Source organism: Volvox carteri (assembly GCF_000143455.1).
Source record: "Volvox carteri f. nagariensis unplaced genomic scaffold VOLCAscaffold_14, whole genome shotgun sequence".
Lineage (NCBI taxonomy): Eukaryota > Viridiplantae > Chlorophyta > Chlorophyceae > Chlamydomonadales > Volvocaceae > Volvox > Volvox carteri.
Window position 1 is genome coordinate 1,060,076 of NW_003307557.1, and position 137,405 is coordinate 1,197,480.

A 137,405-nucleotide genomic window follows, 5' to 3' on the forward strand; every position below is an offset into this window, starting at 1 on the left:
TGTCCGTGTGTGCCCGTGAACTGAGCCGTCTGTATGTATGCGCGTGCGCGTGTGATTGTTATTCGTGGAGTGAAGGGTCGGGGCGGGCGCCATTCGCCTGTCCCGTCCTCTTCATTTCCGGTGTATGTGTTTGTGTATGTATGTGCGTGCAACACCCGGCCCCTGTCCTGGTGCTGAATTCGGTATCCTTACACACATGCATGCATGCGCACGTACGTACACACACACTTGTTATCAGCGGCATTGTCTTACCCCCGCCATGGCATGCCCGGATCTGCCCGCCCCATCAGCAATCTGCTCACCACATGGCCCCCCGTTTCCCGTTCCCTTTCTTTCCTCATCTTCTTTCACAGGATGGGCGACTCAGGTGGGTGCGCTTGGAGAGTAGCAGCAGCACCTTGAGACTACTGCTGCTACTGCTGCTTGTGATAACCTGTTACTGCTACTGCTACTGCTACTGCTGCTTTTTGGCCTCTTGGTTCGCAGAGTGGGGGTCCAATCCAGGGACGGATGACAGCCTTCTCCCCCTGGTGGGGGAGTCCTTTCCCCTTCCCCCCTTCCCACGCTTATGCCTAACCCCTGTTTGCCTGTTTGTATGTACATGCGCGTGTGTTCTTTTTGTCGTCCTGAGAGTCATGAGGACGAAGGCGGTGTACAGGGTCATCGGTGACCGACGCATCTGCTGCTGCTGCTGCTGCTGGTGGTACGGATGATGATCATGCGTGTGGGTTTTGCGTGTGCGGGGGGCCCCCGGGAATGTTGGCTGCAGGATGGACCAGGTGTTGGGCGGTGTGGCTGCCAGGATGGGTAAGGCCCAGGAGGAGGTGGCGGACACGATCCGAAACACCTTCATATCGCTGGTGCAGGTGAGGCGGGTTGGGGCGATGTGGTGGGGAGAGGTGGGGTGCGGAGAAGGGGGAGGAGGTGGGAGGTGGCGGGTTAGGTGGCACTAGGTGGCACTGGGGGTGGAGACGTCGTACCATGGAGGGGAAAGGAGCTCAAAGGGGGTTCTGCTGGGGGGAGGAGGGGTTTCGGAGCAGGGATAGCCGGGACGGGAAGAAAGCTGTCGGGACGGGCCTGCGTGTGTGTTTGTTGGGGGGGGAAGAGCGGGGGAAAAAGCGGACAGGGGTTAGGCTAACCTAAGCTCCAGCAATCTTTATCTTTCCCCCCAAGCAACCCAATCTAATGCCGCAACCCCTCGTCACCCGCCGGAAATAGCACCCCGCTTTCCCCGCGCCCCCGCGTCCCCGCCCCCGGCCCTGGCCCCACCTCGCGTTGCCCCGCCTGATAAGGCCCACTACGTGGAGCGCGCCCCGCTGTGCAACGCCCCCCCGCCCACCATCAGGCCCCACCCCAACAGCGTCAAAGCCAGGAAGAAACCGGCAGGTGGGTCGGGGAGTGAGGGGCATCCCGGGGGCTTAGTGACAGGGGAGGGGACGTCCTGAGCATACATACATACATACATACATACATACATACATACATACATACACACAGGCGGGTGGTCCCGGGGTTGGGATCGGGGTGTTGAGCGTTGAGCGGAGGTTTATGTGGGGAGGGTTAAAGCGGGGGAGGTGAGGCCCCGGCCAAAGTGTTGGTGGGGCTGGTACGGCAGAGAGAGAGAGAGAGAGAGAGAGAGAGGTATCTACAGTCATCATCTTGTCGACAACTCATTTCCCCACCTCGCCCCGAAACCCGTAAAACACGTCAACCACTTGCCACCGGTTGCGCATTCCCCCAAAACCCAAAACCTAAGACCTTGGAAAAACCCTATAATTCCGACACGCCGCCCGCCCGGGGCCCTCAGGGGGCGGCGAGGCATTCGCTGCTGAGCAGGGAGCCGCCAGTCGTACACTTGAGGAGTTGGCCATCGAGAAGGCGAGGTTCAAGGTGCCCGCTGACCTGGCGCTGCAGATGTTCGGAACGACGACGGCAGGAGGGGGAAATGCGGCGGCGGCGGCAGCGCTTGGCGGCGGCGCCGAAGCCGCCGCGGACGGCGGTGGCGGCGGCGATGGAGCCACCGGTGGTGGTGGCGGTGTGAAGCGGCGAGCCGAGGATGAGTTGGAGCTGTTGGCAGTCCCGAAGTCGGCTCCACCGGCGAAGAAGGCCCGGGTGGGGCCGGGGGGCAGTGGGATTTGGGGTTTGGGGGGTGGGTCGAGGGGTTCGACGAGAGGGGTACAAAAAAGGGTCGACAAGGGCTCTCGATTTCTGTTGGAATACGGATTCGGTGTCTGTCTTGTGGCATTCCATTCATACTGAATATCTTGCATCATATGACCCCCCCGCCCCCACCCCCACCACTTTCATCACCCCCCCCCGCTTCCTTCCGTATCTGGCAGATACGAGCTGGCACTGCCCGAGCGGACGTCGTCACCTCCACCCCCGGGGCAGGGCCAGGGGCAGGGCCAGGGGCAGGGCGGTCCAGTGGCGGCGGGGCAGCGGGAGGAGGGGCGGGTCCCTCCTCGCCTGTGGCTGCTGCTGAGCCTCCCGTGGTGTTGTGGCGGGTGAACAATGACGAGTTTAACCGGGTGTTCAGGTAGGGGGAAGGGAGGGGAGGGGACAGGGGAGGTGGAGTGGGTGTCCTTGCTTCCATCGTGATCATCAAGGTATCATCCCCGTCCTCATGCTTCTTCTCCTCCATCCCCCCCCCGGCCCCGGTAGATACACACACACATACAGAGACAAACACAGAAATCCTCCTCCCGTCCCTCCCGTCGCTCCCATCTCCTGCCCCGGTGCTCAGGCATCAGGCGATGGTGGGTCTCATTCGGGAGAAGTTCGACGAGGACGCGGCGGCGGTGGTGACCGCCATGTTGGCCACCGCGCGGCCGCATGAGGCCTCCGTCAAGGTGGGGGGGGGGGATGGGGGGGAGAAAGAGGTGGAAGGGCGTAATTGTAATTACCCTAATAACGCTTACATTAAAGGTTTTGGGGCCCCCTCTACCTCAATGCTCAGTGGGCACTGAGCAGACCGCGGAGCAGTTCTACTTGGGTGGGTGGGTGGGTGGGGCCGTGTTCTCAGGGCCCGGAAGGGCAGGTGCTGGCCTGAAGCTTATCAGTAGGCGGGTGGGTGGCTGCGTGGGTGGCAGGTTAGGTCATCGCCTTGTCGTGTTGGGTTGGGTTACCGGGGTTCGGGGTTCGCGGGAGGGTGTTGTTGTTATCCTTGAACATGGGACTGGATGGGGTGTGTGTGTGGGGGGGGGGGGAGGATCGTCGTCGTCAGGTAGCCGCATTGCTTCCACTCGAAGGTGGGGAGTGGGAGCGGAAGGAGGGATTCTTGGCAAGGTTGCATTCGTCGCCTCCTTCCTTTTGCGTTGTCGGTTTCGTGTTGCAGTGGTAATGGCTCTGAATCCTTGGCTGTCGGGTCGCCGGCCCCTGTCGCTCCCCCTTCTCCCTTTTCCCCCCCTTTGACCTTGGCATGCGCACCCCCTCCCCCGCTTCCCTTTTGCATACATTTCTTTTCCCCCCTTCTCCTAAAACCCTAACCCCCGCCTGTTCGCAGGAGGAGCGCAGTGTGCCGCTGAGTGAGGGTGAGATTGAGACCACCGTGGGGAGACTCACGACGGCAGGTGGGGGGGTTGAGCGGGTGTGTTTTGTGTGTGTACGGCCCCCTAGGGGCTGGGGCCGATGGAGGGGGTTGGGGAGGGTACGGCATCTAGGGGGGAATGAGGAGAGGGAGGTTGGGACCACCCACGGCAAGGGGGGGTGAGGGAGGGCATAAAAAGGGGCGGGGGGGGGAAATAGGGAAGCTGCCCGTGGAACGAACGAACGTGTTTGGCCGAACTGGGGCCACCCCATCTCGGGGCGCTCCGCAGTGCACCTCCGCGTCGATAATTTTTTCAACTAACTAACTGACTCACTAACGAAAGAAAAATTAACAAAGCCTGGGCTCTGGGTAATAACCAACTCTGATCATGGCGATGGTGATTTCGATGGCAGCCTGCAAATGCTTCCTGACATCCCCTCATCCGCCGGTTCAACGTCTCATTTTTGCCGTTCCCCTGGTTTCAAATACATGTCAGGTGTACTGGAGGCTCTGCCGCAGCAGCCGGTGTCTGCCGTACTCCGTACATTGGCTAGCGACCCGTTTGAGATGTTTTCCCTCGCGGCCACCGGGATGCAGGTGGGCCGCCTGCAGCAGCAGGGGGGTTGGTACGTGATTGGACCTCAAAGGGTTTGACTGGTGGAGCACACAGCTTTTTACTGAAACACTTTATTTTGTTGAAAGTGTTTCAGCATTTCAGCACCTAGTGAGCGAAGGTGAGGGAAGGTGAGGGAAGTTTCCTCAGAGGCGCCTTCGTCGACCTCCCTCACCAGTTCTCGACTCAGCGCGACGACGTCTCGAGGACCGCAAAGCAAGTCAACTGTTTACCTGCGAGCGTGGGACCCCGCCTTACCGCCTCCTTACATCCCCAACCCTTGCTTTGCTGCAAACAAAGCGTCCAAGCGTAATACGCCTCCATGTCGGAAGGGCAGGTACAGTACTGTCAGGGCTTTAAGCAGCTTAGGGTTGAAGCACATATAAACCCACCAAAAATTCGACCAATCAAACATAAAATTAAATTATTACGTGCGACTATGTGTAGCATTGGCAGCAGGGAGGTAGCCAAAGCGAAATGGCGCGGCCTTCGAAGCTCTCTTCGAAGCTCTTCGAAGCTCTCAGCGAATGTGACGGATAAGCGCCCCGCATGATACAGCCGAGGCGAAAAAGGGCTGCTTGCTATTACGCCGTATATGCGTCTGGAATATATGGATTCGGACCCGTGTCCCCGCCACCCAACCGACCTAACCGCTTTACCCGCTGACCGCCGCCAGGGCTCCCCCATGTACGTCATCAATTCGCAACGCGTCATCGACCTCATCATGTAGGTGTGGGGGGCACATAGGCCTATAGCCGGCTCCTATCCCGGGTGGCCGCTCGTATAGGGAACGGGAGGCCTTGATTTGTTGCACAGTGCTGTTTCAGACTTTTAGAGTTTTATATGCTTTACTTTTCTTCCCGAGCGCTTTGCGCACCAAATGGCCCGGAGGGCTGTACGGTTTGGCGATAAGTTTGGGTGACCGCTGCGGCCGTTCTGCTACGTAGAGCTACGCAGTGCCACCGCAGCCACATACACAACCACAACCGCAGCCACGGGGCTACGGCGATTGCTCCTCCTGTTGACTAGTACACGCCGCCCCTGCTGCCACATACCCCATTACCAGTACCACATCTTACTAATCCGTGGGGTTTGTTGACGACAACAAACCCTAATGACACGAAACCCTAACTTGATGCCTCACAACGCCCAACACACAGTCCACTCTTCCTCGTCGTCCTCCTTCAACCAATCCTAAACCAAATGACCAGAGGATTTGGCCCCCGAACACTTCCCTTTCGGGTTCCCCACAAACCCCGACTTCCCCCCGTTTCACATCCTCTTCCTCCCCCCCGCACCACACACACACACCCTTCACCTCCCACCGCGTCACACACACGTCCTTCACTTGAAGGCTGAAGCAGATCGAGGCCGTAGTCAAGTCCCGGTACGACATAGCGGGTTTACGAGTCTTCCGGCTGCTGGCTCTGCGGGGCCAGTTGGAGCAGAAGCAGATTGCTGATCTGGCCATGTTGCCTCAAAAGGACACGCGGGAGCTGCTGTACCGCATGTTGGCGGGGGGCTTCGTGCTGCTGCAGGACATCCCCAAGTCCGCGGACCGCGCCCCCAGTCGCAGCTTCTACACCTGGCGGGTGTCCGTTACTGCCATCTGCGAGGCCACCGCGGGGCAGCTGTTCAGAGCCACGGGGCGGGTGCATCAGCGACTGAAGTTCGAGATGGAGAAGGAGAAGGAGGTGCGCTGGGTCGGGTCGGGTCGGGTCGGCTTTACTCGGGGGGTCGACGGTGCACGGTGGGTCGACCATGCTTTAAGCTGCATGGCAAGCTTCCTGATCCTGACACACCCGTGTATCCGGTCGCGCTCACCGCTGACGGTGGGTGCGTGAATTTTGGCTGTGCGGTAAAACCAGCTTTCCACCAACAGTCTTAAACATCTTCCCTCCCCGCTGTTCCTTATCCCGTCAACATCCTCCCCAATCGCCCTTCCCACTTCGGAGTGCAACATGCTGTCTCTAAACTGGCCCCTTCGAAGCCACCATATGCGGGCCGTCCCTGCTCCACTGCTCCCACCACCCACATGTGTCCGCGGTCGGTCTTGGAATCCTTGGCCCCCCCCCTCCGTCCCCTGCTGCTCCCTCACGTCATTCGCCTGCTGCCACTATCTCTGCAGCTTCTGGGTCTGTTGGAGTCTGCCAAGGAGGCCAAGACCGTCAACTTCACCCTGACAACGGCCCAGCGCCAGGCGGTGAACCGCCTGAAGCGCATGTCGGAGGTCATGGAGACCAGCCTGCAACACCTGGATGAGATGATTGCGGTGTTCAATGACTTTTGAGACGCGGCGGGCGGGAGGGTGACAGACTGAGGATGCGGAGGTTCGGCGGGAGATAAGGCGAGGAGGTTTAAGTGAGGGTAGGGTGGGGGACCGCTGCAACAATTGCACCCAAGATAAAGGGGAAGATGCTGGATACAGGTATGGCATCCGGGTATGCACCCGCTCACGTCAGGGCTTGCAACTTGCCGGGAGTTTATGGTGTCGATGCAGGGGGCAGGTGGAGGACTCTTGAGGGGCCAGTGCAGGAGGCAGGAGACATGTAAAAACAGGGGAAAAGAGAGGGGAACGGTAAAGGCGTACGAGGATGAGGAGACATAGACCTTTCCTTGACCCGCAAGAGCTGTGCAGGGTGTTTTACTAGGAGGGGGGAGGCATATTGGAAAGTCCGTTCGAGCGGACGTATTAGTGCGAGGTATGTTGTTCGTTAGCAACGGCGCGCTGCTGTTTACACGGATGCGGCTTGTTGCTGTGGGATGTGCCCTGTGGGTCCAGCACCTGCGTCTCTGGTGGCCATCTAGTGCTTGCGGTAGGTAGAGCTACATGCTAAAAGGGGCCACGTGGTATGACAGGGTTGTCTGCCCGTTGCGACTGTTAAGAGGATCTTCACTTCATCGGGTCGCATCGTGCCAATCCCCGGCCAAAACGACCAAAGGGTAGTTGAATTTACAATGGGCTCGTTACACCTCTCTGGGTAACGCAACCGAGGTGTAACGCACACATACACTCACACGCACATAAATGCCGCTAAGCGCCACACGGATGATATTAGCGGTGGCGGTGAACAGCGGCGCAAAAACGAGTCGAACCTGACGAAGTACGCGAAGAGGTTGCGTCCTGTACCAATGAACAAAACGGGATTCACTGCGAAGCTCCAATTACCGCCATGGTCACCAATTGGCCGACATGATGCTTAACATACTATCGCAACCGCGCATGATTGCAACCGCTTGCTTTATGGAGACCTCTCGGCGGTCGCGCACATCGGCAGCAAAGCCCAAATCGCCTTGTGCCGAACAAGTGCAACATCACAACAGCCAATATGCGTCACAAATGTATACGCACGGACAGGCAGGTAGACAGAAGTGTCTGTTTATTGTAGTATAATTTCCGCCAGTGCGAAAGCGCACTTTTTCCAGGCGCCGAGCTCCTACATTAGTATCTAGTACTGCAACAATGTCGGGCCGAATATCATCCCGTGCACGACAATGCCGTCGCCGGAACGAGCCTCATTGGGAACCACCCAAACTATGAACGATATGAGGGGCTGCACATGAAGAGAGCCACGCAAGCACTACACTGAAACTCCCACATAGATGATCCCGCATCTCTATGGGTGTGGGACATAAGCCTACATTATATCCGATACGACGCGACTGGGCAGTTCATGACACGGCGAGACAGCTGGGTCATATCGCCTCGGGCGTTGCAATGGGGCCGCGTACCAAAACACAACTGGAATGGACATATGGAGTATGCTGGTCGCCGCCACAAAAGAACCTATTAGTATTATTAGCCTGAAACCGTGCCGAAAAAATATATACGCGCACAAGAATATGCACAGACAGACGGACAGACAGTCAGATGCACCGCAACTACTAGCTGATGTAATGCACGTGCACCCCTTGACCGTTACGGGCTCAAGAGATGTGGGGCGCTGAACTGACCTGTTTATTCATTTGCATGGTTTGCAACAGTACGGCCGTGCCTGGCCCGACAGCTCTTCCTCTACCTCTTGTCCCCCCTGCGACCCCGCGCACTTCTCGTGCCACGTGCCACGTGCCAAAGCATCCTGCCTCATCCGTTAAATAGTACTTTCCCTTCAGCACCATCTAAATCAGCTAAATCGGGAAAAGTACCGATTAGGACGAATTACGAACTGCTCTACCAACCATCCACTAGCCAACGTAATAAGAATTTCTTCTCTCTTACTTCCCGTCCATTTCAGCGCAACGGCAACAGCGCCAAAGCAGGAACAGCACCACCACCACCACTTGGACCCCCGTGTGCTCAAACCGCCACCATGCACACGCATGAAACGCTGTTTCCCTCATCGCGGCTCAGATCATTCAAAACACACCGTCACACTCGGCCCACGAACCCCCGCGCCTCCGCCTCGGGCCCCACCTCCAGGTTCCCGTTCAGGCACTTTGCAGGGTCATCCGCACTTCCATCGTCCCGATCACCACCACTCCGGCAGCATCGTCCTGCCGGCGGCTAGTGACAAAGACAAGACGACAAGGCAGAACAAAAGCCCCGGCGACAAAACCTAATTGTCTGTACAACATACTTATGACGCACACACGCACACAGGCAATAGCCCGCGTCCACTCCACCCGTAACAAAAGCTGCGCGGGCCATGAGAAGACGAGAGCCATCAGAGCCACTCCCTTTCCGACGGGTCCGACGTGTGGGTCGCTTCCGCCGCCAGATCGGCCGTCAAAAAAAATCAACCACATACCACCTTCCGCAGCAGCTGCCTCAGACAACGTGGCAGCAGCAGTACCCTGCGGCTGCAGCGCCCCGCGTCACCCCTGTCCGTCCTCCAACCGAGCTGCATGCATACATAGTACTGAACCATCCGTCAGTCCGGGCAGCGTAAGAACCGCCACCATCAGCCATTGTTCCTACTGCTACATCGCCGGCTGATGCCCCACAGCCCGGAGGGAGGGAGAGGAGGGAGAGGAGGGAGAGGAGGGAGAGGAGGGAGAGGAGGGAGAGGAGGGAGAGGAGGGAGAGGAGGGAGAGGAGGGAGAGGAGGGAGAGGAGGGAGAGGAGGGAGAGGAGGGAGAGGAGGGAGAGGAGGGAGAGGAGGGAGAGGAGGGAGAGGAGGGAGAGGAGGGAGAGGAGGGAGAGGAGGGAGAGGAGGGCGGGAGAGGAGGGCGGGAGAGGAGGGCGGGAGAGGAGGGCGGGAGAGGAGGGCGGGAGAGGAGGGAGGGAGAGGAGGGAGGGAGAGGAGGGAGGAGAGGAGGGAGGGAGAGGAGGGAGGAGAGGAGGGAGGGAGAGGAGAGTGCGGTAACAGAAAAGTACTAGACATCCTGAGGGCCTCCGTCGTGCCGCAGGCGCACCCCGAAAGCTCCTCCTCGCCGCCTTTGCCACTGCTGCAGGACCCACAGGGCACAGCACCCAGGGGGTGAGCTGGACTACAACACAGATACACGGTGGCTGCATGCAAGGAGAAAGGCGTGAGACGCACACACACATGCGTGCCGAAAGTGCCGCGCCTTTGCAATCGGAAAGCGGCCGCAGCCCGCACCGGCAGAAATAGCTACACGACACAAAACAAGGAATAAGTTCACACGGGCAAACAGACAAAACGGGCAGCAGGGCCACTCACAATCTATTTCCATAAAGGACGGAACATATCACACTATACCATGTCACCCCAAGCCACGTCAACACATTCACCGCCACTTCACCACCACTTCCCATTACCGCAGAAGCGACTCTGCGTAGTCCCCATAAAGGCGCAAACTCTCGTGGCCACCTGCATATGTATGTATATATAAACACGCTGCGTATGCGCCACGTTTCCTCGGAAATCGTGCAAACACACATAGCTCCGCACAGACGCACACGATCAGGGGAATAGACACTGGACGGCGTGACGAACCACATTGTCAACAATTGCATGTCCCAGGACTTTGGCGTGGAAAGCTCAGTGTTGAACGGCGCTACGCTGCGGGGCTCAACGCGTCCGGAACGGTGGCGGGAATGCGGCTTTCAATCGCAGCTTTCCAGGTCCGTTCCGTGCATTTGAACGTATATAAATATAAATATGATATAATGTATACTATACAATATGTATAAGATACCCTTAGGATACAGACGTACGCACATGCAACACGTAAGATGCAGCAGTACGGCAGTGCATTTCCCTCCCAACGGAAACCACTCCCAACTGAAATGCAACGTGAGTACAGCAATATAAGTGTGTGAGTGCCAGTGCAAATGCCGAGCGCATATACACTCAGTCAGTTCCTCAGTCCACCTCATCATCACACACGTACGCAAGGGGCAACAAAGAACCGCAGTGTGATACCAATATACCGCCCTCCAACTCTGCACAAATAGAGACAGGGGGAAAGACACACACACACGCACACACACAGGTGGGGCCTCGGCTCCCCCCCTCCCCCAATGCCGACCGCTCTCCGTCCGTTCGCCCACATGGTTCTCCCGCCCCCCGCCATTCCAGACACAGCGCAAGCAGCACTTCGGTCGTAAAGGGCAAACTTCGATCGTTTCAGGCCCATGATGCCATCCTGTGTGTGGCCGCCTAGGCAGCGAATACCGCTGCCGGAGGATATGTGTGCAGCTCCCCCGGGCCTCTCTTCCCACTCACCCACATTTCAGCCCCAGCAGTCATTTCAACGCTTTCAAGTTCAGCAGTCATAGCATAACATATCAGAACAACAACAACAACAACAGCAGCAGCAACGTGAGCAGGAGGTCTCCGGGACAGCAAAGCGAAATCCAACCGATACAACAAGTGACACGAATCCCAATAAGTGCACACCAGATACCTCTGCCGGGTCGCCGATTCCCAGCAATCTCGTGAACCACTCGTCCCGCTCTGCCGACGATCCCCCCTAGAAGAATCCCAACCACATATCTACATAACTACAGAACGTGTATTTAAATTCCACCACATGTAGCCCACCACCTCACAAGCAGTAACAATGATGATTTGAGATACAACCGGAAGCCGGCGTATGGAAAGCCGGCTCAGCAGCGGTGTACGCCTCAGCGAGAGGCATCCGCCACCGTGACAATGTTGCGGCACCGCCGACCCAATGCCGCGCACTGCAGTCACTGTCGACGCTGCAGCCCTAGCCACAGTAACCAGAAAGGTAACCAAAAATGGAAGCCTGAGGGGGGCGGCACGGCCATGAAGAGAGCGCGTGCGTGGGAGAGGCTGCCCGAGGGCGCCCGAGGGAAGCCCTTCCTTTCCTATTATCCTACACAACTTGCAGCAAAGCCCTCCCTCCTCTAAGGGTCTTCCTCTTTATTCTTTCCTCTCCCTTCTTCGCCACTCCCCCAATCCAAGAAGCGACCCCCTACACGCAGCTGCTGCTGTTGGCCAGCTCGGCGGAACAGTCCAGTAGATGCGGAACAGTCCGTACTGGCGACAATCAAATGTTCGCCCTTCATCAGGAGCCTCACCTCATCTCCCTCATCCCCCTCCTCCCTCCCCATCTCCTTAACCCGTCTTCACCTCATCTCCGACGCCTCCCCCCAGGCATTTGACTGCCCTTCAATTCATCCTTCCCCTTTCCCCCACCCTCCCCCCCCACACACACGCAACCCCCTCACTACTAACCACGCAGTTTATCGGCGCGAGACAGCGAGTCGGACGGTGCTCTACACAGAGACATGCACACACGTCTAAACAGCGCCACCATAGAAAAGCTGATTTTGTTCTCTCCGCGATGTAGGCTGACCTTTCCTCGCCCTCCGCAGTGTGAGCGGCAATTATCAAATAGTAACGCCACGGGCCCCTTCGTTGGCCGCTTGCCCCTCTTCTTCTTCTTTATAATATACGTACGCGCCACTGGCGGTCATCGCTGATTGCGCACACACCTACCGACAACCCATGGGCGATATCCCACAACAACAACAAAACGATATAAACAATTGGAGGTCCCTCCCGGGCTCTCTTGTTTTTTCTTCGTTTTCCCGTCACTCATTCTCTCGCTCTCATATCTCTCACGCGCGCAGACACACCCTCTCTTTCTTCCTCTTGCACGCAAGAACACACACACACACAAACACACACACAAACACGCGTAATCTACACAACTGTGCAAAAAGAGAAGCCGTGCCCCCAAAGCCTTCGGCCGAAGTCGCGACAAAATCCACCTGTACACGGGTCCTGCGTCCTGAGTCCTGAGTCCTGGTGCTAATCGATCTCCGCCTTTCCCGAAATTTTCCACAAGACAGTCCCGCACATACACAAATACGCATGCGCACGAGGAAGCATGAGACAGACACAGGATGCAACACAGCCCTCTCATGCGTCCCCTTCCTGTAGTAGCCAGGCCTTCATGCATGCAAACAGATTCACAGATGTACTACGTACGTACATACACGCATACATGGAGGTGTACAAAGTACGCACGCGCGTTCCGCTCTCGTTTTACGGTTTGCACGCATGAAACAAGAAGAGACCCACGGCCAACGTTCGCTTTCCTTCTCAATCCCAACCCCCCTCCGCACCCCCCAAAAACCAAAGTACCTAGGCACGCGCAGCAGCCACCAGCCACAGCACCCCCCTGCAATATAGCAGTATCCTCAAAAAACATACAACTACTCGACGATCCGGTAAAAACGACTCCAAGACGTCGACGTGCTCGGACTGGGTATGAAAGTAGTGTAAGAACGGAATTGAACTTACGAAAGCGCAGCCAAGAGCCCCCCAGATCAAGCACCAGCACCAGCACCAGCACCGCCGGCAGTGGCAGGCGCAAGAGCAGATAATGATGGCGGTGGTGGTGACCATGATGATGATGATGATGGTGATGATGATGATGATGATGATGATGACGACAACGATGCAGCTGCCATACCGTTGCGTAAAGGATGCACGCTACTACCACCACCACCACCACATCGTGCCAATCGTAACCACCATATCACAAGCAGCCAGCTCTGCCGCAACTCTAATATGACCCACAGACAGCGATCTTGGGGACAAGTGATCAAACAGCCCCGGAGAGGGTCACATCGAGGGGCCAGCCAGGAGTCACCTTTTGACCCTCCTACACTGCTGCACTCCCTAGGTCTCCGTCCGTCCGTCCGTACGTACGTCTGTCGGTCCGTCCGTCGGTGTCTTCAGGGCAATGCGCAACCCCTTTACTACCAAGTGATAAACCAACTGCAAAACACATCACCTCCCGAGCTATCTCGGAAAAGGAACGGACGCGCCGGGCTCAATGGGTTAGCCCACTGTCCCATCCCTCCGCCCACGGCACTCCGTACTTCAGGTTGCCGTGCCTGAGATTGAGTTTCACGCTTGGAAACCACCACCAGCACCAGTGCCAAGAAGAACAGGCGGCTGCTCTGTCGCCACCATGACCACGACCACGACCGACAACACAAGCATCGTGCCCCCACCACCTCCTCCTTCTCCTCCTCCTATTCCGCGCGCGCCGATAATTCGCCTCACCGTCACATCTCGTCCATAGGCCGCAGCACAAAGGTCTCCATAAGGCCCTTGCCCTTGGCCTGTAGCGCGACACGACACGACAGGGAGAGAGGGGGAGCTCAATAAACACACGGATATGGAAACAAGAGCAGAACTGTCCAGACCTCAAAACCCGGCGCGTGGCGGAGAGACGTGTGGTTGTGGAGGCAAGGAGGTGCAGGAGCAAGGAGGTGCAGCAAGGCAACAATATGGTTTGGAATGGAAGATGTATGCACTGATGTATGCAGCATGTAATCAAGGAAGAAGCCCGTTCCGTTCATCAATAAACTGCACAGAAACACTCCGCAAAGCCTGTGAGGGGAAGCCAAGGAGGAGCCAAGGAACAGAGTTCAGGATTCACGGTAGCGGTGCCCCGGTAGGCTCAGTAGGCTCAGGGTTCCTCCAGCCCCACGTTGCAATGCACTAACCCCACAAGGGAAGGAGCTCTGACAGTGAGAAATGGAAAGCAGATCTTCAATGCGCAGCACCGTAGAGCCGCAACAGTCGGCCGTTACCATGTTTGCCTATCGTCACCACCGGTGTTGCTACGGTTGGCGGTTAATCTTTGGGCCCTCAGTTCGGTGATTGAGAACGGGATTCACATTAGCCCTTCACTTCGGGAGCCCGTAAAAGCAAGCTCTGCAATGATGTGGCAGACACGTAGAGCGCGCAGCGCGAGAAATCGAGCGTATTGCCGAGAACTTCGTGGCTTCCATGCACAGCGTATGCAGTCATCCTTGTGTCAGGTACATCACCTCCTGGTGCTCCCGACTTGGGCCCCCCCCGCACCCGCCATTACCCCCGCTTTGCGGTAACCTCCTCACCTGCACGCCGCCGGTGGGCTCCCAGGGCTCATCCGGTACAAGATCGCGTGTGGCCTTGCTGACGTGTATTGCCCCCGGCACCCCCGTGCTTTCCATGCGGGAGGCGGTGTTGATGGTGTCGCCAAACAGACAGAACCGCGGCATGCGGGTGCCCACCACTCCGCTCATCGCGGGGCCGCTGTGGATACCCACACGCAGCCGTACAGGCTCGCCGCTGGTGGGAAGACGTACGGCACTGGCGGCGTGGAGGAGAGCCTATAGGAGAAGTGGGCAGGTGGGGATACGCGTTGGATAAAGACGTTGCATTGCCTTTGCGACTCTCACATGTCAAGCCCCGATTAATTAAAAGTGACGTAGCAATGGCACCCTCCTACCCGCAGCCCTCCTACCTTGGCAAACTGTACGGTACGGTGCGCATGGTATGGATCCACATCGTCCGACCGTACCGTCACTGCACCCGTCTCCTCGTCCACCTTCATAAGGCCCCCCGCCGCCACGTAGCAATCGCCGATGGTCTCCACCTTGTACACTCCGAACGCGTCCAGCATGGCGTCCAGGCGCGTGTAGAGGTCGTTGAGGAAGGACATGACGGTGGCGGGCTTCACGGAGTTGCACATGGTGGTGAAACCCTAGGGGGGAGATACACATCCACAGGCGGGATAGACACATGCGGAGAGAGGTGAGGGTCTGGTTATACCACGACGTTTCAGAAAAGAACCGATCGGTGGATGCAAATCCCGCGATATGCCCCCCCGGATACAACAGAGTCCCCCGTGGGCTGAGGCTGAGACCTCCTAGGGGCTCTTTCCCCTTCCCAGTGCAGTAGAGGTCATCGAGGGTGCAGTGGAACTCATCAGGGTAAAGAGCAGGGGGAGCTTCGTGCGGGTCTAGGTGCATACCTCTCCTTACCCGCTTCCTAAGAGAACACATCTCTTCACCCACACACACCGGTGCGACCACCGACCGACCTGGATGTCACAGAAGAGCAACGTGAGGGCGCTGTGGGAGGTGGCCAGGTGCAGAAACGTGTCACCCGTGATGTGCGGCACAGCACAGGGTACCGGCGCCGGCGGGGGGGAGCCCAGGTAGGGCGCTCTTTCTCCTGCTGCTGCTGTGGCTGCCGCCGCGGCCCTCTGCGCCCCACCAAACGCTGCTGCGGCTGCCGGCCCAATCTCGACCCAAGCCCCAGCTGCCGCCGCTGCGCCGATACTCCCACCACCAGCGCAACTGGGCCGCGTACCGCGGGCGACGGCCAAGGCGGTCCAGGGGGCGTCTTCCGCCTCCTGGGCCGCCTGGGCCGCCGTGGCAGCGATGTGTTGCAGGACTGCGGGAGGGAGGCCAACACACATGAGAATTTACATGGTGGAAACGTTCAATGAGAAAATGCGTTAGAGAGTTAGCAAAGCGGAAAAAAGAAACGAAACAACCAACAAGGCGCATGACAAAGAAGCCGTCAGTATGCGTGGCAGGTACAGGTAAATTGTCAAACTGTTCCAAGGGACAAGAGAGGCTTGGAACTTGATTCATGAAGAGAAACAACGGGCAGCGGGAAACGTTAGGGACATACGAAGGCCCGGGGAGGGGGTCAAAGTCGGGTTGGGCTTTCAAGGCTTTGGAATGCAGCTCGGGTAGCTTATGTAGGGTTATGTATGCAGGGTTGCGAGCCGGTCCTGGCCGGTGCTGGGATGCTTGGCTGGGAGTCGGGGCAAATCGACGGGGACGTGCACGCGCGTGCGTGCGTGTGTATGTGCGTGCGCATGTGTGTGCGTGCGCGTGTGTGTGTTTGTCTCTCTCCCAGTATGTGTCCATCTCACCGTGTGTCGGGAAAATGTTCTCCAGCAGGGAATGCTCCGCCTCCATTACGATAGCCACTTGCCGCTCAGCCCACACGCGAGCGGACACGTCGTTCTTCGGAACCGGTAGAAAGAGCGACAAGAGGCATAGAGCGACAGAGCGCGGGACAAAAAGGTTTAAGGGGAAGAAGGGTAACGGCATCGGAAAGCCGAGGCAGCGCGGCGGGAAGGGGGAAGACAAAGCGAACACAAGCAAAAGAAACACAAGAAGCATCGAGGGAGGGAGGGCGGAAGACAAGGGGGGTGCACAAAGCGGGAGAGGAGGCAAAAGGACACATGACAGCCGCTGCAAGACGTCACGGACGGAAGTCGGGATTGGGTTTCGGAAAGCAAAGCAAACGCATGGTATCGCGAAATTGGAGCGGCCTTGCTGCGGTTTCGGAGCGGTTTCCCACCTGGACCATCATGATGACAGGTGTCTTGAGGGTGGGGTGTGTAAACTTGCTCAGCCTGCACCCAGCACACACAGGCATCGAAGTTACACAAGGTTACACAAACTTGCGAGTTTGCATGAGTTTGCGATGCTGCCCCCCGTGGAGAAGAGGGCGAACCCGTAGTGGGCGAAGAAGGGAGGCAAACCCGCAGGGGTCAGCGGTACGATGGTAAGGCCCCAGGACAGTTTCGGTAGCGAATGGGGGGATTTAAGGCCAGGTAGGGACACGGGTGTGGAGCACCGCTTCCCTCCGAGGAAAGCGGAACGAAAGCGGGCTTACACTTACGTGACTTCGTACCAACGAGCATGGGGTGTAACATGCTGAGTCGCGGTATATTGCTCAGTGGTATGGCGCACTGCTCCTACCGCCGCCGCCGTTGATGGCCGGTCTTGGCCTGCCTTGCCTAAAGACTGCAGAGAGCTCAGTTGCAGGCTAGTCCTAGAGCCAGCGCCCGCAACCAGATTCCCACGCGCCGATACCCCGCCGTTCCAGTTCCCGCCAATGCTCGCGGCGGCGCTGGTCTGCGTATCCATGGGATCCGCATCCGTAGGCAACGCCGGTCCCGATGCGGTGCCGCAACTGCCGCCGGTCCCGCCGCTGCGCCGCGTATCCAGCAGCCGCTCCATGGCTGACACAGATAGCCTGGCTGGGGCGTTGTTCCCAAAGGTCAGCTCGTTGCCGCCGCCGCCGCCGCCGCCGCCGCCACCGCCGCCACCGCCAGGCCGAATCGCCGCGAGATGTGCAACGCGAGGCGTGCCCAGCGCCAGAGCTGCTGCCAGCACCGGGCTGCTGCTACGTTGGGAAGCGTTGGACAGGTCAAGGGGATCAGGCTTGGCCAGCGAGACTGCATTGCGTGAGCTCAGGTGCGAGCCGGTATCGCTGTTGGGGTGGCTGCCACTGCAGGCGCTACGCGGCGATGGCGGCTGCATGTTGCGGAACAGCACAGCCGTTTCCTCTTGCACGCCCTCGCTAAACGATGGCTGTTTCGGCTGCAGCTGCAGCACCGGAAGCCGCGGCAAGTTGGGCGGCGGCAGGTGCACCGGCAGGCTGACGCTGACGCCAAAGTGTGTGGGCAGTCCACGCGATCCGGAAAGGGGAAAGCTGCTCACCGTCGAGCCAGGCGACCTGTCCGCCTTGGGCCCGGTGTCGGCGGACTCTTGCCCCGCCACTGGCGCTGGTACCGTTGGCCTTGGCTCAATGCTGAGCACCTGTGAAGTTGATGATAGCCATGGTTCACCACCGACGCCCGCGACGACGTTAGCGCCGGTCAAGGCCCCAGCGCCGATGGCGTCCTGAATCGCATTACAGCCAATGCTGACAGTCTCGAGAAGGGCCCTGTTGCGCGTTGGCGAGCCGGCCCCAGACAGCGGCTGGCTTGCCGCCACGGTAAAAGCCATGTTCACCAAGCGGTGCATGGCGGAAGTGGATCGCGTGTTGACTGTGTTGTTGTTGATGTTGTTGGCGGAGGAGGGAAAGAGGAGGCCGGTCGAGTCGCCACGGCTGCCGACAGAGACCACATGTGATGTGTACGAAGCGCTGGCAACGCCGGGTCCCCGACTGTGCACACCGCTGTGGTGGGTCCCGGAGCCACCGTTGGTGCGTTCTGTATTACGGAGCACGGCACCGCTGGCGGCACGGCGACCGTAAGCGTCGTCGCCGGCAGCCAGGACTCCATAGGCAGGCAGAGCTCGGCAGGACGCGGCTGCGTCAGCGGTGCTGCCGCTGCCGTCGCAGCCGTCAGAGCCAGCGGCGGCGGCGGCAGCCGCCACCGCATCAGCTGTGTCCAGCAATACGGAAGAGCGGAGTTGGAGTCCGCAAGGCGACAGCGAGTTGGCGCGCCGGGCGGCCAATGCGCGGTGCGAGATGGAAATGTCCAGGGTCTGTGGCGCAGCGTGGCTGCGGTCGAATGCATTAGAAGCCGAGGAGCCGCCTGCGTTACTGTCGCCACACACGAGCAATATGCTGCTGCCGCGCCCACCGCCACCGGCGGCACGCCCAGCGGCTGCCATGCTGTTATCCTTGCTCGTTGCCTCGCTCACCAGCGACATTTGCGACAGTTGCTCCGTTCTGTTATCGTCCGTGTTGGCCTGCAGCCGCAAGTACTGGCGCTGCTGCTGTGGCCGCGGCACGGTTGAGATGGATGTGCTGGAAGTGAGCAGGACCGCAGCCGACATGTTCCGCCGCGGCAGCCTCCGTGAACGTCCCTTGACCAGCGTGCCCAGTGCGCTCATGTTCAGTCCCTCCGCCATCAACATCTGGTGGTGATGTGAGGGCGACTGACTACCAGGCCCTAAGAGCATTGCCGGACCTCCATCCCCATGGCCCAGCTCGGCCCCCGCTCGTGACAAGGTGCCCCCAGGACCCTTGAGCCGCCTTGCAGACGCAGCCGAGCGTCCTGCTGCGATGCCTTCCGCTCCCGGTGCCGGTGGCGTTGCGTCAAGACTCTTGGGCGCCTTCGCAATCCCCGCCGGCTTGGGACTCGCGTCCTTGGTGCAGCCGCCTCCTCCCAGCCAGTTAACGAGCCGCGTCGACGGCTCAGTGAAATACACCGACGCAGTTGGGGTGCTGCCAGTCATGCACGGTGGCGATGACGCATGCTGTGCTACCGCCAGCGCCTCCGTCAGTTTCCCCACACTCACGATTGGGCCGCCTGCCGACGTCAACGATGTCCTATCGCCGGTGCCGCCATCCCGCTGGAGCCGTTGTTGCGGATCTGGCGGCGCCGACGCCATCCCCGTGGTTGAACCCAGGGGTTCCACCAACTCAGCCGTGGCCTCGTCGTCGTCATGCTCAGGACAAGTGGTCTGGCCGCCATGCAGTCGCACCGCCCCATCGGACGGCAGGAAACCAAGGGAGCCCCAGGAGAGGCAGCCATTCGACCGAGCAGGCGTCAACACCAGGCCCCGTGTCGGCGATGACTTTAACGTTGTATCCAGATCGCGGCCGCTGCCGGTGACAGCATACTCGTCACGTGCGCCCCGAGTAAGGGATGAGCTTTGCCCCTCGGTGCAGGCGAGGCTGGCTTCCAACCCGCCGTTTTCCACAGCCACTGCTGCCGCCGTGGCCGCTGTGATGACGGTGGATACGGCGGCTTGAGTAGGAGGAGGCTCCATAGTTAAGTAGCTCAAGGGGGCGGCGCCGGCATCCCCCCGTGGAGCTGCGCTCAGCGCAACACCCACAGACACCGCCTCTGCTTGCATAGCAACGGGAACTTCCGAAACGGTTGTCTGTGACCGAGCGCGCCCAAAGGACCACCGCGGCGCTGATGATCCTCCGACTCTTGGGGTGTTAGTGTCCAAGCACATCGACACGTCCGATTCCAGTACGGCGGAGTCCGATTCGCCATAGTCGGGCACCGAAGGTTCATAGCTGGGAGAGAGCAGGCCGCTGCCGTGCTGCCGGCCGCCACTTGGTCGAGTCGTCGCAGGCACAACAGGGGAATCACGGCATGTCGATGGCACCACCGCCGCCGATGCCGCCGCTGATGCCGCCGCCGCAGTACCCCAGCGGCCCCAGCTGTCAGCATTACCTTCAGCGGCGGCAGCCGGCACCACCGTGGCTGGTGTGGTGCACCCAATTTGCATATGTCCCACCTGCCCTCGGCTGGGAAGGTAGCGGTAACAATTGGAGGCTGTGCTTGGGCTGTGCTGCGGGCCCCGGGAGCGCAGTGCGGCTAGAAGCGGCGGCGAGGGACTGTCAAAGCGGTCCACATATTCAGCGGCGCTGGGTTGCAGATGCATCACCTCCGTGGGCGGTATTTGCAAAAGCCCTACAAGTGACGGGACAGCGGAAAACGGCTAGGGCACTACGGCACGGAAACTAGACGAAAGAGAACCACAAAAGGAAAACGAGGGCGGAAAGCCCTTCCACTGTAGGACAGGAGACGTGTTCAGGCCAGCAAGCGCATCCGCACCACAGGATGGGGTCATGGTTTGCCTCAGCGGGAACAGATTGGGTGTGCATCTAGAACAGGATGCATAAGAAGGAGTAGTAGCAGCGGTGATAGGCTCAGCGGTCTAAAACGGCTTAGGAGGTGTGGGTTTGTTGGGCACGATGACCATATGATGTGGGTTCGTTGCAAACCGTGCGGAGCGCAAGAACGCGAGACTGGACTGTGGTCACTTCAGAACGGCCGCGGGAAATCTTCCGGTGGACACGACAAGGACCCGTCCCCATCCATAGGACAGGGCTCCCTCAGACTCACCCCGCCAAACCCCGACCTCCTCGAGGTCCTGCAGCGCTTCGGCGTAAGCATCCCTGTCCGAGGCGAAAATCACGGCAAGTGGTGAACACTTCCTTGCTCCAAATGCTGTGCTAGGAAACCCCGCGTTTGCTGATGATGTAAACTTGGCTCTATCGGCAGTCACCAGATCGCCCCAGAGCCGCCTGCGTAAAGCCGGGGTAATTATATGTGTTGCTTTCGAGAGGTGAGAGAAAAAACATGGAGATCTTGGTTGGCCGTTGTTACTGGGGCTCCAATCGACTTCAATGGGCTTGGCCATGTAACCTTTCACCTCCAACAAAAACTCACGTGGAGGCATCGTTCTGCAGTATAACAGCTGACTCGTTGCTTATGAGCGTAACCGGGTAGCGTAATTGGTTTAGGACCGCATAAAGGACTGCGGTGTCAACGCTTTGAGCAGCCGCTGCGTGGTCCGTGGTGTCTCGGAGTTCCTCTACAGTCGTCTGCGGCTTCCTTGCAAGGGCTCCTTCAGACTGTTTGGTAACACCAGCAGGAGGCGTTGGTGGCGATATTGGCTTTAGTGGTGCGTCCCCCGACGGCACACCAGCTGCCTTTGCTTCCAGATTCCTTCCTCCCCCAAGCTTCACAAATGCTTCCTCGACGCCTGGGACAGAACTGTTTTGCATGTCCAAGGCCCCACGGGGGGTTTCCTCATCCGTAGGAAGTGCATAGCGCCGCGGGCGTCGAAGACCACAAAGCCACATCCTCTTAGATGATCAATATATGCAGGACTTGGCAACAAAACTGCGCGAGCTTCAGCGCACAGTACTAGGAGTCCACTTCCGCGAGTTTCATATCGTTCGGACCCATCCTTAAATAGACTTTCTGTTATTTAAGTAACTCAGCATTATTCTCTTGGGCTCTGTATGCAAAAAGCAAGGGCTTCTTGTAGTACGTGTTCTGGGGGTGTTTTAGCTGTATAACTTCAGAGTTGATGTAAGGATGCATGTCGATACGCCGGTACTAGGTTGCTCATCATAACGTCAGGGAGTTACGAGGAAAACTGCTATTTGCATAGATTCATTCCCTGACCCTTTCGCGGATAGAATCAATAGTATGCCAGCTTGCCAGGGTATTATAAGCCCCATGGCCAATAACGAGTTATAGTTGACGGCTCAATGGGTCAAGTGGGGTCATTATCGAGTGCGAGTACGCTCACAGCTCCGGTGCGTCTTGCTTGGAAATCCAAGAACGTGAAACCTTAGCATGGGATGCGATATAACACGAAGCAGGTGCTAAGCAGTCTGTACCACCGTGCAGGGTCAGGCCGGTTGCACAACAACGGCGTACGGCTGTCACAGTACAGGAACGTCCTCCTGACTTTCCGCGGGCTATAAGGAGCAACCCCTTCTTGGACCCCACCCAATACGTCCAATGAACACTGCAAATTTCGCAACCTGGCGATCCTTCGGTCCATTTAAGCGCGTTAAAACGAATTTGGCATAGATATATGTTCTTTCCATGGTTTGTTGACGCAATGTCATCTTGCAAACAGGACTGAAAGAGAGCTGCATTGTTTCATCCAATAAAAAGCAAACATACATTCAGGACCGGCAAAGTCTTCATAAACGTTCCCCACACCTTGTTCCCGCTTAGCCGGCCGATCTCTGCCCTGAAATTTTTTAGAATCTCCATCTCAGCTGCAGCTCGCAAACAATCAATCGCCCAACTCGCCACATTCCATCATTCGAAGCCGATGCTTTTCCGCCTCAGCGGTGGTCGCCTGCTGGAATTCGCGACCTATGGCACACCCCTCGCGTCCTCCCGCTCCGCAAACCGCGACTGCATCAACATCGTGTACCACCACGGTTGGCCAAGTGGGTCGGGCTTTCACCGGGGCTAGTCACCTGCGTTCCTCTCCGATCACTTGCATCTCCCACTCCTTCCCCTTATCTCCGCGCGGCGCCTACCTCATCTGTCATTCCTGACGGGAACCCGCACTTCGCATCTTGCAGGCTGCCGGCACGAGGCGGCGATGCTGCAACCCCACGCTCTGCAGCTGGGGTTGCGGCTGCTGGCCATCAATCGCCCGGGTATCGGGCGAACCACTTTAGGCCGCCCGGGTAATTTAATGAACGAATACCGTATCTCAAACTTGCATGCATATGTTAATGTCGTTCGCGTGTAGTCGCAAGAAAGGCCGTTATTTAGTGAAAGAAAGAAAGTCATCAACAAGTCTTTCCTATTCAGCAGCTGGATTAAGGTCTATGCGCCGTACATGCCGTACATGGATGCGTAGCCATGTGTAGCGGTGGGTACATGGCAGTACAGTCCTGGCTCGTAGGTGCCGTACACTCTCATCCACCATCTACCTTAGCAGTTCGCCGGCAACTGCATAGTCGAGGTCGAGACTGCAGCACGTACGTAACTATGCACACATCTCCCGGCTAGCGCACTCTCGGCTACCTCCGTGCACCGCTCCCTATCTGTAAAATCACTGACCCAACGGGCTGTGACGGTTGTATCGGTTGGTCCCCGGGGGACGTGGAGGCTCCCGATAGCGCGTTTACCGGTGACAAGACCCGCCAGCGGCTACCTACCCGACAGAGTATCGACCCCACCTCGCCGTTGGGCACCCTTGTACCCCCAATCCCCCCACTCCCTTACTCATGGTACATACTCACGCATGGTGACACGCAAACAATGTACGAATGCCAGGTCCGTACAGCTTCCAGTCTATCGTGGACGATGTACGGCAGCTGCTAGATGGACTCGGTCTGGACAAGGTGGCCTTCATGGGGACGAGCGGTACGGCATGACGTCATATTCACAAAACCACACAGGAAAAGGCAGTAGGACGCAAGGAAAGGGGACCCGATCTGTGACTTCCTGTCTTCCTCTGTGTGCCGTACTGTACGGCATGTACTGCGCTCCTGGGATGCGCCGCGCTTAGGTGGGTCTTATCATCGTAATCTGGAGTCAGGCATCCCCTGTCTCTCCTGAGTCGCAACCCGCAGTGCGCCAGATGACAACTCTCCCTCCTCCTCTCCCACCTCCTTACCCACCTCCCTCCCTGCTTGCCCCCGCTCTTTATTGTTATTAGGGTCTAGTAAACTAGACCCTAATAACAATAAAGAGGAGGGCTGTCCCCTTCCCCCTTCCTCCCAGGTCACCGCTTGTAGTCTCCATCACATGACTCACAGCCTCCCTTCATTCGCCCGTCCTTGCCAAGTCGCCCTGCCTGTCTCTCTCTTTGCCCGCACCGAAACTCTTCTTCATGTATTCCTCCTCCTCCGCCACCTCCTCCTCCTGATGCTGCTCTTCCTCCATCTCCCCCCACTCCCAAGGGGGTGGGCCCTACGCCTGCGCATGTGCCTGTCTGCTGCCCGAACGCACCTCCGCGGTGGTTCTGATGGCCAGCATGGCTCCCACCCGGGGCACACCGGGACTGCTCCAGGGTGAGGTCGGGTGCTAGCGGGCCTGGGCCGGGAGGTCACGAGGTTAGGAGGGGGAGGCAAATGGGATGATGCTGAGGTGGCTGATGCAGCTAAAGTGTAATGAAGCCGGCAGGTGTTGTAGGATGAGGGAGGGGGAGACGGTGGGGATGGTGTTGCATACTTAGGGGATTGGGGGCAGGGAAAGATGTGGTTTTAGGGTGCATGGCCATCACGGGTAACAGAATACACACCGGGTTGGCTGTACCTGTTGCAAGGTGCGCTGGTCAAAAAAGCGCTTTTCGACGGGGTTCTCGTATCCCTGCCGGGTTGGGTGTGTGGGTGTCGTGTGGGCGTGCAACTGTGCACGTGCAGGCATGGGCCTTGGGAACCGGCTGGGGTTTCTAGCCATCAATCACGCGCCGGCATTGGTGGCTGCGACCCTGGGAGCCGGCACCGTGTTGCTGCGTCTCTCCGCGGCGATGGGTGTGGGCCCTATGGAGGTGGCGGAGCGACGGCGCCGCCGCGCCAGCGCTGGCCGCGGCCACCCTGATGACGTCATCATCAACGACGGAGAGGAGTACGACGGAGCCGCAGCCGCTGCGACTTCCGCGGCACCGGTGTCCTCGCCACCGTACGGACCTGATGGGAGGTCGGCGGCGGGGGAGGTGACGGCGCCGCCGCCGGCAGCGGCTGCTGGGACCCGTGATGGCAGTGGCGGCGGCGGCGGCGGTCGCCGCGCCGCCGCAGGAGCTGGGCTTTCCGCCGCCGTCAATTCGATGTTGCTGTATGCTGGGGGCTTCTCCGCCGCGGATAGGTGATGCCACCCGTCTGCCTGTCTCTCTGTCTATCTGTGTCGATTCGCCTGCCTTTATTCCTGTTTTCCTGCATATGTGGCTGGGGATTTAGTCAGCTCGTATGTTGTGATTTGCAGTAACCGTCGTGCTGCGTGGAATATGGTCGCAGTGAACTTCAACATTGAGCTCATCATTGGGCTTGCAAGCAGTTGTTCTGGACTCCCAACATTGCCTTCTGAATTCCGAACTACGGCAGCTGGTGCTTTGGACGAGGATGTCCGGAAGTTGTGCCCTTTCCTTGACACACATATTCCTTGCGTCATGTAATTAATTATATACACCCCTTCCTCTCCGTGATACTCCTTCCCCTCCTTTCCCCTCCTTTCCCCTCCTTTCCCCTCCCTCCCATCCACCACATTTCTTAAGTGACGTCCCATGTTATCCCCCTTCCTTCCATTCCCCCTCCTCTCCTCCCCCGCTCTCTCATAATCCCGCAGGGCAGCGGTAACTCGCGCGATGGCTCAGCGGCCCGAGCTCGCCAAGCTCATGTCCCGCTCGTTCGTGGAGGCGGCTGCTCAGGGACTGGGAGGGCTCTGGGAGGACATGAAGCTGACTTCCGAGCCGTGGAACCTGCCCCTGGAGCGAATCACGGTGCCTACTTTCATATGGCAGGTATGGCAATCTACACACTAGGTCTACTGCAATTTAAGCCTGCATAAGCCACCTGAAGCCTCCAGAAGTTAAAAAGCTTGCAGCCTGCACCAAGTTGCAGGTGGTCTGGTCCGTCCACCTAACTCACAGCAAGTGCCCACTTCCCACAAGCCCCCACGTGTGGGCCCGTCCGCGTTTCCACTCTCCAGGGCGACCAGGACCTTAATGTTACGGTGGGCATGGCCAGATACCTGCACGCCGCAATACCCGGGTCGCGGGGAACCCCCGGTGGCGGTAGGGGTGGCGGTTTGCGTATCGTGGAGGGCGCTGGACACCTTTCCCTGGGATTGCAGCATGGGGGGGAGGTGCTGCAGGAACTGACGAAGGAGCTGTCGGGGAGGGGGTGAACGCCGAGGAGGAAGGGGACGTGGGTTATAGGCGCGCTTGGGCGGCGGAAATGGGAGAAGGTAAAATCCTTGGGTTGTTAAGGATGGGATGAGGGTGAGGGCGAGAGCAAGAGAGGGAGCGGGGGCGGGGGAACCAGCTCGAGGACGAGGGTGCAGGGGGTTGCGGGTGTCGCGAGTGCAGGTGAACAGAGCGAGTGGGCGTCGAAGGCAACTGTTTGGGCAGGTGCTAGGAGAGGAGTCCGGAGGGTGCGAGGTAGGCTGTAGGTGACTCGTGTGTGAAAATGTGCATCTTTGTGTATCTTTCCATGACGGACGGGATGCGGGGGGATGTTAAGGCGGGTCGCTGTCGGGCGGGACCTATTCCCCGCTGCGTAACGCGCCGTAGACGTCAGCTGAAGTAAGCGCGGGTTAGGAATTGTGCAGCGTTATCGATTGATTGCGTACCGTTACTTGGGCGCTGCTGATGTGGTTGGAATGTGCAGCTGGCCTCGGCTGAGACAAATTTCACGCAATTTCAATAATTTTAAACAACTTGAACAATTTGAACGATTTGAACCACCTTGTGGCGGAAAAAAATAGGACCATTCGTTTCGGTCCAGTCCCGGGCCCTCTATGAAGATTTCCCACCACCACCACGTAACGCATCGGTTTTAGCAAAAGCGCAGCAGCTTGCAGCGGAAACCGATAAGGTTTCCTCTGCGTTAGGGTTGCACAGCGGTTGCCTCGGTTGTTGTTGTTGGTTGCTGTTGTTGTTGTACAGTGTACGAGGCCGGTTGGCCAGCTGTTTAGTGCTGTTTCATACGCATTAGGTCACTTGGCGAGTTTTCTGTCATATCTTCTTGAGACCGCCGTGTCACACGCTGCACCAAACTACGATCGGCCCCTTGGGCGCCTCAGTCTCGCAGCTGCGTCCGGGGGGGTCTTAACTCACTCAGCCCCATCCCCGTGCAAAGACGCACTCTTTTAATGTATGCTTGCAGACGATAGTCACGGTGGGATTTACACTTCCCGCGGTGTTTCTGTTTTAGCAGGACAGGATGCAATGCTGGACGTGTGACATAAGGAAATTGTTTCCGGTGCGCCCGCCACCTTATGGTAATCATCACCGCTCTGCGATACGTCGCAATAGATACCGTTACATCTTCCTGGACGTGGTCTGAACAGCTGGACGCGACAAAAGTAGTTTTAGAAGTCCACGCCGCAGGAATTGGCTCAAATCCTGAGCGACTGACGGAGCGACTGGGGTGCTAATAAAGAACGTAATGGACATGTTTGGCTCGGTCTGTCTCTGGGTTGCTGCTGCGATGTCACCAGGCGAGAAGAACGTAGTGGGCGTAAGGTAATGCACATTTATTAAAGAGCGCTTTCTTTTGCTTATGCAGGAGTGTACATATGGTACTGTTGCTGACAAGGCGAAAGAGTCGAAAGTGTTTATTTACCGCGCACGGCTCGCCTTTTTGGAAGGCGAATCGGTTAAAGCTGTAATCGACTTACTTATTTGGAACAATACATGGAGAGGTGCTTTATTCAGCGGGAGTCCTGACAAGGTTACATCTCGGCATCTCGAAGGAATGGCTTGCTAATGGGCATAAGCAGTCCCTTAATAGGCAATCGAATTCCCAAAACAAGCTACGCTTCCCTTGCCTATAACGTCCCATGCACATACAGCTGCCGCTACAGACAATAGAGTCCGTCTTCTTGAATGGAACTGAAGCGATGTGGAAGAGGTGCATGACTTGGGTTCTAGTGCTGGTTGGCAACAACAAAGCCTGTCGGCCGCACTTACCAGCTTTCACACAAACACGGCATTGAAGATATATCTTATTCCTTCTTTGCAAGGAACAGTATGCACCAATATCGTATCCAAACGGCGTATGGGAAGGAGGAAATCTGCGGGCAAGGGCACGCAAACTCGACGCAGGCCCTGTGCCACCTTGCATCCACAACCTTTCACTCTGTGCTGATGCAGCTAATTACTGCTTCGGCCCATCGCCAGGTTCCTAGGACGCTTTCATCGAGACGCGACGGGCACGGGTAGGCACGTGAATAGGGCAAGGACAGTTCCGACAAACAGCTGGTAATAGTTAAGCAGTTTTTTCAAGATGTGATTTTATGCAAGCGGAAATACCTGCTGGCTGCTGGAAGGTGCTGACATCCACATATCGTACTATAGCTCACTAAAAATGTGAAGAAAGGTTGAACCGAAATCAACCTTAGGCAATCAATTATAAGCAAAAACTTATAAATATACAAACGTGATCAGTATAAATTAAAGCGATGTTCCCTTGCAACCGTTGCCATGCCAAACTGCACACGTTACCTAAGCTGCAGATGCGTGTTACATTACACACTTCAAAGATAACACGCAGGAATCTTAAAATACTGTCCGCGCTGTGTGTTTCAATGTTGTAATTGTCATCTGCATCAGCCGTACGCGTCGACCAGCATTTATGGGAGCAATCTAATTGGGTATCGGGATCATTAGATCACACATAATATAGTTACTTTTGAAAAACCTCCAAACCCCCCTCTTACCTCGATCGGCGCTACCTGAGAACAGAGTCCCAACGTTGCCGGGGTTCAAAGCGGGACTAATTACTGCTGCACAAGGAGCAGACGCAATGATAAGAAACCACTTCCTGGCGCTAGCCCTTGTGGCGACTGTTATCGCGTAAGCTATCGCTGCGACAAGTGTTGCGCTCTCCGAACAACGGGGCCACTTTTATATTGTGGTAGCTCTGCATCGGGAATCCCAGAAGTACTAATAAATAATTTAATTAATGATAAATGCGAATGCGTAAACATCTGGCCTAACGACAGTCCTACAAGCTGTCGTGTGTTGTCCATACCAGTTGGCATTTACTTACGAATCAATTCTAAAACATTAAGGTCTTATTATGGCTACGGGACGGCCGTAACGGAAGTGTTCCGGCGTGACCTTTACGCATTTCGCTTCTTCCCTTGGCTTCGCGCAGGGTTGCCGATACTGCCACCATCAACAACTTTCCTTACGTATCATGCACAAAAAGGCCTGGGGCTTACAGCGTGGCTTCGACTGTGCGGATGCCGGACCCGAACACCTTTTGCTTTACAATTCAGGCCACCCCACCGACCGGTTGCACCTCCCGCTGCTGCAGCGCTGACCTTCGAAAAATACTCGTAAGCATCATTATATTATTGGATATTCTCCATCTAAGTTGCGTATGTGTTCAGAGCGTCCTTTCTAGCGCCCGCCAAGGTCCACCAAGCAAGTACTGCTCCTCGCCCATCTCCTCACTTTGCATTATGCTTTTGGATGGTTTTGCTCCTCACCACGGCCCTCAGCCGCACTACGTATCAAACTGATTTCGTGTGTTGGCCGCCTTTCTGTCCCCGACCGGCCGCTCAGCGGCCCTCGCTCTTTCAATACCGACGTCTTGGGCCTCCCTTCCGCTTCCACCACTTCCGTCACATCAAGCGGAAAGCCTAATGCACTGCTTTCGCCACCCGAGCAAACCTGTCCCTTGTCTCCTGAAAGGACTCGCCCTGTGCCTTGCTTCGCCCTGTGGTTTCAAGCTTCTCGCTTAATCATAACCCCCACCCATCCATCGCTGTGTTCGCTCCCACAAGCTGCGCCCATCCAGCGTCATCCAATCCGGCCCCCTTTCCCTCTCTCCTGATCTGACATCCGGGGCCCCAACCCCATCCAATATTCCGCCATGCCGAAACCCTCCCCCGCCCGCACCTTTTCCCCAAACCCCCCACGTGCACAGCTCGACGTGACGCCCGAGTGCATTGTGCACAACCCGAACATCCGCGCCACCTTGAATGGTGTTGCAACCAAAGTTGGCCCGGCCTTCGAGCCCGGAGTCAATGGACCTAACGGCACCTACGCGCTCCGCCTCACGCAGCTGGGCCTCAACATCACAACGGCCGCCGGGGCCGAGGTTTGCATTTCCCTGGGCCTCAACTCCCAGGGCGCCGGCTGCGTCACCATGCAGCAGCTCTGCAAGCCCCCTGTCGGTGCAGCTGCCGGGACCTGCTCCATTGCGATATTCGACAGCCAGAACGACTGCTGCCCCATCTCAGAAAGTGGGACATACGTGGCGCCACCGCCGCCACCGCCGTCGCTGCCGCCGGCAGTTGCGGTATCGGATCCTTGCCGGACCTGCGTGTCATTGGATCTTGTGGATTATGGTCGGAGTGTGTTCCCCGGGACTTTTCCGCCGGGCCTCTGCCAGCAATTGCTGGACCTGGTGTCAAGCGAAGTCGTGGCCGCCGACATCCCCCTGGCTGGTCTGCAGTTGACCAGCTGCACGGACAAGCTGATTCAAGCGTGTGGGCAGTTCCCCAGCGACGAAGTGGGCGCAAGCTACCAGGACGTACTTGAATTGCTCATGCACTTTTGGTACGGCACGCTGATCAACACCTGCAAGGCGTATTACAGGAACGATTATAGCGTCACCATGCGGATTGATGACGGACTGCCCTATAGTGGCTGCGTGACCGGCTTCGCCTTCGCTGCTTGCGACCCTGTGTCGCTTAACTGGCCCAAGTGCAGGTGGGATTGCCTGGTGCTGCGCTTTTCCTTGAATCCTTCGCCTGTTGCTGTTGCTGCTGTTGCTGCTGTTGCTGCTGTTGCTGCTGTTGCTGCTGTTGCTGCTGTTGCTGCTGTTGCTGCTGTTGCTGCTGTTGCTGCTGTTGCTGCTGTTGCTGCTGTTGCTGCTGTTGCTGCTGTTGCTGCTGTTGCTGCTGTTGCTGCTGTTGCTGCTGTTGCTGCTGTTGCTGCTGTTGCTGCTGTTGCTGCTGTTGCTGCTGTTGCTGCTGTTGCTGCTGTTGCTGCTGTTGCTGCTGCAACTGTTGTTGTTGCTGCTGCTGTGTCAGCTGCTGCTGCTCGTCCGCTGTGCTGCAATGCGGAGGTTGTCCGAGGACGTTGGACTTCCGATTCCACAAACCCGCACGCGATCCCTCCCCCCCCACAGCTGCAACACTGACCGCGGATCGACCCCCTTCTACGTCTCCCCATTCCTGAACACTATGCCTGGTCGTACGGAAAATACCACGTTGTACTGCTTCCAGCTTGCCGTACGTGAGCCGGCCTATCCACAGGTACGGCCCAAACCCTTGCTCATGCCTCTCACTTGCACTTGCAATGAAAGCGAGCCACGGATCACGATGACACACGGTGACTGAACGTCGTCTGGTAACTGTGGAAGGTGCAGCAATTAAGAATGTGCATAGCGTATCAGAGCCCATTACGCTTTCCGTGCGTAGAAGTCCCTCGCCTGAACTCCCCCAAATGCGCATGCATATCCTCTTCCATTACCGCTATAATCGAGCGATCGCACCGATCTTCCCTACCTGCCCCTTTTCCCCCTTCCCCTCCCCTCCCCACTGTTGTCCCACCTGTCGGCTGTGCCCTGTACACGTATGGCAATCGTTGAAAATATTTGTGAAAACGCAGGGCAAATGTGGTAAGACAACCTCCGTGCTCAAGGCCGAAATCCTGGCTGACGATGCGCGCCGCCGTAAGATCAGGGCCATCGGGTTGCTGCCGGCTGATGCGGTCAGCATGCGCTGGATCTCCACCAGCTGGGCGACCTCCGGAGAGGACACGCTCAAAGTCACACCCCTCAACTGGAGCAAAGACCAGGCTGACGGTGCCAAGATTTGCCTCGAGCTGAGCAGTGATTACGACATCGGCTCATTTTGCAAGACCCCCTCCAACGGAAGTTGCAAGTGGGTCGTTGGGCTCCTTGTAGTGTGCATGGCGGTGCAGTTAGTCCGCATGCATTCATGTCTGTGTGTGTCTGTGTGTGTGTCTGTGTGTCTGTGTGTGTGTGTGTGTCTGTGTGTGTCTGTATGTGTGTATGTGTGTATGTGTGTATGTGTGTGTATGTGTGTGTATGTGTGTGTATGTGTGTGTATGTGTGTGTATGTGTGTGTATGTGTGTGTATGTGTGTGTATGTGTGTGTATGTGTGTGTATGTGTGTGTATGTGTGTGTATGTGTGTGTATGTGTGTGTATGTGTCTGTGTCGTTTTGCGTTGTTGGCGGTGGGGCAGCGGACGAGGGATAGGGTGGCTGAGGGGTCAGCAACCAAGCAAGCATCCATCCATCCATCCATCCATCCATCCATCCATCCATCCATCCATCCATCCATCCATCCATCCATCCATCCATCCATCCATCCATCCATCCATCCATCCATCCATCCATCCATCCATCCATCCATCCATCCATCCATCCATCCATCCATCCATCCATCCATCCATCCATCCATCCATCCATCCATCCATCCATCCATCCATCCATCCATCCATCCATCCATCCATCCATCCATCCATCCATCCATCCATCCATCCATCCATCCATCCATCCATCCAGTCAATGTGTGCGGCCGAATGTTTCCATTCTTCTGCCTGCGTGCTATTCCCGTGCACCGCTAACTTTGACACCCTCATGTCCGTTGCTGGATCATCGCCTGCCTGCAGCATCATCTTGTTCGACGACTCCAAGGACTGCTGCCCCATGTTCGAGGCCTCCACCTAATCAGGCAGGCACAGCGGACAGCTACGTATCGCTGCAATGGAATCCTATACACCCACCCACCCACCTACCTACCTACCTACCTACCTACCTACCTACCTACCTACCTACCTACCTACCTACCTACCTACCTACCTACCTACCTACCTACCTACCTACCTACCTACCTACCTACCTACCTACCTACCTACCTACCTACCTACCTACCTACCTACCTACCTACCTACCTACCTACCTACCTACCTTCCTACCCATGCAACTGCTGACCAGGGGACCGTCACGCGTTATGCTTTCCCACGTAGATAACTGGTTGCCTTCTAATCGCTACCCTACTTGCGGCGCCCGACGCGTTTTTGCAATCCATTCATCCATGCATGCAGCCAGTTCGAGACCCTGAGTGTTTGTTTCCCTGTATCTATGTACATACGCGGTGCGCGGGTACTTCCTGCGTCCTCCCCGCAGCATTCTTCCTCTTCTTATTCTTCGTGCGCACAGCTACGTATATAAACCCCCGGAAAAGAGTCTGTCCACCCCCCCGCTGTTTATAACGCCCATGCGATGGCTAGCTACGCATGTAACCCGCTGGGCCGCTAGTTGGAAGCTCCCGAGTAGCCGCTTGCATTATTTCAAAATTGGGTCGTTCTCTTCACACGCTTCCACGCACCAAGCTGGTACGGTATTGGTGCGCTGATGAGCAGCTTGCGCAGGCCCATACATACGCCTCCGCCTTCGGTGCACGACGACACATGTAATGTCGATACACATCCGTTGCTGTATGTGGCTGTAGTATGTTTTGTGTCGTTCTACGCACATAAGAGTGTCACTAAGATTCTGCGACGTGTGCGTGTTCGCGCGTGTGAACCGGTGCTCTATGAATGTTGTTTTCACATAGCACACTCTTGCAATGAAGCTCTGAAGTGATGTGCTTGTTCATAAAGTGGATGGTGTATGGAGAGGGGTGCTTTATGCTTTTTGACGACTCAACGTAAACGATATAGACGAGAGTACATTAGCCAGCCACCCAGCCGCCGGCGAAGCGGGCCCTGTTCGTTTCCAATTGTTCTAGCCATATTTTCGTTGGCAAAGTTAAGGGTTTTGTACAAACCCTAAGTTACAGAGGCGGTCCTTTGCGTAAGCAAGGAGATCTGCCATTAGGTATGATGAATGTATTTGTACACCTGATGCTGCCATAACAGCAACAACTCCAGTTATTATCGCGCTCCATTCATACTGCATGTTGTCAGGATTGTCCTTGCTTGCTTGTTGCATCTTGGGTTGGACTTTCAATTCTTCAAAATGCCTATGTTATATGTGAGATCTACTTGGACTGGACCGGCTTAAAATCGGCATGGAATGCCTCGGAACTGATCTGGACGGCTGTCGGTGGTGATGTGCTTGCTGCCAAGTTGGACTGGTGCGGTTAGTTGCGGACTAGCACGGCGGATTGAGGTATAGTTAAGGTGAGTTCTTAACATTGAACTTTGGACATGGGTTGGTCCTTGCATTCCACAGCCACATGGGACAGCAATTGATGGCGTGGATGGCACGGTCTTCTCCTGTGAAAGGTCGTGCGTCGGAGTGTCATGAGAAAATACGTCTAGCTGTAGCGGCCAAGTCGGCGCTGGGGTCCCAGGCACAGGGCATATCATTCCCCGCTGTCCACAAAATTACTAACTTCACACACACTACGACACTAGGGACGCAACACACGCTCCCGGCGCGCGTGCGACTGACTTGAAACTGGATGGATGGATGGATGGATGTTACAAGCTTCAGCGAGCTCGTACGGCCCAAACGAACCCGGAGGCTCATGAACCGCTTTGACAGCGCCGTCGATAGGGAAAAGAAAAAAAGAGAAAAAGTAAACGAAGCAAACAAAACAAACAACAAAAAAGGAAAGTTTTACGCAAGAAGAAAACGGGTGTTTATGAGAAAGAACAGCGTCAATTTGACTCTGAAACACAATTGCCTATTACCGCCGAGAAAGTTAGGTAGTTAGGTGCTCATGCCGGGAGCGAGACATCTCAAAAATAGCCTTTGCAAGACCACGCTGATCATCCACTTGCATGATATCACGGATGTTCGCATTGACGGGCACACCGAGGTCCCAGATCTTCTGACGCGCAGACATAATCGCCGGACATTCTACCAGGAAGTGTTTCTCATCCTCAATAGCACCATTACTACGACACACAGCGCACACGCGGTGCTCCCTAGCCCTGTTGCTCTCACTGTTAACCGCCAGGTCAGAGACACACAAACGAAAGCGGATTAGGGCACGATGATGCGCCGGGGGGATATAACCCGCGTACGGCTTCGGTGGCCCCATCCAGTGCTTATGGCGGCCCATCTTCACGCCGGGCTTCCTACCGTCCGTAACGAAAACTCTAGGGTCCACATCTAGCCTATCATTCGCCCAGTCGTCGTTGACACGTGTCCTAAGGGTATCCATCAGCGCTTCGACTTGAAACTGGGGCCCAAACAATAGCTGACAAGTGCATACGACGAACAAATATTTCATGCCTTTTTTCCTATCTTGTTACGTGACACATTGTAAATTGTAGTAATGGCAATTTTACGACATCGCAGCGCAGATATGGCGCTGTAGTTAGTGCGTACACGGCTTTTGGGATGTTTGAAATGGAGGGATCTTCAATCACTTTTCGAAATGCGGCTTTGATATCGTTGTAGCCTTGCGGTTGTTGACACACACACCCCTGTCCCCTGACAGGACATCAGGGGATATCCATATGTATGCGTGTAGGACGAGTTACTAAAAAGCATGCTTGTTTCCCCAACTATCAAATTAAAGTTCAACTTCGGATAAGCTTGTGATACCTTAGAAAGCTTTTGGGCAGGGACCTACAAAAGTCCACCCAATCTTTTTCTTCAAGGCTTGGCTGACCAGCCTTTCGCCGGACATCCTTAAATGTGTTCAGTTTTAATGTTCGGCCATATTGGCCCCCAGGCAACATTGCAATTGATTGATTAGATGGTCTCTAACATACCGAGATACCGTTTTCATACCGTCTGTATTTCCTTGTATAAGATACACCTCAGCATCATAATAGGAGAGAGAATCTTGTGGAATGAGGCTTTCGGGGCCATATGACAAAGAAGCCCTACCCGTACGGGTCGTTGTCGACCACCTTAGCGATCCCTGCAGCATTCACGGTTTCCTAAGTAAAGAGTAATGCTACATATGACCAGCTGTTTGCCCACAGCGCTGATACTTCTCCACCTAAACCGTCCCGTTAGATAGAATTATGAGAACGGAAAGGTAAATGTCGAATCAGCACGGCATTGTGCATCAGCACCGACTACTGCAAACCACATGGATAAGCCATAGAAGATGGAGTTGGACGTCCGTAGGACGTTTGTCGACTTGGAACACGACTCAACTATCGCGTGGGACCGTTTAACTGATTTTCAATATGTAAGCAAAGGCGGCTTTGCTTTGGTTTTTGTGGCAAACCTCAGGCGCAGCGATGGGGTTGCTCAGCCTGTTGCGGTGAAAGGTACGTGGAATGCTGCTATCTCCGGTATCATAAGCTAAGCATGCACATGGAAAAAGGGTTACCCACAATATGTATGTTGGCCATGATAACGTCAGGTAAACCATGCTATCTCTGCAAGTAGCCAAATGGCATGTAACGCCGTTCTCTTTGCTGTTTCCCTACTACGGCAGTGCTGAAGCCTGAGAACCACTTTCGCCCCGCTATCTACAGCAAGTTTCTCCAGGAGGTTGCTTTGCAGACAGCCCTGCCACACTCGTAAGTAACGATCGCCAAGTTCTCATGGTCTGCTAAAGACGGCTTCCATTTGCTCCTTTCTGCAAATAAGAAGCTGTGCGTAGAATTATAACGCGACGATCGTGCCCGTTAGCCGCTGGTTAAGAAGTCCGTTTCCCGTTCTGGGCCCGTCGTACCTGAAGGGCCCACCTTATGCCGTACGGGCCGCCCGTCCGTGCGAAAGCAACCAACCCACCAAACCTTAACCTCATTCCCCCTTTTATAATGACCCCACGAACCCCTCGGGCTCCTTCTCCAACTATTTCCGCGTGCGCCTCCGAAGGGCCCCGTACGTTTCCCCGTTCCCGTTCCTCTTGTGCAGCCTCATCGTGCGCGCGCTGGGGTTCTGCTCCGTACCAGTTGGTCCACTGATCGCGGCGGCGCCGCCCGGCATCCTCACGCCTGACAGTAGCGGCGGCGGCGGCGGTGGCGCCAGGGACAGGAACAGCAAGAAAGCGGCCTTGTCGGCAGCGCAGGAATGGTTTGCGAAGCGGCGGCTGTTGAAGTGCTGGGCGCTGGTCATGGAGCTGATGCCGGTGGGTCTTTGTTAGCGACTCAGCGGCTCAGCGGCTCAGCGGCCCTAGGGCGGCCAACCGACTGGACTGACCGACTGGTCATACATGCATAATACACGTTGATTAACAAAACAACCCTCCCGCTCTGCTGTCCCACCTCACCCCCCCCCTTGAATGCCTCCGAACTGCCTCTGGTCGGACCGCATGTGGTAACGAACTCGGACCATGCGGTGTGGGAACTCCACTCCTCGCAACCCCGGGGGGACAATTTGCACGACCTGAAACAGGACGGCAATATGTTCGACCAGGTCCTCGCTGCGGCCAGAGGCGGAACGGCTACTGCTACTGCTACTACTACTGCTACTGCTACTGCAGGCAGACAGAAGGGGCCAGCAGTGGGTGAGACGGCGGTCGCCGGCACCGGCGGTGTCGCCGGCATGAGCTGGCCTGCCAGCGGCGCTGGCAGCGGCCCTGGCAGCTACGGCGATGTGCAGGGGCTGTTGTGGCTCATTGATGTGGCGGACGCCATGACCTTCCTGCACAGCCAGCAGCCCCTGCTCATACACCGCGATCTCAAGGTGCGCCCGGGGGCCCGGGGTGGGGGGGAGCTGACGGCTCGTGTCGCCCGGGGAGGTGTGTTGGGTGAGGGGAGGGGTGATTGGCATGGCTTTTGCGGTGGCGGTGGTGGCGGTGATGTAGTGGGCCCCCATCACCCACACCAACACCACTGCACCACTAACTACCCTCTGAGACAATGGGCCGCTTTCCTCCCCCTCCGGGTCCCCACCTCGGGGGATGCTCACCCACCCCTCCGCCCTGCCCCCTCCTCCACAGCTGGAGAACATCCTCTTGCAGCGGGATGCGGACGGCAGGGTGCGGGCAAAGCTGTCCGACTTCGGGCTCACAGTGGTAGGGAGGGGGGTCTGTGGGGTCCCGGTGGGGTGCGGTGGGGTGGGGTGGGAAGAAGGCATCACCAGAAAGTGCGCCTCTGGGGGGAGGTGAGGGAGGGAGTGAGGGACGCGCACAGATGAGCGACCTGTGTTTTCTGTGCGGGACGTGGCGCACATCATTCCGCGGGAGTTAGGGAACCATGGAGACAGAGAACATGACAACAGAGGTAAAGGCCTCCTCCTCATGAAACACCAGTTTTTAACCTGCTCTGTCAGTCCAGCCCAGCCCAGCCCAGCCCCGCCAGCGCCGGCCCGCCAGCCCGCCAGCGGACACCCACGGCACCCGCTACCCAGTGTGATGGGAACTGCCGCTAGCGAGGTCGGGAAAGACCTCTCACAATACCTCCTGAAAATATCTTTGCGTTGCCCACTTGCTCTCCCCGCCCCACCCCACCCCACCCCACCCCACCCCACCCCACCCCACCCCACCCCACCCCACCCCACCCCACCCCACCCCACCCCACCCCACCCCACCCCACCCCACCCCACCCCAGGCAGTGGACGCCGCTGGATCCAAGGTGCCGCCGCCGCAGGTCCTCTGCGCCCCGGGTCAAACCCTGGAAGACGTCCGTAACGCCGTACCCGGGGGCGGCGGCGGCGCCGTCACCGCCCTGTCGGAGCGGCCGTGCAGCTCATCCGCACAGGTCGCAGCCACAGACACCGTGAATGCTGCTCCGGAACCGCCCGGCGGCACTCCCTCCAGAAGCGCACCGGCGTCCAGCAGGCAGCTGAACCTCGGCCACCCCAGCCCCAGCCCCTACCCGCTCCGGAACCCCCAAGGCCAGGGTGACCCACATCCGCACCAGCAGCAGCGATACGAGGAACAGCAGTACCAGCAGTGCGGACAGCAGGAGAAGAAGCAGCAGCTCATTGCGGGCAGGAAGGTGGTGAGCAGCTCGCAGGTGCTCGTCCAGGCAAAAGCCGCGCGGGGGCTGGGCCATGTTCAAACCCAGGCCCAAGCCCAGGGCCAGGCACAGGCCCAAAGCACACTGACGGCGGCGTCTGCGGTCGTCACAGCGGCGGGGGCCCCGTGGCTAGGAGGGGCAGCAGCTGTGGGACCAAACCAGGGCTCTGGGGGCATGTTTGCAGGTAAGGTAGGCGGCGGCGGGACGGCGACGGCGACGGCAGCGGCAGCGCGACGGCCTTGGAGTGCGGCGCAGGCGCAGCTGCGGCCGCAGCTACCGCTGCCGATGCAGCTGCCGTCGCATGAGGAAAACGCTGTTGGTGTCCCGGAGTGGGGGAGCTCTCCGCATCAGCACGAAGAGGGGGAGAAAGCAGGCAAGAAGCCGCCGCCGCCGCTGCCGCCGTCGTCAATATCCGCGTCGCAGCCGCCAGTACAAGCTGAGGGGCCCCCGGCGGCGGTGATGGTGGCGGCGGACGCGGGACGGGTGCTGCTCCGGCCTCAGCGATCGTCGGTCTCTTGGTCTGGACCGCAGCGCCAGATCGGCGATGATGTCCTAGGCCACGGGCATCATCAGGGTCGCCGCTACGCTGCGGGTCCAGGGCCCTCGGGCTTGGGATTGGCCAGACAGGGGCCCGGAGCTCACAGATTCCGATCGGCAGTGGCTCAACAACAACAAGGACAACAACAACAAGGGCGCGCGCTGTCTCAGGCCCCGGGGCCCCCGCCCCTGCCGCCCATCACGATGACGTCATCGTCGCGGCTATCCGAGACGGGACATTTGCAGGTTGGTTGGTGCGGGGGGGTGGCCCGTTGCGGGTGCACAAACACAGCTCCGGGGTGATGCACTAGGAGGTGTGGGTTGGGTGGGATGTCAGTTGATTCTTTTTCAGATGGTTTCGGAGCGGGCGCCAGGTGTACGGCGGTCTGTATACATGGTATCTTGTGCGGTGTGTGACTCACTGCTTGGGTTGGCCATCGAGGTGCGTCGAGAGCTTGGACAGGCAGGGAGGGAGGCGGCATTATGGCCGTCTTCAGGCCAGGTCACGTGTCAGGTCGCGTGTGGCTCCGCCCACCGAAGAAGATCAGCGGTCGCGTGTGCCGGTCACGTGCTGTGACACCCGCGTTATAATTCACTGCCTCGGGGTCCCCCGGGGAGCCATGAACCTCCCTTCTCACCTTGACGATACCAATCCCCCCAACCCCAACCCCAACCCCAACCCCAACCCAACCAGGTGAAGATGGAGCAGCTCAACGGATTGTTACGAATGGGTATGGGACACCGGGATTATCTGCCGGACATGTACCAGATGACTTTCAAGCTTACAAGTAGGTCCCGGACAGAGCCATACTGCCTTTTGAATGTGTGCTATCGCATATGGGTTGCCAGGTTGCGGTTCCGTTGCGGCGTGGACATGGCGCACGTGCGGCAAACGCGCTTGTTATCAAATAGTGTACTAGTCCCAGGTCCCCATGTCGGCTACAGGTGACCAGCTGACATGGTGAGGGCCCCGCGTGATGCATCAGCCAGCGGGCGACCGGTCAGGGGGCGATGGTGTTGACCTGGTGTGCAGCAAACAGCTTGCGGCTGGGGTGAGGTCTTGTGCGACTGGAGAAAAACGCATGTGTACCGATGTTGATATGGGACAGACGGATGACAGACAGATGTACGCGACGCTGGAAAAGCAAATGCTCCGAAACTGAACGGAAATGTAGTAGCAGTGGATGCAGCAGTGGCACTAGTGGCGGGGTTCACTCGTGGCCTCCGGGTGTGCCTTGGTTCACCCTGGCGGAGGCGGACAGACGACGTCCGCGTTTCGGTAAACTCTTCATGCCCAACGGAGGGAGGGCAATAATATCCATAGTTGTTTGCGTATAATTTTGTAATTTTGTCTGTGTGTGCGTGTGTGTATATTCACGCTCCTGTACGACGGGCGGTGCCTCCTGTCTATTAAGAGGACGTGTGTGGGAGTCCCGATGACCGCTCCCCGGTTCTCAAGTCGCCTCTAAGGGGGACTTTAGCCTGGAAGCTTTTTTTGTGGGGCCTCCAGCCACCAGCGGTCTCGGCCTCTCGGCAGATCACTCGGCGGCCGCTCCTCTCTCAGTCGCCGCTCTCCTCGCATCGCCTTTCCGTGTCTGCTTTCCCCCTCTTGATGTCGCACCCTCACGTGTTTAGCGCGTAGGTAGGCCTGCTTGGATTTACACGCTTTAATTTACACTCTAAAGTAACTTCTCCCCTCTCCTCCCCTTCTCTTTCCGTCTCGCACGCCCACACCCACACCCACGCCCACACAGGCCAGTGCGGGTCGGTATGCTACATGGCACCAGGTGCGTGAGATAGCTGCAACACCCTCCGCTGGTAATGCTGTCGTTATTCTCGCTGATGATGTTACTGTTGCCATTGTTCGCACGTACTGCTGCTGGTGGTGCTACTGCCATTGCCGCCGTGTTTGTTCCACTCCTTGTTACTGTGCTGCTACTACTGCCGCTGCTGCTATTGCTGCTTCTGCTAGTGCTGCTGTGTCACCAAGCTCTACCTGTGTGGGCAGCCAATACCTCGTCTGGCACAGCTCTTAAGCCTTCTCGTCCCTGTCCCTGTTGTGTCTTCCTTTGCACCCCTCGATCCTTCATTGACACAATGCGGGCATCTGTTGACCCGGGGGGCTGTCGTGGCGCTCATGCAGAGGTTGCTCGGCAGCTGCCTTACAACCAGAAGGCCGACGGTGAGAGTGCTCTTGCTGCTGCTGCTGCTGGTGTTAGGTAGTGTCTCGACAGCTCGGCTTGGGGATTGGGACTGGGGCCGAGACCGTGAAATTGGCGCTGGGGATGTCGAGGGAAACGACGCTGCTGTGAGTGCAGGAGGACTGATTCGCTCCTTAGGCGGCCGCGGGCTAGGGGCTCAGGGCCCGTGTACGAGCCCGGGGCGGCCTAAGGAGCGGACGGCGTTGAGCGGACTCCGCGTGTTGGTGGGGATGGGGGTTGCATTAGGAGAGTGGGGCCCGTGCAGGGGAGGCATATTTCCCACAGCGCGTCACCGCACCTTGGCGGGTCCCCCTCGCACACCCCCGGCAGTCCCCGGTCGCCTTGTCCGTCTCCGCGCCGTTTGCACGATAATGTGTGTGGCATGGCTCGGGATGGCCCGACCGTCTCAACCCCCCCCCCCTCTCTCACACACACACACACACACACACGTGCTCACCACCATGCCTTCGACACGTTCCCTCCCCTCTGTGGAAAACCTTTGCTGGTGCGGTGGTCTGGCCTGGCGCGGATTTCCCCGCTCTGGTCCTCGAAGTCTTCTCCTTCGGCTGTCTGGTGTATGAGGTGATGTCTCGACAGCTGCTTTCGGATGGCATCCCCCCGGGCGACGTGGAGGCCGCCCTGGAGTACCTGGGCCGCGTGGCTTGGAGTGGCTGGCGTCCTGACCTGCCCGCCAGGCTGCCGAAGGAGCTGAGGCTGCTCATCTCGCTGTGCTGGCATCGGGTATGTGTTCAAATGAACCGAGCCGCGAAGGAATGCACCTGGCTTGTGTGTGCGGGGTGTATCGGTGGTACGCTGTGCGTTTTTTATGAACCACGACGACTGTGTTGCTGTATTGGTGTGTATGTATGTATATATGTATGTATGTTTGCACGCACGTCGATGCAGTTCGACCACAGTGTTCACCGGGCTATAATGAGCAACTCTTAGTGTTCATGTTTATTTTTCGACCTGCGTGTAGTGTGGGAGGTGTGGATCCGTGTTGAGGACACTAGGTGCTTTGCTTCGCCGCATCACAGGAGCCGCGGCTTCGGCCCTCTTTTCCGACCATCGCCGCGCGGCTGCGGGAGGTGCTACGCGCCACGGCGACGGGCCCCCTCCACTCCAAGATTACCTTGAACGCGGTGACAGTACAGCCGCCGCCACCTCCGTTGGCGGCGCAACGCTCGCAGCTGCTGCTGGAACTGCAGGTGCGGGAGCAGCAGCGGAAGAGCAAGGAACAGCAGCAGCAGCAGCAGCAACAACAACAGTGGGCCATGCTCCAGCAGCACCACCAACAACAGCAGCAGCTGCTGCTGCTCCAGCAACAGATGGGACAGTACCGGCTGGATCAATCGACCAACCAGAAAAATACTGTGCGGATGCTCGGAGGTTCCGTTTCAACCGGGAATATGTGGAACGCCTTCCAACATACAACGGTGCCAGGCGGCGGTGGCGCCGCGGCGCTGTCTCCTGCGTCTTCGGCAGCATCGACGACACAACAATTCCAGCTGCAAGCGCATCGGCAACAGCTACAGCTACAGCTACAGCAGCTGAACGCATGCACTCGCGCCGGAGGCAGCACTCCCACTCTCCCAACCACCATCACCCCCCCCACCACCACCGCCACCACCGGGGGTATCCTACCGGTACCTTACTCTGTGAACAGCGTCAGCGTCAGCCGGCAGCCGTTGCACGTTGAAAGTACGGGCACGATTATGGCGCACACCACCACCGCCACCACTATTACTGGTGCAGGGTGTCGCATGTCCAGCCCAGTTCTGGGGGCCGTGACCGGCGGGCGGGGCGGAGGGGCAGGTACCTTGGAGCCCGTGGTGGTGCATCCAGCGGGACGCGCCACGACCAGCACCTTGACAATGACGACAGCGACGGGGCCTCAGAACAGCGACAGCAGCTATTACTCCGCCTTGCCCAGTCCCGTGAGCCCCACCAGCTCCAGGGTGGGTAACCGGAGGTCATCAGGATGTCCAGGGCTCGGACCCAGCCCCGGGCTGCTGCCGGGGCAGAGCCACGACAGGGCAAGCCGGGGTCAGGTGACCCGGAGCGAAGGCAGCGCGGGCGCGGTGTCGGGTGTGAGTTCGTTTCAAATGCCGCGGGGACAGCAGCAGCAACAGCTCCTACAACAACAGTCGCAGCAGCAGCTGGAGCAGCAGCCTGGCAATCCTGAGCCGGAGAGCTGTTCGTCGCTGTGCCTTGTGATGTGATGTAATATGGTGGTGTGTATAGGCGCTTTGGCAATACAGCAGCTATGGGTCAATAACACCACACAGTACGTGGGAGTGATATGGGGGTTTCCGACGTGAAGAGTTGGTTTTCTGGGGCCAAGTGGGGGGTACTGCAGCAGCAAAGAATTAAAGGCCGGGAGGCCCGGCTCGGATATGATGCTGTCCGGCTGCCTCGTTGCAATGGCGCGGTGGAGTTGCGGCAGGTGCATGAAAATGGGAGGTGTTGCGAAGTACATCGAGGGTAGAAAGCGCGTGCGTGCATAGCGGCGGAACATGACTGCGAGAGACCCCGAGGGAGAGGACGTCTACTAGTAGGGCGCTGCGAAAATTTCCAGGAGGGAGCGCGCTTAGGGCCCAGCTGAGCTCACACAAGAGAATAATTGCTAGGCGGCCTCCCAAAGCACCCGGGCTGTGTAAGCCTGAGCGGCGCGAGTACGCCCACCTCCCGTGCACACTTGTCCGTGCGTGTGCATCATGGCTTACATGGCTGGGGTGAGAGTCCAGCCTTCTTGTTGTTAGAAAAAATGAAGCAAGTTGCGCGACGTTGTTACAGTATCAACATTTTGTCCATAAGAAGTATGCGTGTATGAATAAAGGAAGATTGTCTGCTTGCGACAATAATTCGAGGTGCGATTTGCATTGTGGCAGCGATCTGGGTTAACGAGCTTCGCATCACAGTGATCTACTTGGTGTGCAGGCAGGGGGTAGAGGACACAGACTGATAAGAAGTCACTATTGTGCATTAATAATCATCTATAGCAAGGCAGTGTTGGGAGGGATAGAGTACGAGAGTAGGGGCGAAGACTCGAGCGCCACTTGAGAGGAAAGGCAGGAAGGGCGTGCTTGCTTTACACCGTGTACGACTGCGCGCGTGAATCTGGATGTTTGGGCTTTGGAATAAGAGATCAGGTAAGTAGGCGGATTGGATCTGGCCTGCCCCAATCGAGTTCAGTCTTGGGGAAAGAAGCCGTCTTTACAAACTGTCTTTCGGCCCTCACGCACTCTCGCTGGGGCGCACACATGTTTCACCTATCTATAGCTTCAACGCGCATGGCGTGATGACGGGAGTTTACAAAGCCTGGACACGACTGCCCGCCCGACGCGCTGCGCCATCGTGTTGCGAGCCATCGGGTTTTCCAAGCCTTGCCGAGACCTGTCTATGTTGCACGCGGAGCATAGCGGAGCATACACCACTAGGTCCGGAACCACACGCCGCACGGTGACCATGGCGAGAATGAATAAAAATACAAACGTGCAATAAGCAGCGCACTACATGTTTTTCCTTATGCGCGCTGGATTTGCATCCGGATTTTTAAGCGACCTGCTCTTTGACTAGAGCCCCTATATTATCGGGGGGTATGCATGCCGGATATTGGCGCGAGCAAGCAGATCCAATGAAGGCGACTGACTGGCCTGCCTAAACCAAAGCGTATGGCTTTGCGTGGTGCTGAGGGTTGGATGACCTCAGCAACCCCTTTACCATCCGTCAGTCGCATCAGTCAAGGTACAAGAGAGTGACAATCTTCTTCATCTCCTTGGCCTCTTGGCACGTTTCCAGCAGTAACCGGCTGTCGTGGAAGGCGAAGCAGATGACTTGCTGAATCTGCGAGATGATCTTGCGGTTGCAAATCCTGCGTGGCCGGCGGTATGAATTGACGTGGCGAGGAGTGGGATAGGGGGATAGGGCGTGGGGGTGGGGGGTATCTCAACCAAGGGAAAAGTTCTGTAACTGTGCTCCCCAACTGCGTGTCCGTGCTACTGGGCCTTGGCGGTCCTGCCTTGTAGCGCTACCGTAAAAGGCCTACTCAGCAGAGCTCGTCACGGACAGGACACACATGATTGCAAAGCTAGATATGACTAAAATCAGATTAAGGCAGGCGAATGCCGCCTCATTACAGAAATACACGCTAAGCCGAACTACAAGCAGAGGAGAATTGCCCAGCCTCCCGACGCGGGCTCGCTCATTTGTCGACACGGCGCGGTGTCCGCCTGCCTCTCTTTGGAACAGACAAGCAGGTTTACCAACCAGATCCTGTGCTCGCAGTTTTATGCAGCGTCTGGAATGCTTCTCGGCTCGGCTCGGCTCGGCTCGGCAGGTAGGTAGGGTAGATAGGTCGAACCCATCACAGACAGCCATGACCCGTAAATCAGGTCAGAGGCGGCAAAACAGTCCACCCGCAGTGCAAGGGCCTTATCCCGGGGTCTTTATCCTCTCCTCCTCCGCCCGCGAGTCGTCAACTCACCTGCTGGCCTCCATGAGCGGCAGGTGATCGTTCTGGGGCATCTCTATCAAGTTCTCTACCTGCGGCAGCAGACGTGTGCATAGAAACAGACAGACACGCAAGGGCACACGGCGAACGCAAAAACATGAAACACTGGCCCACGCAATTTGCGGCCCCATGAAAAGCAACGGTCACGGCCTCTCCGCAACAAAAGGAACGAAAGTAGTGGCCCTGTTTCGACCTCTCCTCTGGTCTCCTCCAGGCCCGCACGCAACGCCCTCACGCAGGCTCTTCCCAGGGGGCGCTGATCCTTTCCAAGTGGGCCAAGTGTACAAGTGTGTGTCGCTTACGCACTACAGCACAGCACAGCCTGATTAACAGGCTCCTCCAGTGCGGCAAAGGCAGCTGTCGCAGCCGAGCCCTGGAGTAGGCCGTACCTGCTGTAGCAGCTCCTGTGACTCATACGGCTGCTTGTGGATGCTCTGCGGCAGCAGCACCGTCAGCTTGTCCGGACAGTTGGCTCGAAGTGCCCCCTTAATGACAGCTGCATTGGTTCCTGTCGCTCCCGAAGTGAAGATGTGGTTCCCCTGCGGTTGCCGTTCACATTCACATCCAGCAGCCACGGATAAGTCGGGAAGAGGGCACCCGCACCGGCAGCAGCAGCACCCAGCAGCAGCGGCAATCTGGCATTAATGATATCGTCGCATGCAGGCCGGCGCCGCTGCAGCAGCAGTAGCAGCAGCACTGTGATCACCAGGAGCTGACGGGAGCTGAAGGGCACCTGGGAACCATTGAGTGTTCCAAACGTGTGTTGCCGCACCAGACCTCAAAACTGCTGGCTAGTGCTTGCACGCAAAGCACAAGTAACCTGTCTGTTCTCAAAAATACACGCCCGCCATCTGCATAGCGCTGCAAGAGGAAGGCTGGCGCGAGTGGGGCACCTGACGCATCACGGCAAGCGACGCCCAGGTACATAACCTGGTCAGTGTCACGATCCTGCCCCGGTGTCACACCCGGACCCAGCACTTGCCCTAACAAGTGGTACTTCTGTTGTGTTAAGTGTGTACACGTGATCTATGATAGTACAACCGAAGGCTGACATTACAATATGGTTAATTGCTGGTGAACGGTTCACCTTTCGGATCTACCGTGTTGGGACACTGAGGCTTAGAAGTTCATTAAAGCTGTCACAGCACCTAGAGGCACCGCGTCTGTGCGAGCAATCGGTTCGAGAGTATTCTATCCCTCAGCCACGCCCCATGACCCAAGGCCCGGAGGTCAAACCCTATGCTCCCTCCATCCACCTTACCGTCGACGCATACGCGTATGCAAGAATCTCCACAAGCTTCTGGTGCGTTACCCCCATGTTCCGGGTCCCGAAGAAGCCCAAGTTTTTGGGGCCGTCGCTTTGTTGGATTGCGAGAAGTTCCTGCGGGGTTCGTTGGCGTCAGCTGTCGGGGACGTGATGCCCCGGGGGGTTACGACGCCTATTTGCAAGCGTCCCGCGATAGTACATGCATGACACGAAACGAAAACATATTCATTATGAGTACCATCACGATCTCACCGATAAGTAATCCAGGTCCGCTACTGATTTCGTTGGAGCGTCAAGCACAGGTATCCTCGTTAGGAGGTCCTTTGTATCTTTCGGATTAAACACCGAGTCTGCTTGATTTGGAAGCTTCATGCCCATAGTATCTGGACGCTGCGAGGGCCATCCGGAGCTGCTTCCCGATGACACTGTCGCGCGTGTTAAGCAAATCCGATTGCGATGTCTAAGAAAACAAGGAGTATTATGCACAGATTGTCGAGAAAAGGTGTGCGAACGCATGTTAATGTATCAGCGAAGCTGCAAGCTTTTTCTACCGGTAAACCCTATGATGTGAGAAGGGGTGTAGGAGTGACATGCAATTTGTATTATTATTACAGCCTACCAAAGATGATTACCCGGCGCCTATATTGGGCGGGCAGCTGGCAGCATCGATCCCAGCGACGGCAACGGACTGCGGTGCATGCAGCGGAGATCACCGTTCACAATCTAACCAGTACTTCCCCATACCCATGTGACGAGACCGGATATGCAAATTCACATCCAAACACATTTACCAGACGCCCACCTAAACTGACTTGAGCCCCTCTAGGCTCCCAGCACCGGGAAATCGACACGCTCGTCCGAAAGCGGAACCTAATGCTGGCAGGCTAAGCATCACTTTAACGAAGTTCACTGCTTTGGCTGAGACTAATGACCGTACCAGATGGAGTTTGAGCTTCCAAAAGTTGGCCGCTAACAACCGCGACCACGCTAAACTACCCAACTAAATTGAGCCGTTCAGGTCTTCACAACATTGCAACCGGTCGGAAGTCCCGCTGCGCGATACGGGGAAGGACTACCCCGTCCCCTAGCCACCAGGAACCGGAATGAGATGCAGCAGTTCCTTATCTTCTCCGACCCACAGCCCATGCCCAGTCCCATGCCAGGAACACAGCCGGGGCAGCGGTGACCTAACCCCTCCTGATAGGCCCCCATGCCGCTTTACGGTTCCCAGACGTAATGCGAATGGACGCGCTTCGTAACCTCGCAGTGCAAAGCTCTGATGCGGTGTCCTGCGGGTGCTTCCGTTGTTTATTCACTCGGAGGGTCCTGGACAGTTGTCCATCCGTCCATCCACAGCATACCTGCGGCTACCCGATGCCCCGTCTGAGTGCGGCGAGAGCGCTACAGGCTACAACGCGCACACAAAGCGCATATTCATCACATGCTCAGTAGCAGACCTCCTGCGAGGCGAGGTGAAAAAAGTCTTGCGTGCTTGGCGCCAAAGTGTGAACGATCCTTTCACTGGCGGACGGCCAAAATGGTAAGGAGATCAGGATGTACCCATCAACGTCATGGCAACGTTGCGTTGCCTAGGCAAACCTGGCAAACCTAGGCAACGTTGCCGGCCCAGCCACGCTTCAAATTCCGCGACGGGTGTTCCTCAAACAAGACCCTAGGCAGTAAGCACAGCTTAAGTAGCGCACGGGGGTGCACGCACGCGCGCGCGTGTGTGAGTGTGTGTGAGTGTGTGTGTGTCTGCGTGTTGTGTGCGTGCATGGTTCCAGTTTACAACGGCATTGGGAAGGGGCGAACGTTTAAGGGAGACCATACAACGGAAACTTGCTACAAGCTTGCATGGTCTAATGACAGCCGCCGCCGCGGCTTCCACAAGTGCCCCTTCCCACCTACCACCCCCACCCCCAACACACACACACCGGACACACACACACACAGACAGACACACACGCACACCCACCCACCCACCCACCCACCCACATACACACACCGGACACACACACACACGCACACACACACACACAGAGACAGACACACACGCACACCCACACCCACACACACACACATACACACACACGCACACGCACACACACACACACACACGCACACCCACACCCACACACACATACACACACACGCACACACCCACACACACACACACACACACAAGGCTGCTGGCACACACACACAGGCAGGTGCAAGAGAAATCCAGAGGAAATTCCCCTCCAACCCAAAAGAACATCCAAACCGCCACAAGTCCCGTAAACGTCGAGTGACCCCAAGTTGCTTCTGTCAGCTGCCTCTCCTCGCGCCACCAATACCACCGTCGCCGCTGCTGCAGGAGCAGGAGCAGTAGCAGGGGTTTCGGAAGGCCAAGCGGAACCTACGGAAACAAAGTACCGACTAGACCAAGAGGTAACGAGCTGCGTCGGAGCGCCCGATTATATTCGGTTACTTTGCGGATCAGCATCCCGACGTCCCGCCTGCTTCCCCTGCCCAGTCGTAGTTCCCGTACGGCCCTTGCCTGTCTTAAAACCCACAGCCTACCCCGGTTAGTCGTTTCCGTCCGTCCACACCACGCCCCCACCTCCGCCCATCCATGCCTCCGCACAGGCCCTTCCGCCTCTCCCTCCCCCCTCCGTCCCCCAAACACATACACACATGCATGCCCCCAAGTCCTTTCCCCCATGCTTTCCCATGGATCCTTATTTCATGGCGCGGTGAATTCACGGCAGAACACAACCCACCCGGCCCCCAGAACCCCCGAGTACATCTGGATCGCAACTCCGGGCAGCAGATCGCATGTGCTGGCCGCCACGTCCTCAGACATGCACCCAAGCCCAGGCCGTATCCAACCACCAGCACATCCCCTCCGGACCTACCTACCATGCCTCCGGGATGGGAAGGGACTATGGCGGAACAACCCAAAATCCCAAGGCCGGACTTCCCTCCATCAAGCCTAAGTCCAACCAAGCCTAATGCCCTATTGCCCTGGCAGAAGGCCGACTGTCTTTGCAAAGCAAACCCCTCGTTAGAAGCCCGGCGGGAAGTTGGCCACCTCGGCAAGCTCCTCGTGCGCATGGCCGCCTGCGCTGGTGAAGGTGATACGCAGCCGCATAACCAGCTGCTTGACGCCGTGCTGGCTGTTGTTGACATAGATCTTCTGGCTCACTCCGCCGCCGCCGCGCGGTGGCAGCACCGTACCTGATGCAGGCTCCAACTTAATTTGCATGAACTTGGGCACCGCAACCTGCACAGGAAGTAAGGGGCGGGCGGAGGGCCACGGGATAGCCAGGCACACAGTCGAACAGCCGTACAGATACGGCACGGCCTCAGATACACCAGCCCGCCATACACGTTCAAGTCCGGTCCATCTTCATACCCCGAAACCCCAACCCTACGTCCTCTATTTTCCATTTTTGAGGTACGAGACATGGCATTTGCGGATACTCATGTCGCGTCTACACGTTCAGGCGTCGACAGGTGTTACGACGATTAGCTGCTCCTTTCTTCCCTTCACAGCGTTTGAAGGACGTCCACTTCCCCCACCTGCAATGTGTAGTCTGTGACCTCCGTCAAGTTGTTGTTGGTGGTCATCGCCAAAATCTCCGTAATGGCAGGATTGGTGGCGTGCTTGGCCAGAGAGAAGGTGATGACCAGGCCGTGCTGCTGCCACGCGACGATACTGGGACTCGCAGCGGCGCCAGCTCCGGCGGCGGCAGCAGCAGTAGGAGCCGCCGCGGCCGCCGCGGTCGTCGTCGCTGCCACCAAGGGTGCAGCCGGTGACGTGGGCGTGATGATGGGCACCGTTGCTGTGGCGGTAACGGCAGGCGTGGCTACCATGGGCCCTCCCAGGATGGCGGCGAGGGGGTCCTGCGAGCGTGAGGTGTCGGGGGCCGCGTGTTGGGCCAAGAACGCAAAATGGCGGCCAGGTGGGTTCCAGTGCGATGGGATTAACGGTGTTTTTGCCACCCATTTACCACCTAAACTAAACAGGAGCTAGAGCTCCATCAAGATGGACGATGGAGCCATCGATTGACACGGTGCCAAAGGCACGACAAGACAAGACAACTGCTTTCACTGTTCGAAATACCTCAACCTCGCGGATAAGCATCGCGTCAGGTGTAGAGCTTGCTCGTCCAGTACGGAGGGGCTGCAACAGACTTGGTAGAAATTAAAGGAAGTGCAGTGCAGTACAGCGCAGAACCTATAACAGGAGGCTTTATATTCCGAGCACTACAGCCTACCACTCCAGGCACCGGCGTCGCTGCAGCCGGAGCACCGGGCGGCGCCGGGCCCAGCCCGACACCCAGCAGGTTGAGTAGGTCGTCAGATACGGCCGGTGGGGCCGGAGCCGCCACGCCGGCGGCAGCGGCGGTCGAGGCGACCGGCGGTGCCGCCGCCGGCACTCCGCCCAGCAGCGCATCCAGGTCATCCACCAGGGCTTTGCTAACAGGGGCCCCCACAGCTGCGGTACCGCCACCTGGTACAAAGCCGCAGACACATACAGACAGACAGGGACATACATACGTACTGACACACCCGCACACGCGAGGGATGGACAGACAGGTACGCTCCTTGGAAACGGAAGAGACACTCGCATGTAGAGGGGAAGGGCGGGGAAGGGCGGCCACCTCACGCAACACAGGCTGTGAACCTAGCCCGAACTTGCATAAACTACCCCACTCGGTACTACTAGCCAACTCCCGACCAATCTTTCCATCCTGTCCTGCAACCCCACCACAATCCAACGGGCCCCCAACAACACGTTTGGAGAGAAACCAGCAACCCCGCCTCCTGGTTTCCCAGTCCTTAACCCCGAATTAAGAAATAACATGCGGCAATGCGCCCAATCTGCAACCCTGTTTCCCCACTTCACCATCCCCACGGGGCTCTCACCCAGCACGTCCAGGCCGCCGAGAAGATCAGTCCCAGTCGCTGCCGGCTTGGCAGCCGGAGCCGCCCCGGTTGCGGCGGTGGCACTGCCGCCGGTGCTGACGCCGTTCGTCCGGCGCGCGCCGCCCGACGACACGGAGGCGGATCCGGGCGCCGACGCCGGACCTTCTAGGTTGTTGGATCGCAGGTACTCCGCCTCGTCCAGAGCCGGCATACGCTCCAACAGCTGCGGCCGGATGCGCTCGTGGGAGAAAACCTTGCCGTACTCGCATGACCTGTACATAGGATTACATCACGCACAACAATATGCGGTTATAGCGTCGCAATCCTACGGTTTCAATTTCAACCCAGGCATGTGTTCGCATTGCACCGATTGGTCCGATTCCGAATGGCCCCCCATCCACGCATGCACCCACCAGCTCCCGGGCCCCACTCGCCTGGTCTGCACATCCAGCTGTGTGCAGGTGGTGAAGCGGGCGATGAGGGTCTTCAGGCGGCCGACCTGTGCGGGCAGCCGCGCAGTGAGCTTCATGGCGGCAGTCAGCGCGTGCTCCACTGCAGCCGGCTCGGAGCGGTGCCGCCGGACGACTGTTTCCAACAGAGACACCACCTGCGTGCCGCGGGGGAAAGACGAACCACAAACGAGTGAAGCTGCTGCCAGGGCAAGAGGGCTCCGCGGGGGAGCGGGGTGACCGGCGTTAGGCTGGTTGAACCAAATTCGATGCACATCGAGGAATGGACGGGAGGATTCAAGACCTGCCAAGGGAAGAAAAAGAAGAAGAAGAGGAGTAATTGTAGGGATCAGCCAACTAAGCCACCCCCCCTGCGCAATTTTGCCGTAACTGTCGTAACTGCCTTTTTTGTACTCTGTACTAGGCAGGCTCCCCACCCGTTACATGACCCTGACGTTCATTCCTGCCAACGGCTCTACCCCCCTTAGTCCCTGCGGCTGGCCCAGATTGCCGCTACCGCGAAGAGGCCGCGTACCTCCGTGTCGCTGACCGCCAACTGCGGCTCCCCCTCCAGAAGGGGACCACCCATGGAGGGCAGCAGCATCTCCCCGTACTCGCCAATCACCCACACCGCCGTGTGAAGCAGCGTCGGAGCCGCTCCATCCACGTTGGCGACCAGAGCCCGATAAAAGGCCCGTGTGGCATAGGCCTGCAGGTCTGGTGTGTTGGTCAGGTGGACGAGCATGGCGCGGGCCACCTCGTCCTTGACATATGCGCCGGCCTGAGGGTTGAGCGTCGTGAGGGTGTAAGAGGGGGAAAGACGAACCACGAGCGAATGGAAGGGGGGAAGCGGGTAAGGCGGGGCGAAGTGTGTTTTCGCTGAATGGGTGTCAACAAGTAACACATGCGCCCTACACCTCGAAACCTACTCGCTATCCCGAACCCCCTCTCCTATCCCGCAGCCCCCCCCCGCGATCCCACACCAGCCCCCACCTGCATCATCACCGCAATCAGCTGGTCGAAGTACCACCGCCGGTCGGGAGCGAACCTGGACCAAGGTGGCGGGAAGGGCGGGGAAAAGGTATACAAGATTCGACAAGATTCGAATTACGGAGTCGCAAGTTCCCAAGGAAGAGTGGAAGGGTGATGGGGAGAACACGGAGGGATGACAAACATACAGATAACTACAGACGACAAACCCTAAACTCTTAAACCCTAAACTCCTCCCTGTTTCCTCCCGTTTCATCGCCTCCCGATATTCTCTTAACTCCCCTCTTCCCGTTCCCAGCAGCAGCAGCGCAACGCTCTCTGCACACTACGCCTCACACCTCTGAATGAGCATGCATATCTTGGCGGTCAGGTCGGGCTTGAACTCGGCATCGCTGACCGCCAGGTAGTCCAGCAGCTCCCTCGTCAGGGTCCGGATGTTGGCCTCGTTCACCAGCGAGTACACCAGCTCCAGGGCCCGACGGCGGATAGACACGTCCGCGTCCTTGACGCACTCCACGATGGTGGCGCGGTGCCGCTGGACGGCCTGTGGTGTCCGGGGTCCGTGGCGGCAACCCGTCACAGGGGAAGGTGTGGGGGAAGTGTGGGGAAGGTGTTGATTTGTGCCGTGAGGGGGTTTTGCTTATTCGGTCAAGGGGGAGAAACGACACGGCCAAGCGAAACCCCAGACGCCACCGAAACGTGGCGAACCCCGGTGCCCCAGTACGGAACTTTTTGAAGGGTAGGCGGAGGGGCGAAGAAGGCAGAAGGGGCCGCGTGGGGGAGAAGAAGGGACCAGGCAGACCGGGGGAGGTGGAAACAGGCAGCAGCCCCCAACAGTTAGCTAAGTGCAAGGAACAGCAGGACCTCTCTGTGTGGGGAGGGAGAGACCGCGGGCGTCGACACACGCCACGTCGGTAAGGTTCGATGATCCAACCCCCGTCCATGTCCCGCACTCCCTGCAAATCCCCTGCCTTATTCATAAACCCCTCATCTCCATCATCAGCTCCCCCACGCCATGGCCCACACGCTTTTCCATCCTCATCCGATGCTCCCAACCCCTTCTTCCCTACCTGCGTATCCACCGATACCACTTTGGCAAGCGTGTTCAGCGCCACGTATCGGATGTTGTTGTCCTTGTTGGACAGGAAGCGACCCAGGATGTTGATGGCTAACACACGCAGGCCGCCAATGGACTCAATGCCCATGATGGTTTGGACGCACTCATAGAGGATAGCGTTACCGGCGTTGCGACTGCCCTCAATATTGGAGGCAACCTGGGGGTTGCCGGACGCGTAAAACACAAGAGTCCCCGCACGCACGCGCGGGAAGGGACACACACGCAGGTACGCACACAAACACGACAAGGGTGGAGGTGAGGGAAAGGGACACAGCAAGGGAGAGCGAGGGGAAACATGCACGATTCGTGCACGACGCAAACGCCCCCCCCACCACCACACACGCCCCTCTTGGGCGGCCCCACGTACGCCCCATGCCCCACATATCCCCCATTAGAGGTATCATTTCCTGCATTTCCGCATGCAGACACGTACCCCCCAGGTAGGTGCCACCATTCCGGCCATGCAGCTCCAATGCTGCCCCATCCTGAAGTGCGAACCTCGCACGTGCGAGCACCGCCGCCAGGTCGTCAGGAAAAGGCCTGAAGCAGGACACTCTCTCACCTGCGCCAGGATGTCGCTCATTGCGTCACTCGACTCCGCGTGGCCCCGACCCAGCAGCCGCAACAGCCGCAGCAGCTTCACCTGCACCACGGATACCAAGTCCAGCCAACCAGTGAACCAAGCAGCCGGCGGGTAGCTGTCAGCCTCCTTAAACCTCCCCATCATGGTCAGCAGTCAGGCCATTGTCAAGCCCACTGCTCGCCCCGGCCCATTCCCACTACCACCTAAGACCCCGAACCCGAACCCCCAGGCTGACCAGAAAGAGTAGTAGTCGCAGAGATCCGTGCCAAGAAGGTGTACAAATAACCCCCACAAACCCTAAGGCCCCCATCCACAGCCACATGCGCGACCCCAGCTCTGCTTCTTCTCTCCCCCCCACACACGCAAACGCAAAATCATAAGCCTCCCCCATCCACCGCCCACCATCAGACCTCATGCACGACGACTATTACTCGCAGCCACACCTGCAGGAAGGGATTGGTGATGCCCCCGATGTCATGCTCCGGAGACACCCCTGCCTGCAGCAAGCTGCGCAGGATGCGACACAAGGACGGCACCGTGGGGCGGTACTTGTCCACCACGGAGGGATCCAGCTCCAAAATCTAGACGGGAAAGGGAGCGAGCAAGGGGTAGCAAGGTTGCAAAAAGGGTTTTATTGGTACTTAATTACAGATGGAGGGTAAACGGTTGGGCGAACAGAGACAAGGAGCAGTTTTAATAATAAGATTTTTATATAACCTGATGGTGGTGGCCCTGGTGTGTGTGTAATATTTGGCGATAAATATTTGGCCCGGTGCAACGGCCCCATCAGCATCAGGCCCTGGACGGGCCCCTCATTGTTGACCAATACCGCCATGTCCAGCAGCCTAATCCCTTACTGTGTTCCCAAGTCCCCGCCAGGTACGTGGTGAGGTGGTACTGGTTACCACATCAGAGAGCTCCGTTGTCCGGAGGGGTCGTTCTGGACCAGTCTCTCAAGAGACCTCTCTGTCATGTGGTCATCATGGTCATCATGACATGGCCAACAGTGCGACTTGCATGCAATCGGCCAAACCCAGCCCCTTGCTAAACCCCGTACCGGAGACCCCCCCTTTCCTCCTCACAAACCACCTGTGTACTCATTACTTACACACATACGCACACACAGACACAGAGAGAGACACAGAGAGAGACACAGATACAAGCGTCAAAACCCTAGGTAGACCAAGCATACGCCCATACACACCTGCAGCATGAGTGTTACTCCGCTGAGCACCACCGCCTGGTTGCGATCATTGAGAAGCTCCGCGGTCTTGTCCACAAACTGCTCGAGAAGCTCCGGAACCTTTTTGATAACCCTAGGTAGGGGGGTCATCGCCGTGACCGTGAGGTGCGCAGCAGAAGGTGGTGGTGTCATGTTTGGGGATCAACAGGAAGCGCCACGTTTTGGGGATCAGCAGAAGATCAGGGGGGTGAAAGGGGATGAGGAGGGGACGTGATGGACAGGGACATGGACGGGGAAATGGGCGCGGGGAGCGACCGGGGGTCTTTATAGCTGTTGTTCTTTACACCCACCTGAGCGCACAGAGGGCAGCCTTCTTTCGGATATACGGTGCAGGGCAGTCCATGAGCTTCTCCACGTCTGGCGCCAGATCCCTGGCCATTTCTGCGGAGATATGACCGCATGTCAACACATCCCCCGTCTGCAAGTCCCCTCAAAATGTACGCTTCAGGAGTGTTGGTTCAGCGAGATTACACGCGAGGGCGAAAGGAAAAACACAAGGGCTCACCAGCAGAGCAGATGTTCCCCAGGGCGACCAGAGCCAAACCGACAATGTACATATTTTTCGTGTTGTTCAGGTCCATTTTTAAAGAATTCGTCACCAACATAAGCACCTCCTGTCGCTCGTCGAGCAAGATCATTAGCCCCAGGTATCCCATACGCTGCGAGGAGGATTGTCATCCACGAAGTTAGGCAAGGCCGCCAGAATTTTAAGCTAACTCCAGTATCTGTCTAAGAAACATGATGTTACACCTAACCTTCTCTGGAAAGCCCGACCCTGCGATGAGCTTAAGCGTCTCCATTTGGCCGAAGTGCGTGGGGTAGCCCAGCATGTGAATGTACATAAGCTTAGCAACATTTCGGTGCCTATATGACTGGTCTTGTTCCCTAAATGCCTCGCGAAGTGCAGCGCTCTCCTTCGCAATGACCTCGCGCTCTTCAGCTGCGGTCTTGCAGGCGCGAACCGCCTTGATCAGGTCACGCAAGCGAATAGACATCTTTCACTTTACTACGGAGCCTAGCCCGTCCGGTTCAGCTACTGCCACGATGCCATACTGTGTAGGGGGTAATTCGACAATTAAACTTAAGGATAAACCATATGCCAAAATATCGAGGTCCCTAACTGTGAGCAGTGATCAAAGCTTGGGTGGCAATCGGCCCTGGTCACCTGTCGTGCGGAACACAGGAGAAGTCGAGTACTGCTACATTACTTGCTCGCACAGCAGTACGCAAAAGCCTGCTTCCAACTAATTTTCACCACTTATCGGTGTAATATAACGTTTTACTCCTTTGGAAAACACAGATAGCCGCTGCATCAAGGTTACGGAGCCAAACCCAATCAAACTATTTTTCCTTTTCCTTCCAACAAACAACTTCGTTGCCACGCACCTCCTCCTGCTGTCAGCGTCAAGACCTAGATGGCACCAACCTAACGCTCCTGTTTAATTTCCTTCAAGCCCCCGCATGGACGCTGTTTCGGTCCGCCCCTGCTTTAAGCTCCCCACGTCTTCCACTCGCCACCTGCGCACCTTAGCGCCAACTGCCTCACCCTTTCCATCCCCCATGGCCCATCCCACCACCATCTCAAGACTCCTTCTGGTGCCGCCACGCCTCACCCAAGCAAACCCCACCTCGCTCCGATCCGCCTTCTCCTCCGCCTCCTCCTCCAACTCCAACTCCCCAGCCGTCGGGTACCTGGACACCTCCTGGATGCTTTCCCTGGAGCGGGGCATCGGCAAGGCGTACGGCGCGGAGGCTGAGCTCCAGGCCACCGGGGCCTTCTGCGCGGAAGTGTTTCCCGATTTGCCCATCGCGACCACCTGGCAGAATCTCGCCAAGGCGCTGAGGGGGTACGTCTGTCTGTCCGTATGCCTCCATGTCTATCTATCTGTCAGTCTGTCTGGCCGGCTGGATAGCAGTGGGGATTATTGAGTGTGTAGACAACTTGTCGTTGCGGGAAATCCGTGTTGCATGTAGAAGCCAACCCCGGCCATTCCCGGCCATATCTTTGCACCCAGACAATGTGCCACTCATGCAACACACCCGCATATATAATTGGTGTCTTTCCTTTCCTCTCTCCCTCCCTGGTTTGTATTCTAATTATTGCCCTAAAGCAGCATACTGCGCTCATGCAACCAAACAGGGGTCTCAATGCCACCGATTCCGCTAACTCCACCGCCGACCACTCAGCACCCGCCGTCACGCACTACACCACCCGGCCCGGCGCCCTCAAAGTCGTCACCGCCGCCGCCAACCTGCGCAGCGAGTACGATATCGAGCGCCGTCTGGTGGCGACCGCCGGCGACGGCGCTGTGTTCGCAGGCGGTCAGCGTGCCGATGCGCTGTTGTGCGTTTCGGGCTCGCACCCGGTCCGCTCGCTCCCACTTGTGTCCAGGTAATGCAGCCCGAACCTCAAATCCCCTGGAGGCTGGGCTGGGTTGGGTTTTGGTTTATCTGAGCCGTGATGCGGGCCCTCCAATGTGGTGCGTATGGGGCAGAGATTGGCCCCCCGTTTCCCCACTTCTCGGCTACCACCTTCCTACCTCTTCCGATTCCTCCGTAACCCCCCCGGGTACCACCTGCAGGTTCCTGTACAGCAGCCTGGACACACTGCGGCTGGCTCAGCGGCTGCGGCGGAGGGGTTACCTTCCCCCTGACACTCAGCTCTGGGTGGTGGCGAATCCCAACACGGAGCCGAGTGCGGCGCTTCTGGAGGCTAAGGTGGGTGGGTGACTGGTTGACTGGGTTTGACCGGGGTTGAAAGGGTGGGGGATGACAAGCACCATGCGCGGGAGAGTGGAGAGAAGACGGCGCAGGGACGGGCATGTACACATGAGACTCAGTTCGTGCACGGACGTACTATTATGTTCTTCGCTATCATACGTTACTTTTACTACTACACGCGCAAGTATGCTTCTTCTAAATAAACTTACGCAACGGAGTTACCTTGTCTCAACAAACTCATTGCACAGCGAAAAGTCCACACATTCCATTGTGTGTCTGCCCCCGTGGTCACACAAACGCAAACACGGCAACGGCGGCCTCTCAGTGACGCGACTCATGAGGCATTTTGTAACGCTTCCAGCGCAGGCCTTGCTAGGCGCCAGTGTCGTCCTGACCCAGCCCCCCCTGGATTGGCCAGCCTACCTGACCTGGCTAGCGGATGCGGAGCGAAGGGGACTACTGCGACCAGCAGCTCCTCCTCCTCCGCTACATCTGCAGCTGCAGCCCCCACCATCACCACCATTATCGCGAATACAGACATCATCATCCTCTCAGACACCATTACCGTCATCGTCATTGTTGTCATCGGCCAACCCCCTCCTCGCAACGAAACAGTTCTACCCAGATGCCACAACTCAAGCGCATTCGGATTCTATAGGCGACAAGACCGGCACGAGCGGCAGTAGCAGTAGCAGTAGCAGGAACAGCAGCAGTAGCGCGACCGGCATGGTTGGTGCTCGCGGCGCGGGGCCGCTGAGGCTTCTCGTTGGTCATCCGATGCTCAGCTCCACAGCCAATCTGACCTTCTGGATCAGCCTCAGTGGCTGTGGGGGCTCGAAGGCGGCGAAGGCTCTTGTTTCTGAAGCTGCGAAAGTGGAGCTTCAGGGGGGTGCCGAGGCGGCCGCACGGCATTTCGCAGAGTACAACAGGCGGCTAGTGCGACAGGTGAGTATGTGTGGGGAATTGTTTGGGGGCTGGGAATGCGTGGCAGGGTGAGACGGAGGAGGGTTTAGAGACAGGTGAGGTAAAGAGGTAAGGACCGGATGGGTAAGAGTTTCCATTACTAGCCAGGGGGACTGATGTACATTCCGGCAAGATGTCCCGATTGCGTTTTAACTTGTTTAGTCGTTACGAGCTCGCCTACGACCCCGATTGGCGGCGCCCAGACGCTGGGTCTTGATAATTAATCCCCTATGTCAGCTACCCCTGCTTGTACCCTAAGGCCACCGCCACGTTCAAGTCCTCACACCAGGCTGACAACCCACTTTAGGGCGATACCGCGAGGTCGTCTTAGTCCCCACCACTACAAAGTCCTGTCTGATGACCGGCTGACCGTGCGGCGTCGTGTGCAGGTTTTGGAGCGAGGATGTGCGGCTGGACTGCACGTGATGCCCATCACCAAGGCCTCCAAACGGGGGGTAATGAACATGCTGGAGGACGGGTCCCTGCCGCCCTCCGCTCCTGATGCCGGTGCTGTAGGGGATGCGGCGGCGGCAAAGCTCTGAAGGTGGCCGCACACCAGCGTACATACATACATATATACACAGCTATGCAGCTTACGTGTTTCGCAGCTTCCCTCCTCCCGTCTTGCCTGCAGTATCAGTTGTGCCAGTAAAAAGCCTTGGGGCTGTTATGTAATTGCAGGACGGGAGGCCTGATATCCGCCTGTCCGGGTTAGGTCGACACGAAGAGACTGCAGTGGGCGATTCACGACTATTGTGACTTTCGTCCGTGATAAGTCAGTCCATTGCTCCGATACTTTGATAGTCTCGTCAAGACGTGTCGCGTTTCCGTGATCGTGGCTGTGTGCTGGTGTGTGTGGACTTTTGGGAGTCGGACAGCTGATTGACGCCAGCGCCAGCCACCGAATTAATGCGAGTCAGGTAGCTGCGGTCAGAGTGGCGACCGATCGTAGCCGAGAATTGAGCCGTGAGAGGACTCCAGGCGGGTACTTACGGCTGGCCCGAGCGACTCCGCTTTTCCTCGTCACTTAGGACCTGCATGGGGACTCCACATAAGGACACTTCTACCCGCCCTTAACACCTCAGACCAAGAAGGCGGTGGTGATGGCTGCGGCAGCGACGACCGTTAAGTACGTTAAAAACCAATGTTTAAAAGTACGGATGCAAATGACTGAATAAAAAAAAGATGCACCTCCCAATTAAATCCAGAGGGAAGATGCGGATGCGCTACCACAAAATCTGCCATGCGTAAAGAAAAGAAAGGTTTAAGGGAACTTTTAGCAATGGAAAATATCTGGACTAAGCAAAAAAGTTGGATTTTCACCGAACCGAACCGGCAAAAAGAAGAAGAGCGAATCCATACGAACGAACAATCCAGTCTCCACCGGTCGGCCTTCATAACCGCAGGGACGCACGCCACCGGTGTCCTTCCAGAATTCAGGCGCAGGGCGCTTTTTGGAAGGCCCGGCACCGGCGCCGTAGCGTGCCGAAAGAAAAAGAATAAAGCAGGCCCTCAGCGCCAGGGATAGCACATGGCAGCAGGATGCGCGGAGGAGAACACGGCGCGGCTCTCAGGCGCCACCTCTAGCACCCTCGAAAACGCCCTCGAGGCCAGCCGGGACCCAACAGCAAGCTCGGAAACGAGCATACGGTGTAGATTTAAAAACCCAAGCGAACCAAGACGTCGCTATTCTTAGGGCTCGGCATCCGCGCATCCATTGCCTCCACCCATCACCTTGGCAGCTTGGCCTCATGCCAAATGCTACGACAGTAACCGCTTGCGCGGCGGAGATACCAGGCAGTCTTCTCTCTAAAAGGATACATCTCAAACGAGACGAGATGCATAACACACAATTAATCCATAGAATGAACGCGCATGCAGCGATATCAGTCGACGATGTCAGCACTACCCAGCGGTTTTAGACAGCTGTAATAAGGACACCCAGAAGAAATATCGGTCCTTACGAGTATGAAGAAGAGAACACGCACCTAGGAAAAGATACAAAGCACACAACCAAAGCGGCCCTTAGCAGGAATACAGATCCCCGCCAGCACAGGTGCATACTCCAAAAAAAGAAACGGGTTTCCTGCCTGGGCAGTGCAACACGCTCATCACGCAACACATACCTACTCAACAGACACAATTTCCTGCTGCCGCCGCAGCCGCCGCCTCAGCCCCTATTATACCTTCCTCCATTCGCTCCACCACCGGCTAACCCGTTCCATCTTCCTTCCAGTAAGAGCATGGAAAGGCGGAAACACAGCAAAACAGGAGCAAAGAGGCTGCTAATCTAACAGCCCCGCACTGAATCGTCATCATCATCGTCCTCATATCCTCAGCATTATCCTCATATCCTCATCGTTCTCCTCCCCCATGTTGCCACACTGATGTGCGGGTCCCCTCGCACATCTCCCCCAGGCTACTGCGGCTACATCCAGGTCACGAGAGGCAAATCTGACGTGTCTGACGCAGCACCGACACCAGCGCTGTCCCTCCCTCCTCCTCCTCCTCCTCTTCCCCTTGCCCCTTCACACATGGCATATCTCATCCCCGGCACCAACCCAACTGAGCCCAAGAGTGGCGCAGCCTTCACCATTACCACTCTACCTCACGCGGATTCCGGTGCCAGCAGCGGCGCTGCTGGTGGAGATGTCGCCACTGCCGCCACCAGTGACGTACTCCCTGACACGCTCCGCCGCCAACATCGCCTTGTCCTGCAGGTTCCTTGTAGCCACGCAGGAGTTGACGAGCACCGCGTGAGCCCACTCGCGGGCCGTGGCCGACAGCCGGTCGATCACGTCGGGCTGCGGCGGTGCTGCCGGCTCCACCACCACCACGGGGGGCATCTGCCGGGGAGTTTCCTCCTCCACTTCCTCGCGCAGCAGCGACCGTGCCGCGCACGACAGGTTCTTCCCCACGCGGCAGGGCTTGACGGTTGCCGGGTCGTACAGCCGGATGACGGCGTTGAGGCTGTGGACGTCCAGACGTGCACGCAGGCCGCTGATCGCCGCCGAGTCCGACACGTGGAGAGTGGTGTTGGCCTACAGCACAGCGAACGAACCAGACAGCCGTAAAAGATGTGCGAGAGGTACAGGGACAGACTCGGGTGGAGTTCCTCAGGAGTACTTAGGGTTCGGGTTCAGGAAGACGGGCTGCTGAAAAGAAGGAAGAAAACAGGAAAAGGACCCAAAGGACGGGGGAGTTTCCACCGCCGGATCCTCTGAGTCCTTCGGCACGCGGCTGTGTCTAGGGGGGAAGGCAGGGCACGTGCGGAATGTGCCTGCTATTGGGCGGCAGTGCCAATGAACGACCTGCATAGCCTCTAAGGGCATGCAGCAGTCGGCAGCGGTTCCCCTCCGACCGCCGTCCCGCAACGCCGACCACATACCAATCCACTAAAAGGGGCCGGTTTTCGCCCCGTGTGCGTCCATGCAGAACGGGTACGGCCCGTGTACCTCCGAACAATGTAATGAACAGAGTGAACAGACCAGGAGATGCCGAATTATCCTGACATGATGCTGCACTACATTCGCACCTTCAGGTAGACGCTCCCAGGAAAGCCAATCGTGTCGTAAACCACCTGTGGAGCGCCCAACCGCGGCGACAGCTGCAGCGCATAATCGGGCGCCTTGCGCACGACTGAACGTCTGTACGAGCGCTCTGGCTGGAAAGCCACTGTCAGGCTCAGTGCGCGACCAAGGACGCCACCCGCCGCCTCAGGTGCCGGCAGCTGTGCCGTAAGCCGCAGCTTGAACAGATCAGTGTTCAGGAAGGGCAGGCGGAACTTCTTGCTGCATAGGCAGTGGGTTTGGGGGTTATGGGACATAGTATTTGTGTGTAATACGGGGGAGAAGGGCAGCAGCACATGACCCACGGGTCAGCCGGCAAAAGCAGCAGACCCCAGGGTTGGGTCTGAGTTCCATGGAAATTAGTTCTTGGCTACTTCAGCTTTTAGGCCAATGTAAAGAACAACAGCGGAAGGATATGTGTTCGAGGTAGACAGCGAAATCTATCTCGCAAGCATCCACAAGGCTTACCATACCTGTAATGGAGGCGGCGACTCTGTGGTTCCAACTCAAACTTGCCCCGAAAGTAAACATCCTGGTAATGGCGAAATGGCAGTGTCAGATGCGCAGGGTGGCCGACAACGCAGAAATGACAGCTTTCACAGGAAGCCGAAGCAACGCAGGAGATGCGAGCCAGCAAGGACCATTAATGATCTTTTTTATAAAGCATACATAGCGACGTCTTGAACATCAGGCGAAGGACGTTCGGTCAAGCCTCAATCTGCACGCACCTTGACGATAAGAAACGGCTTGAACCTTTCTATGCTGGCAAGAGGCTGCTTGTCGCCCGCCTCTTTTGAGTCAGAGAGCGTGTAACAAGCCGAGAAACCCAGCTCAAGGGGCCCAACCAACAGTTTTTGGGATTTCAACTTGATGCCAAGATGCGTATCATCTAGACCAAAGCTTAATTGATTTGTATCAGGCTGGTCTGTCGTCATCTTGGGGTGTTGAAAGGCCAACGAGCGTCTGCTGGCAGAATCAGTGAGGCGGGTTCGTGCCCAAGGGCAACTGTGTCGGTCAGCAGCCAATTGGATATGTGTCTAGTATGAAAGTGCTAATACAAAGTGTGTAAGACTTGGGTGATTCACTACGCTGAACAGATGGTAGGGTGCTCCACGACACGCTAAAAGTGCCGCAGACGACGAGCCATGAGAGCCACAAACCGAACTGCTTACAAAAGATGAATTATTTCATCTTCATATGCTAGTTGTGCTTAAAGATGCGAAAGATGCGATTAATCCTTAGGAGAAAATGAAGTAAAGAAGGCTGACGAAGCGTCTTCCATGTAAGGAAAAGGAAGAGACATATGTGTCCCCAGAACAGCTCAATTTGCGTAACCGGCCTTCGGAACTAGCGTAACGCGCGAAACGTTGCACCGATGGGCGTTGCCGACATCCTTTTTAGGGCTGTGCAGCGCGGGAGGGAGAGGCACTCACCACCTGTTGTAAGTTGTTGGAATGGTTACAGTTTTCGGGGACTGGTAGCGCTTAGAAACAAGGCCCCACGTTGGGATTTCCTACCTCCGGTGCCGTATGGATATCCTACCTTCCGACACAGAATTCTTCTGCAAGCAGGCCGTACTGGACGCCATAGGACCAGAATGCGAACCGTTCGCGCCTCTGCAAAAACACTCTGCAGAAGCGAGGAGCGCAGTGCTCGTTGCTTGCCTGACCTTCTCCCCGAAGGCCTTTGCGTATGACTGCTCTCGGCCCCCCGGAGCCTTAAGTTGCGGAAGCAGCACCAGCAACAGCAGCACCTAAAACCTCTGTGTGCCTTGTTGAAACCTTACAAAACTAACACCCGCCTCTCCGTAACGATGCGCGCCTTCGCCCCGCATGTCGCTCACTCCCCGGGTTCAGGTGAACGCCGCGGTATTCCGGTGGCCCACGCCGTCTCCAAGCCCACCAGGTGGGTTCCGGAGCGGTGACGGAATGCATGCCGTACTGTCGTTCAGAACTATAATCCTATCATCCCGGAGCAATATTTGGTTAGTTCGTGCGAAAGTACCTCCATGCTCTTTCTGGGGGCACGAAACGTCGGATACTTCGTTTTGGATCGAAAGGGCTCTTGTATCCGGGCCCTCTCCCCTCCGCCCACCCGACACACACAGCTTCACTCGTTCGTGGTTCGTCTTTTCCCCCCCCCCCCACACACACACCCTTACTGGTAGGCTTGGTGGTTGAGGAGCTCGAGTACTATGTGGAGGAGGGGCCGCAGGGCTGGGTGCCCTTGCGCATAGTACGACCCGATGAAGACGCACATGACGACAGACAGACGCCGCCGCCGCCAGCAGAGCCGCCGCCGCCAGCGGACCCGCCGCCGCCGGTACAACTGCCGCCGTCAAGGCCGCCATCACAACTGCGACAACAACCCCAGCAGCAGTCACAGCCGTCGGAGGCGGCTGCGGAGGGGGGCCCGGAGGAGGGCCCAGGGAAGGGCTCCGAAGCACCGGAGCTACAAGGGGCTGTACGGCGACCTGTGGTAATTTTTATGCACGCGACCGGTGGGTGAGGGGGGCATGAAGGCCCGGACACCCCCAACTTGGGGTGTGGAGAGGGTTGCACGCCAGACCGCAGGCTTTGTACTGCTTTGTACTGCTTTGTACTGCTTTGCTGTGTTGGGAGGACCCTCAAATATCCCCCTTGGTGACCAGTCTGCTACTCGGTCTGTTTCCCTCCTACCCTTTCTCCCCCCTACTCCCGCCTTCCGCCTTTGGAAGCCGGCAGGTCATTCCTTCTTGCCAACTTTTTCCCCGTGTCGTGTCAGGCGAGACCATGGACGTGGTGCGTCCTAAGCAAGAGCTTTACGCGCGGATGGGTTACTTCACGGCAGCCATTGACGCCCGCTACCACGGCCAGCGCGCGGCCCTACCGTACGAAGTGGGCGTGGCGCTTAATGCTGTGGCACCCAAGGTCTTGACGGCGGCGGCCGCCGCGCCCGGCGCCGCTGCCGGCGGGAGTGAAACAGCAGCGGCGGCTTCGCTGGTGACGACGGTAAAGGGCCTGAGTCCAAAGGTACTGGCGGCGCTGGAGCGCGCCGACGCTGCCGCTGGGCTGGCACCGCCGCCGCCACCGGCAGCGGCCGCCGCAGGTCCGGTGGTGCCGCCTCCGGAGCCAAGCGTCACCTCGCTGCTGGCATCGCCGACGATGGCGCGATCGGCGACGACGCGGCTGTCGGCGCCGGTGGGATCTCGTACGGCGGCGGCGGAGGCGCGCGTGGAGGCGGAGGCGCGGGAACGCATGCTGGCACACGAGCGGTTCATACAAGCCTGGTTGGGGGTCGTGTCGGAGTTTCGCGACCGACGCAGCACCGAAGCCACTACGGCCGTACTGGCCACGGCACCGCCGCCGCCGCCGCCGCCGGCGCAGGCAGCGGCGACGACAGCGGCAGCGGTGCCGACATCCTCCGGGGATGGCTCGTCAGCCGCGGCTGAGGCGGCGGCGCCGCCGCCGCGTTGGGCATTGACGCACGGCCACCGCGGCGCTGCGGTGGCGCGCAGCGACAAAGTTACGGCCCGGAACGTGTACGAGCTGGCGCTGGCGGCGGCGTGGCGGGGCTCGGGCGAGCAACCGCTGTTCTTGGATACGGTGTGGGATCTGGTGCTGCTACTGGACGTATTGGCGATGCGACCGGAAGTGGACATGACTCGCGTAGGCGTTACGGGTGAGTGCGAGACCCGCAGGTTGGTTGGTCGGTTGGTGGTAGTTGATTGGGCGGATGGGTGTAACTGGTGGCGGTGGTGGTGATGGCTGCTTTTGCGAGATGAAAAGGAAGGGTGCGGGGGAAGACGAACCACGAACGAGTGAAGCTGATGCCAAGGATAGGGGGAAGAAGGGGCAAATGCTGCATATATGTGTGTGTATGTGCGATGGCCATGGAGTGAGGAGGAAGAAATACACACATCCCTGGATTCTTTCCCCCATCACTTTTTTTACTTGTTCCACACGACGCTAGTTTTAATATGGCGCGCGTAACAAAATCAAAAACCCTTCATTTCTTCCTTCCGGCGCCCCTTGCTTCGTTTAAAAATGCCGTAATAGTTCGTGCCGTGCCGTGCCGTGCCGTGTCGCGCTTCCTATCTATCGCCCACGCACGCGCTCCGACTCCGCAGCAGCGTCGGCGCTCCAGTTTAGAATGAGTCCCACTGTGGCGGCGTCCCGTCTCCTCACTCGGAGCGGGCGGCTTCCTTTGCTCTCACGTCTTGGGTTGCCGGTGGGGTTCCTTCCCTCCTCTCCCTCGACCCCTTGGCCCCGGGGGGACCATCCCTTCTCCCTCTTTCGGGCGGCCGTCACTCTTTCCAGCTGTCCTGCTGCCGTTACGCATTTACCTGGCGTCTTGATCGGCGTTCCCTCCGGGGCTGACACCGCCACTGATACCGGTGCGGTCCTTTATTCTTTTCCTTGGCTGCAGGCTTCAGCATGGGCGGTACCATCACGTGGCTGTTGGCAGTGATCGACCCACGGGTCGCAGTGGCGGCGCCGAGTTCGGGTGTACAGGGCTTTTGCTGGGCTGTGGATAACGAGCAGTACCATGCACGTGTGGGCCGTTACCCTCTGGTGTTCGAGATCGCCGCGAGCGACCTTCGGGGTACCAAAACGGCCGAGGTAAAAGATTTGCAAGTGCCGTACTCTAAGGATCGTACGCCATATGTCGTACACCTGCGCATGATCGCCGGTCGGCGTCCTGATCGTGCCGTAAATACTTGTGTGTAGGCCATGAGGTGATCTTGTCGTGAATGAAGCATGAGGGTAAAACATGATGACGTGTTCACGTCGTACGTACGTATGCATGTGGTGTAAAAAGTATGGCTTCATGCCGCAACCTGCGTTCAGCTCTATGTTGCATGTGGTGGCGGATTATCCACTTTTGAACGAGTCTTTGATGCACCCAGATGGAAAGACGCACACGCGCACGCGCCTCCTTGTCCCATGTCGACATACCCACCACTCCCCGGAAAACACCGCAGGTTGACGGCGAGGTCGTGACGGCGGTCTGGAACAAGCTGCTACCTGGTACGACAGAGCCGTATGGCTTTTGTCTCCAACAACCGCAAATCTGAATGACATACAGAGCCAGGACTTAGTCGCTTGGCGTGGTCAGTTTGTATGTGAGTCTGTGTGTGTGTGTGTGTGTTTGTACCTCGAGTCTCGTCACTCCGTACAGGTGCGGCAAAACCCCTCACGAGCCTTGAGGGGCCCATGAGACAAGCCAATGCCGGTGTACGACAATGTCCGCCGCAGGCATCATGTCAGTCTACGACGCACACATGTCCCTGTGCACCATCGCGCCCCGGCCGCTGCTGCTGACGACGGGCGAGCTGGACCCGTCGTGCCCTCTGCCGGGCGTTGCCCTAGCGGCCGACAGCGCGCGGGCCGTGTACCTGGACTGGGCTAAGGAGCAGCGTCGACTGCAGCTGGAGGCGGAGGCGGAGGCTGCCGCAGCGGCCGCGGCCGCGGCAGTGGAGGCCGCGATGGCGGCAGCCGCCGCCGAAGCGGCAGCAGCAGCGGCAGCGCAAGTAGAGGCCGCGGCGGCGGCAGCAGCCGCGGCAGCGGAAATGGCGGCGGCAGCAGCCGTCGAAGCTGCCGCGGCCGCGGAAATGCAGGCAGAGTTCGCTGCGGCTGTGGCAGCTGCCGAAGCGGCCGCAGAGCCCGCGGCGGAGGCGTCATCGGGATGTGTCCTGGGTGATGTGGCGCCAGGGGGGGGTCCCTCCTCCTCCTCGATGCGGAGTACCCCGCGGGCGACTCTGGAGGGCCCAGGTCCCGGGGAAGCGGCAAACCAGGAGAGAAGAGATACGACGGGTGTAGCGGAGAAAGGGGAGGCGGAGGCGGAGGCGGATCACGAGAGGGAGTCCGGAGTAGAGACGGGGGCAGCAGTGGAAAGCGGCAGCAGGGGCGGTGCGGAGGGGAGCGTTAAGAGCCGAAGCCAATCCACCACGTCGGACGGGGTTGGCAGTCATCTTGGTGGTGCTGCTGATACGGGTGCTGCTGCAGCTACTGTTAGTTGCACGGCCAGCGGTTCGGAGGCAGGGGAGGCGTTGGAACAGTTGCTAGCGGATGCTAAATGATGGTAACATAAAGCTCTGGCACAGTGACTCGGGTACACATAATGTTTTCCCAACTGCTTTTCCCTTAGTGAACGGAAACCTGTAATAACCGATTTATCCAAGGCCCCCAACCTCCCAACCGCCCTTCCAATTCGACAACGGCCCAACCACTGGTGTGGCGCTAGCTCCCAGTTGACAGAACAGCTGACAAGGAGGGAATGACCACATAGCAATGGATTTCACAGGGGGGTATCCAGTGCGATTTGGACAGCATGAAGCAGAGTCTGATAGCTGGGCTCGCTGGCAAGTGGCAGCTTTCGCAAGTGGGAGCTTACACACGGCCTATGAACGGACCGGTCTGTCCGGCAATTACGACAGTCCTCTTCCCGCTGTTCCTACGTCATTACTGGCAACATAGCTCAAAGCATTTTCCCATCTTCAACACAAACCTGGAGCTTACCTCCTAGAGATTAAGTTGAAAAGGACGGAGAGTTAATTCATAGCCGTGACATTGGAGTCTCTGTTAAGTAAGGGCTGTCAAGCCCAAATCCGAACGGACTTCTGTCTTCGAGTGAGTATCATGTGAAGTGGAAGGGCTTTAGCAGCAATTATAATGAATGAATCAGAGCGAAGCAGCTGCAAAAAAGACTATCATGTCGGTGCGTGCAGGCATTCGGAAAGGAAAGGAGCACGCAGCACGGACTAAGGCGAACAAATGGATGAGATTGACTACACAGACCTGTAGGTGACGACATGAACTGATAAACAATTTAGTAGAAGCATGGCATGTATTCGCTGGATTTCGACAAGAACTTAACTGTGATTTTAATATGAGGTCTAGCCCTTGTTCTGAGCCCGTCTATGAGCTCCCACTCGCTCCCACTCGCTCCAGCGAGCCCAGCTATCAGGCTCTGCTTCATCCAATCCAGACCTTGCTGGATGGCCCCAATTAAAATCCATTGCCATAAGTTCATCCCCTCCTTGTCAGCTGTTCTGTAAACTAGTGGCTGTAAGCTAGTGGCTGGGCCGCTGTTGAATGGGAAGGGCGGTTGGGAAGTTGGAAAATCGGTTTCCGTTCACTATGCCAAAGCAGTTGGGAAATACTATGATTTTAGTGACTATGTCAGAAGCCTTATATTGCCATTGATTGATATATGTGGAGGGAGGCAATGGCGGCGGCGCTCGTAGTGTCGACTTCAGTGGTGGAGGAGGAAGCGGCTGTCGCTGCTGCGGAGGCAGCGGCAGCTGCTGCCGCGGCAGCCGCGGCAGCGGCAGCCGCTGCAGCGGCAGCCGCAGCCGCAGCAGCGCGTGCAGCAGCCCTGGCGGCGGCGGCAGAGGAGAAGCGTCGCGAGGAGCTGGCCATTCAAGCGCTGCTGGACTCGCGGTTTTGCTTCATGGTCGAGCAGGGCGTTGGACATGTGGAAACGGACACCGTACGAAAGGCGGTACGGCAGTGGATGCACCAGCACCTTATGAAACCGTGGCTACAGGAGCGGATTGCGGCCAGCAGGACTGTTGCTGCTGCTGCGGAGGTTGCTGCTTCGCCTTCTCCAGAATGATGGGATGTTGGCAATAATGCCCTACTGTTCAGGGGTGCTTGCTCCTTCCGTGTCAAATGGCGATGTACAAACTGGCATAGCGTGTTTCGTTTCATGCATTATCTACTTCAGGATGTGCGCGTTAAGCATTAGTTGAGGCACGTGCGGTGTCAGTGCGTTCTTACGCGGTGCACTGCATTGTAGTCACAGGTTGACATTCAGTTAAGCTGTATGAAGGTGATGCCGATGTACAAACAGTCGCGTGAAAAGGCGACCTGTTGTGTAAAACCCTAAGCAGGATGATACTTTACGTTCAACTGTTCGTGACGATGATTAGACATGCGGTAGCCAGGAGTGCGTGTGCTGACGAGTCCGAAGTAACCGATATGTAGGACAAGATGAGGAGCACATGCAAACGGCCTTTACACCGGATTTGGAACACGTGCGTACCGTCACTCTTCCTGGCAGGGGTGACCTCTCCCTGCTTCGTGACCTTGCCGATGCCGACCATTGCGACGATACCGACCGAACCAAGCTATTTGGTGATCTACACAACTAGCTGACGCCAGCAGGCGGGCTTTCGCTGTGTCGAAATTCCATTCTGCATGCACGTTTTACAGGAAGATGGCGTTCCCATTATCGCCAAAAACGTTTGTCGACGCGACGTTTTACCTGCAGTAATTTCCTGCCAGAAGACAGCGAGACGGCCGGGTCCATGGTGCACGCACGGATGCAGCAAAGTCCCACCTCAACCGCTATCCCCAGAACGCACTCGCTGTTGTTGCGACAGCAGCAGAAGTCGAACTCCAGCTTCCGAGTTCTATCCCTAATGTGGTAGAGGTCTGGTCCCCACAATCACCTGCACTACCGCCGCATCCACGACCATCCCTCGCCTCCCCTTCATCCACGCAAAAGCTGCGTGCAGACGCACGCGATTTCTGGACAGGCAGGCTACACACTCATGCGCCGCCAAGACTGTCCGGGGCTACACAACTCTCGAGCAGGTCATCAGCCCAGTCTTACAACTCGTTCGGTGGAGGGAACAGACAAGCCGCCGGCTGGCTGGCTGGCTGCCCGCCTGGAAAGCCCGCCGGCTATTATAAACCGGGGCTAGCACATACCGCCAGCCAGCCGCCCGGCCTTCGTCGCCCTGCAAAAAGCCGCGCGACTGTGCAATAAAAAAATCGTTCTCCCCTCGAAACATGCCTCGACCGGGTCTCATACCACTGACCCCTCGCTCTCATCCAGGTCCCTAAATCCCCCGCGTTCGCGCAAACACCCCGAGTTCACGCGACACGATGCAGCCACACATCCAAATGAGTCACATCGCGTTCTTTACCCTACCGACCCAGCGATCCTCCATTACTTCAAGTCCAACCCCTTCCTCCCAAACTCTCAACCCCAGTCGAGCACCAAAACTCATCTCTCAACCCCAACCCCGGAGCCTCAGCCCGAACCACGGACAAGCCAGCTCTATGCCCACCCCATTATCGTCCCCATGCCTCGATGTGCATGCAAGCCCCTCCGGGCCTTCCTACCTAGTAATGCGCCAATCCCACGTCCCTCTCCTATCCCGTTTCATCTCGTCCCGAAAAACTGGTGAGGAGCGTGTCGCCGTTTTGCGGGAAGAGTCCTGAGGGGTCAGTCACCATGACGACACCAGGGGGGTTCAGTTCCCGGTCTCCATTGGTTGCGAGGCCTCAGCACCCGCGGCCGCCTCCGCCTCCGGTGCCGAGCCAGCCTCCGGCCCCGGAGTCGCCTCCGACTCCATAGGCTCCGGCTCCGCCGCGGGCGACGCCGCCGCGGGTGGCGGCGTTGGTGGCGGCGGCGCTGGCTTACTCATGATGGGTTTGCATGCCCGCTCGACTGCAGAGAGCCAGGGTGCACCAACGGATGTATTCAGACGCTGGGACGCTCACCCAAAGGCAACACTTTTTTGCATGATGATGGCCCCCTGGCACACCGGCATGCTGCAAACCCTGAAGACACCGTTTCTGACGGTGGTATTACGTGAGCTTGAGCTAGTGTTGGCAGATAGCCAGGGACGCCACACAAGCCGGTGCCATAAGACGCATAGCAGGATGACAAATACACAGACACAGACACGCTCACCCGTGTCGCGCTTCTTGTTGATGTCCGCCGTGAGGAGCGCCGGCTCGTCCGCCTTGGTCAGGTTGGCTTGCAGCGCCAGCCGCTCGTCTGTAAGGGAAGAAGACCGCAGGCGCACGCAAGGGCGCCGACACGCCGGGGGCATACACATCGCTATCCGTTACACGAGGTTGGAATAGTGGAGGCAGATGTGTGTGGCAGATGGGCAACAGGACTCAAGTCCGCGCCGGTACATATTACGTTACTCCAGGCGGGGCGGTGTGATGGCAAGGAGTGTATTGCACTCGGGCGGAGGATGAAGAGATTACGTTGGCGGTAAGCCGCGGCAGATAAGCCGCTGCAGGCACACAGACGGCAGGCAGGCCACTACAGGGGTGATGATCTCCACATATATGCAATCACGACAGGACGTTGTACGGCACTGAAACGTCGTCCATGCAAATCTCCCTCCCACTCCTCAGCGGGTGCGCTCGCCGTGCCATAAGTAGGTCATTCGCAAGACGCTAGCGCTAGCATTCCCCCCTTTCTCCATGCGCAAAACCCTAATTCTTCCGCTTAAGCACGCCCAACCCTGCTGCTTCCTAGCGTCCACATGTGCAGAAACCCTTCCCATGAAACCCGCTACGATACCGCCTGAGTAGCCACCTCCTCTGCTCCCCCGCTGCCCCTCTTAATCTCCGCCTCCTCCTTTAAAGTGCCCTTACCGAGCCATGCCTGCGCCGCGTCGCACTCCTTCAGCACCGTCGCGCGCTCCTCTGGGGAGATGTGCGCGTACTGCGGCCGGTCGGAGCGCGCCAGTGAACGGTAGTGCTCCAGGGTGGATCGCAGCCCCTCCACGGCAGATCCCCGAGTCTGATCCTCCGCGTACCTGTGTGCGCATAACCACCACCATTAAAAGATTCCCAGCGAACCGCAGACGGCAGCAACGGATTCAGCATGGAGACATGCCAAGACGCGGCAGAACAAGGACAGATTGACAGGTTGATGCGAGCGGGCGGGCTACAAATTAATATGAGAGGAACCCACATACGCTTTCAGGGGCAATATCCATGCAACCGCTCCACACACATCTACCGGAGTGCCTATGCAATCAGATCCAAGCTCCCAACCAGCCCCACCTGCGCTCAACAGGCGCCCCCTTGGCCTTCAGCTCGTCCAACTTGGCGATGTAGACACTTTTGGTGGTGTCCTCGCCCTCGTCGTACAGCCAGTCCTCCATGGCCGTCAACTGGCCCTGCAACACCTCCTTGTCAGCCTCCTTGATGTACGGCGCATAGGCGTCGTACAGCTTGTTGCGCAGGTCGTACACATACCTGCGCGGACGGGGATTACACAGGAACGGGGACAAGGGACAAAGTAACAACGAGGAAAGATGGGAGCCGAATGTTGGAATACCAGGTGCCCAACTATTTCGTATCTACGACCTGCAACTTTTATTATATCCTTGGCAGGGGCAAAATCTGTACAACCCAGTCACAAGGGGGCAAGACCCGTACGACAACCCAGCCACAACAATAATATCCACCCCCTCACAATCACCCATGCCGCCATAACCATCATGCCACTGCCCCGTTCACGAATCTCACCCTCCCCCAATCGCCAACAGTATATTCCAACTGCGCCTCTCACCCTTCCAGTGCGTTTTTGCGCTCGTTGGTCTCCTCCTGAAGCCGATCCGCCGCCTGCATCTGGTGCTCCTTCTCAAAGTAGTCATCCAGCTGTGATTTGCTGTAGCCGCAAACACTGCTGGCTTGGAACGGCACGTCCGTCTTCTTAACCTTCTTCTTCCTGGCCGGCGCTGACGCTGCCGGTGCCGCCCCAGTGTCCATGCGCGCCGCGCCGGTGCCAGCACCTGCTGCGGCAGCATCCGGCGTACCGGCGGGGTTGCCGTTGCTTGACGCGGCGGCGGCAGCGGCGGCCTCGTCCATCTTCACGTCCGCTGTAGGCGTCGACGCTGGTGCTGGAGCCTGCGGCACCTAAGGACGCGGGGACAAAAAGGAACAGGACACCGAGGAACATGAATTAAGCCTCGTCACCGTGCGCGTAATTTGTAAACATCATTCGCAGGGCTCCAAAAGCCTCTAATGGACAAGGCCCCAACGGGAGACATGGAAACGTCTGAAACACGTTCTTGGTAACTTTGGGGGGATAGGGACCGCCAGACGAAGGAAATAGAACGGGAAGTCATGACTAGATTTCCAACTTATCCAGCCACCTATCCACCTTGCAACCCTGCGCAGCTGCAAAACCCTAACACCCATCCCCCCGGCGGCGTCCATGCACCCCGCTCCGCTCTCACCTCCTCCTCCGTCTCCTCAATCGATTGCACCTGCTGCACTTGAATCAGGCCATGCAAGTTGAGCTCCACCTTGACCTTGAGCTTGGCGGTCTCGGCTCCTGCCGGGACCTGAGGTCAAAAAAAGCGGACGGCGGATCGAAAGGAAGGAGCGCAGTTGATCACGGCCGAGCAGTCGAGAAGAAGCTCACGCCAACAGCGCGACCGTATGCACTTCCAGATGGGCCCTTCCCAAGCGGCCCCACCCCTTTGCGAAAACGCCGACGGTTCTTCGCCTGGAAAAGGCAGCCAGGCAATCTAGGAAGTGCACGAACGGGTACCTTCTCCCCCGATGGGGTGTGGTGACAACTGTCCGCTTCGCCCCCCAACGCATCGGACCCGTTTCGACCCGAACACACCAACCTGGAAGGGCCCGATTGTGTACACGCCAAGGTTCTTGTCGAACGCGGGCGGCAGCAACTCCGGAGGCGTGTCCAGAGCGTAATGCGCGCGGACAGTGAAGGGCTGAGAGCGGTTGAAGGAAATCATCTTGCTGCTCGGGAAAGCCTCGCCTGACAGTGAGTTGGAGGGCGGGGGAGCGGGTGGGGTGAAGGAAAGGCACGAGGCCGATGGCCGAAAAGCGTTTGCGTTGCGCGGGCAGCGGATTGAGGCTGCTGCCGGTGCGTCGTGGAGCGCCAAGCAATGCGATATTGCGGACGTCCTTTCATGTGTCCAATACCCGTATCAAATAATCCCTCTGCATGATCCCTCTGCATCCTTATTCGGTTCTGGCTAGAACCTCAACCTGGGGAAAACCGGCAATTCGGGACGGGCTGCGCTGGGACTTAGGACTCGTTCCGACTGGGCTGCGCAAAGCTGGACTGTTCTCCGGCTTACCTCGGGCAAACAGCACCTGAGTGACCGCCGCTCCATCCTTGCCCTCCCAGGACATGCACACGGGCAACGGAGCCGCATCAACCACCTCAAACTCGCGAACCTGCGTGCAACGCACATACATGTGGTTTTTGTTTCTCATGGCTGCAGGTAAAATTGACACAATTATCGCGAACGCCTCGTACCGCTTCAGCACATACCATGGACAACATGGACGTGGTAATAGTAGTTATGAACGGGTGGGCAAAGCAATCAATAAATGAAGCTCAGGAGGGATGTCGCTTCACCAGTTGCTGTTTCGGAACAACAACGGAAGAAGCCAGGCAAATCGTTCCCAGCCCTGCTGGAATCTGCCATAGCGGCGACAGCGTCGCAGGCAGGGTTGAGGGGGCGCGACAACAGAAGGGGCCCGCCCTTAAGCTATGCACAGCACAGCAAATTGTTTCGTCCCAAGGACTCTGGAACCCCTTTTCCTAGCTCCGGGCCAGCAAACATCCCCCATGCAGCAGACATGGCGCCCTTCAGCGTTTCGCTGCTCGGAGCAGCATGCTCCCAACAGCCCGTGTACAGACAGCATCACTGCCATGAAAGCAGGGGGCATCACAGCTTGCTGTGCTGCTGCGTTGCTACTGTGTCATGCAGTGGGCTCCATGGTCTCTACCAACTACCCACCTTGAAGACGGGCGACAGCATGGCGCACTGGAGGGCGGCACCGCGACTGACGCACTCCTTGCTGTTCATCGTACGGCTAGGGGCCTGCAGGAACAGCGAGGAATTGGCACGACACCCGTCAACTAAAAAGCGGTCAAGAAACGGGTCGGGTTTTATCATTACCACAGCTGACTCCACTTCAAAATTGGGTCCATGTTGTTCTTTGTCCTCATCAATAATTTGTCATCCCCATCAACCAACAATGGAGGAAATCTCCACTTTCACTTCCTCATCACAACCCATAATCCACACCCACTCCACTCCACTCGACTCCACTCCGTCACCATTGCTGTTGCAGCGCTCGTGCGCCATTAGTTCGCTTTACCAGAACAATCATGATGACTCAATCAACCACCCATTGCTTGGTAATTCAGACACTCCCATGGGGCCATCATCCCTCCTCGAGCTTGACCCGCTTACCTTCTTAAACACTTCCTCTACGATGCGGCACACCGCCGGCATGCGAGTGCAAGAGCCCACCACCTCCACGCTGCTAATGTCCTCCACCGACAACTTGCTCTCCCGCAGCGCGTCCTCCATGGGCGCCCTCAGACGGGCCAGGATGGGCTCCGCCAGCTGCTCAAAGTGCTCGCGGGTCATCATGCCGCTGCGGGGGGAAGGTAGGGAGGAGCGCGGAGGACGTGAGACGTGTGGAACCGGCTGCTTAAAACAGTCAAGGACAGCGACAAGGGAGGCAGCATTTGCTACTACTGCTGCCGCTGTCAAGCAACGAGCGATTGGACAGGGAACGAAAGGGGAAGGTAATTGGCATACGTTGGCCTGATTGACCGATACAGTCTCTCCAGAAGCGCGTCTTTCAGAAAGAGAAGGACCGGTCCGAGAGCCCCGATGGGGATTGTTTTCAGGGTGGAAGCCCAAAACGACCTAAGGAGGAAGACACCCCCCGGTCCCCCCACTGCTGGACTCCTCACAGCCATACTCCACTCCTTTTCCGCACAGGCCCCACCCGCCTTGCTTTGCCGTGCCACACACACGATGCGACCCTTCATACGCACCGCAGGTCCTCATCCTCAAAGATGCATTCCACGTTGAGCGGCACCTCGCTGTTGGCACTGAGCGTCTTCTTAACCTGCGAGCACGCCGAGACCACAGCGAGAGCAGCAACGGACCCGCAGCCAGCAGGCCAGGACATCAAGCCACTTTCGACAGGAAGCAGAAAGGAGTCCAGAAGCACCGAAAGATAGTATTTGGAAGGGGGGCCTGGGTAAGTGGCAAGTGGCTTCATTCGTTGATACGGGAAAGGAAGCTCCTCATCCCCGGTGTGGCCGCTGCGTCACCTCTGTCGACGCCATGACGCCCACCCAGCTACGTCAAACAACCCAGCAGCTCATCACCCTGAGGATCGCCTCAAATGCCCCCCGGTCCGACCTCGCCGCACTTCGGACCGAGAGGCCTACACATCATGTCCCTATCTAACTCTCTTTCTTCCCGCCCAACAAGAGACGCTTTGTATGTATTCCCCCCTACTCCTACTAATAAACCCTACCTACCTTCTCAACGGCCGTGCGCAGCTTGAAGGAGGCCTTCTTGTTAGCACGGATGTCCAACTTGGTCTTGGCCCTGAGCAATAGGAGCACGCCAGCCGAATGTGGCAAGGCAGGGGCAGGGGAGGGGCAAGGTGTGTGTTAATTGCATGTGTGTTGGGCTGTGAGTACAACTTTGTGCTTGCGTTTTTGCGCGTTCCCAACAAAACGGTGTGTAAGCAGCCCGCGTGGCCTGTCAGGAGCCATACAATAAGCTACCCAACGGGAACTTCAAACGGGGACTCGAAGAGCAGCAGTCGCCGCAAGTTGGCAGCAGCCGTTATCCCCGCCATCCCGTGTCCCTGAGCCCATGCACAATCCGCGTCTAGTCCCTCCTCGTCCGTCCGTCCGTCCGCCCATTCATCCAACTCTTTCACCCTCGTCCCTTGCTGCCCCCCTCCCTGCCTCACTTGAACTCAGCGGCAAAGTGGTCGAACAGCACCTCATCAAAGTCGCGGCCGCCCAGGTTGCGGTCCCACGCATGGGACTTCACCACGAGCTTGCTGCGCAGGAGAGAAACCACGGACACCTGACAACAGCAACAGCAACAGCCGCAGGGACGTAAGATGATTGGCAATGGGGCTGTAGGAAGGAAGACAAATCAACCTCGAGCAGAACTGCAGGTGGGGATGGGGTTAGAAACCAAAAGGACACGTCCCAGGTTACCCCTTACTACTACTACTTAAAAACTACGACAGAGGCCTAACATGTGTAGCGGTGAGAGACTAGCAGCTGCCCATTGAAACCCCACAACCCTACACCTACGAGCCCCACACGTTGTGGGTCATGCCCCAAATTCCCTCACGCCCAACACACGTCGCCCGGGTGTGGTTCCTCCAGATTCCCCCCCTTGCCCCCTACACGCCACGTGGACTCCCTCGCACCTGGGTGTGCGAGTGGCCTACATCCACAAACACCACGTGCACGGGATCCGCCTCCGGCAAATCCGTCTTGTATATGCCATACGCCAGGGCCGTGGCGGTCGTTTCATTGATGAGACGCAGGCAGTTTACACCAGCAATCTGCACACGGGTTCACGGGGGTTGCACGGGTGTTCGGGGGATTCACACGACGTCGTATAAATCTCCGGTCCCATTTTTCCACCCTTCCACCTTCCTCGTCTCCACTGAAACGCTCCACAGCGATACACGCCTGCCATTCATCACCCAGATATGAAGCCACCACAAACTCCCCCCTCCGCACTCCATCTTTCCTGCAAACCACTCCACCCATCCCAAGCAGCTCCCCGTGATAAAAGCACCCCCTGGTGAAGCCCAATCTAAATCCCTGCCGTTGCAAGCTTCTTTCTACCCCATGCACCCACCTCAACCCTCCGCCATATAAGCATTTCCTCCCCAACCTATTTCCACGTTCGTTTCTATCCCGTCAGCCCCCAAGCCTCTTTCCTCCACTCCCCACCGCACCTGCGCAGCATTGAGCATGGCGTACCGCTCCGCCTCCGTGAAGTAGGTGGGCACCGACAAGGCGCAGTCGGTCACGGGAATGCCGCTCTCCGCCTCCGCAATTCGCTTCAAGTCAACCAGGATCATGGCCATCACCTACGCACAGAGGGGCACAGAGGGGGAGTAGGAATCACACACAGATATGCCAACACTAACCAAATACGCCCTAAGCAGTAAAGTAGTAGGAGGAGAAAGTAGCATGTAATGTAAAACCGCTAGTGAGAACCATCAAGGTGACCCGGAATCTCTCAACACAGAGGGAGACGGCCCAAGTCCACGCAACACCAGTCGCCTCACCAGCAGCCCCATACCCGAGTTATGGCCCACACCCACAGCCCCCATCTCCCCCATTTGCGCCCTGCACGCTGCCCTAGCTGTGAGCTAGGAACTCCGAATCCCGAGACTCCGCGACAGGGGATAGATAGGCAGCACCCCCATCCGGCTCGCCGGGCGCCGGCATCTGGCGAGGTGCCGGGTGCAATCCCGCATCTGGCACTGGGAGGAACACCGCCAGACGCACCTGCTCCGGAGTGAAGATCGCGTCCTCATTGCAGTAGCGCACTTTGATGAGGCAGCCTCCGTCGGGACCCTCCAGAACCGCAAACGGTAGCTTTGCAATGTCCGCCTGGACCTGGAAGTGCGATAATAAGGGGGGTTAGCTCTGGTGGTGTGGTGACGATCGTGGTGGCAGGAGAGAGAAAGAGGCACGCGAGAGACGCAAACACATGAGAGGCATTAGAGCGGGTGGCATGGGAAGCGAAAAAAGGCAAAAGAAAAGCATGAAATGGGCCTGGTGGATCAACCAAGCCAGCAGAATTTCAAAAATGTCCAACATCATTCCAGCGTGATTTGGGTCGGGATGGCAGGGGGCGCTGTAAGAAAACTGTTTGTGGCATTTGTGAATAAGCTGCAGGAAATGGTCAGTCGTCAGGATACGTGTTGGCAAAGCCATGTTCATCGGGGGCAGTAGCAACACGGAAGGACAGCCCACGGGAGTCGGTCTGCGGATGCATCCTACCAGGGGGTCTTGGAACTTCTTGCCCAGGATGCGCTTCAGCTGGTGCACCGTGTTTTGCGGTTGCAGGCCGAGCTTGGCGGCTCCGTCAGTGCCCAAAAAGCGCATCTTCTCGCCTGCGTGCATAAAGCAGGCAGAGGTTGGCACGCCAGGGCGCGGGCAGCACATCTGGGTTGATCATATAGGGCTGTAGAAGTGGTGCGCCGGAGGATCAATACACATGCGGATCGTGCGGTCCCCTAGATACGGCAACGCAGGGAAGGAGAATTCCCAATACTTTCAACTCTGCCAGCATCCAGGCGTGCCATTCCGCTAGACAATTTCATCCGGAGCGCTCGATAACTGTCCGCTTCTGTTCGGACAGCAGCCCGGCGGGTGTGGAGTCCAAGGGTGGGGTTCAACCCAACAAATTCTGAAAAAAACAAGGCTTTCCCGAACGCCGGGCATGGCTTGAGGTCATAAAAACACCGTCGGATACGAACTACCTCTGCCCCATTAAAACTTAGCGCCAGGTGGTAAACCATCGTGGTCCATGCACACTAACAAAAACCAGCTAACTCAACAATAACACAAAGGATGATGGGGCGCATTACTCGCATCCCGCCCTCGGACGCCTGGAAGCATCCAGATCCGTTAGCCGCCAAGAGCTTGGTGGCCATTTCGTCAAGGCGCCCATAAAGCGCAGGCGGCAAGCTTCGCCCCATATATCCCATGAGGACGCACCAAAATTAATTGCCGCGGGCGTCTCGCGCTTGCTCTCCTTGTTCATGATTACATCAATGCCGCGCTTGCGGGCCAGTGCCACACAGGACGTGTCGTTGCCCACATCGAACCCGACGACGGAGACTAGCGCCTGGATCCGACAAAAAAGAGCATACCGATGAGCGACCTTCCTTGCAACCTTACGCCTTCAACCTACACCTCACCATTTACACAAAGGGTTAAGATGCAGCGCTCAAGGCAGAAAGTAATTTCAAAGCGCGTAAAACGGGTCTTGTGTTCAATATAGGTATAGTTCAGGATTCCTTTCGCGCTCGATCACCGAAGGAGAAAATTAATGAGGCTGGCCTTACTGAAACGTAATCCTAAGCGCACAAATGGCGGAATTGCGCACTGATATGAAGGAACCCACTCGGCTTTTCCAGAACCAGGACGGGCTCCGAAACGCTCCAGAACCAGTTTCGTTAACCATCAGCGTGTCTCCAACTTGAAGACACATATGCTTTGCATTTTTCTTATCTGCGAGAGAGCCATATATATCTTTTACATTTCCATTGAATATCTAGCCGTACTGGCAAGCATGCAGACCTATGCAAGCTTCTGGAGGTCCAACAGGACGCAGGTTCCGGCACTCGTATTTAGTTGTTCAGGTCAGCACCAATTGCGTTTCCTAGATTGCACATGCATACATGGATTTAAGGTGTATCCCCCTATTCACAGTTACGCAGCATCTACTGCAAGTAAAGCCCGCGAACACCACCAGGCCCTTAAACGTCAACCAACATGCCCATGCACTACAACGCAAATCACCCTTAAGGCCCTGGCGCGCAAGATTCCAGAATACGTGAGCACACATGCACGCGCCATCCATCCGTCCATACTCTTTTCCCATGTGAATCACCATACAAATCCTAACCCTGGGCAATAGCCGGAGTCCGTTTGTGAAGGTGAACTATCCACTTCCGCACCGGAGCCCTCCAGCAGCATCACTTTCTTGTCATACACGCTTTTCGCTATAGCAACCGTGTACACACACACACACACACACACACACACACACACACACACACACACACACACACACACACACACACACACACACACACACACCATCGAATTCAGCGCCAAGCGGGGCAGGTTCATGCCGCCAATCCCTCCATGCTATGCAGCGTCCACAGCGCCAGTCATCTGTTGTTCCTCTGTCGTCGCCTTTGCCTTTCTGCCACCGCCACAGAATGGCTGGTACCCATGAAACACCTTGGGGATGCTCCACCGCCCACCGCCCACAAACCCGGAATGCCGACAGCCCGAGGCCAGGAGGGCCCTTCAGGACGGTCTTCAGCACCACCAGCGAGCATTGCTGTTTGCCTTGGCAGTAGCAGCTCTGATTGCTGCAGCCACAGCGGCAGCTACAGCGCTAACGACAGGAGCTACAGCAATTATGTCAGCAACTATGGCAGCAACTCCATCGATTGCTACAGCAGCAGCATCACTAGCACCTACAACATTAGCAGCAGCAGTAGGACTCTCCAGCACGGCAGCTACTGCCAAGGAGAAGTCCACCAGCACCACCACCACCACAACAGCAACAACAACAACAACATCCACCATCACCGCCCACTCCATTCGCAACTCATCACAACAGGTCACACGGTCCCCGGAAACCGGAGGTTCTGTTCGGACCTCTGTCGGGGTCGCCGCCGCTGCCTTTGTGTGGCCCCCTTCGGGGCCCATGGCTGCGTGACTGCCCCTTCTTGCGCCGCCGCAGCCGCTGGCGGGCCCCCTCCTTCGTCCATAGGTGCTGCTGCAGCCGCGAACATCCTGGTCCTCTTCTGGGGTCCTTCCGCCATACGACACACATGTGCCCATGCCCAACACGCCCAGTGGCAGCAGCAGCAGCGGCGGCAGCAGCGGCGGCCGTTTTCAGCTGGGCCGGAGTGGCTGGTTGGTGTAGCTGCCGGCGGGCAACAGGTGTACGGCCACGGCAGCGGCAGCGCCGCCACCACTACTCCAGGGACTGCCCGTGGTTATGCTCACAGCAGCAGTAGCAGTAGCAGTAGTACGAACAGCAGCAGGCGGGGTAGGGCGACAGACGGGGGCGGCAGCGGCGGCAGTGATGGGCGTGCTGGCAGCGGCGATGGTGGTGGCAGCAGCAGGACCGACGTGCTGCCGCTAAGGGCCGCTCTGCGGTTGTTGTACAAGCAGGTCCATCCAGACCTCTTCCATGACCAACCCCTCGCCAAGGTGCAATACCCGACCCTGAACATCCAAATATACTCCTGCGGCAGAACCGAAGATTCCAGGATGAACGATTTTTCTCGTAATCATGAAATCCAGGGGATCCCCCACACGGATAGACCCCGCCAAAAGAGCTCCCCAAAAGAGAAACAGATCTTTTCCTCCCATCTCACTGCCTGAAAGCTGTGGGGCTTACTGCCTTAAAGGTGTGGGGCTCGCTTCTTGCTTGTCGAAATGGTAACCAGGGTCTCCCCTCAAGAGACGGGGATAGGGCAGGAGCCGTATGGTGTTGTTCACGGGCTGCTCCGAAACCCCCATCATTCCCTCATGAACAAGATGTGACTCCGGCGGCCCACTGGCCACTCTCAAAAGACCTGGAACCCAAATCACACCAAGTCAAAATCAGCAGCCCAGACGAGGAACATGTTTTTCCTAACCTCTCTCTGCCTTTACACAGCCCTAAACTTCTGCAGCCGCCCCAAAAACCTGTCTCTACGTCCCTCCCTAGGAGGAGAACGAGCGGTCCTTCAAGCTGCTGCAGGAGTACGTGCAGCTCGCTCGTGGTGGTGACGTACGTTCTCCCGCAGCACGCCTGCCGTACCGCTTTTCGTTTTACCTACGAGAGCCGCCGCAACCACCACTACAGCAGCACGTGGACGCAGGTGCGAGCTGATCCTAGCGCGTCTGTATGTATATATGTGGTGTGGAGCTGTCCGTACGGCGAGGAAGGAGACACACAGATTGACTAGTGCATTCAGTCATGTCAATTGTTGTGCGCCACTCCGCCATTTCCCTTCCCGCGGCTCAGGTCATCAAAACACACACACACATATACACATACACACATACACACATACATACATACACACAGAGCATCAGCAACAACAGCTTTTGACAAAGTCGTTCTCGTTCCTTGTAACGTTATAATCGCAGTCGCAGCATCTGCGGCAGTAGCAGTGGCCGCGGCAGTAGCAGCAGCTTCTCCGGCCTTGAAAAACCTTCCCGAACCCTCAACGCTGGTCCACCAACAGAGGGCGCCCTGTCCCATCACGCCGCCATCAGCCCCCCCAACACCACCAAGCTCCGCTCCCCCTTCCGTCCCGCCCCGCCCCGTTCCCCACCCCTACCCACAACCTGCATGGTATGTGCTGACTTTGGCTTTGGCCCACCAGCTGAGTCGTACACACCGACGGCCCCCGCCAGACCGCCGTTGAGGCCCCCGCCGAGCGCTACGAGACCTGCCGCCGCTGCCGCCGCCGCCACTAGTGGCGACGGCGGGACGGCCAGCTCGGCGGCGGCGACGGAGGTGGCTGGGCTCCATCTTGTTCAGATTACGTTGCCGCCGCCGGCCATCAGCCCGGCAGGTGCGGCGCCATGGCAGTCGATTACCTGGGCAGGAATCCTTATCATAATCATTATCATGATACGTATAGCCCCCTCACTTTCCTTGTCCTCGATTTGCCTCATGTCTGAGGGGGCTCGGTGGCGGCTCTTGTTGGCGTCCTACCTCCCCCCCTTTATACACACACGCACCTCTTAATCCCTCTCGTTGCCCTGTTTCTCCTACACCCAACTCTCCTCCTCTCCCCCCCTTCTCCCCCACCCTCCCGCTGTTCCCTGCCCCATTCCTTGCGTTCCCACTTCCCTCCCACCGGAAGGCGCCAAAGAGCTCGCGGCACCCACTCGTAAAGCCCTCGTGAAGCTGCTGGCGGCGTGCGGCCTGGCCACCAGCGGCCGTGGCGGCGGAGGCGGCGGAGGTGGTGCTGCAGATGGTGGCCGGGAGGAGGACGAGGACGACGGGGGCCCGTTGAGTTTGGCTGCCTTCTTGCCGGAGGCTGTGGAGGCGCTTCGGCAGGTGGGTCAGCGAGGGACAGCCGGCGGTGTGTGGGGTTTGGCCTGCTGTGCTCTGCTGTGTATGTGTGTGGTGTGTGTGTGGGGGGCTATATACACCACGCCGTCGTGCTGCTCACAGCCCGGCGCCATGAAGTGAATTGACTAGGGAGACGTGAGGGTTTGATATGCTTGCTTGCGGCAAAGCAGACGGGCCTGTTTGCCATCCCTCGTACACTTCTGATTGGCTCTCTACTGCTCCCCCCTACAGCTCCCCCCTTCGATTCCCCCTGCAAAAAAACAAACAAATACACACATACAGACGTGCATACGCAGGTGGAGGCGGCGAGCACCTCTGACCCGGCCGTCCGCGTTGCGAACCTGCGCGGTGCGATGCGGCTGCGGCATCAGGTACGGCACCGTACGGGGGTGTGGTGGTGTAGAGATGTGGGGATGTGGGGGTATGGAGGGCCCGCACTGACCTGCCATACAGCCATCCGATCCGGGCGCCAGTGGCAGGTGGTTTCCCTGTCTTGGCCGCATAATTACCCCTCCCCCCCTCCCGCGGCCAGGTGATGGTGAGCTTCGCCGACAAGCGTCTGCCCGCCCGCAGCCAGGTGGCCCTCCTGGAGCGGTTGGCTCGGGTGGTGGACGGGGTGGCGGGGGAGGTGCAGCTGCAGGGCTGTCATATCGTTATTGGCGACCGGTGAGGTGGGGTGAGGTGGGGTGGGGTGGGGTGGGGTGGGGTGGGGTGGGGTGGGGTGAGGTGGGGTGAGGTGGGGTGGGTTGAGGTGGGGTGGGGTGGGGTGAGATGGGGTGAGGTGGGGTGAGGTAGGGAGGAAGGAGGAGGGATGACTAGGGTTGGGCAAAAGTTTAGAATGGCAAGCGTTCTATACTATTTCTAATTATAATTCTAATTAGAGTTTAGAAATAAATTTAGAACAAGGGGGTCAACTTTTCGCTGGGAGCTCTGATTTAAATTATTTTTGGACCATTGGGACGGCTTATTATGCTTTACTTGGATACTTCCGGGGTTTTTGTACAGGTCTGACACTCTGGAGGACCCAACCCCGGCATCCCCCCTTCAATTCGGCCAGAAAACGTCTGTGATACTCATCAAAAGTCAACAAAACCCTGCACACTCACGCGTTCCCGAACCCTACAACCGGTTTACGTAGCCCTTGCGCCCAGAAAAGGTCTGAAGAGTCAATTCTGAACTCAAACAGTCAGTCCCTGTCCTGCTCACAGCGGTCTCAAGGAGCACTGAATACAGTTACGTGGCAACTGCGTTCTCTACACGACTGCAAACGAAAACTCGAAACATGAAACATCCTATCAGACCCAAAAAGCAACATTTGCGGTCGGAAAGGACCACTTTTGGCACGTTCTAGTGGGTGTACGGCATTAGAGTATTATAAACCTTCTAAGCAGGCCTTTCTAATTTCTAGCTTAGAATTCTAATTCTAATTAGAATATGTAATTTTTAAGTTTCTAAAGGGCGCCCAACCCTAGGGATGACGTATGGTTAGAGGGTTTGGCTGTGTGGCACTGCAGGGCCGAATAGTGCTGCTGCGTCTGCGTCTGTTTCGTTTGCTCCTGTTGCAGTGGGTGCATGCGGGGCCGGGGGTGAAGGGCTGCTTCTCGACTCGATGGCCGATACAACGCACTTACCATTCTACATACCATTTAAATTTTTGAATACCATCATACTCCTCCATTCCAAACCACCCTTCCAACTGTCTCAACGACCACCATTCCAACTGCCTCAACAACCACCATTCCAACTACCTCAACGACCACCATTCCAAGATTGCCTTTCCTAACCACCTCATGACCCAACCACCCCTCCCTGAGCCAGGCTGGGGTTGGACCGGCTAGGACAGCTGTGTCTCCCCGCCGCCGACCCAGAGGACGCGACCTGGACGAGCTTCCTCACCGGGGCGGATCTGGATTTTGTACGACAACAGAGGAAGAACGTACAGGTAGATAGGCTGGGTAGGGGGATGAATGGGTAGTTGTAGTTGGTGGTTGTGGTTAGCGGCTGAATACCCAGATGGCCAGGTCCACGTGACCAAGCGTTGTGTTCTTGGGTGCAGGAGCGGTTAAGATTTCAGCTCCATGCCGACAGCCTTAACGACCTAACTACCTAACTGCGACTAACCACTAACGGTAGAAAACAGTTGTCTTGACCCCACCGTCCAGCTCCCAGGCGCCTCAAGAAAAGATCCCCAATTTTGGTACGACGTAAGTCAACAAATTGTTTGCGGAGGAGGAAAAATACAACTGCTCGAAAAGGTTTTGTCTACAAATATAGAATAGCAGGTAATTCGCAAGGAATTACGGCGCCCACGGCAACTTTGTAACGGTATTGTTTTCGGTGTGCATCGGTGTCGTACACGTACATGCTGCTGCAGGCGCTCCGCAACCTGGAGACCCAAGTCGCTCGCGCAGTCGGCGTAGCGCAGGTGTTCACGTCGTACGGCAATCTCATGGAACCGTCGTACAGAAGCTTCCTGGAGCGGCTCGCCGCGGCTGCAGCGGCCAGTGGACCTGTTGGTGGCGCCGCCTTCGCCACGGACGTGTCGCTGTGTATCATGCCACCCCTCCTCACCGGGCATGTACGGCAGTGAACGGGAAAGGAGGGAGGGAGGGAGGGAGGCTAGCAACGGCAGTAGCAATAGCTGGTGCACAGACGCGGATTGGGCATGTCCGTTCACTTCGTTGCAAGCGCGCATGCACCACGGGTTCAACAATCGAAACACACAGGTTACGCAAAAGAAACTGTCGTATTTCGTACTCGCCGTACACACAGCTAAAGATGAGAGGGTTACTCCGTACAGGACATTATTTTCGATGTTTAAAGAGCTTCTCGCAGCAGAGACCTGCTTGGGCCGCGCAGCTTGCGAGTGGCTAAGAGTGCCGAACATATCGCCTTTGGTCTTCGAACGGCCATCCCTCGAGAAGGCAATATGGCTAACCCCCGTTTGCGTGTTGCAGGTGACTCGCGCGCTGCATTTTGACGTAGGGATGTTTCCGTACCCTCCTAATACACACCGCACAGACACACCCACCCTACCTGTACGGGAGGAAAGTGCTTCGGTGATCGTTCCCGTTGGGGTACGATTAGGTGCCCCTGGCCAGTGTCAGGCCCGAATCGATATCTAACAGATACACACACATGCACACAAGACATGCTTTCCTCCCCTCCCTCTCTTCAATAGCTCCACCCGCCAGGCCGGTCGCCTCCCTACCCCGTACACGGCTGGGTCTGAGCCCGTCGGACCTGCGCACTTGTGTGTGTGTCTGTATGTGTGTATCTGTGTGTATGTGTGTGTGTGTCTCTATGTGACGCAGCAGGGACAGCAGCCGCCGCCGCCTCCTTGCCGCCTAGATGACTCGACTCCTGGTGTCGTACAAGTGGCCAGCGACGCGACGGCGGATGAGGTGTACCGTGGTGTCTCCCAGCTGGGCGACCGGGCTCAGGCGGCAGTGCAGAACCATCGGAGGGTGGAGACAGAGTCTCGGCAGCTCAGTGATCGGGTGGGACAAGGGCAGGGTACTGGTGAACGCAGGCGAATGGGTTCGGAAAGGGCTGGGAGATGTGGGATAAGTGACTGTCCCGCGGGCACCTAGACTGAGCGTGGGAGAGAGGGAGAGAGCGGGGGAGAGGGAGAGAGGGGGGGAGAGGAGAGAGGGAGAGAGCGGGGGAGAGGGAGAGAGGGAGAGAGCGGGGGAGAGGAGAGAGGGAGAGAGCGGGGGAGAGGAGAGAGGGAGAGAGCGGGGGAGAGGGAGAGAGCGCGTATTCCCGTGTGTGTATCTATTCTTACATTACGCCGCTCTCTGCGGGGCCGTCCTGCGCAGCTCACTTGAATCCGAAATGGCCCTGGCGTGACTAGGTCGCCGTGTGTCAGCTTCGACGAAGCCGGCGCACACACACATACACATACACACACACCTGTCCGTTTTACCATCCATGGCCCCCCCGGCTTTTACAGACACCCCCGCACAAGTGCTTGTGCGGAACTTGTATAACTTGTATAACTTGTATAACTTGTATAACTTGTATAACTTGTATAACTTGTATAACTTGTATAACTTGTATAACTTGTATAACTTGTATAACTTGTATAACTTGTATAACTTGTATAACTTGTATAACTTGTATAACTTGTATTTTTGTTGTTGTTGTTACATGGTCGTGGGTGCGTTCCCCGTACCTGCAAACCACCCTAGTACGAGCCGAGGGCTCAAGGGCTGCCAAATCGCCTATAAGCACCATCCTACCTCGCACTTCCAACGAAACAAGTGATGAAGTATACTAACGACCAAAGGGAACGATAGAGTTGCGGTGAGACCATATACTTTCCAGCATCCTTGCCAGGCGTTCAGGTTCCCACTTCATAGCGTCCTTCATATGTTCGAAGCGTGGAAAGCCCATATCAGATCTGATTCCGTCGTAAACCGGACAGTCCAGCAAAATGTGTTCTCTCCTCGATGTGGCTATCAGTGCCGCAGCAAGGGCATACTCGCTCCTCCCTAGGTATATAACGCCGTCCCTTACACGCTCTGTTAGCCGCCAGTGCCCAACAGCAAAGCCTAAACTGCATAAGCTTGCGATTCGCCGAACGTGGGATAAACATTGTGATGTGCGGGAGCACCTCCTTCCTGCCCGCTTGCTCGGCCGCCAGCCCCATCCAATGCTTATACTTCGCCATGTGAATTCCTGGTTGCTTGCCGTCTGACGGATACACGTCAGGCTGGACATCTAAACGCGTATGCTTCCAACCACTCATTAATCGGTCCTTGAACTCCAAAATCACACCTTCTGGCATTGGCTTGTTCATCAGCCACTCCACTCGTTCGTCTACCTCGTGTAGCCCTTGCGGGGCCTCTTTCCATACATCGTGCCCCAAAAAACATAGAAAACGGAGGAGTAGTGTCCCCCATCCGGGCCCTTCGGGGTTGGAGAGGGACTCTGCGACCTCCTGTCGCAAAACTTGGTGTGCCACAGACCCACGCTGTAAACGGACATGGTTCCAAAACCTCACAACCTGCTTGAGAACGTGGTAGTGTAGGGGTAGCTGCGATAGCTCTGCGAACAAGAGGCGGTGTGTTGGTCTGGCAGCTCCTATATATAACTTGTATAACTTGTATAACTTGTATAAACTGTATAACTTGTATAAACTGTATAAATTGTATAAACTGTATAAATTGTATAAATTGTATAAATTGTATAAATTGTATAAATTGTATAAACTGTATAAATTGTATAAATTGTATAAATTGTATAAATTGTATAACTTGCAACTTGTAACACACACACCTGCCTTGCCAGCGAACACCTTTACTTCCCCCCCAAACGCCCGCAACCCTCCCGCAGACAAGACAGCGCTTGCGGCTCCGCAGTCTCACACGTGACCCGCGGGTCTCTCCGGACCACTTCCGTCGCGCGTGCTGTTTTCTGCTGGATCAGTCGGCGGCGCTGATGCCGTTGCTGGAGGGGTGCTCAGTGCGCATCGGGTTTGCGAACCGTCTGGCGCCTGACGGCAGCTGCTACATCGAGCTGGCTCATAACTGCGAGCTGTAGGAGCGGTTGCGAGGCTTAGTTAGCTAGGTAAAGATAGTTGTTGGAGTTGTATGACCAGCCCTTATCTATGGCCTCTGGTTTGAACTCTGGCTTGGTGAAGTTGCGCCGCCTGCCGTGCCAGATTTCGTAGGGGGCCGTGAAATTACCGTTAGCTCCTGGTTGTGGGGGTTCTTGGGGTAGTGCACCGTGACTGTTAGGAAGTGGTGTTCGGGGGCCCTCCTACCTATGAGCGTCGATGGCAAGCGGCAAGAGGCCCGATGGCAGATACACATTCGACCGGTCGGTTAGCGATCGGTAACCCTCCGGCCCAACCGGTCGGTAGAGTGGGGCCTCAATTGGGTTACGGAGGGGAGTTATAGGCCCTTGCCTTGCCGATAAAGGGTTACCCTACCGATTTGGCGTTTTTGATTGCAAGCTTCTTGAGCTTGTACGGCCCAAGCGAGCCACGAGGCTCATGAGGCACCCACCAATTGATTACCGGTCGGGCCAAGTAATTGCGTACGAATGGCTAGTAAGCTAAATTTGCTCGTCCTTTCACCTTTGGGTGAAATAACGAGAATATAGCATCTAATAAAAACTGTTTGTAAACTGGGTCCAAGTTTTGAATTTTACTTCTGTACAGCGTAAATGTTAAATCAAATCTACATGGTCAGTCTTGTTATTAGGAAATTTACCTCTTGTCATCGTGCACCAGCCAGTACAGTGGTGGCACGCAGAAGCGCAGCAGGCGGCATGTCTGGTCGCTTCACCAAACCAGCAGGTGTAGACAAGGCACTTCTTATGATGTGTGGGACAGGGGGCCATCTCTTCACCCGTGGGCGCTACTCGGAAAGCAACTCGAAAAATAGCATAGGCTGCTGTGTACGCCGCGACAAGCCTGGCGACAAGCTGCTGGTCGCTGGGTGGGAAGCAGTTGCTCCTCTGCATTTGTTGCCAAGTGCCTTCATGGAGATCATTCGGATTATCAGCAGTTGGTAATAACTCTACCGAACCGGTCGGTAACTGGTCGCTTCGGTACCTGGCCGGTAGGGTAACCGACATAACGACCCAGTAACTGGGGCACCACCGACTGATGAAGTTACCGGTCGGTAAGGCGACCGACCAGTAAGGTTACCGATAGGTAAGGATAACGATCCGGTAACCGACCAGTAAGGTTACCGGTCGGTTACCGGGTCGTTATCCCGAAATGTCGTTTTTTACCCTAGCTAGCTACCGAAGCGGTCGGTTGGGTTATAGCTAACCGGTCTGCTACCGACCCCCTCCTGGGCGCGTGGAAACCCGCGAACAGCATACAAGGCGTGGGCAAGTCGCGAACGGACTGTTGACAGGGGAACATCGGCGTTGGACGACCACCCTTAGCGCTCATAACGTCCGGATATTATTTACACACACACGCACATACATACACACACACGCACTCTGGGTTATAAACGCTTGTAATATAAACACCGCACTATTTCTTATGGCGCGCACAATCCGTTGATGCTTGTTGTTTACGCGCGCAGTTATGAAAGTTCGCTCGCTGGTTCTGTCCGACTTAGTACGGCTACGAGCAGCGATTGTCGACCTTGGTATGAAACTAAGATCCTTTCAAAGTTTAATCGTTTGTGACTTTTCTGACATTACGTGCGCGCTAAATCTCCAAGGACGGGGAAGAACATGCATGCCTGTGTGAAAGCCCTAAAAAATATAGTGGTATATTACGTAACTCAAGCGTGGCGTGGCGCAAGCTTGCCATTCAGCCACTGTGATGACGAGTTTGAAATAATGAGCGAAGCATGCAAATAAATGCACGAATTGGAGAAATAGGTTCACAAGACACCTTTGCGCACATGATCCACTAATGAGCCAAGGCGATAAGTCGAGACCCTTAAATATCCTCAAAATAGGTGAACTTTGCTATTGCATTGTCCGGGTTCGTGACGCAAGTCCATCTGGGCGGGAGCTAGGGCTTGAGACCAATCACGTAACCGGCCTTTTGGCAGACATACTTTAAGTTATTTAACTAATAAATGAACCCATGCTGAATTCGTTACCCATTTTGAGCGTTGACGAGTCCTGTACAAAATAACTCGGTTTAAAGGCCTGTGCGGGTCGAATAGTCCTGGACTTTTCCCGTACCATAACTTTGTTAGTAGTAGCACTTCAATCTTCAATCCCTAGCCTTATGCCAAGAATGAAGATGTGTCCATACTAACAGTGCAAGTTCACCGTCATTGCGATACCGGTGAGCTCCAGTCGAAAACAGATCCACCGCGTTACGGTATTGTTCCTGTAGACATTTGCGCGCAGGCCAGTAGGCATAAACGATGAGGAAATTTGTATCTTCCTTATTTCCAGAGCTTCTGGTTACCTGGCGGCATCTTGCGCTGATCGCGTCCTAACTGTCCGGCGTGACGTTCTGAATATTCGTCGCTTGCAGCCAATCCACGTCCCAAACGTCTCGATAATCTCCTTACTATTCGCTCGAAGCCAAAGCGGAGACGTCTTGCCGCGATTACACATTTTTCAGGAAAGGAAAGATGGACAAGGGTTCGAAGAGCCTAACTTCCCTGATACACGGCGCTGACTATCTCCCTGCTCACATTGAGCTTGTCCTGAATGGGTGAGTTGCTGCGAATTGCTCACTTCCTGCGACATTTGGTTAGTGCCTATTTGGCGTTCACTGACGATGGTGATCTTATGTGTTTAAAGGTCTCTTGTATCAATACATGTAAATTCCAGAGGGGATGACTTGAATCTTCCTCGGCGTTTTGGAAGGGGCCAGCTGACGTCGTCGCTGCTGAAATCTGCGACACCGCCGCAGGTCTTCATGTCGTGTTCTCGGATGCTGCACCGCTTCCGCAACGAGCATTATGGTCGCTTGCAAGTGCGCTTCTTGTGCGACGCGACCGATAACGGATTTGTTTCAAAGCGGAGGTGAGACATTAAGGGTTCTTTTCTGCTTGGCTTCACGCCGTCGGGTTTCTGGTTCTGCTGGTATCACAACTATACACACGAGCTGTGTTTGTTGAGTCCATGCAACTCAGGAGAAGCAAGGCAGGTTATGATTGAGGGGCCCGGACTTTACGGGTTAGCTTTGCTGCGTTTCCTTTATGACCGGCCTAAAGCAAGCTGTTTCGTATTCGCTGTATCATAACGACAAGTAACGCATTAATCTTGCTGCGCTAACTGCAGGTCGCGTTATGACGCTGCACGAGTGGTGTCTGCACACGTCCTTGGGCGGCGCATCGTTCGAACGCCTCTCAGTGCGACAACCGACCGCAAATTTCTTGGTAGGTAGCAACACTGCCTTCGGTTTCCTCTTTCCGTTTCGACACGCATTCCTTTCCATAAAGATTCGCTACGCGCAGAGCTCTTGTACAGGATACATGCTGCTCGTCCTGTGCTGGTGCAATCGATGTCAGCCGCGAAAACCTAATAAGTTCATAGTCAAACATGTAGTGCTTAATGAGATCTTCTACCGCGTTGACGTGCGGAGGCTAGGCTTTGCATTTGCATTTTTCGCGATCTGTTAGCGTATCGTAGCTCGTCCAGTTCGTCACAAAGGCAACGGCGGTAAAAACCTTAATTGTTGTCATCCTGTTCATTCTTGCAGCTCGCAGTTCATGCAGCTGTTCATTCTGTGGTTCTCAGAATACCCTGCGCCCTCTGCTGCAGTCTGGGACGTCCTGGCTTGGTTGTCTTCATTTTCAATGTCCATCCCCTGCCGCCCTCTGCTGTCTGAATGTCCTCCTCGGCCTTATTATTAGTGATGGAGCGATCGTGTTAAGGACATTATATGTTAAAACTATGTATACAAAACGGTAATAGTGTGTAAAACGCAACCTAAGCCCCAGCTGTGGTGGGGTATGGCACTGCGCAGGTTCCGCTGCCCGCATGGCTCCGTGCGGCTGCCTTGCATATGGGGGGTGAGGCTCTCAAGCGAAAGCAGCTGAGCGTGTTCTGGTGGGACGCGGTGCCCGATGGGCCGAACTCGACGGTCCCGCCGCCGCCGTCTCAGCGGCTGCATGAACCTCAACGGCCTACTGGTGCGTGGCGCGCAGCGACGGTAGTCGGATTCGAACCTCGCACCGGGTTGTTTACACTTAAATACCATTCCGGTAAGTTGGGGGTGGAATTGGGGCAGGGGCGAACTTAAGGTTTCCTAAACATGATCACGTTAGACAACGAACAGATTGTGCTCTGCACGCAAATGTTTTCTTGTGGGTTTCTTGTGGGTTTTGTAGGTGGTGGTGGTGTTACTTGCTAATGGTGGGTCCTACTGTGCAGCTTACGGTGGTGGACCGACTGACTTTGCAGATCCCAAGAAACAAACGTCCCAGCTGTACCTGGCGCTGGCGTTACTTCACTTCGCGCGCATGTCGCCCCCGCCCGGCACCCCCCCGCGCAACGTGGCGGAGGGCTGCATGCCGCTGCCGCCAATACTACTGCCGTCGCCCGACGACGTTGCTGGCGGCGACAGTAGCGCCAGCGGACTTAGCTTCCCGCCTGCGGCAGCGGCGGCGATCCCAACGCACCCCGTCCTGCTGCAGGAGCTGCATCTGCTGCGGCAGCAGCAGCTGCTGCAACAGCAATTGCAAAAACAGCAACTACAGCTACAGGAGCTGCAGCAGCGGCTGCAGCAGGCACCGCACGCGAATATGCTCACATCGCTACAGCAAGACATGCAACAGCAGCGGTTAGAGCCACAGCCACAACAGCTTCGACAGCAGCTACAGCTGCGGCAGCAGCTACAGCAGCAATACTTGAAACAGCAGCAGCAGCAGCAGCAGCAGCAGCCGCCACAGGAGGTCAGCGGGGGGCCAACGCTGACCCACGACTTGGCCAGGAAGCGCAAGCCAGCCGGCGGCGGTGTCGGGGGATACGACGGTGGCGAGGACGGTGGCGCCAGCTCCCCAGTGCACCCCTTCAGTCGAGTATCGTCACCCATCAGCGGCGTCTTCGGAAGCGGTGCTGCGTCACCCGTCGGTTTGCCTTCTGCCGCCGCTGTGGCGGCGCCCTCGGACGCGGCCCCCGCCATTGGCGGCGGCAACGGCAACGTCTGCAACCACCTGGGTGCCATTGGCTGCGCCATTAACCCAACCACGGCGCCGGCCTCCCGCCAGCTGCTGTCCGCTTTCCCACATCGTCATCACCATCTCCAGCACGAGGCGATTCCCGAGGCGCCTGCTGCCTACGGCGGCAGTGGCGGCGGCAGCAGCAGCAGTAGTACTAGCACTGGCAGCAGCGGCAGTGGCAGCGGCAGCGGCGGAATGCAGCGCGGCTTTGTGCCGGCCGTGTCACGCTTCGGCAGCGCTGCAGACCTCCCTGGATCCGCCTCGCCGTGGCCTCCGCTCAGTCTTCAGCCGCCCGACGCAAAACCTACTGCTTCCGAGTCTGCGGCGGCGGCGGCAGGGCCAGCGCCGGCGGCGGCCGCAGCGTCCCACAAGGGCAAAGCGCCTGCGCCGGCGCCGGCGCCTGTGCAACAGCAGCAGCAGCAGCCGCCACCGCAACGGGCCCAGTCCACGTCGGTGCTTTCGGGACATGCTGCAGCCGTCGATACTTCGTGGACTTTGGGAGGTGTTGGCGATGTGAATGGGGGAGGTTGGCACGGCGCCGGCGGCGGTCCCTCCATCCTCGATGCCGACTTTGAGGCCATGTTCCAAGGTAAGACTTAGACCTTTAGCAAGCCCCTTATCCTTTCTCCTCTCTGTTGCGGAACTCTGGAGAGTCAATGATCGGATGTAACAATGACGAGCCACTGACTCCCGAGCGTCTTACCTTTCTGTAGTATCGTGTAATATCGTGTCCATTTTCCCAAATTTCATCCACACCACACCACACCACACCACACCAGCGCTTGAGGCCGCTGCTTGGTCGAGTCCAACTTTGAGCGCATGCGGCGGCGGAGGTGCCTCCACCGCAGCCGCAACCGCAACCGCAGCCGGCGGCGCCGCCATAGGCTCCGTGCAACCCCTGACTACAACGCTATTCGCATCATCGTCGTCGGACGCTGGCGGCCCGTTGCCGCATGCCGTACAAATGCCCCTTCAGTCTCAGTCTCAACGCCAGCAGCCCGGCAGCATGAAGAGCCTTCTCGAACAGCAGCAGCAGCCCCCACAGCCCCAGGCGACGCAGCAGCAGCAGCAGCAGCAGCCGTTCTTGCCCGCTGTGGCAGGTAGCTGGTGGTACGGCAACCAAGCGCTACCGCTGCCGCCTTTGCCTCCGGGAGTGGCCTCCAGTCCATCCAAGCGTGCTCGCCTCGACGGCGCCGTCGGCTCCAGCGTCGCCAGCCTGTTCCCTGGCGGCGGCAATAGCTTCATGTCCGCCACTAACAACAGTTTGTTTACTCAACGTGGGGGCGGTAGCGCTGTAAGCACCGGCAGCGGCAGCAGCGGCATTGCCTCCAGGGAATGGGACACAACGGCACTGTTGGCGGAGGTTTCCTGGATATTGGAGTCTCCGACACCGGCGGCGCCGCTACCGCAGCCGCCACTGCCGGTTGCGGCGCTTCCGCCGCCGGCGACAGCAGGCGCCGCCCATATGACGACGTGAACGGCAGTAGCACCCACAGCAAAACCGATGACATCTGCTCGTCCCCTCGTTTCAAAAAGGAAAAACATGTATGTAGGTACGTGTGTTCCTGCATGTACATACATGCAGAGATACAGATCAGTGCAAATCCTTTTGGAAATGATACGTGGAAGAAGTTGTGGAATCGGCTTTGGACAGAGCGGTAGGAAGCCAGGCGGATCTGAAAGTGAGAGAAAAGAAGCGGGTGGGCTGGAATATCTCCAGTTTGTTTCCTCCAGGAGTTGAAAGAAACTGCTCCGTGCTGGCACCTTTCAATTCATCTCTCTTCCTAGGCTCTGGAACTCCCGCCCGGCCGATCCGCTGTCTTCCCGCTCTCTCCCCTCCGCGATCGGCGTTGAGCCAGCTGTAACGAAGCCCGGGTGGGGCTGTGCCTCTTGGTCTCCTCAAGAGAGCGTGTGTTTCCGTCGTACTTAGGAAAATGCATGCATTCATCTATTCGGTTTCGCCTCCCGTCCCTTTTCATTTGGGAGCCAGCGGGACGGCTAGCTAGCCAAAATGCCCGGAGTAAAAGCGCGCCTGTACGCGACGTGCTGCACCTCCTACAAGGGTTTGTTAAGCCCAAAATACTCCCCACGCTCGTAGTGTGGGCGTGGATTATGCGACAGCGTGTGAGTCCCAGCGATGCAGGTGGAAAGCCGGCGTGCCAGTGTCTGCGCGACGAGGCTCCATGTTCGTTTATTTCCTATGTTCGTTTGCCGGGAGGTTTTACTGCTGTTCAACTGGGGAACTGGGGAAGGAAGGGGAGATGTGCAGCAGCCTTATTCAAATGGAGGGAGAGCAGCAAGGGACTATTTCCCCCCCTGTGGCTTCTCAGATGCGGTAATAAATACATGGTAATAATAATATGTACAGTCCGTAGCGACGGTGTTGCGTTGGGTTTCGGGCTGGTTGTTGTGGTGGTGTGAGGTGGTATGAGATGTTGTAGAGGTCGGGACGGACCCACGGGTCATTCTGTACTTCTGTTATTTGGCTGCTTTGTTTACGGATATTGATCTGGCACAGAGGGCCGCCCAGATGTGGCCCTGGGCGACGCCTTAGCTAGTGTGTATGGACCAAAGAATTGGTCGCAATCGGCCGCAGGTTGGTTTGATTGGTGTTCGTTTCTGCAAAAAGGCTCCTCGTGCAAAGAGGACTTTAGCATCACAAACGTCGTCGAGGTTGACGCCCGGCGGAATAGTTCCGTGATGGTTAGGATGTACAGGTGTGTATATGAATCTGAGGATAGTTAAGCTGAAACTAGCATGTTACTGTCACTGTCTGGTTGGTCCTTTATAGCGCGCAGGATGGCTTATCGGCGCCGTGTGCCGCGAATAGCATGTACGTTTTTGTTTATGAAGATACATGGCGTGCAGGATTTAGTTGGACTTGGTGTCATGCCGGAAAGGACGTGTGGTTTGCGCTCTCGTGCTCTTATCCGTCTTTTAGCAAGGAGGAATTCACTAAAAGAAGATTTGGCCGGTTGGCTATATTGATGGCAAAACGGTATCTCACTTCCAAAAGGTGCCACCTGGTGAACAAGTCGAGAGCAGACTTGGAATGCAGCTATGTTGTCAAACGCTGGGCTTAAAGGAGAAAGCACGGGGGCCGCGTATGGCAAGTAAAGAGTGAACGCGCGATCTGGTTTTAAGGATGCACAATGTTTTCTGCGCCGCGCCAACTAGGCCAACTCTGCGTCGCTATGCATGTCCCACGATTATGCACTTGGGCTGGTTCCATCTTCTACCAAATAGCAAGAGACTAGTACTGAAATTGAGTCATGTTACTGGTGATTGATAGATGCGGATCGCGGTAAGGTCGTTGGCGGCTTTGTGGACCAGCAAGGTCTATCAACGGTTTTGTGGACTGGCGGAGTGCGCGAGGTCGATTGGTTGACGGGCAGAGTTCGAAGTAAATTTTCAGTACTGGACCGTTCACCACTACCTGTTGCCGGATAAGATGCTACAGGATTTCCACGCACAGGTACGATATTATGGATTCAAGGGTGGGGTGTCTGGCGGCTCCGTTACAACGCGTCTGGAAGGACAGATTGGGATCTCCTGCCAACGCAGCGCCCAACGTGGTCAACCATTTCGCCGTGCCTGTCGTATAGATCGCGCTATCGCACAGCGCAGTAAAGACCGTTTGCTAATATTATGAATTTGGATTATCAGAAAGGAGGCGGCATCCTGTGTTTAGCGGGCTGCAAGCGAGAAGCATTGCAGATTTTCTGTGGTGATGATGATAGCGCTGATAGCGCTGATAGCGATGATAGCGATGATGGTGCTGATGGTGTTATTGATGATGATGATGGTGATGATGATGATATTGATGACGATGGCTCCATGTCGCTGCGCTGCTGTGAAAGGCTTTTACCGCCGATAGAGTGGATCCAAGCCGATCATCACCGATAATGCAGGCGGGCCCTCCCCATCACCCAAAAACTTGTCCCTACGGAGTCCTGAGGCTGAAAGCAGGACGGGGCCCGCAGGCAAAGGGCTGGGAGCCACGCACGGTTGGCTTTGACCGTTATTGCCGTTAAAACTCTTGCCGTTGGCGTTTCTGAGGAAGGGGAAGGTGGAAGGATTCAACTGCAATTTGCCCGGTCGTCGCTCGTCAGCTTTACATGTTGTGATGATCATATAATATATAATGGTGATGATGGTTACGATTCTACCAATTTGTTGAGCCAACTAGCTGTGTGATGCATGACCAACACCTAACGAATGTGAAGGATCTCGGATACACCTTGGGCTTTTCCGTACAAGGGTCGTACTTTGCATCATCCAAAGACGCGCTGAGGGAAAGAGAGGTCCTGATCTCACCCAGGTGGCACCACCTAGTGTGTGTGTATGTGTGTGTGTCTACGGCGCTGTACTATATCAGGATGGGCAGTTCCTTCAGGCTTCACCGCAGAGTGTCAAAATACATCCTTGGCAATGTCGCTTCTGTGCAGACACACGCGTATTTATCCTTTCATCCTTTCTTTCGTTATTAGAGTGGGCACACCTGAAAAGGCGGGCGGCTTTACAACGGCACACCTTTCCGCGCGCGAAAGCCCCCGGGGTTGCGGACTTGAGTGTTTCGCGGTTGTTTAGGTCGGTATATGAGTGTGTGGGGTGTAGGGGTGTGTGGGGTGTTTTGCTGCGCTCCCCATATATCATGTGCCTCCCGCACCCGCATTGCGACACCCGGCCGCTGCACGTTGGGGCTTTCCTGGTGGTTGAAGCCTGGTAGCCTGGTAGATAGTACACACACAGAAACCCACGGCGGTTCCTGTCTCTGAGGTCGGCACGCACAGCGCGTGCGTTATCTGGTGAATAGCTTCCACATATGTCCTGACCAGGAATTGAACAGAGGGAAGCTCCTCCCCGTCCGCATGGGTCTGTGTACATTCGTTAAGTCCATCTAGATGCTAGACATACCGATCACTTGCCCTCCGTGTGCGTGTATCTGTATGTATCTATGTATGTATGTATGTAGGCGGACATGCGCTGATGGCACACATATCAATGTTATGCTGCTGCTGCGGTGCAGCTGCTGCAGCGGCGCCGGTTATGTTGCCGAGGGTTGCCTCCTAACCTCATCTCCGCTCTCCCGCCCCTGTTTGATTCGTCTCCTGTGAGTATTCAAGACCTCTTCTGAACTCATCCACTTATACTATCCCCTTGCACGGCCATCGCCCTACTGGCCGATGTGGCATCCGGTGCTGTGTTTCTGACGGTATGCCTTAGGGCACAGGGCCCCGGTTGATCGACTGACGGGCGATGGTGGTGGTGGTGGTGGTGGTTTGTTTCCGCTCCCTGTAGGACCTGTTGCGGTTGTCTTTCCCTGGCCGCTCAAACAACCCCTTTCCCTTTCGTTTCCTGAAGCCTCTGATGTGGTGTGGTGTGGTGCGGTGTGGTGGGACCTTCCGGTCTGGTAATACACTGGTAGTCTGTAGCTATATCGCGTATACGTATATAGCGCTGGAAGACACTTTCATCATCACCCCTCTTCGCAGCGCGCCTGTGAACGCGTGCGTCGGTGGCCTCTTGATGGACAGGAAACACTGAAACGTGCTTATGAACCGCGAACAGGTGTAGGGCGCGCTCGTATGTATATACCTACGTAATAGTAGTTATAGCAAGGTGGAAGGTGGCAACAGCTGCTGGCCTTATCGCTGTGAACGGCTGAAAGGAACTTCGCTGCCGTACAGATTGCATTCTGCCGTACCTACGTACTTACCCGCAATCTAAGACTCATCCGGAGCTCCATCGCTTGGGGGGCTTCCGTCACTATCCCAGATAGTCCCACGCATGCGCCGACATCAACATATATACTTAGCATATACACACAGAAACCTTCCCCCGGTCGGCGTCTTGGCAATCCAGGGACGGACGTTGGTGTGTTTCGTGTGTGCATGGCGTGTAGTACGCAGGCACCGCAACAGGCTTTTGACGGTGCGCCTCTAGGGCTAGGACTGCGGCTATAACCATATCTATGCTTGGACCGTGGAGCAGCGGAATCCGCAAGCTGGTGGCCAAGGAACAGTTCTGGTTCATATGATTTCATTATGACAGCATCCAAAGGGGGGGGAGGGGGTGTTAGGTAGCCACTGATAGCTGTTGTGGCGGCGCGAGCGCGGCTCGCATTGGGCTGCGCGCCGGTGTATGTGCGTTTGTATATGCGTTTGAATCTTTTACATGCGAACACAGGGATGGCGTATGGCGCAACTTGGCAGTGAAGATTACTTAGGCTTAACCAGTTATGATGACAGCGAAATTTACGAATGACGTTTACCATGATTTTGACGCTTCCGGCACCCTCGTTGCCTCGCGATCATAGACTCATATCTGACCGCGACCGTGTGCAGCATGCTGTGGTACCTGCTGCTTCTGCACATGCTGCATGCTGATTGCTGTGCGGCCGCGCGGTTGTCTCGCTCTCTCCTTGGACTTCCCCGGAATAGCTACAGCTCAACTCAAGCCCATCCATGCCAACTGCTCCAGCAGCACTTCCCTCCTTGCCTTCTGCTCCGTCTCACGCACATCTCATACATATCATATTCTCCAGTTCGACTAACAATGGGCACAATGGGTTCGTGCACTACCAGGAGGCTATAGATGCTCTGTTGAGATGGAGGCGGCGCTCAATGCACCGTCCATGAATTTGCATAGGCGCCTTAGCAGCAAGTGTATACACCAGATTCGTACATCACTCCAACGCCGCCGGCCGCCACACCCGGCCCTTGCAGCTATCCTTAATAATGAGCGTTTAGTCCAAACACGACACCGTTCCTCCACTTGCAGCCCATTGCAGTACAGCCTCCCCTGCAGAATACTGCGGGTGACTGCTGGCTGATGCACCGGGGCTGAGAGTCCTTTCGGCTAACCCTAGTCGTCTGGCAACCTAATAGCCCCGTTCGAAACACGCAAACAGAGGCCATGTGTTCGATGTCCGAGCGTCCTGCTACATACCATAAGGCTCGACAGCACTCCGGGAACTTTCCAGGGCGGTCCGAGCATTTAGCACCCCGCCGTTGTTTAATATGCACGCACGCGGCCTTCACGCCCTAGTTGGTTGTTGTTGATTAAACGAATCTGTACGAGCAATCGTAAGCAAGGTCACTGATTATGACCCCCAACATGAATTGGGCGGCTTAATAAGTGAAGTACTAAAGCAGCGGTAGAAAGGCTAATCTGTTCATTACCTACTTGCCCCCATTCAACCTCCTCCTCCGTCCTGCTCCTGCCCATTTGCCCATATACACCTGCTGCTCATACACTCCTGCTGCCAGCCCAATTAATGCCCTCCCCAGCCACCGCCTCCCCTGATGCGCAACCCCCCTCCCTCCCTCCGTCCCGCTGTCTCGCCCATCCATTCCTCTCCTCTCCTCTCTTTCTGCCTTTTTCCCTCCCTCGCTTTTTCCCTACTCCGCGCTCTTCCCTCATCCCGCTGCCCTCGAGCCCTTGAATACCTAGAGCGAAATATAAGATGGCTCACGGCCACGTGTCATAACAGCAAAAAAATCAACAGGGCATCCAGTTGCTCACTCCGATAAATGTTGCACCCTCCAAATCAAGTAAATTGGATCGTAACCTCATGGACATATCAACTCATTCCCGTTTGGTTCCGGAGGGGGCTACTCGCCTCCTCCAGTACCCGCAGCCGTCGCAGCCGCCCTCGCCGGTGCGGGCGGCGCGGCCAGAGTCATGTACGGAGCAAAGCCCTCCGCGTCATCAATGTCGTACCCATATGGCAGCTGCTTCCAGTGCACGCCGCCGTCGCGTGAGGTCAAGTCCAGGAAGGACAGTGCGGCTTCGGAGCCGTGCGCCACTCCCCACATGAGCACCGCACCGACCTGCACGTCGACAGGTGGGAAAGCAGGTTCCCGGAAAAGAATTAAGAGACGGAGCGCAGCCGCAGCAGCAACAGCAGCATGAACAAGGAAAGCAGCAGTTACAACAGCATGAACAAGGAAAGCAGCAGTTACAACAGCAGGAAAGAGCCGCCGGAGTGAGAAACACATCAGCGGTACATTGAATTAGAGGAACTGACGTCCAGATGGAGCAGCCTGAGGTAGATGCGGACACAAGAGCTGGTCTGGTCCCTCTGGTCGCTCCAGTCGGGCGTATCCCGTGGGGCCCCATGGGGCGTTCATCCGAGGACGGACGACAGCCGTACACCTTACCCCACACCTTACCCCGCACCTTACCCCCCACCGCACCGCAGCCCTCTCCCGGGGATGCCCCCCCCGACACACACATGCCCACACGGACCCACACTCCGCAACCCACCTCCAACACCACCGAGGGACCACCGAGAGAGATCCACACACACACACACACACACACACACACACACACACACACACACCACCCACCCGCCCGACTCACCCTCCAGGACCGGAAGTGGCGCCCCTTCACGTGCAGGGTCAGCGTATTGCGGAGCATCCACCGGCACTTGGAATTGCACCGCCCGTGGGAAATCATACCTATGGGGTCCCACAAGTAGCCTTGGCCCGCCTTGGCGCTAAATACGACATAGTGCGGGTCGTACATGTGCCGTACGAGCGGCCCCGGGTCCGTAAAGCCGACGCCAGCGTGCCACAAACACACTGACACCATAGCATCGCCGCCTGTGGCTTTCTTGAAGCCACGCAGGCAGGCCAATGCGTCCCGGTAGGCGATGGACCGCATAAGGCCCACGGAGAAAATCATGCCAGCGCCTCCATGCGCCACGGATGGCTGCGTGTGGACCGTTGGGTGCGCGTGGTGTGTGTGTATGTGTGTATGTGTGTATGTGTGTATGTGTGTATGTGTGTATGTATGTATGTATGTATGTATGTATGTATGTATGTATGTATGTATGTATGTATGTATGTATGTATGTATGTATGTATGTATGATGTGTGAAACAGGGGGGTGTATCTTCGCCCGTGGCAGCTACCCTGCGAAACCCTGCCTTCCCCGGTATTTCGGGGCACCCTCATCCAGTCACCCTAGTCAACTTCTCAGTGGATCGCTCAGGTTCCGCACCCACCACCAGCATCCAACGGAATCTGCCGGGTCGACAGCGGCCCAACTCCGTTCCTGGTCGGCTCGCAGGTTAACTTTATCCCAGGTCACCACCGTCCATCAACTAGGGGCGCAATGCCTTCCACCATCGGAAGGACTTTGACCCTAACGGGTATCGATCCCGGGATCTCCCGGGGGCAATGGTCGCGCCTTACCAGTGGTGCCAAACCCTCTGTGGTGCCAAACCCTATGTATGTATGTATGTATGTCGTCGTGGATGTTTTGGTGTGTGAAGGGGAGAAGGGAGTTTGTGAGGGGTTCTCCCCAACCGCCGTCATGATCGCTCTAGACTGCGGCGGCAGCAGCAGCTGGTCACAACTACATGCTGGCCAGCAGTTGACACATTTTGCCCCGCCTTGCATAACACATAACACGATTCCCCCACCCGCACACACACCGACAATTACATACATACATACATACATACATATCCTACAGCACGTACGCCAGCACTTACGACGCATGGCACGTTGGGATTTGCGTCCCGGTTGCAAGCCTTTTCTGGAGTACAGTACGGGCAGCCAGGGGTGGGCACGAACAGGCGCCCGGGTACGTTAGAGGCCTTGGCCACCATGGCCTCTATATCTTCCTCAGTCACGTTGCCGCTGCTGGCGGACCGCGCCATGATCAGGTTCTTGATAATGTGCTCCTGCGGGGCTGGGCAGGAAGGCCACCCGGCGTGCACACCGCTTCAGGTTCTACGATCAACAAAACAACACACACACACACACAAGCACATGCAGACCGGCACACTTGCACGCAGACCGGCGCACTTGCACGCGAACCCGCCTTGCACACACCCACCCGCCGCCACTCCCTCATCCGCCCTGCGCTAGCGCACTTTGCGCCCTCTCTCTCTCTCATCCTCTCCCGCGGCGTGTGGCCTACGACGTGCGTTTGTGTCGTGTGTTTTGCGTGTTGTGCGCATATAGTTGTTCGAATGGCGTTCGAGTTCCCCGGGGGGGAAAACCCCGGTCCTTCATTCCCGCCTAATCCGAACCCTGGCATCAGCCGCCCCTCATCCCCCCCCCTCACCCCTCACCCGGACATGCGGGGTCTTAACCAGCTGCTCCAGGGTCGGCAGGCTTTCATTGGCCGTGTGGCAAGGTAGGCAGCGGGGGGAGTGCGGGTTGGGTTGCAAACCCAGGTACCACAGGTTGTCGGACAGCGCCAGAGGGAGCTCGGGGTCGAAGGCGGACAACATGCGCTTGACGGGCTCCATGAAAAACATGGTGTCTTTGGGGAAACGGGGAAAGAAAGGGGAAGGCGGAAGGGGAGGGAGACCTTAGCAAAGCAAAACAAAGAAAGGACCATCAAAGCAAGGCATAGGCTGCCACAGCCCTGAGCATGTGTGTGTGTGTGTTTCCCCAGCTCGTACCGTCATCGCCGTACAGCATCCACTTGTACGACTCGCCAAAGTGCCTGTGGCGGTAGTGGCGTCCGTACGCACAAGGGTGGGGAGGGAGAGGGGGAGGGGAACAGTAGGTACGTGCGGGGATGCCATGCTCTGGGTAGGGGTGGGGTACAGGGAGGCGTGTTTCACCCGGGGCACCTTCCCCTTTCTCCCGCCTCGCCTCCACACCGGTGGAGGGTCACCACCTTCAGCGCGGCCAGCCCCCTCCTCCGCATCCACCACTGCCGACTTCTTCCCGCAACACCCGCCCATCCAACCTTCCCCCCTTGACCCCTCGCGAGGAACAACCCCATCCACATCCACAACCCTATCCACAACCCCATCCACAACCTCATCCACATCCACAACCTCATCCACATCCACAACCCCATCCACGTCCACAACCTCAAGAGTAAGAACTCCCACCAGCCGGGTGGCCTCGCAAGCGGCACCCACCCACCTGTGCGCAGCAAACGGCGCCAATGCAGCCCGCGCGTCGCCCTGCTTGGTGCCGTGCGCCAAGCCGCCTAGCCGTGCATCACCATCGTCAGGAAAAAACGCGTACGACTCGTTGTGTTCGGCACCCTCCGAAGCCAGCCGCTCCAGGGGCTCCTGCTCGTCCTGGTCCGTGAGTACAAAGGCGCGAATACCGCGCCGCCAGGCACGTGTGGATCTAGCCAGTGGCATTCGTTCACGGCAGGAACCCGTGGCGTACACAAAGTCACCATCGCTGAATTGCTGTTCTTGCTGCTGCTGCTGTTGTTGTTGTTGTTTCTTGGGGGTTGCGTGATGGTTTTGGTGATAGTGGGCGGAGTTGGAGTGAGAGTGGGAGCGGGAATAAGAGGAGGACGAGGAGGAAGCGTGGGGTTTGGGGGCTTGGGCAAGCTCCAGGAGGGAGTCGAGGAGTGGATCGTCGTGCCAGGGGCTGTTTGCGGGAGGGCTACGGCGGGGTTTGGTGCTGGATTGCGTGGACGGAAGCGACAGGAGGAAGAGCAGGAGGAGCAAAGGCCGCAGCAGTGTCGGCAAAGGCAGGAGCTGGTTGAGTTGTAGAGATGACAGAGTGCAACGCATGCTGATGATTAATTAGGTGTGAGCGCGTTAATGCCGCGTGCCCCTTTCAGGGGCGAGTGAGTGGGCTGTTGCCCCTGGCGTGCGACGTTGCATCGCACAGCATAGAAATGTCTGTAAGCGCTTCAACACATTGGCTTTCGTAGCATAGTTCTACGTGTTAATACAAGCCATGTAGGCTTTAGCGCGTAACATCCAGCCTTACGATGTAGCCTAAAGGAAGTTTGAGCTACACCTGGGTAGGATTACGCAAACTAAATCTATTGTAGTTTCAATTTAAGCCTGCAGCTCTTTCTCTTTCAGCGAAGCAATTATACTGCTGCCCGTACGTCGGTTTGGAACGTGGAACGACGTGGTCTATATCTCCTATACTCCGTTCTATTCCAACGTGATTGACGCTACCAATTACATAAGCCGGTGTATAGTTCCTACAACTCTGATTAAAAATTGAGCAGAAGTGTGCCCTACTACACTGGCCTGCAAGGCTTGCGGCGTCGTTGTCTCGAATATTTCCCCAGACAATAAATTGCAAATAGAGGACGATGTGGTGATAGATTGCGCATTACATTGTTGATTTTTGACGGGTCTGCGTGAGCGACGTGTGTCGACAAATGTCCAACAAGCCTTTCTCCCTTGCGCTGCGGGCTCTACATCTTCCAATCCCCCATGTTAGGCTTTCACAGCAACAACAGCAGGGGCATCAGCTGCGTGCCCGGGGCCAATTGTGCATTGCAGCGGCCCAAGCGCACGTAGGCCCCGTCCTCCAAGTCCTCGCCAAGACCGGTGCACGGTGGGGCGGTTCCGCAGTCCTCTTTGCTGGCGCAGCATACGCCCTAGCTCAGAGCAATCGAGCCCCCGATTCGGAAGGGACTGGCGACCTGTCATCGGAAGCCATTCCATGGGTTCGCCAGTTGGCGGAGACGGAAGGCGTGGAGGAGGTGCTCTCTCCAGGTCAGCAGCTTCGGAAGCACCCCGTTGGAAAGATGGTGGTGGAGCAGGATCACCTGGTGAGGGGGCTTTGTGCTTGTATGGAGGCTTTGGGGGTCGAAAGAAGGGGAAGTGCGGGAGGGCAGTCCACGGAGCGTCATCTTGATTACCCGGATAGCACGATCAGCGTATTCCTCTTAACAAATTTTTGGTATCCGCTGACAAGTTACCTGGCAAGCTCCATCGTGACGTAACCTTTCCATGGGTTGACTCGGCTTCCGCGGCCAGCTTTGTTGTTGTCCCGACCTCAGCTCACCTAAAATCACCCCCGACCCCCCGACCCCGACCAGTTCGAGACCATGGTCGCCAGTGGGCAGATCAAGGAGTTGCGGTGCTTCTACGACACGCGGCGCCGGATATTCTACAGTGTAGTTGAGCTGGGCAGGTGGGGCTGCGACCCCCGGCACGACCCGGCGGGGTGGATAGAATCATCTGACCCCAGGGCGGCTTCGGCAGCTGTAGACGTTAGCAGTCGCTCTGGCTTGCGTTGTTTATGCTGGGTGCATTGCACCTGGGATGGGGAACCTGCCAAGGAGCCGGCAGCCGGTGGTGGTGGCTGTAGCCAACAGCAAGCAGCAGCAGTAGCAACGAAAGCCGTGGACAGGGGGAGGGCCCATGGCTCCATTTTCGCACACTGTTACACTTTTTCGTTGTGGTCAGGCTGACATATGCTCATGTGCGTGCTGCTTAAATGTCTGTATGTTTGTCTGCCTGTATGTATGTATGTATGTACGCCTGTATGTATGTACGTATGTTCACCGCTTTCCTCCTTTCAGGGAGGTGTGCGGCTTCCCCCAGACGGTTCATGGCGGGCTGACGGCAGCCCTGGTGGACGAGACCGCGGGCGGGCTGGCGGTGGCGCTGTGGCGGGCGGGCGACCTGGGCTTTCGACCACCCGCCTATACCGCCCGACTGGAAGTGGACTACAAGCGGGTGAGTGGTTGGTGGAGGAGCTTAGCTGGTAGGCAACTGATGGGCCAATGGAAGCTGAGGAGAGCTCAGAAAAGCAAGCGGCCGCGTGGGATAGTGGTTGGGATAGGCAGTGGGCCATGGGGCAGTGGATGGGGGTGGACTGTTAGCAGCAGCAGCAGCCGCAGCCCCAGCAGTAGCACCCCAACTGCAGCTTACTGTATTGGTGTGCGCGTGCATCGCGGGGGGAGGGGCGCGACTGACGCCCATGCAGATTCCCTCCAGAGACTTGAGACATCTTAGCAACATGCTCCGGTTCCCAACACGCGCGATTACACACGCACACGCGCACACACACACACGCACGCACACAGCGCAGGCGTCCGTCCGCATATTCTCGCAAGTCGCATATCTATTTCTTATTTGCCGACCCGACCCGCCCAAAAATTAAACAGAAAATCCCCAACGGCCAGATCATCCTCATCGCGACGGAGGTGGAGCAATTGGCGGACCGGAAGGTGAGCCGATTGCTTCGTTTAGGACATATGGACCGTTTGAAAATAAGTTGTTATTGGCAGCCGAATGCCTGATAGAGGGAATTGAGGGTGAGAGGTGCTTGTGGACACGGGGGGGCAGGAAGGGGCTTTGTTTATCATGCGATACATGCTGTTGATGGCGAACGCGGTGGTGACGTCGGAAGAAAACCCAGATCCGGTCCTCCGCCGACGCACCCCCCCAGCCAGCCGCGCCGTCAGTGCAGCGCCTGGCCGTCCGGTATCATCGTGTGCTCGCTCTATCCGGCTGCTGCCGTACTCTCGCCGGGGCCGTATCACCCTCCGTCGCCGAAATTTCTACTTGTATGAGTAAATGAAACTCGTCCCCCACAGCAACTCCATTCGTCCTCCAGGAAATTCTTTGCGTATTATTATTGTTTAAGAAGCGTGTTTTGGTTATATTTATTTCCATCGACATCGGTGCCCATCGCCTGTACGCCATCTCATTCTTGGTGGTGCCGCCAATCCGCGCTATCCCTGCGCCCCGCCTTTGTTGCCATTGCAAGGTGTGGCTACGGGCCAAGGTCACCAACGGCAAGGGCGCTGTGTATGCCACGGGGCGCGCCCTGTTCGTCGCTCCGCGGTGGCTGCCTGACTGGCTGCGATCGCTGACCGGGGGCCGGAGGGACGGGGGGCGACAACAACAGCGTCAGCAGCATCAGCAAACGGCGGCAGAAGTGGCACGGGCGTGAGCCAGCTTTCTCACCGGCGGATGACCCTGTTCAGACGGTGAGGCTGTGCAGCAGCAGCAGCGGCAATTGTCGCGGTGGGCACCACCTGGGCTTTGCGCAGCTGCAGATGGACACGGGAGCAGTGCAAGCAAGGAATGAGAAGCTGCAAAGTGAGGATTAGCGTGGGGATGGAAAGCTATAGGTAGGGGGATGAGCGGGCAAATGATTTTTCGAGGCGCCCAGGGTACACTTCGTTGTTAGGCAAAGGGAAATTGGTGGCAAGCGTGAGAGGGCCGATGGAAGGAGAGAGTCGGTAAGGACAGTGCCGACTTACGTCACGACAACAGAGAGGGAGGGGAGGATGAGCAGTTGGCAGTCCAGCGCCGCGGGCCGGCGATTTTGTGAGCTCCCATCGCATTTTTTGTCTGTGTGCGCGGGATTTTCCTCGGTAGTGTGGGAACGAGATCATCGACTTGAGCTGCGACAAAGACTGTAAGGAGATGGTACCGTTAATGAAGATGATGTTGGCCCCGATATGGCGTGGCGTCTTGCGGTCCTCCATCGCTGCAGATGTGAGCTTTTCGGAATGTGCCGGTTAGGATCTGTCCTATGAAGTTCAGGGAGGCCATGGCGGTGGTGGGAAAGAATGGTGATATTGTGTCGTTGGGAATTTGGGAGCTTTTCTTCGTGTGGCTCTCGGCAGCTGTCGCGCTAGTATCTCGCCCATATGAATCCCTCGTGAGTAGTGTGGTGGTGTCGTCGTTGTCGGCTTCATGGCTCGCTACGATGTCACTACGTTATTTACTGTCTCAGGTCGTTGCGGAATTTCAGCGCGAAGTGCTTTTGCTTCAGTGTGCACACCTGTGCGGCACGCACTGCTAAGTGCTGGGGTGAGGCCAACACTTGTGGAGACCGCAGCATCAAAGTTGTGTCGGCGGTTTTCGAGGCAAGAGGCATTTAGGGTCCCAATGAAGAGCTCTTTCTTTAGTGCTTTTTTACGAGCTGTGGACTGTGGTTGCACCCCCACCACCGGGATGGGACTATTCCGGCACTTTTCCTGTGAACCTTCCCTGGCTTGGCGACATAGTTCTTTATCCGTGGCCCATTAGGATCGAGAGGGGACGAACGAGGGAGTGCGAGTGACAACTCGGGATGCGGGTCCTGATCCGATTGCGGTTCTAGGCCGAATTACCGGAATCGGCCCCTAAACGCAGTAACACGACTGTTATAAGCAAGATGCAGCTGTAGTAGCACCCAGCACTCCATGACGTACCGGCGGCGTGTGTTCGTCCCTACGCGAATGCGGGTCTCTGTAAGGACGCTTGGGTGTGTCACAGAGCGCTAGCAAGGCACCCACAACATCGTCACGGTGATTGCCGACGTTATGGAGTACTCCCAAGTCAGCGAGGCGGCCAGCAAACAAGAGCTATCGGGCTTTTGAGGTGTTGAGCAGGCACTTTGCAAGATCGTTTTTGTGTTCCAAGAGTGCTCCGCAAAGGCCAAATTTTAAGGACCACACGGAGTGTCACGCTCCACACATGAATCGCAGATATGTCGCTCGTCGCTCATAACAAAAATAGGCGAAGTATAAAACAAAAAAAGTCACCACCACTCTCAGCGCGCAGTGTCTCGTGGAAAAAGAGTTTACCGCGTGGCAGCCAGCCATACATCCAGCCGCATTTTTATCCTTGTCCAAAAATCGTCCAGACAAGTACGCTCAAGTCCAGTGCAACCGGGAGGGGCCCTGCCTCCATGCATACATACACGCCCGCGCGCGGCATCCTGCCAACTTAGGGTATGCCTTTCCCATATAGATCTTATACATGTCCGATACGCAAAAGAAAAATTGAGGAAAAGGTAAAGCAAAATTATAGGAAAGAACTGCGGAAAAAAGATACAGCGAGACAAACAGGTACGAGCATAAACAACCCTGCGCAGGTCATTACGCCCTCGCCTCCCCAAAAATGTGTATAGATGTATGTGTGATAACCTCGGTTATAATTAGAGCAAACGGAGGAAGCCGGATGAGACAGCCTTTTCATTGCGCCTGTTATCATGAGAAGGAGGAGGTGGCCGCATTGAAAGATCTAAAAATCTGTGTTTCGAGCGGGACCCGATTAACCTAAAAACCCCGAGATGTTTATAATGTTATATGTATAACGTAATAATATCGCCTTTTTCTCAACCACCCTCTTACGCCCAGCAACACACTGCCGCGACTCCCGCCCCAACACCCTCGCCACTGCCATCATCCCCCCTTTTAACCGTACCCTCCGCCATCAACACTTCCAGCCGCCGTTCAACCCCCGCTGCCATCACCGCCACCATCCGCCATCAAGCCTCCGAGCTGCCATCATTGCTGTTGCTGCCTACCCCAGCCTCCGCTGCCGCCATGAGCTCCGCCAGCTCCGCCAAGTCCAAATCGCGGGTCGCCATGAACGCCATCCACTTGTGCGCCGCCATGTACGACGCCATATTGCCGTACAAGTACGCTGCACTCTGTTCGAAGTTCTGGAAGTGGCGCCCGCGGCCATGGTGGGTCACGGCATTGCGCAGCAGCCATTTGCAGCGGCTGTCACACTTGCCACGCAGCAGCACCTCCAAGGGGTCGTGTAACACCCACTTGCCTGCCTCGGAAGAAAAGAGAATGTGGTTACCATCGTACCGCGCAAGCGTGGTTGCCCCAGGATCCGTGAACGCGTATCCAGCCTCCCACAAGCAGGCGGACAGCATGCCATCCCCTCCAGGCGCTTTGATAATCTTCATGTAGCATTTCTTCATGCGATCTGGGGAAAGGCGCCGCATCAGGCCCACGGAGAAGATCATGCCGGCGCCTCCATGCCCCCCCGACGCGAAGCAACCGGCGCCGCTGACGTTGACGACTGCCGGCGGCATGGGCGTGCAAGCGGCCTCAGCAGTGCAGAACGGACAGGCCGGGGCGGGCAGATATCGAACTCCGGGGACGCTGGCGTTTAGCGGCAGGTCCGCGATGGCCGCCAGGGACTTGTTGAAGTCCACAAAGGTGTTCGTGGAGAACTGCTTCTGCACGCGGGCGGACTGCATGTCTGCGGCGCTGCGGGCGCCCACGAGGAAACGCTTGTAGCTGCGTGCAGCATGGGAGAGGGAGAGAGATGAGGAAAGGGGGAGAGAAGAGGGGAGAAGGGAGGGAGGGAAGGACAAAGGGTGGTGTTAAAAACCGCAGAGTGCGGTTCAGACAAATTGACGATTCAGATCTATCACGCGGACAGCAGCGGCCGGGGAGGGAGGCATGTAGCAAATCACACTGCAGCAGCGACTAACTTCTGCACGCACTTCGGCGCCGCTACCCCGTCTCACCCGTCCATGACCGCGGTGATGTTCGGGATGCGAATCGCTCTGGTCGCCTCCGGGGCACCAGCATGCCACTTGCTGCTGCGGCCTGCTCCTCCTCCCGCCGCCGCCTGTTCCGGCGGGGGATGGGGCGGCTGCGGCTGCGGGTCCGCATCCACCGCCAAGTGGCAGGGCAGGCAGCGGGGCGCCAGTAGGTTGGGGTGGCGGGCTCGGAACCACAGGTTGTCGGAGATGGCAATGGGTAACTCCGGATCGAGATGGGCGAGCAACCTCTGCAGCGCACAGCAGGATGGTGGAGCTCACTGTGTAGAAAATAGAAAATACTCGTATTTTATGCCGTACATGGGGAGACAAAGCAACAAGCAGGGACACCCATCACCGCCAGGCGAGCGAGTTCGACCCAGACACAGCGGGTGGGCGAGGTCTCCCCGTCGAGGTCTCCCCGTCTCCCCGTCCATTATACTCTCTGCTACCATGTACGTACGTATGTATATACGCTATGCTAGTACCACCTTGTGGGTGGCGGTCATATAACATCCAGATCTATCCACGTGGAAGCAAGTACAGCGCGGCAGCATGGGGACATCTGCAAATAGCAACTCAGCAAAGCCCTCTCAGATCTCCGCGTGTGATAGTAGCAGTAGCAGTAGCAGTAGCAGTAGCAGTAGCAGTAGCAGTAGCACCACACTACCATCGCCGCCGCCAACCACCGCACTGCACGCAGGCACGCGCCTAGCCGTACCTTGACCGCAGGCATATAAAACATCGTGTCATCGTCGCCGTACAGCATCCACTTGTATGTCTGTCTAAAGTACCTACGGGGTCCAGTTTACCGGGGGGAGGGGGAGGGAAAGGGTAATCCAACAAGCTCCGCCACGGTACGGTGCGAGTGTGTGTGGGTTGGGCGAATGGGGCGGTGGAGTTCAAAGGCTAAATATCGGATCTTGGGCCCCCTCCCTGCCCGTCCTCCCTTCCCTTTCGCCCGTCCCTGCCCTCCTCCCTTCCCCCGGGCCCTCACTTATGTGCCAGGAAGGGCGCCATTGCCGCCCTGGTGTCACCGGGCATGAAGCCATGGAACACGGGACCAAGCTCCCCCGTGCCGTCGTCCGGAAAGAACTCGTAGCGCTCCTTGTGGACCTGGGGGAGTGGGTGGGAGGACAGGAGTGGGGGACAGGGGATCACAGCATGCAAGAAGCGGAGAGAGTGCCGACGCCGAACGCCAACTGCCGACGCCCAAAGCGGAGGGGAGGGGAGGGTTGGTGAAAAAGAAATGCAGTATAAGAATTAGCGACCCAAGAGTTGCGAAGGGTTAGGGAGAGGAGGAGGGGGGAACACATGCAGGTGTGGAAAAAGGAGAATGATTGAATGTGTAACAGGTCCAAAGCACACACACCTTGTTCTGCGCGTTCAGCAGCGGCAAGTCCTCCGTATTGTTCACGGCAATAAACGCCCGAATGCCTCGACGCCAGCTCCGTGAAGACTGCGCCAACAGGTAGCGCGACGGGAACGACCCAGTCGCGAACACAAAGTCCTTGGTCTCGTGCAACGTCGCCGGCAGTTTGTACGGCTTCATCGGGTCGTACGGCAGATGACCCGAGGTCAGCAGCTCACGTAATGCTAGTTGGGCATCGCATAGATCCGACGGACCAGAGGGCTTTTTGGGTTTCCGACGCCTCTTGGATTTCGGCGCCGGTGGCGGCGGCCTTGGCGGCCGGTGGTACGGGTCGTACTGGAGCAAGGCCGTGACGTTGCCGGCGGGGTTAACCACAATGGGCACAAGGCCTGCGCTGAACGTCACGCCATCGCCGTCATGCCCGTACGCCTTGCTCATGTGGCCGACTGCCCCCACTGATTTGCTACTGCTTCTGCTACCCGCGGTTCGACTCTTGCTGTTGCCACGGCTGCTGCTGCTACTACTCCTACTTTTGCTGCTAATCCCGCCACTGCTATCACCGGCCCTGTTACTGCTAGAAGTTCTGCTACTGCTGCTGCTGGCCGTAGCTGCATCATGGTCGATATTTTTGAGCCCGCCGTACGGCAGGACGCCTTGGAGATGCAATCCGCCAGCGGCGGGGACCGGCGCCGAGTTTTTGACTGCCGCGGAGGTCGTCTTGGACTTACCTACCCATGGCCAAGAAGACCATGCAGCCGCCGCAAACCCGCCGCCCTCGAACAGGTGACCTTGCAGCGCTGCCAGCAGCAATAGCAGAAGCGGCAGCTGTCGCTTCAATCCTTTGCTGCGGCGTCCCCCGGCAGCAGCGCCGTCGCCATCATCGCTTCGTCGGTTCGTTGTCGCGCTCCCTGGACAGATCGTTGCGGGCAAAATTGCGGCGGTGTGCGCCGCCGCCGCCGGACACCCTGCCAAGGCATCTGCCGCCGCTGCTGATCGCGGCAGCGACGAACAGATGCTCCCATGACCCGGTGCTTTCAGCCGATCACGTCTTCGCCACTCTCGCGACCATCGCTGCGCCAACCTGCTATCGTTAACTTTACTGCGAGTACTAATGCTGCTGCCACTGCCATCACTCCTGCAGCTACGCGACGCAGACAGTTCAAGCAGCAAATCGCCTTGTCCTGCTTCCCGGCGATCACATTCATCTGGAAATGATTGTGGTTCTGGAGCTGGTGTAGCAATCGCGTGGCGCCGTACCAGTACGAGAAGATCGTCCTGTTGCTGAAGGTTGGGGTGAGGTGAAGCCATGTTGGTGTCGGAGGCGGAAGTGGTGACCGCAGTTTCAGGCTGCTGAGAGCCAGAGGCTGAGAGTCCGTTTTGCAGGTCGTCCCGTTCCGTCCATCTACTAGCGGATTGAGAGGTGGTGGTGGTGATGGTGGTGGTGATGGTGGCGGAATTGGGCGCTTGCAGATGATACTCCTCCTCCCGCGCAGGAAGCTGCTGCAGGTGCTGCCGCGTGCGTCCAGGTGGGAAGCTGGCGGAGGGGAAAGAAGATGGCGATGACGACGATCCGTTGGGAGTCGCGGACGACGTCGGCAGTAGTAACAATGAGTGCCCGACATTCCACGTCCATAGCCCTGATTGACACGAGGATGTCACGGAGAATAAGTTGCGGGTGCAATAATTCAAGTAACTGAGTTCTGAGTTTTCGTTTTCCGCGTTAATAACTCCTGCGATGGTGGGTGTGCTACGGCTGCCAATACGCAGTTCGGCGTCGGCCAGAGGCATGGTGCCGGGCGTCGGGTATGTCCTGATTAGCACGAGGGCCGTCCCCTCCCCGCCGCTGTGGATGCTACACGCCGTAGCAGCAGCTCTGATTCCCTCTGGGATACAGGGCTCGCCGCAAGTGTCAGCAGCTTCCGCTGGATCGCTATTGCGGGGCCCCGGTTTGAAGGGTCCTACCACATTCGCGGCAGTGATAGCGGTCGGTGGCAACGGTACGAAAGGCATGATATCCGATGTGCGAGGTGCGGTGCGCTATGACCTGCCGCTGCTCCAGCTGGCGACGCCGGGTCGGCTTCCACTAACACAACGCGTTACTCATATTAAGGTTGCTAGGTAGCAGTCAGTACAAATTTGTAATAGGTGTATAGTTTATATCCTGGTGATGTGGAAGTTGCTAGGAAATGTTTAGTGGTGCCCGTCGCTAGTTGTGTGGAAGCTGAATGCCCAACGCTCATCATCAGAAAAACGATTTTGCGCTTAAATGGTGAAACGCGTGCTACCCGCATCTGCAAGGCTTAGTTGGCACGCTTCAGCCGCCCAAGCACTTGCAAGAGGCACCAGTTCAGACCAGTTGACTCGCCATATCGAAGACATCGTGATAATGATAATACACAAGCCATTAATTTCAGCCATCGGTATGGCCGCTGCTTGCTCCTTTGATCACGACGAGTACGGAAGGGCGGGAAACTAACTTTCATTATTGATCAACCGACAGATCAGTGTAAACGTGTGGCGTGCTGACGCCTTGCTGTATGATAGCTTTCCCGGTTATAGCTTCACATCAGCGTCATGGATGAGGCAACACCGCGAGTCAACTTTGAAACTATGCAAAGGTATCATGGGAGGAGAGTTATTCTTTGCTGTCAGATTAGCCAGATAGAGAATGGACAAGTGCGGGTCATGGCGGCGGATAAAGGAGAAGTGACAGTAGTCGGGGGTACAACCCCATACGAAGGCCGCTTCGCTGAGATTTTGGGCACTGTCATCAACCCAAATACCATTCAAGAGATCGAGCATACAAATCTGACCGACAACTTCAGTAAGTCCAGCTTGGCGGTTGGAGTTCCGGTGTATGGACCGACTTCAAATTAACTGACTTGATTGTTGGCTTTGATTGAAGGTCTGGACATGTACAACGAGCTTGTCAAGCTTTCGCATAAGGACGCGTACATCGGGATGTTCAGCACCTGAGCTACGCGCGCTTAGCCCGGAGCAGCTCCTTAGCGGCTTGACAGCGACCCAGGACTCCCGGCGCGCGTTCGTCGACGAGGCAAGCACGACCGTATCTAAGCGCTCGGGCACAACGCTTTGAGCTGCTGAGATGCCGTCGAGGTTGTCCGTTGGCAAGGACGCCGGCAACGCACAGGTTGCTGTACAGCGCTTTCGTTATTTATAAGGAGGCATGGTTGGGGAATGGATTTGTAATTGGGTCTTTGGAAAAGCTATGAATTTCGCAGGTCTGGATTTCTGAGTTTCGATTAGCTGTTGAGGGCTTGAAGGTGTAGGTGCCTCATCGCAGGAGGGGAACTGGCTTAGCCTTGGAGACCCAAAGGCCATGGGTTTGTAGTTGAGTTTCGTGAGCAGGTGTCGGTTTTTCCTGCGTTGTGTTTTTAACACGCTACCTTTCAATACTTCGACCTCCATAGGTGCGATCCAGAACTGGTCGTATTGGAAAGCTTTGAGTGGATGAGGCAGGGCTCGCTTGCATCATGTAAAGGAGATGGAGGGAGGATTAGCACATTCTTGGCGCGGATGCGCGGCGTTCCTAATATTGAGGACAGCGTGTGCATTTCACCTTTCTACGCATTACAAGTCCAACGGCTTGTTTAAGAGCATAATATGGAGTGCCACGAAGCCGCAGGGCAATACTTTGAGATAAATATACTAAGGTCAGGCACTACTGGTAGAGCGCGCACCAATTGCCCCCAGGAGATCCCGGGATCGGGATCTGTCAAGGTCGAAAATCCTTCCGATGGTGGAAGGAAAAGTGCCCCTAGTCGATGGACGGTGGCGACCTGGGATAAAGTTGACTTGCGAGCTGACCAGGAATGGAGTTGGGCCGCCGTCGATCCGGCAGATTCCGTTGGATGCCGGTGCTGGGTGCGGAACCTGAGCGATCCACTCAGAAGTTGACTAGGGTGACTGGATGAGGGTGCCCCGAAACCGGGGAAGGCAGGGTTTCGCCGGGTCTCCACGGCCACGGGTGAAGATATGCCCCCCTGTCCCACACATCATATGAAACTCAGGTAATGGAACAAGTGGAAGTACGGGTTGCTTGATTTTGTGTACCAATAAAAGTTGTCGCCGTGTGCACTGGAGCAACCCGGGATAAACGAAACATAACTTAACAGCAGCTAATAAACTTAAAGCTTGAACACTCCTTGCGTGCCAAAAAATTCACGCTTTTACCAAATAAATCAGCAAAAGGTGGCAATCCAGCTAAGCTTAACGCACAAATTAAAAATATTCGTCTGTCTGTTAAGTTCATGCTGAGATGGTGGTGATGGCTGATCTGTCTCTACGGATGTCGGGTGACTGGATGAGGAGGGGTCTACTTGGCAGGACCCAAACCGCCATCGATTGTACGATGTTCAATATATTTAGTCCATGGCCTCCCGGCTTTGACGGATCCCCCCGCACTCGTGCGGCACTTGTAACTTGTAACATATCGCCCAACTGTACTGATACCACAAAGCAGGTACGCGTGTCGGCCAACCGTTTGGCGGAAAGCACCGCGTACGTCTGCCGTTCCGGATTTTTCTGGAAGGGGGCCGAGAGGCGAAGATGGATTACACTTGGCTTGCGCTGATCAGTCCTGCAGCGATGACCTCTCCCGCCGTCCAGACCGGCATGCACCCCAATAAAGCATATGCGAGAAGCCGACGGCGTATTTCCAGCCGGAAGCACTACTCGGGGGAAACGACGAAAACAATAATGAAAAACTCGTCGTCCTCACTAGGCTGCGCCTAAGAACCCCAAAAAACAAAGCGCCTCAGCCGCCATGCACTGCACTCACGGCTGATCCTCTCTTGAATTGCAACACAAGCAGTCAAAAGGAGGGGCTTAGGACGCCGAAGGAGTACCTTGGTGCATGAGGGCGGGACCCCCCGGGGGCCAGCTCCCAGTCCTCTCATCCTCTCTCATCATTCGGCGGCCTTACTGAGTGACATCAACAACAGACATGGTGACGGTTGCCGACCAGCTCTCCCCGGGGGCTACCACAGCGGGCTTGCCGAACCTGAGCGCGGGACGGCGGGGTATTGTCACGTGAGGGGAGAACCGCATTGGGTGGTTGTGATGGCCAGGCGGGGGTGGCACTGTAACAACAGACACGATTGCAAGGAGCAAGGCACAGCTACCCTTCTGTCCGCCATCGCCAGGGTTATAGCCAGATCCTCCCCGAATCCCACCCTCCGTGCACCGCGCCCATACCCGCACCCGCACAGTCCGCCACATGAATTCATTTGCTTGACCATCCGCCCCTCACAACCCAGCTCCCCCCACCACCACTACCAGCAACCGCCATCACAACCTACTTGGCATTCTCCACACAGCAGAAGCTCTGGTAGCAATCCTTCATGGTGGTGAAGGGGTTCCACACAACGGTGTCCTCCCAGCCCGAGGAATCCAGCGCCACAGCAGCCCCAGTGCCCACCTCCAGCTCCACATGCGAGGGGGAGTTGAGGTACACTGCAGCGAGAGGTAGAAGATCGAAGGACGAAGGGAGCTAAGGGCAGATAGAGACAGCCGGAATAACAGTATATGTTACGTGCATTCCGGGGTATGACAAATCCAGGCCTTGCATTCTTGGAGCGGCCTGTACACGCTTCATGTCCTGAACACGTATGTATCCGTATGAATACGTATGTATCCCAGATGTGAAGTTCGCATTATAGAATCCCCAGGCCCCCTCCCTCTCACCCGAGTCTGTGTAGCCCGTGAAGGTGATCTCGTCGCGGTCCTCAGTCTTAGTCTCCGGGTTCTTGGGGTCCTTGGCCTTGCACAGGTAGGTCAGGCCTGGAAGGAGGGGGTGCAGGGAGGTGGGTGTTGTAGATGCATGGAGCATTTGTGAGGCAGGGAGAGGAGCGAGGCGGCGGAAGAGGGCTGCAGAGACGAATCGAAAACCGGATAAGCGACACAACACCACATAAATCTATACTTCCACACATACGACACCGACGGGACACGGCGATGCAAACACAACATCCTCAACGCGCGCACACACACACACACACACACACACACACACACACACACGCACACGCACGGAGGAGGGTCAAGGAAGGGACTCCGCCGTTGCTTCCCTCCTCGGCAAATGGTATACCTGGCCGGCACGGCCACATCCCCGCGGCTAGCTAACCCCGGATAGTGCACCTCACTTTACCACTTCACTCTCGTACCTTTGAGACCCGTCACCTTGGCCTTCTCAATAGCCAACACCTCAATGTACGTGTGCAGCGCTGCGGTGAAGTCGAACGGCCTGTCGAACAACAGCCATCAAACAACCGTTGAGGAATAGTTCAGGAGGACGATCAGACTACAGCAGGGCAGGGCAGGGCAGGCTTGCTCATCCCCTTTTGCTCCATCCTGCACCCTGCCCTGCGTCCCGTAACCCTTAAAACCCTGCCCTGCCCTGCCCTGCCCTGCCCAGCCAAACGCTGCCACTCACTTGTCGTCCGTGTTGATGACCCGCAGCTGGCAGTTAAGCTGCTCCCCGTGCAGCGACACGGAGTACACCGCCTTGAACTTGTACGGCCACATCTTGAGCGTGTATTCCGACTCGGTCAGGACAACCTCAACAGCGGGGTCCTGCAGTCATACCCGGAATCCGAAAGGATGCTCGTTTTCAACTCGCGCGAGGGCCGGGGCTTAAAGCTCTCAGACGCCGGCAGACCTCCGACGGCTCTGAGGATCTGCCGGTGGGAAGTAGCACCCGGTGGGATGTTTTTAAATAAGATACGCGCAGCCCAGCCCAGCCCAGCCCAGCCCAATCGCCAACGGAGGAGAGGACAAGCAGCTTTCCGATGAGACACAACCTTGGCACCCCCATCCGCTACCTCCCATTCACCCGCGCCTGCCCAGCTCTACTTTAAAACTGATCAGGAAGAATTTATTCCGCTCCTGTTCTAAACACAACAGATCAAACGCGCACCTGCACAGCAACACGCACAGCGCCACACACGCGCTTTCACAGAAGTCCTACAACGGCAGCTGAAAACCCATCACCCAGCCCTCACTTTCCATCCATGAACCCTACTCCCCCCAATCCGCCGTACTCCCCCTAGGCCTCACCTTGTCGTCAGGGTTGGGGTCTGCTGAGGTGGCAGACACGCCCCAGTCCAGGTTGCGGGCGAAGCCGTGCTGCTGCATGGGCCCGGGACCGAACTACAGAGCCGGAGGAGGAGGAAGAAGGATATGGCAGAAGGGACAGGGCACGAAGAAAGGGGTTGGAGGAATGACTAAGGAGGTGAAGGCTCCAGGTTTTAAAGAGAAATGATAATTAAGGAAATTACCTGCGGAAAGCAGTGTGGGACCCCGCCCGAGATGGGCTTGGACTTGTCGAAGACGGCGTCTGGCCGCACGTACAGAATCTCATCACCGCTGGGCTGCTTCCAAGAAGTGACGCACGCTCCGAAAAGGTACATCTGTGCGATGTGGCAGTACGACGAGATGCAGGCAGTGGAATGGTGCTCGTGGGGCCATTAGCACGTAGCGGCATAGGACGGGGTTCGGACACGCGTTACAGATCTACAACGGGATAGTAAAAGAAGTGCCGCCAGGGGGGAACCCGGCAGCAAACTCACTTGAAGCTGCGGGAATACATATGGCATATGCACAGCATAACAGCAGTAGCAGCATACTCTAGGTGGATGCGATCCAAGTCCTTCGGGTAACGTAAGCATAATATGCATGCGGAAACATGCGGCGGTGTAACAGCGATGAAGAGGTGCGCCAGCACGCCGATAAACGGCTCTGGCGAACCACCCCGTGCGCTGACCCACGGGTCCTTCGTACCTCCGCAGTGGAACCACAGGCGTGCTTCAGCACCACTACTGGCGAGCCGCTCTTGCCCTCCTTAAACTCCACACTGCCCGGAATGCCTAGTACGCCGAGGCAGGCAGGCAGGCAGGGAGGGAGAGGGAGCTCAGGTATTATTTTGAAGGTATGGTGCGTGACCAGATGTCAGTCAGGGATGTGCGCAGTCATATCTACATGGTCGATGGGCACGGCACGGTGGCGCCGCACGTACGGTGCGCTTCTTCCTTCCTTCTCCTGATGGTGGTTCACATCGGCTGGAGTGACCATTTTTCCTCTCGTTCTTCGTTTGGGTTAACCCTCAAAAAAGATTCAGCTAGCCAAGTTGCTAGGCAGGCAATGCGTCAAGCGCCGCTTTAACAGCGCCAGTGACCCTAAGGAAAGCCCAATGAACGGTACGGGTTCGGCCTGCCCAGCCCATAGCTGCTTCCGCGCACAGGCCGCATGTGTTTCATAAGTACACGATGCGGACAGCCCGAAACATGGACCCAGATGGAATCTGGTTGAATGTAGGGCACTAGAGCTCTTCGCCTCGCATGGAGCTTGCGAGCATGTGGATGGTTGGCGCTAGCATGCCGTCGTGGTGGCAGCTGCTCTGCCACTTGTGGACCGCGTGGGAAGGAAAGCAACAACATTTCCACAGCAGCAGGTGGGTTTAAACTGGGCACAGACTAGGCGTAGTTCAAACCATCGAGCGCGCGAAAGCACGCACATGGCGTGCCACCTGGGAGGATTTGTTCGAGGGTACACGAATGCGCAGAGCAGCGGCCATTCCGCCGGCGGCCGGAACGGCTGCAACGGCTTGCTTGCATGCATGTCTGCAATGGAATGCGCTTACCGTACTTCGTGTTGAGCTCCGAAACGGAGCTGGCCACAATGGTTGTGGTACGCCGGGCGGCCTTCGCCGGCGTGCGAAGGCAGGGTCTGCAGCGACATGAGATAACGGTCGCTCGACGGGAAGGCAAAAGCACGACCCACATTGCTAGCAAAACAGCTGCCTGGTATGTACTAAAAGCTGAAACCAATTCAGTATTTATTTTTGTGCTGTTCCGATTCAGTCTCGCACGATGCCTGGCTACACAACGGCGCAGCGCACTTCAGTAAATGAGTCAAATTACCTCGCTCCACAACGCATGGTAGATCTCATACTGCTGAATGCCATCGTTCTTCTGATCCGATGCCGATTACTGCGCGTCTGCCAATGCGATCACGAAGGCAAGCCAAAGCAAGCAGAGCTCTGCCAGAAACTATCAAGTAGGCTGGAAGACGTAAGTGCCACTATGTGGAAGTCTCAAAGCTGCCATCCGATTGAATGCTTGCACAAGATGGAATCGTTTGCGTCTCATCCGTCGTACGATACCGTAGCCAAAGCAGCAGCAACGCCCCCTCATGTCATGTCATGTCATGTCCGCAAGCAGTCTTGTCATTCCTTTCATGTACATTACATATAATTTATCCTTCTCAGCGCGCCTTTGCGACGAGGCTGAATCACGCTATACGATATGCTCATATAGCAGGACTCGCATTCCAGGGCTACATCTATGCCTCACGACAAGGCTGAATCTAGGGGAATGAGTCAATAGTTCGGATTGAAATCTATTCCGCGCAAGCACAGCACGACAAGCTGTCAACCATTTCATGAGAAGAGCAGTGTTCTATAATACCTCTCCCACAGCCCGGACAAACATGATGGTAACAGTGTGCACCTGGCGGGGAAATGATTTTAAAGTCCCCGGAGCTAAGGGCAATCTGTAAATCGCCGCCCTATGTTAAGCTGCCACATCCTGCCGTTGCGTCTCACAGCGCCAGTCAGCACAACCTTAATTAGTCGGCTGCACATATACTCGCACAGTCACAGGTTCAGGGTCTTTCCCCCGGAAATTTCATACTGGCGATCACTCCTCCAGTCCTAAAGGCCAATCAACGACCTTTAACGCTATGTCAGCACCAAACGTCAGGTCCTCGGTAGTTCGAGCACGGAACTGGCCCTTGCATATCATTGCATCATAAATCTAAGGGGGAAAGAAGTCACCAAGCGTTCACAATGAATGCATGGGCCTGCATTATAAACGGTTGACAACCCGAGAGGCATCCATCTTATCGCTCACTGCTTCGGACCCTCCAGGTAACCTTTGCCTCGGAGGTACTCGAGCAGCGTCTTCGCCTGCTCTTGGGGGGAAATGCGCTTGCCATCAGCGGTCTCTGCCTCAAGGACCACCTCCGGGTTTGAAGGCTCCTCGTACGGATCATCAATGCCTGTGAAGCCCTTCAGCTTGCCTGCACGGGCCTTCTTATAGAGCCCCTTAGGATCGCGCTCCTCGCAGATGTTGATAGGTACCTTCATGTAAACCTCCACAAACTTGCCGGGGGGCACGCGTGACCGCACGCGATCGCGATCCTTGCGGTATGGCGAGATGAAGCTCACAAGAGTAATAATTCCCGTATCAGCAAAGAGCTTGGAGACCTCGCCGATGCGCCGGATGTTCTCCTCCCGATCGGCTGCAGAGAATCCCAGGTTACTGTTCAGACCGTGCCGGACGTTGTCGCCATCCAGCAGAGCGGTAATTTTGCCAGATCCTAGCAAAGCATGTTCCACGGTACAGGCTACGGTGCTCTTGCCCGATCCGCTGAGACCGGTGAACCAAACAACAACGCCGCGCTGTTGCATAGCTGCCTCCTTAGCCTCCGTGGAAACTCCGCCTTCGTGCCACTTGATATTGGTCGAGGCGCCAATATCATATGCTGTCGATACCGATCGAGACAACGCACCCAGAGATGACATTGCTGGCCGCAACAGGCCAAACCTGGATAGGAGAGACGGTGCGGCCTGCATCGTGTAAGTTTTAGTGCAGAGTATGAAACTGTAACTCAGTAGTTCGGCAAATGTCATGGTCTGTCGTTTCTTGAACCTGGCCCAACTGAATGCGTACTGCATGGATGTAGCGGGGCCCACCGTTTGAACGAGCGCCAGCTCTACAATTGGGCGACAAAGGTTATTGCAACTGCATAGATCATATCGGAGCTGCGCTAAAATCTGAACAATTGCTATCCCTCATCGCTGTGCCCCGATCCGGTAAATTGCTGCCCATATGCGAATCAGCCAGTAGGACTTGCTATATTTAAAGAGTTCCTGTCTTGGGTCCTGCCTTGCGATGGCAATATGGACGCTTGTAACGCGGGTTGACGAACACTTCGCATTGAGGCGAAAGTCCGAGTGCAGCGTACAGCCCGTATACAGTTTTGCCGGTTACGCACAAGGTGTACAAAAGGGAACGCAATGATATGACAAAACATTGCGAGTCAGGGAGCTCTGAGACGCCATGACTTGCCGCGGTTACATTTCCGATAGGAATCGTTAGCCGCCTGCCAACCTACAGCTTTCGTGCCGTCCAAACGATCGCATGCCGACAGAACCCCGCATCACATTGCATCCTAAACGAACGTGTATTTCTGTATGCAGTCGAAGGTTACCATCGTACCATGCAATCGGCACACATCTGCGTAAAGCGCAAAACATCCCTTACCGTACGTGCACACCATACCTGCAACCCTCACGCGCAATCATCCTCGCAACAGACATCTTCCACACAGCCATTCTCACCTGTCAATAACACGTGCATTGCTAAAGACCTTGGCCAGCAGGACGCTCTTGCAGACAGCTGATTCACTTGCAGGCAACAGGCACGCACGTGTGCAAGCGCAGAAATAAGAAGAGCTTTGTTTCAGTTGGCACAACGCCCTCCATCCCCTGGGAAACCCTCCTCTTCATAGGGGTTTCTCCACTCTCGCACCGCACCATGTGCAGCGTAACCCGGACTGCCCTTTTGCAAGCAATCGCGACCTTCTCCACAAGCCTCCTCCCCATCACAACCTCCCCCCTCCTGCCACTCCGTGATCACTGCGCGAAGCCAGCATAGCGGCGTTATACCCACCTATACCGCCAGTCCTGGCCCCCATGGCGCCGCAAGCTATCCATCCCTCCGCGCCTCCATCTGCCTCACTCCGCTCCGCTCCATGCAAGCAACCGCCACTAATCAACTGTTGTCAACACCAGGTCGTCTTTCCCTCGCCATCGGGACCAAAATTACCAATAAGCACTGCACGACGCTGAACACTGCCTGCCATCCAGATCACAAAAGCTCAACGCCGCCTAGCTGTAGCTACGCCAGCGCGGCGGTCAAGAAGAAGACGCTGGAGGCTGTCGCTTCCGCGGTCGGCAAGCCGTAAGAGCGGGCCGCATCCAGCCATGACAGGCACGCCAGAGTGCGCCGCCAACCGCAACCCCCGAAGAACTGCGACGAACAGGAGGCAGGGTAGGGTGCGCGGGGGCAGGTGGAGAGGGCCAGGTGAGGTGAGGTGGGAGCGGTACGAAACGAACGCCGCGGGTGCCCACATAAGTACCACCCAGAAACTGGGAACTCAAGAGGAACAGCAAGAGGAGGAGCGCCGAGCTACTAGTCATGGAAAATAATCTTCCACTGGTGAACCTGGGTGGATTTTCTGGTTGTATTGTGGTACTGGACCCGATGCCTTCTGCACGGATAGCAGGCCGTGCAGGATACAAGCCCTGTAGGCCGTTTATAGCCGAATATGTGTTCCAAATAAGTGAGCCCCGAATAGAACGGCGCGCGATAGTGCCAAGGATGGCGCACGAGAGCAAATTTACCGAAGGAAGTCCTTCAGCAGCAAAGTGTTAAACGTTACTGAATGTGCGAACGCTGCATTTTACGTGAGCAAGCCAGCAAAGCCGCCGCACCCGCTGGTCTAGGAGGGCCCGGGAGCCCGCGGTGCATGCATACACACACACAGGCACACTCGGACGCCTAGCTACAGAAGCTACAGAAGCAAGGGCACAAATGTGATTTACATCACACGTCACCCTTGACAGGGGAGCACATGAAGTGGGTAGGCACCTAAGCCTCCTGGGTTGCTAAAATCAAGGATATTGACCACCTTGGGGATCTCCTCCCGGCACTTCCACTTGAACTCAGCGTTGAGGTTGTAACCAGCTGGTCGCGCCGCGCCCGTGGCCGCACCGCCGCCGTCGCCAACGGGGCTAGGACGCGAGGTGACGCGGTCCCTCCCACCACTGGGCGCCGCGTTTTCGCCGCTTTCATGCGTCGCAGCGGCTGCGGCGGCGCGGATGACAGAAGCTGCCAGGACGCTGCCAGGTGCCGAAATGGATGCGGCCTCCTGCATGGTCACATAATGGCATGGCTTGGCGTTTTTATTCCTCGCTCCCTTCTTATTCCTCAATCTCAGCCGGCACTGCTAGTTCTCCCACCAGCGCAGACCATAGCATTTGCGACAAGCAGCTGGGGACATGAATGAAGGGCAGCGGCATGCGGGGCTGAAATGGCAAGGAGCCCACCGTTATCTCCTCAAAGCAGTACATAGGCCGCTTCAGAGCAGTACTTCACCGCCGTGCCTACCCCTACGCTGCCAAACCAGACCAGGCCCCGTTCTCGCCTTCAGCAGCGCCTCCACGTCCTCCTCCTCCAGGTAGTACAGCAGCCCCTCCAACACCCACAGCACCGGCGCACGGGGGTCCAGCCCTTGCTCCAATAGCCCCTGTGACCAGCCGCGCCGCTGTAGGTCCACTGCGCAGCAGCTCCAGCTCGCCGCATGCAGCGGGTAGCGATAGCTGCCATTGCAACCGCCGCCGCCGTCTCCTGAGGTTTCCGTGTGGTGCATCCCCGAATAGCCCTTTTGAACCGGCTGCTGTTGCTGGTCCAGATCCGGCAGCGGCCGGCCCTGTGCTGGGTATCCCGCGCTGGAGCCGTTCTGGGTGGAAGCTTCAGTCCCCACCGCCTCGGCAGTTTCAGCAGCAGCAACAGCAGTGGCGACTCCTACAGCAGCTTCAATCTGCGCGCCGAGGGCATCTAGCCGCGCCCGCTTGGCGGCCAGGACGTCGCCTCGGTCCACCTCGAACCAGCGCACGCCAGGCGGCAGCGGCAGCCGCCAAGGCCGCGCATCCAGACCCGAACCCAGCACCACCACCTATGTATACCCCAGCGGGCATATGGACATACAGACAAACAAGCATACGGATGTGTGCGGTGCACAGGTATAGATGATTAATGTGTATGACTATCGACGTCTCAGACGTCACGTTCACGTAGATAAACCTCCAGCCCGCTGCCGCCCCGCCTACCTGCAAACAAGGCTGCGAAGACGACGACGCCGCTGCCACCGCCAGCTCTGCATGGCAGCTGTGGCTGGCCGCCGCCGCGCTATGGCCCGTACCGCGCCACGTTACCACCGACACCACGTCATCGAAGAACTTGGTGCGCATGATGAGGCGGGGAATGGGCCTTCGCGCCACAGTCTGGGGCCCAGGTGCTATACCCAGCTGTGACTGTAGCTGCGGCTGTGGCGCTGGAGACGAGTCCGGCGAGCCAGTAGCTCTATCCCGGGCCTGGAGGCTCCAAAGAACGCGAGGAACCGAGTCCCATGGGTGTTGGTGATTACGGAAGAAAGGACAGCGCAGAGTCGACGACAGAGACAGCGTGGATCGATGTGTATGGATGTGCGCAAGGGTGGGTAGGTGACTCATTGAGAGGAGCTTTAACTCGTTCTTTTCCCTTCCGCTTCATATATGAGAGAGTGGAAAACATATTTTAAATAGGGTTATGCCTTCTTGTGTCCTTTGGCGGCTGTCCCGTACAGTTTACTTGGGACTCCTAAATGCCATGTTGGGGGCCTTGTTATAGGCCGCGTTTCAACGCCCTTCCGTGCCACTTCACATCCTACCCGCGCCGATTCCTCCTTCATATCTCGTCCCCTTCTCCTCTCCCACCGACCTTTCCCCCCACCCTCCTTTCCACCGCAGCTCGCCCAGTCGCCTACCCTCCTCGCTTCCAACGCCTCCTGTCCGCAAAGCCCGGCTGCCAGAGGATCCCAAATGTACGGCTCACGTTGCTCCGTCTCAACTGCCCGGTTGGCTGCGGCGACGGGAGGAGGGAGGCGGCGGATAGCCGGCGGGGAAGAACATGTGTGTGTGGGTGGGGAGAGTGCAGACCTGCAAAAAGCCCCAGGGAGCTAAGCAGCCCCAGGGCGAAGTAGGAAAAGGAAACTGAGAAGGCAGGACGGAGTTACAGTGTGCTGGCCAGCCGGGGGCCCGAGATCCAGAGAATTCGGGCCGGCTGGGAGCCCAGGCGGGGACGGGACGATATCACGTCGAGCTGCTGTTCAATGGAGCCTTTCTCCCGCTCTTTCCTTAACATCCTCACTTCATTCATCCAGGCTCACGCCTAAGGCTTAGCCCCGATTTCTATCACGCCCTCCTAGTCAGTATGCATCGGACCAGTGGCATCCGTGGCGGAGTACAGGTCCCGAAAGCGCTTAAACACCATTAGGATTTGAGGTAACTCGTTGCCCCCCTGCTCTTCCCTACGCTCCGACATGGTAGGCCGTATGGGAGCTGGGAGCCGGTGTGGGCAGGAGTGGGCTGTGGGGCCCGGCAATGGGAGTGGGAATGGGGGCGTGAGGGACGCCGCTGGGAGCCGATGTGCGGGCAGGAGGAGTTACCGGTATTTGTGGTGAAGCTCAGCCCCGGCAAGGGTGAGAGGACACCTCGCGAGAGTTTGCGTGTGATTGAAGTGTGCCGTGGTTGACGTGCGCGTGGTTGAAGATGCTGTGTGCTAAAAACAGCGTGTGGGATGCCGGGGAATTTGACAGAACAGCCCACGGGCAAATGAAGTTCCTTGCCTTGATCCGGCAGGTGGTGGCACGTTAGGGAAACTGTGCGTGATTTCCGACATGCGGTGCGGAGCCCGCAGCGCTCTTCCGTGCACGTACGGCAAGGTGGACGATTGGAAAGAAGTCATCCAGCCCGACGCTTTAAAACGTGTTTCTTACCCGCAATAAGGCATGCACTGAAGGAGACCAGACCTGGGATAAGCGGGGGCGTTGGCGAGCGGGGGCGTTTGGATTAGTAGAGGTGAAATCGTCGTACACGTCATTGAATACGTCTACCTGCCGTTCCTGCTCCAACCGACTCTGGGGATTACGACCAATCGCTTACTTTCTAGGCCGCCGTACTTCACGGGATCTTGGGCCTCAAGCTTGCCTATTGCCCTTCGGCGCCTGTGGAATATGCGGCGTAATGCGAGGCGCAGACCCTCTTCAACTACAATAATAAGCGTCAACAAGACGGGCAGCGCCGCTACCCTAGCCATCTTATCCGTGTGTTAGAACGCGATAGGATGAGGCTTGGGCTGCCCGCAAAGGCAATGTAATAGCTTTGGGCAAGAAACTAAACTAATCGCTGAGCCCCTGCTTACATAGGTCTCTCGTACGGTGCTGTACAGGCTCCCTGCATATGAACTTCAGGAATACAAATCTGATTACGCTAATACGTAGCCTTCCAGATCACCGATTGCATTCTGGTACTTTTGCGATATGACAAATATTTCCCTTTGCATCCCAATAAGTTTGGTCCCTGGTCCTGCACCTTGTGCAAGGCATGCACGTCGTGTTATAGTTGGTCAGATGTCACCAGATTTCTCGAAGATATGAAAGACTTGTGAAATGCGCTTTTTGGAGCCATGCAGGCCCTCTATGCGCTTGCTGCGGCTTTGCTGCTCCTTGCCTGCATCTCTGCCAGGAGCGAAATTTGTGACCTTGAAGCTTGGAATGTTGCCATTAATGAGAGGTATGTCCTTCATGAAACGGTGGCACGTACACAAGTTTGTCAAGCTGTGAATGATTTTCGTTTTACGCCAGTTGCGCGAGTAACGACGAAAGTATCACCCGGAAGCTAATCCTCAATGCGTCTTCGTGCGCTATCTCGGAACAGTTCCACCAGGTTTGTCCTCACATTTGAACAATTCAGCGGCGCAATCGTGATGAGCCCTGTCGGATTTAAGCATAAATGTTTTCTTGTCACATTTGTGCAGGAATTGCGCTTGCTCACATCTGAACCCTTTCTCAACCAGACACTTCACGATGTGGATTCCAGTGCAGGGTTCAATGCACCTGACATTTTAATCCTTAGCAACAGCAGCAGTGCTACCGTAAATGCATTGGAAGAGCTAAATCGGGACATCCTTTCCTATTACGATGGGTTTGTCGTCGAAGCAGAGGCATTACCGGAATTCGCGCAAGCTGGCGTGGTGGCACCGCTTGATATGGCTATCATCTCGGTGTAAGCGTCGGCATACTTGACTCGGTTGGGTGCTCTTCTATCCAGAAGTTTGACTTCCCGTCTACCGGGTTCCCTACACGTTCGCACAGGCCGGAGCTTAACTGGTTTCGGATAAACCGCTTCTACCGGGGGTTCTCAGCTGTACACCTGGCAAGGGTGTACGGCGTGCCTCTCGGTGGGGCAGGCGTATTCACGTACTACCGCCAGGACTTGTTCCAGCGTTTCAACCTCACTATCCCCTCGACATGGGAAGGGCTGCTGGCAACGGCACAAGCCTGGAGTGCTGCGCCGCCCCTTCCCGACATCTCGCCATTCTGCATGAGCCGGCGCTCTTGTAAGCCCACGAGAACCATGGCACAGGATGAGGGGGTTTGGACGACCCGTGGGCCATGAATTGCCCGTAGGGCCTCCCATATCTCCGGAGAGGGGGCCCGGTCGAGAGTACTCGGCTTATAGGCTCATCCTTATACCTTGGATAAGGATGCGCCAGGTCCTAAACCCTGCCAGTCTGGGCCTGCCGGTGTGGAACTGTCGGTGGTTGTGAATGGTTTGCCATCTGCGTAGCAAAGTCAACTTCGCCAATACTCTATCCTGTTTGTTACCGGGTCCCTAGCTCTCGTTGTATGGGGCAGGGCGGAGTTTGCGATTTGGGTCAGAAGTGCCAGACCCAGGTCCCGCAGCTTCCAGCAGGTACCTTCCTCCCCCGCCAGCAATACATGTTCGCCGGTGGCCAAATTTGCGGTTTCTGCTGGTGGGCGGTTGTGCATGCAGATTGCGCGAGGACGCTGTTGCTGAGCATCGCAGCGCCCCACATGCAAGCAGCCGGCACCCGCGACGGCTTCCTGATCGATCCCGGGAATGGCACGTTGCTGCTCAATTCCACCGGTTTCACGGCCGCGCTACGGATTTGGCAGCAGCTGAGCACCCTGAGCATGCTGGACGCCAATACTAGCTGCAGCGCGAGCTCGGACCGGTTCTCGGAGGGCGCCTGTCTCATGACGGTGCAGCTGTTCGAGAAGTTCAAGGTAGGGCTCCGGCCGGCTCAGGTCGGGTCGGGTGGCACATGTGGGGAGCGGCCCCTGGCGACCGGGAAATGTATGTATATGGATATGTATGGAAGCACGGAGAAGTAGGAGACGGATTTCTTGGACTCGGCCGGTCAGGAGTGAGTTGTATGTCGCATGATCTCCATATCCAGCATCCTGCTGGCCGCCCGGCCGGTGGTGTTGTGGGTTACACAACCGCCCATTCCCGGCTGCTCAAACTAGCGTACTTACTAGCCGGGCAGACACGCACTGGATGATTGATGGAGTACACAGCTAGGGGAGCGCAGTGGATTTGGCGAGTGACCGTCGTCGGCCGGGGCCCTGATTTGGGAGTACAGCCTCTCCTTGGGGGAAGCTGGGAGATATCCGATACGGGTTGGGCTGGGTCTGTCTCATGCTGGCACTTGCCAGCAGCGGCGTGGGACAGCAGCTTGCCTGAGTGCAACAGGTGGGCTGCTGCCTTACAGCTGCGGACGGACGGGTGGGCCTTACTCATTCACCGCAGCCAGGGGCTCGTCCGCCTATTCAGGCCAGCGGGATTCCCAGTGAGATTGGGAGTGCTCGTCGGCAGCCGTTACAGGGTGAGGACGGTGCGCGTAGCCATACATACTGCAAACAACGGTACGGTGATGCAGGGCATGTGACAGGTCGACCGACGTTTACCGCCCTCTTCTATTTCTATTTTCCGAGGCATTAGAAGGATAGGATGGTTGTGTTGTGAACTTGAGCCGGGATGTGTGTGTATGACACGCAGGTTTATGCCTCCAGTATGAGCGCCGTAAGCGGCAAACTTGGGGTAGCTCTTCCGCCGGGGAGCTCCCACGTGATGGACCGCAGCACTGGCAAGATGGAGCCCTGCACGCAGACCTCGTGCCCATACGCCTCCAGCGTCCCGCAGCAGGTAGTTTGATGGGGGCTGGCTGACTAGGGCGGCTTATCAGGCGGTCGAGAGTCCTAGTGTACCACTAGGTGGCTTGGAGGACTGGCTGGTTGGGCTTGAAGCATGGGTAGGCGGGTGGGTGAGTAAGAGCTTCATGCAGGTCATAAAACATAAGCTTCCGAAATGGGTGGGCAAGGGGACCTACGGCCCTCGTCCGGCTTGCCTGAGTCGGTCTGGCTCTCTGGGTCTGCTGCAGTTCGTTTTGGCAATATATGGCATGTCATCTTGAAGGGCAACCCGTATCTGCAACCGACCCGTTGGGTGGCTGCGTAGCGTCGCCTCATGTCGTGTCGTGTCTGTCACTGCATTTGCACAGGGCCCGTCGCCGAACGGCAACGGTGGCGGCGGCGACGCGACTGCACTGGTCAACTGGGCGCCATTCATGTGGGGAGGGTTTGTGGGCATGGTCAACGCTCGCAACCCATCCTCGGTGCAGGACGAGGTGATCCACTATTTTGCGAGGATCACTGCCAGCGCCAGCTTGGACAACGTGTTGAGGAGGGGATCACGTAGGTGCCCCCTATCAACCTCACTACATAAGCATTACTTGCAAACTACGGAATTTTTCCTCAGTCCCATAAGGTAGTCGTTGGGTTTTGATTCAATGTTCCCGTCATTCATTATGGAAACGTAGCTTGAGCACATGTCTGTGTGCGGGCGCGTGTGCATGTACGTGGCGTTCGTGCCAGAGGGACTACGATGGGAAAGGCAGCACAACCTTGGCCCAACTACCTCCCATTACATATTCTGCATTTTTAACCTTGGTTTACTCCAATTTAGGTTTAACCACCTCTAATGCCATTTTCAGACATTGCGCCCTTTCGTGCGGATCACTGGAGTGCTGCCGCCAAACGCAACTGGACGGATGCGGGGTACCCGGAGCCTGCCGTGACGCAGATGCTGGAGGTGCTGCGATCACTGCACGCCTTCCCCAACCTGGCTCCGCAGCTGCGACTGCCAGGGCAGGGTGATGTGAGTCGTGCGCTGGTGGTGGCCCTGGCTAACCTGACGGCGGGGCAGTCACCGGAGAAGGTGGCAGCGGCGCTGCAGGCGATGGCGGAGGCGGCGCTGCTGGCCCGGTATGGCATGAAAAATGGAACGTACGGCTTTTTGAGCTTGTACCGCCAGCAGCTGGGGTATGTCGGCAGCAGCAGCAGTAGCATTGAGGTGAGTTAGGCGTGGGGTTGGTGCGAGTTACTTCTTCCTGTCTGCTGTTTTCTTTATCTGCTGCTGGCGGTTCACTTGCCTCTCCCTGTTACCCTAACCCCCGGCCACCGTCGGCAACTGTTGCTTTGACTCTTGCATGTATTCCCTTCCTCCACCGTCCATCGTTCGTAGCTCGTCATGCATTTCGTCCCGCCTCCCGCTTCCTTCTTCCCTCCTGTGCATCGCGCTTGAGCTGTAGCCACGCGCTAAGCCGAGCAGCTCCTCAGGCGTGTCGCGTCAGACGGTCGTGGTGATTGCGGTGGTGATTGGTCTGGTGCTGCTGTTGGCGGCGGTGGTGGTGCTGGAGGTGCGCAACAAGCGCCGCCACAAGGACCTGCTGGGCCGCGTAAAGCCGCCGCTGGGGGATCCGGACACCACAATTGTGGTGACGTCCATACAGGTAGGGGAAGGGCCAGGGCCCAAAATAGGAATCTCTAAAGAACATCATGTCTCGAACCACCTGCGACTTTTGACCGGCAGAAAACCTAAATCAAAATATAGTTACTATTATTACTCATTATACTCCTACATGGCTCCCTCTCTGCCATGCAGCTGTCCTCAGCTGTCTATTGTTCCTGGATCACTGGCATGTCTAGGTCCGGTTGCCTTGTACCCCTTGCCCGTACGTCCCTCAGCATCCCTGTCCTTTCCCACCTGCATGTCAAGGTGTCTTCATTTAGCAGATTGGCTTCTCTCATTCAATCCCTTCCCGTCCTGATTGCAAGCTTCCTCACTATCTCACCCTCATTCCCCTCAAAAGGACTTTGACGAGCTGTGGGAGGTGCTCCTATCGGACGCTTCTGAGCGCGCTCTGCAGCAGTTCAGCGATCTGGTGGACTGCTTGCTGCGCCGCCACAGCGGCTACCGCGCTCCCAGCGAAGAAGAAGAGGACGTGGTCGCTGCCTTCCACTGC

The 137,405-nt window shown here is 57.0% G+C and overlaps 18 protein-coding genes across 18 annotated transcripts in view; 11 read left to right on the forward strand and 7 right to left on the reverse strand.

Moving 5' to 3' along the window:
- Positions 1 to 6,429, forward strand: part of VOLCADRAFT_89829 (uncharacterized protein) — a gene marked incomplete at both ends in the record, with an annotated part of 7,699 nt that extends 1,270 nt beyond the window's left edge. Inside the window, 11 exons of the mRNA XM_002949355.1 lie at positions 354 to 367; positions 770 to 866; positions 1,293 to 1,386; positions 1,808 to 2,112; positions 2,340 to 2,536; positions 2,744 to 2,849; positions 3,503 to 3,569; positions 4,023 to 4,123; positions 4,816 to 4,865; positions 5,494 to 5,833; positions 6,268 to 6,429. Coding sequence (XP_002949401.1) covers positions 354 to 367; positions 770 to 866; positions 1,293 to 1,386; positions 1,808 to 2,112; positions 2,340 to 2,536; positions 2,744 to 2,849; positions 3,503 to 3,569; positions 4,023 to 4,123; positions 4,816 to 4,865; positions 5,494 to 5,833; positions 6,268 to 6,429 — 1,533 coding nt within the window. The remainder of the gene's footprint in view (positions 1 to 353; positions 368 to 769; positions 867 to 1,292; positions 1,387 to 1,807; positions 2,113 to 2,339; positions 2,537 to 2,743; positions 2,850 to 3,502; positions 3,570 to 4,022; positions 4,124 to 4,815; positions 4,866 to 5,493; positions 5,834 to 6,267) is intronic.
- Positions 6,430 to 14,343: 7,914 nt separating this feature from the next.
- cyc17 (guanylyl and adenylyl cyclase family member) lies at positions 14,344 to 15,065 on the reverse strand (the record flags this gene model as incomplete). Its single annotated transcript, XM_002949470.1, has 2 exons — positions 14,344 to 14,691; positions 14,868 to 15,065. Coding segments are annotated over 2 exons (546 nt in total), but the record flags the coding sequence as incomplete, so codon positions are not given.
- Positions 15,066 to 22,662: 7,597 nt separating this feature from the next.
- Positions 22,663 to 26,615, forward strand: VOLCADRAFT_104310 (uncharacterized protein; the record flags this gene model as incomplete). The annotated part of the gene is made up of 7 exons (XM_002949356.1): positions 22,663 to 22,783; positions 22,922 to 23,029; positions 23,625 to 23,714; positions 24,254 to 24,364; positions 24,716 to 25,157; positions 25,635 to 25,809; positions 25,998 to 26,615. 7 exons carry the CDS (start codon positions 22,663 to 22,665, stop codon positions 26,193 to 26,195), a joined length of 1,245 nt encoding a protein of 414 aa, XP_002949402.1. The 3' UTR covers positions 26,196 to 26,615.
- A 2,201-nt stretch (positions 26,616 to 28,816) lies between these two features.
- On the forward strand, positions 28,817 to 32,726 carry phV36 (extracellular matrix glycoprotein pherophorin-V36; the record flags this gene model as incomplete). Its single annotated transcript, XM_002949357.1, has 6 exons — positions 28,817 to 28,866; positions 29,171 to 29,354; positions 29,948 to 30,735; positions 31,157 to 31,283; positions 31,639 to 31,913; positions 32,669 to 32,726. The coding sequence occupies 6 exons, from the start codon at positions 28,817 to 28,819 to the stop codon at positions 32,724 to 32,726; spliced, it is 1,482 nt and encodes a 493-aa protein (XP_002949403.1).
- Positions 32,727 to 36,075: 3,349 nt separating this feature from the next.
- VOLCADRAFT_104311 (uncharacterized protein) lies at positions 36,076 to 46,209 on the forward strand (the record flags this gene model as incomplete). The annotated part of the gene is made up of 14 exons (XM_002949358.1): positions 36,076 to 36,241; positions 36,412 to 36,496; positions 36,837 to 37,050; positions 37,413 to 37,607; positions 37,864 to 37,965; positions 38,474 to 39,667; positions 40,116 to 40,209; positions 41,176 to 41,208; positions 41,565 to 41,603; positions 42,176 to 42,363; positions 42,660 to 43,668; positions 44,905 to 45,085; positions 45,698 to 45,756; positions 46,114 to 46,209. The coding sequence occupies 12 exons, from the start codon at positions 36,076 to 36,078 to the stop codon at positions 44,922 to 44,924; spliced, it is 3,339 nt and encodes a 1,112-aa protein (XP_002949404.1). The 3' UTR covers positions 44,925 to 45,085; positions 45,698 to 45,756; positions 46,114 to 46,209.
- Positions 46,210 to 50,448: 4,239 nt separating this feature from the next.
- Positions 50,449 to 57,693, reverse strand: VOLCADRAFT_101862 (uncharacterized protein; the record flags this gene model as incomplete). The annotated part of the gene is made up of 15 exons (XM_002949471.1): positions 50,449 to 50,667; positions 50,967 to 51,124; positions 51,665 to 51,666; positions 52,292 to 52,588; positions 52,730 to 52,923; positions 53,301 to 53,546; positions 53,759 to 53,813; positions 54,094 to 54,299; positions 54,826 to 55,029; positions 55,435 to 55,515; positions 55,899 to 56,036; positions 56,660 to 56,771; positions 56,989 to 57,116; positions 57,232 to 57,357; positions 57,454 to 57,693. The coding sequence occupies 15 exons, from the start codon at positions 57,691 to 57,693 to the stop codon at positions 50,449 to 50,451; spliced, it is 2,406 nt and encodes an 801-aa protein (XP_002949517.1).
- A 712-nt stretch (positions 57,694 to 58,405) lies between these two features.
- Positions 58,406 to 59,416, forward strand: VOLCADRAFT_117216 (uncharacterized protein; the record flags this gene model as incomplete). The annotated part of the gene is made up of 3 exons (XM_002949359.1): positions 58,406 to 58,545; positions 58,839 to 59,090; positions 59,281 to 59,416. Coding segments are annotated over 3 exons (528 nt in total), but the record flags the coding sequence as incomplete, so codon positions are not given.
- Positions 59,417 to 62,985: 3,569 nt separating this feature from the next.
- On the reverse strand, positions 62,986 to 64,886 carry VOLCADRAFT_89837 (uncharacterized protein; the record flags this gene model as incomplete). Its single annotated transcript, XM_002949472.1, has 4 exons — positions 62,986 to 63,423; positions 63,918 to 64,173; positions 64,425 to 64,483; positions 64,680 to 64,886. 4 exons carry the CDS (start codon positions 64,884 to 64,886, stop codon positions 62,986 to 62,988), a joined length of 960 nt encoding a protein of 319 aa, XP_002949518.1.
- A 1,531-nt stretch (positions 64,887 to 66,417) lies between these two features.
- On the forward strand, positions 66,418 to 69,694 carry VOLCADRAFT_80662 (uncharacterized protein; the record flags this gene model as incomplete). Its single annotated transcript, XM_002949360.1, has 6 exons — positions 66,418 to 66,451; positions 66,715 to 66,820; positions 67,448 to 67,611; positions 68,359 to 68,552; positions 68,915 to 68,960; positions 69,189 to 69,694. Coding segments are annotated over exons 1-6 (1,029 nt in total), but the record flags the coding sequence as incomplete, so codon positions are not given.
- Positions 69,695 to 70,065: 371 nt separating this feature from the next.
- On the forward strand, positions 70,066 to 71,550 carry VOLCADRAFT_120763 (uncharacterized protein; the record flags this gene model as incomplete). The annotated part of the gene is made up of 3 exons (XM_002949361.1): positions 70,066 to 70,151; positions 70,250 to 70,321; positions 70,743 to 71,550. The coding sequence occupies exon 3, from the start codon at positions 71,146 to 71,148 to the stop codon at positions 71,548 to 71,550; it is 405 nt and encodes a 134-aa protein (XP_002949407.1). The 5' UTR covers positions 70,066 to 70,151; positions 70,250 to 70,321; positions 70,743 to 71,145.
- Positions 71,551 to 73,198: 1,648 nt separating this feature from the next.
- On the reverse strand, positions 73,199 to 82,469 carry hsp70E (heat shock protein Hsp70E; the record flags this gene model as incomplete). The annotated part of the gene is made up of 20 exons (XM_002949473.1): positions 73,199 to 73,395; positions 73,642 to 73,728; positions 74,343 to 74,506; positions 74,757 to 74,951; positions 75,268 to 75,442; positions 75,515 to 75,605; positions 75,938 to 76,045; positions 76,337 to 76,485; positions 76,811 to 76,910; positions 77,480 to 77,563; positions 77,939 to 78,125; positions 78,535 to 78,608; positions 79,030 to 79,099; positions 79,473 to 79,591; positions 79,947 to 80,084; positions 80,487 to 80,621; positions 81,046 to 81,156; positions 81,544 to 81,656; positions 82,264 to 82,393; positions 82,467 to 82,469. 20 exons carry the CDS (start codon positions 82,467 to 82,469, stop codon positions 73,199 to 73,201), a joined length of 2,430 nt encoding a protein of 809 aa, XP_002949519.1.
- Positions 82,470 to 84,058: 1,589 nt separating this feature from the next.
- VOLCADRAFT_117221 (uncharacterized protein) lies at positions 84,059 to 91,915 on the forward strand (the record flags this gene model as incomplete). The annotated part of the gene is made up of 10 exons (XM_002949362.1): positions 84,059 to 84,504; positions 85,007 to 85,160; positions 85,671 to 85,862; positions 86,157 to 86,353; positions 86,665 to 86,739; positions 86,901 to 87,034; positions 88,187 to 88,310; positions 88,743 to 88,946; positions 89,683 to 89,868; positions 91,709 to 91,915. Coding segments are annotated over 10 exons (1,917 nt in total), but the record flags the coding sequence as incomplete, so codon positions are not given.
- Positions 91,916 to 94,437: 2,522 nt separating this feature from the next.
- VOLCADRAFT_117222 (uncharacterized protein) lies at positions 94,438 to 98,452 on the forward strand (the record flags this gene model as incomplete). The annotated part of the gene is made up of 7 exons (XM_002949363.1): positions 94,438 to 94,520; positions 94,722 to 94,834; positions 95,093 to 95,388; positions 95,781 to 95,826; positions 95,962 to 96,018; positions 96,218 to 97,564; positions 97,755 to 98,452. 7 exons carry the CDS (start codon positions 94,438 to 94,440, stop codon positions 98,450 to 98,452), a joined length of 2,640 nt encoding a protein of 879 aa, XP_002949409.1.
- Positions 98,453 to 104,591: 6,139 nt separating this feature from the next.
- VOLCADRAFT_117223 (uncharacterized protein) lies at positions 104,592 to 108,106 on the reverse strand (the record flags this gene model as incomplete). The annotated part of the gene is made up of 7 exons (XM_002949474.1): positions 104,592 to 104,810; positions 105,160 to 105,246; positions 105,346 to 105,696; positions 106,484 to 106,675; positions 107,069 to 107,262; positions 107,405 to 107,448; positions 107,880 to 108,106. 7 exons carry the CDS (start codon positions 108,104 to 108,106, stop codon positions 104,592 to 104,594), a joined length of 1,314 nt encoding a protein of 437 aa, XP_002949520.1.
- A 992-nt stretch (positions 108,107 to 109,098) lies between these two features.
- On the forward strand, positions 109,099 to 111,629 carry VOLCADRAFT_117226 (uncharacterized protein; the record flags this gene model as incomplete). Its single annotated transcript, XM_002949364.1, has 5 exons — positions 109,099 to 109,494; positions 109,765 to 109,859; positions 110,251 to 110,407; positions 110,758 to 110,901; positions 111,444 to 111,629. The coding sequence occupies 5 exons, from the start codon at positions 109,099 to 109,101 to the stop codon at positions 111,627 to 111,629; spliced, it is 978 nt and encodes a 325-aa protein (XP_002949410.1).
- A 9,263-nt stretch (positions 111,630 to 120,892) lies between these two features.
- VOLCADRAFT_109718 (uncharacterized protein) lies at positions 120,893 to 126,605 on the reverse strand. Its single transcript, XM_002949475.1, has 10 exons — positions 125,271 to 126,605; positions 124,991 to 125,076; positions 124,132 to 124,217; positions 123,630 to 123,761; positions 123,409 to 123,501; positions 122,786 to 122,925; positions 122,517 to 122,596; positions 122,038 to 122,133; positions 121,653 to 121,806; positions 120,893 to 121,354 (listed from the first exon to the last, which is right to left on the reverse strand). Exons 1-10 carry the CDS (start codon positions 125,312 to 125,314, stop codon positions 121,273 to 121,275), a joined length of 993 nt encoding a protein of 330 aa, XP_002949521.1. The 5' UTR covers positions 125,315 to 126,605; the 3' UTR covers positions 120,893 to 121,272.
- Positions 126,606 to 128,312: 1,707 nt separating this feature from the next.
- VOLCADRAFT_89847 (uncharacterized protein) lies at positions 128,313 to 132,332 on the reverse strand (the record flags this gene model as incomplete). Its single annotated transcript, XM_002949476.1, has 8 exons — positions 128,313 to 128,444; positions 129,106 to 129,281; positions 129,585 to 130,152; positions 130,307 to 130,522; positions 131,002 to 131,096; positions 131,459 to 131,602; positions 132,013 to 132,045; positions 132,179 to 132,332. 8 exons carry the CDS (start codon positions 132,330 to 132,332, stop codon positions 128,313 to 128,315), a joined length of 1,518 nt encoding a protein of 505 aa, XP_002949522.1.
- Positions 132,333 to 132,701: 369 nt separating this feature from the next.
- VOLCADRAFT_89848 (uncharacterized protein) overlaps positions 132,702 to 137,405 on the forward strand; it is a gene marked incomplete at both ends in the record, with an annotated part of 12,169 nt that continues 7,465 nt past the window's right edge. The window contains 8 exons of the mRNA XM_002949365.1: positions 132,702 to 132,808; positions 133,390 to 133,634; positions 134,072 to 134,325; positions 135,101 to 135,247; positions 135,603 to 135,795; positions 136,095 to 136,453; positions 136,692 to 136,892; positions 137,253 to 137,405. The exon at positions 137,253 to 137,405 is cut by the window's right edge and continues 113 nt beyond it. Of these exons, the coding sequence (XP_002949411.1) occupies positions 132,702 to 132,808; positions 133,390 to 133,634; positions 134,072 to 134,325; positions 135,101 to 135,247; positions 135,603 to 135,795; positions 136,095 to 136,453; positions 136,692 to 136,892; positions 137,253 to 137,405 (1,659 nt within the window). The remainder of the gene's footprint in view (positions 132,809 to 133,389; positions 133,635 to 134,071; positions 134,326 to 135,100; positions 135,248 to 135,602; positions 135,796 to 136,094; positions 136,454 to 136,691; positions 136,893 to 137,252) is intronic.

What these genes read in the sequence shown, in the direction of transcription:
- VOLCADRAFT_109718 (XM_002949475.1), bottom strand. Translation starts at nt 125,314, where the DNA reads ATGGCATTCAGCAGTATGAGATCTACCATGCGTTGTGGAGCGAG. An exon ending in GTCATCAACACGGACGACAA is followed by an intron (nt 122,597 to 122,785) that starts GTGAGTGGCAGC and finishes GTTGTTCGACAG; the next exon opens with GCCGTTCGACTTCACCGCAG. An exon ending in CACGGGCTACACAGACTCGG is followed by an intron (nt 121,807 to 122,037) that starts GTGAGAGGGAGG and finishes CTCTCGCTGCAG; the next exon opens with TGTACCTCAACTCCCCCTCG.